This window comes from Hevea brasiliensis, chromosome 12, assembly GCF_030052815.1.
Source record: "Hevea brasiliensis isolate MT/VB/25A 57/8 chromosome 12, ASM3005281v1, whole genome shotgun sequence".
Lineage (NCBI taxonomy): Eukaryota > Viridiplantae > Streptophyta > Magnoliopsida > Malpighiales > Euphorbiaceae > Hevea > Hevea brasiliensis.
Window position 1 is genome coordinate 4,905,932 of NC_079504.1, and position 144,179 is coordinate 5,050,110.

General features: G+C 34.1%; 11 protein-coding genes across 16 annotated transcripts; 5 read left to right on the forward strand and 6 right to left on the reverse strand.

Annotated features, from left to right (window-relative positions):
• The first annotated feature begins 19,835 nt into the window (after positions 1-19,835).
• Positions 19,836-31,699, forward strand: LOC110663687 (kinesin-like protein KIN-4A). 4 transcript variants are annotated; one of them, XM_021823076.2, is made up of 26 exons: positions 19,836-20,266; positions 21,593-21,739; positions 21,841-21,990; positions 22,217-22,470; positions 23,036-23,223; positions 23,310-23,449; positions 23,844-23,880; positions 24,035-24,126; positions 24,241-24,351; positions 24,519-24,632; positions 24,808-24,901; positions 25,053-25,168; positions 25,544-25,642; positions 25,750-25,863; positions 25,966-26,082; positions 26,193-26,273; positions 26,675-26,746; positions 27,375-27,468; positions 27,719-27,750; positions 27,837-27,934; positions 28,018-28,116; positions 28,271-28,492; positions 29,486-29,678; positions 30,337-30,507; positions 30,592-30,902; positions 31,246-31,699. In XM_021823076.2, exons 1-25 carry the CDS (start codon positions 20,105-20,107, stop codon positions 30,802-30,804), a joined length of 3,210 nt encoding a protein of 1,069 aa, XP_021678768.2. In that variant the 5' UTR covers positions 19,836-20,104; the 3' UTR covers positions 30,805-30,902; positions 31,246-31,699. The 4 variants fall into 4 exon arrangements, with proteins under 4 accessions (XP_021678768.2, XP_057986870.1, XP_021678769.2 ...); XM_058130887.1 differs by having other exon boundaries at positions 19,837-20,266; positions 25,056-25,168; XM_021823077.2 differs by having other exon boundaries at positions 19,837-20,266; positions 23,310-23,434.
• A 473-nt stretch (positions 31,700-32,172) lies between these two features.
• Positions 32,173-35,312, reverse strand: LOC110663688 (uncharacterized). Its single transcript, XM_021823079.2, has 2 exons — positions 34,960-35,312; positions 32,173-32,910 (listed from the first exon to the last, which is right to left on the reverse strand). Exons 1-2 carry the CDS (start codon positions 35,113-35,115, stop codon positions 32,551-32,553), a joined length of 516 nt encoding a protein of 171 aa, XP_021678771.1. The 5' UTR covers positions 35,116-35,312; the 3' UTR covers positions 32,173-32,550.
• Positions 35,313-37,012: 1,700 nt separating this feature from the next.
• On the reverse strand, positions 37,013-40,272 carry LOC110663686 (probable inactive receptor kinase At5g67200). Its single transcript, XM_021823072.2, has 2 exons — positions 38,403-40,272; positions 37,013-37,672 (listed from the first exon to the last, which is right to left on the reverse strand). Exons 1-2 carry the CDS (start codon positions 39,808-39,810, stop codon positions 37,104-37,106), a joined length of 1,977 nt encoding a protein of 658 aa, XP_021678764.1. The 5' UTR covers positions 39,811-40,272; the 3' UTR covers positions 37,013-37,103.
• Positions 40,273-44,519: 4,247 nt separating this feature from the next.
• LOC110663660 (uncharacterized protein At4g06744) lies at positions 44,520-46,130 on the reverse strand. The gene has a single exon (XM_021823049.2). It carries the CDS (start codon positions 46,097-46,099, stop codon positions 44,765-44,767), a length of 1,335 nt encoding a protein of 444 aa, XP_021678741.2. The 5' UTR covers positions 46,100-46,130; the 3' UTR covers positions 44,520-44,764.
• Positions 46,131-50,346: 4,216 nt separating this feature from the next.
• On the reverse strand, positions 50,347-51,966 carry LOC110663659 (uncharacterized protein At4g06744-like). The gene has a single exon (XM_021823048.2). It carries the CDS (start codon positions 51,959-51,961, stop codon positions 50,648-50,650), a length of 1,314 nt encoding a protein of 437 aa, XP_021678740.2. The 5' UTR covers positions 51,962-51,966; the 3' UTR covers positions 50,347-50,647.
• Positions 51,967-62,964: 10,998 nt separating this feature from the next.
• LOC110663685 (cysteine proteinase mucunain) lies at positions 62,965-66,940 on the forward strand. Its single transcript, XM_021823071.2, has 5 exons — positions 62,965-63,595; positions 65,192-65,427; positions 65,523-65,663; positions 65,843-66,292; positions 66,507-66,940. The coding sequence occupies exons 1-5, from the start codon at positions 63,118-63,120 to the stop codon at positions 66,600-66,602; spliced, it is 1,401 nt and encodes a 466-aa protein (XP_021678763.2). The 5' UTR covers positions 62,965-63,117; the 3' UTR covers positions 66,603-66,940.
• Positions 66,941-68,456: 1,516 nt separating this feature from the next.
• LOC110642714 (uncharacterized) lies at positions 68,457-70,566 on the reverse strand. Its single transcript, XM_021794848.2, has 7 exons — positions 70,265-70,566; positions 70,065-70,118; positions 69,851-69,982; positions 69,653-69,761; positions 69,530-69,571; positions 69,369-69,425; positions 68,457-69,284 (listed from the first exon to the last, which is right to left on the reverse strand). Exons 1-7 carry the CDS (start codon positions 70,405-70,407, stop codon positions 68,664-68,666), a joined length of 1,158 nt encoding a protein of 385 aa, XP_021650540.2. The 5' UTR covers positions 70,408-70,566; the 3' UTR covers positions 68,457-68,663.
• A 5,569-nt stretch (positions 70,567-76,135) lies between these two features.
• On the forward strand, positions 76,136-80,864 carry LOC110663682 (mannose-P-dolichol utilization defect 1 protein homolog 2). 2 transcript variants are annotated; one of them, XM_021823068.2, is made up of 8 exons: positions 76,140-76,415; positions 76,510-76,663; positions 77,015-77,087; positions 77,157-77,223; positions 77,363-77,422; positions 77,982-78,042; positions 78,112-78,153; positions 80,372-80,864. In XM_021823068.2, exons 1-8 carry the CDS (start codon positions 76,269-76,271, stop codon positions 80,473-80,475), a joined length of 708 nt encoding a protein of 235 aa, XP_021678760.2. In that variant the 5' UTR covers positions 76,140-76,268; the 3' UTR covers positions 80,476-80,864. The 2 variants fall into 2 exon arrangements, with proteins under 2 accessions (XP_021678761.2, XP_021678760.2); XM_021823069.2 differs by lacking the exon at positions 78,112-78,153 and having other exon boundaries at positions 76,136-76,415.
• A 5,235-nt stretch (positions 80,865-86,099) lies between these two features.
• Positions 86,100-88,158, reverse strand: LOC110663681 (F-box protein At1g47056). The gene has a single exon (XM_021823067.2). The coding sequence runs from the start codon at positions 87,858-87,860 to the stop codon at positions 86,262-86,264; it is 1,599 nt and encodes a 532-aa protein (XP_021678759.1). The 5' UTR covers positions 87,861-88,158; the 3' UTR covers positions 86,100-86,261.
• Positions 88,159-118,514: 30,356 nt separating this feature from the next.
• Positions 118,515-128,600, forward strand: LOC110663680 (protein DCL homolog, chloroplastic). 2 transcript variants are annotated; one of them, XM_058130889.1, is made up of 3 exons: positions 118,515-118,894; positions 120,183-120,297; positions 121,221-121,289. In XM_058130889.1, exons 1-3 carry the CDS (start codon positions 118,590-118,592, stop codon positions 121,272-121,274), a joined length of 474 nt encoding a protein of 157 aa, XP_057986872.1. In that variant the 5' UTR covers positions 118,515-118,589; the 3' UTR covers positions 121,275-121,289. The 2 variants fall into 2 exon arrangements, with proteins under 2 accessions (XP_057986872.1, XP_021678758.2); XM_021823066.2 differs by lacking the exon at positions 121,221-121,289 and adding an exon at positions 128,258-128,600 and having other exon boundaries at positions 118,518-118,894.
• Positions 128,601-135,265: 6,665 nt separating this feature from the next.
• On the forward strand, positions 135,266-137,179 carry LOC110663679 (cyclin-D3-1). Its single transcript, XM_021823065.2, has 4 exons — positions 135,266-135,976; positions 136,096-136,297; positions 136,426-136,556; positions 136,664-137,179. The coding sequence occupies exons 1-4, from the start codon at positions 135,449-135,451 to the stop codon at positions 136,922-136,924; spliced, it is 1,122 nt and encodes a 373-aa protein (XP_021678757.2). The 5' UTR covers positions 135,266-135,448; the 3' UTR covers positions 136,925-137,179.
• Positions 137,180-144,179: the final 7,000 nt, after the last annotated feature.

Here is a 144,179-nt window from a genome sequence, read left to right on the forward strand (position 1 = left end):
AGTTTTAAATGCAAAATGGGGTACATTGGGAGTGTTAAAACCAATGCACCTATGTTCTATGCAAAAGTCAACTTTTTGTTGACTATTGAAATGAGTAGTGACATAAAAACTTGAAATTCAAATTAATTGAAGAATTCAAAAGTATCAAATGCCCTAGTAGGCCTAATGTGATTGGTTTGGATAGGTTGGCATGCCAATAGGGTTCTGATAGCAGTACTGCGTATGATATATGGCTTCATTGCCATTCTGTGATGTGATAGCCTATGGCTATACTGATTGTGATGTTTTACTTGGCTTTATGCCTTATTGCTTATATGGCTTATTAGCCATTCTGTTTGCACACCGGGAGACACATTGTGACCGATGGTGTGACAGCCCGAGGTACCTGGTACCCAGTGTTAGTTTACCCGTTTATCTAGTCCGGTCAATTTGTATAGGTTACTTGGGCATGAAAAAGTATAACTGTAATTGAACTGATTGTTAAAGAAAATACGAAAACTAAATATCAGGAATGATTACGATAGAATACAAGAAACTTAAAATTCATGAAGAAGTTAATATCATAAAACGTAATTAGCCCTCGACTAAATACTAAGTTGGTAATTATTCAGTTCTTATGAACACAATGGCTAAGAAATTATGATTTTTATTTGCATATTATTTCTTTCTATTTTATTATTTGCACCACTAAGCTTTATGCTTAGCGCGTCGCTTTTGCAACGCGTAGGTACTGAAGATTGGACAGAGCGCCAGTAGACCACAGATTCGGTAAGGCGGTTCACAGTTCTGCATAGTGTCTGTGTCACCTCACTGTCAGCAGTGCATCGGTAGGACGCTAGATGTCATTTTGGTATTTGGTAATTGATTTTATTTTCTCATAAGTATTTGAACTTATGTAATATATTTTGATATTCATGTAAATAATGAAAAGTGTGGTTGTAAATGGAAAAGTGAATGTTTATCTATCATATATGCATGGTATCATATGAGATGGATGAATGATTGAGAAATGAATGGTTGACAAATGTTGAGAACTGAAATTGAGAAATATTGATGAGATTTTGATATTGGAGTTTGGAAATGATTGAATGTGAATATTGGAAGTGTTTTTCACAGGTTCCGAAGAACTGTTTTCTCCATTTTTAGCCGGTACTCTGCCGGATTTTTTTTAAAATTTTCGGAACCTCAAATAAATAATAATTTCGATAAATGGCTTAAATGAATTATATTTCACAAATTGTATTCAAAACCATGATAAAAATGAATTAAGATAAAATAGAGTGCTCCGGCACACTAAGTGGCATAACTTGCTCGGCTACACTGTAGTCGGGTAAGGGGTGTCACACCATGTTCTGGCTGATTCACAGTACTCTGACTTCTAGGTGTACTACCCCTACCTCTACCTCTGCCTCTACTAACTGATGGTGAACTCTTTGGGGTAGAAACTTGGGTTGATCCCTTTGGTGTAGTAAATGATCCAGAACGACATGGATTTACACAATCCCTAGCAAAATGACCAGCCTCTCCACAATTAAAACATGCTCCTATGGCTCTATAACATACCCCACTATGTGGTTTACCACAAGTTTCACAAAGTCGATCTGACAGCGCATTTCTGGGTTTCTATTGAGTTTGCTGATCAGATCGGGGTGGTTTCTGTCCAGAAGATCTATCTCTACCGGACTTCTTACTACCTCTGTTGTATCCCCCAAAGTTTTTCCTCTTTTCAGTAGGACCATGAGAACTCTGTTCTACTGACTTTCCCTCTTTTTCTGTCTTCTCTGATTTCTTTTTCTTAGGAGCCACTTCAGATTCAATTCTTTCTAATTCTAGTGCTTGAGAAATAAGTTCAGAGAAGTTGTTATGTTTGAATCCGACCACTTGTAATCTGATACTAGGCTTTAAGCCAGTTTCAAACCTCTTACATCTCTCCCTACTGGTAGAAAGTAGACTTACTGCATAATGGCTTAGGCGGGAAAATTCCCTTTCATATTCAGCCACCGATCTACTCCCTTGTTTCAGACTTAGGAACTCTTGCAGCTTCTGGTCTACATAAGCATCGGGGACATATTTTTGTCTGAATTCTCTGAGAAAGTCATTCCATGTTAGCACTGCAGGTTCTACCAAACTGTGGGGAATGGTTTTCCACCAGTCATAAGCTTCCCCTTATAGCAAAGATACTGAGTATTCAAATCTGAGCTCCTCTATACAATGTAGCTTCTTGAACACCCTATCCATCATCTCTAACCACTGTTCAGCCTCTAAAGGGTCTACTATCCCCTTGAACTCTGTAGCCCCATATTTCATCAATTTGTCATATTGTCTAGCAGAAGATTGTGGTTGTATCACTGGTGTCTGTATTGGGGCTTGAGTAGGCATATTACCAGCCATTTGTTGGAACATTGCGACCATCTCACGAGCGAATCGAGCAGAAACTACTGATCATGCGGGGTTGGTGTTCTTGAACCATCGACATTGTGTAGGGTCAGCATCCCTTTGCACCTCAGCCTCTATAGATTGATCGACTGAACGATCACCCTCTTCCATAGTCAATGCGAGGATCTTAGACCTCCTAAACAAATAACACAAGGAGATTTCCTCCCGTTAGTGCATATTTATAATGTAATGTACTGTATGTATCAAACAATGATATTGAGCAGTTGTACTATGAAGAAAGAATATTCAAATAACATGTGAAAACAGAATTTAAAAACTAGCTCTGATACCACTAAAACATGTCACACCCTACCCCTCTGTAAGGCATAACATGATCCCATAATATACCTAATGAATTACCAACTTCGTCTACTGATAACCCATTAAATACACTACAAGGGATTTTAAAACTTTTCTTACTTCTTTTTATAGTGGTGAGCACTATTTACAGGGGTTAAAAACCTTTTTGAACTGAAGTGAAACAGCTAACATACTTGGACTATTAATAATTTCTGTAAAAATTTTGGCAGAGTGCCATCTGTATTTTGGACAAAACAGTTCTTTAAAAACATGTAAAAAGCACTTCAATATTTTTCTCAATCTCAAACTCCAACATAATTCAACACAATATGTTTTTCAACTCAAATCCACAATAATTTTTCAAAGACTGAGATAAAAGAAATACAGTATAAATTTTACAAGCCAAAATAACTCATAATTTACTTTACAACTTCAATGTACAATTTTAATTTACAACTGCTCAAAACCAAGAACAATATATACATACAGTGAACATACATTACAGTACAAAATGTAAAATGTGGTATACTCAATATACCCGATGATCTCTCAATGTAGTACTAGCAGCCTAGTCTGCTGCCCTGTCAGTCTGTCTACCTACGACAGTAATAAAAAGCTATTGCTGAGTAAAATTTACTCAGTTGTGCACAATAACAATTTGAAATGCGATACATAAATCTTTTATTGACAATTTACAAATCAAATAGTTCACAATTCCAATTCATAATTTACAAAGTTCATATAACATAAATTTGATCAAATAACTGAGTAATATAGTTTTGCAAATCAATAACACAATTTGATCAAATAATTGAATTAACACAATTTGATCAAATAACTAAATAATACAGTGTTGCTGATCGATAACACAATTTAAGCTATGACACAATTTTTCCACACATGCCGTGTTGTACACCACGACAAGACACACTCACCCCAATAATCGAAATCAATGAAGGAGGAAGCTAGCTGAATAATGAGTACTCATCCACACTCACCTCAGACTGGCAAGTTAAAGAGGGAGGAACATAATCACACTCACCCCAGACTGATAGGTCAAAGAGGGAGGAATATATTAACAGTGTCATGCCAAGTGTAAATCAAAATAATTTCAAATCACAATATTTTATACAAACCATAAATCACATTTTATCTCAAAATTTTCATTTGCAAAGTTGGCAACACAATAAGTTTCAAATAATATTCCAAAAACCAAAGCAATCAAAACTTATTCATAACTCATTTCTCCACATAAATTTGCTAGTAAAAGCAGTGAATATAAAAGTATTGTGCACGGACACAATTTAAAACTATAACATATAAATAATCATAATTTATTTCAATTGAAAAATTCAAAAGAAATAACTATTGTGCACAAAAACAATTTAAAATAATATCATACAAATAATCATAATTTATTTCAATTGAAAAATTCAGAAGAAATAGCTATTGTGCACAAACACAATTTAAAACAATAACATATAAATAATCATAATTTATTTCAATTGAAAAATTCAAAAGAAATACTTATTGTGCACAAACCTTTGATATATGCCTCTTGGCTCTGACTCAGTATTTCCTTCTCTTTCCCTGAGTCGTTGCTAACTGAGAAACACAATTTGAAGTGTTTCAGTACTCATTTAAACAGTCTCTAAGAATAAGGTTCAATGATTAATTTATCGAATTCTATTAGTTCCTTAGTCAACCTAATATGTTGACCCTCGATGTATTCTAGGTAAATTAGGTTTTAATGTTATTAATATGTCACATTCGATAGTCTCTTAGGGTTGGTACATATTACCAAATTCATTTCTATGTATCTTGCATTTTCTAGCAATTCGCTGGATTCCAGGATACTAGTTTGACCTAGCCGGACGACCTAGTTCCCTCGGTTTTCGGGTTTCAGTCAAAACTACAAACTTGTAGATCTATGTCTTATTGCACGCAGGGCAAAATTTCAGGTCATTCTGAGTTATGTAGACCAAGTTATGGTCATTTTACTATTGCTGGTCAAATTACATCAAAATTGGTCACTTTAGGTCATTTTAGGTCAATTTTGGTTCGGCCAGTTTTTAGACCCGAACTTATGCAAGCTGTTTGACTTGCTTATGGTCATTTCTGGGCTTTGGTGTCTTCATAAGACTTGTAGATATGGGTCTTAACTATTTATGGTCAAAATTTCAGGTCAATTGGACCTATTTTGAGTGAGTTATGGCCTAAACACTAACTACTGCCCAAATGGTAAATTTTCAGGCCTTATTTGCACTTAATCCGGATTTTGGTCATTTTTCAAGCTACCTTACAAGCAGAATTTCGGCAAGCTTCCTTCATGAAAGTTGGCACATTTTGTGCCTAGTTTCACCTCCAATTGTCTCATACCAATTGGAGCCACACACTTAAGGTTCTAAGACCAAAACACAAACTGCCCTATTACATTTTATTCATACTCATCAAAGATCACCTTTAACCCTTACCAAACTTTACCTTCATGCCATTTCTTGTCACACCTTACCCCTCCGTAAGGCATAACATGATCCCGTAGAATACTTAATGAACTACCGAACTTCACCTACCGATAACTCTTTAAGTATCCTACAAGGGATTTTAAAACAATTTTCTTACATTTTGGAAGTGGTGAGCATTTTAGTGAGAATTAAAAACCATTTATTCAAAGCTTAAGGACTAGTAAAAAAAATTTTGTCCATTTAATTTTTGCCGCAAATTTTATAAAAATTTTGACAGAGTTTCCTCTGTATTTTGAGAAACCAGTTCTTCAAAGACCTGTAAAAAGCACTTTCAAAAGTTTTCCACAACTCCCAATCTCCAATAAAACTCAAATCAACCCAATTCAAATCACTTCAAAGCAATTTCCACAATTTAATCAAATTTGGTCATCACAAAATTTTTAATACTTCATTAGCAGGCCATAAAGCAGAAAATTCATATTTATAAATATTAAATTTTCAGAAGCAAACCCAAAATAATATTATTACAATTTATTTACAACTGCTCAACTTTCATTGATACATACAACATTCCTATATTTACATCAAAATTATCTACAAGGGTATAAAATAATACCCGTACAAAAGCTTGATGTGATCTTCAACTCAGTAGCAGCTCACTCTGCTGCTTTTTCCTTGCTCTTATCTGCGACAGCAAAATAAGCCATCGCTGAGTATAAAAATACTCAGTGGTGCACAATAAAAATTTTAAATGTAATAATTAAATCATTCATTGCCAAACACAATTCAAATGTTTCTCAAACACATTTCAACAATTATCAAAGTTCCTAATAACACCATTTTGTCAAATAATCTATTAAACACAGTTTAGTCAAACAATTTCATAACACAGTGTTGTCAAAGTCATACACAACTTAAGTCATGACACAAAATTTCTGATCAATGCCGTGTTGTACACCACGACAAAGCAATCTCAACCCCATTAATCAAAGTCAATGAGGGAGGTGGCTAGCTAGCTAATGAGTACTCATTCGATCTACAACCTCAACTGGCAAGCCAGAGAGGGAGGAAAATAAACGATCTCAACCCCATAAATGGAGGAGGAATAATAAGTAACTGTCATGTTAAGTGTGAATCAAAAATCCATTTCAAACATTTCATTCAAATATTGCATACAAAAATCAAATCAATTTCCAAAGTTACAATTTGATCACAAGGTGGCAACACAAAAGTTCATAAATTCATAATGCATGCTAAATCAATTTTTCAAGGGTAAAATGCTTAAATAAGGTTTATTGTGCACAAACCTCAAGCGAGTCGTCCTTTAGCCTCGACTCGGTTCCTCGGGTTCCTTCCCGATATTCTTTTCAACTGAAACACACAATTTTACAATGTTTCAGTACTAGAACTTAACATAAATCCAAAATAAATTTAGCTTCACAATTACCTAGCTCTAACGTGCTAAATTCGACGTTCTTTAAATTTTGTGTTTCGGGTTACTATTCACTACACTATTCAAGTCAAATAGTTGACTTTCTAAGGCTTAATAGGTATGGGAATTCCAACTTCACCCACATACCACATTTTGATCACTAAACTTGTTGGTTTTAGCCATTTTCTCAAAGCTAGGTCTTTTAGGCAAAATTGCCAATTTTCGGTTTTGGAGTTCTAAATTGCACTGTTTCATTGGTCCATCTACTGTTGGAATTTGGCAAAACTTCCTCCATAGAAAATGTTCCTTATTGTCTTAAGTGTATTCTAATTTTTGGATCACCCCAATCAGAGTTTTGTAGCTCAAGTTATGGCCAGAATACAATTATTGTTCACGTGCACTGTTCATGCTGAGATTTTAGTTCTGGCAGATTTTTGGTCCAACTTTGTTCAGTAATTTGATCAAGTTAAGTTCATAATTTGGTCTAACTTTCTTCATATGAAATGTTCTACTATGTCTTAGGTTTCCATCGGTTTAAGAATCGCCTAAATCGGAGTTTTCTAGAGAGAGTTATAGCCATTGGAACTTTACTGCTCAATGGCAATTCTGCAGAATCGCAGGTACAGTAACTCCACTTTGCTCAATAATTTGACTAGGTTAATGGCATAATTTGGGATGGTGTTCTTCATGAAAGTTTTAGGTCTATATCTTATCTAATTGCTGGTAAAATTTCAGGTCAATTTGACCTTCCTAGCTTGAGTTATGACCAAACTGTTCATTTGGTCAGTTTGGTGCAGTGGCAGCCTGCTCTCATTTCACTTTGGTCAATTGGTTCACCAAGTTAGTCAGTTTTTGGACATGGTTCCTTAATGAAAATTGTGTTATTTTATGTCTATTTTCATCTCCAATTGGTGGCATATCAATTAGACTTGTAAAATTTGAGTTTTGATACTTCAAAGTGGGTTTGGTCATCTTTGCCACAAGATGACCATTTACCTCCGAATTTAACTTAGTTTCCTATCATTCCCACACAAGTTATTTGGTCATAATTGACCATTATTTCACTTCACAATAGGTCCAACATGCCATTTATGCATTTCTCCAAATTTTGGTTCATAAAGCCTAACATTCAAACCCTAATTCACTCAAATTGTGCAATTAATCACACTTAATGGTTTTAATGCTAATCATTCAACTAAGGAAGGTTTCTAAACTCATTCAAACCCATTAAATTCATGAAATTCATACTCCCTTCAACCAGGCCAAATTTCAGCAATGGTCATTCTCACATGTTTATTTCATTTAATCAAGTTCTAAGCTCACTTTCAACCATCACATATGCATTTAAATGGATAAATAAAGAGTTTAGCATACTAACCTTTGTGTAGCAATTTTCTTCCTCCTTTCCTTCAAATTTTCCTTCTTTCTTTCTTGCTCAATCCTCTTCTCAAGTTGCCTAGATAAGCTTTAACTATGGTGGCTAATTTTTCTATGGTGAAATCTTATGATTTTCAAGCTCAAAATTGAGCTTTAATGGAGTTTGTGGAGAGGGAGAGGGTGAGGGAGAGAGAGTGACGTTTTGGAAGAAGAAGATTTGTGTTTTATTTTTTTTTTCTTTTCTTTTCTTTAATCTTATCCCCTTTTTGAAGACCAAAAATCTCCAAATTAATAAAATAAATCAATTAAGCCTTTATGACATCATACATGATGCCATCACTTTGACTTTTCCATCTTCTTTCTTTTTTTCTTCTTTTTTTTTTCTATTTATTTTTTTCTATTAGTTCTTTAATTTAATTCTTGATTCTAAAATTTTATTTTCTCCAATTTTATTTGACAGTTAGGTCAGGAGTCAGCTCTCGGGGTCAATTGACCAAATTGCCCCTCGCCGGTTTATCCCGGTTTGCAAATAATCCAATATTTCTTCCGGCTCCCTGACCTAATTATTTGACTGGCTTAACAGTTCTTTTTCGTGATTTTCTCTTTTCCACTGTGTTCATAAGGGTCCTAAGGACCGCAGTGTCACTTTTTATGGTTCGAAATTTGAGTTTAAAACGACTTCGCAGTCGTTCCCAAGGAGGTCACTCGTCGCTGTGACTCTCGGCTCGTTTAACCTCTTATGTTCTGTTTTTCTTATTTATACTTAACTAATTAAACATTACTAATTATTTGTGTTTATGGCTTCTCAAGTTGTCTTAAGTGTGGCCCTAATCCCATTAATTGTCCAGACCGACACCGGTCACCAGAACAGTGAAATATACCAGGCTATACCAATAGGGGTGTTATATTTCTGGTTTGTACCCTAACCTAAACATATTTCACAACATTTTATTGATCATTTTGGCAGCTTACAATCACATTCAACATACACCATTAAGTGCAGAATTTGTCAAAATCAATTACAACAATTTAGTCACCTATTCATGCTCATTTACATGTCCAACTTCACACCATCACACATATACCCAAACTGCCATCACAACTAACACAATTCAACATTAATATTCCATAATCTAAATATGAATTAACATCCTTATGGTTCACCTAACCAGGCTTCCGATTCATGCATTACATTCCCATAATTTCCAAGCATTCAAATTTCAATACACATTCACATATACTAAGTATACATCACCCAAATAATTTCTTACATACATAAATATTTAATCAATCCTTTAATCCACCATATACAAGCAAAAATGAACTGCCCTTAAAGAGTTTTCATGGCTGCCAAAAATAAACATCTCCCTTAGAACATCAAACTTCAAAATTCTTCTCACAATTCAAGTACCCATAACCTCCTTATTAACTTTAATGAAGCACTAACCAAAAACTCAAACTTACCACTTTGGAAACTCTTCAAAATCTCTCCAAAACTTGGTCTTCTTGCTGCCTATCTACTGCCCAAGCTATGTAGAGCAACTTTAATGAAGACAACTTGTGAAGATCATGGCTTGAAGGTGGTGTTTTTGCCCTTGCATGTTGACACCATGGATGCTTCCATGGAAGAGAATTTTGGCTGGAATTTTAAGAAATGAGGAAGAAGGTGATCTGCTGTCCAAATAAAGAGATAATGGTCCACTTTGATGGGTGAGTGGAGCACTAACCTTAATCTAATATTAATTTAATCTTAACTTTCATTTTCCCACCTTTAACTCTCCATTTTTGCTATTTACATTAAGTACCACTAATTTATTTTTTTTATGACATTTTCCAAGTGTAATATCATTTATTTTTAATGGAAATTTAGGTCAAAAGACAACTCGATATGTCAAATGATCACAATGCCCCTGTTCGGGTTGCATTCCCGATTTTTCGGTAACACCAGGTTTTGTCCATTTTTCGATTTCTCACTTTTCTTTGTACTAATTAATTAATTTTTCTTTGATATTTCTAATGGTATTTGTACTTCAATTGATGTCTCTTTAAGTCCTAAAAATATTTTCTAGGGTTTCCCGTGGTCCAGGGCTAGTCAACGGTCCACGCCATGACTTCCCGGTGCGGTCACCCATCGCTAGGGTTCTCGGCTCGCTTAACTTGGTTACATTTCTTTACTATTATTTTTCATTTATTTTTCTTGTATTTTCTTTTCTTGTATTTCATTATTTTATGTCTCCTCACTCATATCGAAGTGTAGTTCTAGGCATCCTAGCTATCCGGGTAACACTGGTCATCGGAACAGTATAACGCACTATCGAACATAGGGGTGTTACACAAACACTGGGGAGACAAATGAGTGCGTAGCACCCGGATCTATTAAAACACAAGCCTCATAGGAACAGACCAAAAGAATACCTGCCATAACTGCATTGGAAGCCTGAGCATCCTGGTGGGTCAGGGTGAAAACCCAAGCTTGACCCCTACCCTGAGTGGTAAAACCCTGATACTGATTTCTACCTCCTGATCTGCCTCTAAATCCACGTCCTCCTTGTCCTCACCTGGCCATCGAATCGATCTGCTATCTGCCGAAGCACCAGGATACAACTGACGAGGAACATTTGTAGCAGAACCCTGTGACCCCATCTGTGGCTCGCTGAACACGGGGCATTCCCTAGCAAAGTGACCTAGTTGGCCACACCTGAAGCATACTCCTGAACCCATCATACAAGGTCCTGAATGCCCTCTTTCACACTGTGCACAATGTGCAAAGGAGGATCCTGAACCAGACCCAGAACTACTGTACCCCGAACTATGACCACTGCTGGATCCGTACCCTGGCCTGAACCCTCAAGTTTTGTGTCTACAACCACTCTTCTTGTTCCTACTTCTTCCTCTATAATTACTCTGGCCACCACTATCCGGAGCACCCATGTGGAGAACACCTGAAGAACCCTCTGCTCTATTTTTCTTTGCCCTTCCGCTGTCATCCACAGCATAGCTAATCTCAATCTGTCTAGCTCGATCAACCACAACATCAAAAGACTGATCCGACATCATGGCTAGGTTTGCATACCTCCTGTCAAGCCCCTTTAGGAACCTCTTCACCTTCATAGTTTCTATAACTACTGCTGTAGGGGCATACCTACTCAATTCCAGAAATTCTGTAGCATATTCATCTATAGACCTGCCATTCTGTCTTAAGGCCTCGAAGGCCCACTGTTTTTTATCTCTGAAACTTTCTGGTACAAACCGGTTGATGAACAGTTCCACAAACTGAGTCCACGACAAACCCTCCATCCGAGGTAATATGTGGTCATTCATCCATTGTCTAGGCATAGGCCCCATGACATGCTGTATACACTCTATAAGTTTTCTATCACCAATCGCACTGCTCTCGCCTGTCATAGAATCCAAAAATCGATATTCATCGTCTGACATATCATAAGTACCAGGCACCAACTTCTTGAAATTGATTATCTGTTTGTAAGGTTCCTCTCTTAGTGCGGTCGACTGCTGCTGCTGGGGAGGGTGGACCATATACTGTGCCATCATATCGATGGTTCTCTGCAAACCAGCTAGAGTAGTTGCCATTGGGTCTATGGGACCCTGTGCCATAAAAGACTGATCCTGAACTGGTGGCAGGTGCTCTTCTACTTGAGTAGCTCTAGGCCTCCTACCCCGCCTCCTCGGGGCAGGCGCCTTATCCTGTGCCGATGCCTCGTCAGGCACATTTGGTTCTGGTACAGTGGCAGCTCTCCTGCTTCTGCGCATTTTCCTGAAATTCAGCATCATTAGCCCACAAAATTCAAAATAGCATATTGCACAGCTCTATAGACTCATATTTACACACAATATATAAAGTAGAAAATAAAAGCAAAGATGATAATGCAAGACGAATGTGGACCCTATTTTCTCGCATGTGACTCCTATTAGACTCTTCCTAACACTTTAGACAAATTTTCCCTATGAATCTGGAGCCTAAGCTCTGATACCACATTTGTCACGACCCAACCTATGGGCCGGACCGACACTAGGACCTGGGCCAGCCTAAAGCCCCCGAGGCCTGTAGTAAGCCTAACTATTCCTTAACCCAACTCTAAGGTCCATTTGGGCCCAATTTCAAGAATTCAACCGGACAGAGTCCGACCATAAAATGGACCTTTCAACGGGGAGTTTTTGACTCACCCGATCTGTAAACACATTATGTAATCAATTGGGGAGCTCAGCTCACCCTCCACATACTCAAATGTCATTAAAAATAAATGGGAGCTCAGCTCCCTCATCCAGTCTATCAACATGCATAAAATAATAAGTTTACAGGTCCAAAATAAAAATTTATATTACAGACCCAAATGAAATAAATATTTCTAACCCATGCAGAAATTCTAGAAGTTTACAGAATTATACAAACATAATAAACGACCTGCGAGGGAGAAAAGCAGGTTAACCTCAATAATACCCTCCTATAGCCTGGAAAAATATTGAACAGGAGTGAGTGTTCGACTCAGAGAGTAAAATATCAATTTTAACCATAATCTTTATAACTATCTAAAGCTAATGCACCCTATAGAGTGAAATGCAACATCAGCAATATTTTCACATCATAACAGCAAAAAGGTAAATTTGGAGCACTCACACACCCAGTAATATCAATCATAATATATGGGAGCTGATCTCCTATACAGCTCTCTTAAATCCAACCTGTGCCAGCGAAGAACTCAAGCTGGACTTTCGCTTAATAAACCAAATCAGGGTCCTAGCGAAGAACTCAAGCTGTGACTACCCCCGAAGGATCGGGTCCCAGCGAAGATTTCAAGCTATGTCTACCCGTCCTGTCCATAACCAACACCACATCACACGCACGCCAACGCACGCACACTGCTCCAAATTACCACAACAACATACATGGCACTTTAACAGTTGCGAATGCAACATAAAACGTGCCTAGAGTTTAACTACATAGATATATACATATAAGTGATGCATGGGCATGCTTGAACATATAATAATATTGAAATTACAATTAAAATTAATATTTTACTCACAGACTTGACAGCGGTAACTGTGGTGGCTGGGCGGAGGAAGAAGGCTTTCTCGGCTTACCTGACAATTTTATTATAATCATTTAATAAATTTGACTCAATACAAACTAAGAAAAAGACCAAATATGTCCTAAGTCGTGCCAAAAATCCGGTAGAGTCTCCCCTATACCTAGGACCTACCCAACCTGCAAAAAGGCTTAAAACACACTTCTATATTCACCACCCATATATCCACAACTCAATCACATCACACAGCCCGTCCTGGGTCCATCCAAATAATCATCAATCACAATATGTAAAATTTTAATTTAGTCCTTATAATTGACTCTTTTTGCAAAAACTATCCAAACAAGCTCTAAAAATTCTAAAACTTTGCCCCGCGGTCCTTAGCAATATTACTAAGCTAATGCAAAAAGAATCATAATTTTCTGAGCTACCACGAATATTTTATGGATTTTTAATCCCATTTAAGTACTAGAAATTACGAAAAAGTAAGGTTCAGGTTTACCTATGCAGATTCCGACTTCGGGGACGCGCTCAGAATGTTTGACAATGGTGGGGTAGCCAAAATCTCAATCCAATTCGGAGACTTTTTTTATAGCCAGTTTGTCTGGCCGGAAGTTCACAAACCTGGACAACTGTTGAATTTTCGCGAATTGAAGATACCTACACGAAGCCTACAACACGGAGGTTAGTATAAAATTTTTACGAAATTTTCTAAGCTCATTTAATGCTCGAAAAATCACTACGAAGTTCCGTGGGACTCACTGAAAAGCGTTGTCGGAAAATTTCTAAATTTATATTGCCGCGAAGCTCTTGACGAGTGGAGTGCTCTGGTACTCTCAATTTTCTCGTGGGATTCATAGTTTACGAGAAATCTAACCCAAAAGTCGAAATGGGCTAAAACTTCCCAGACAAAAATTAGACAAACCGCTAGATAGATTTTGGTGTTCTTGGTGTCTATGGAAAACTCTCGAGGTGTAGATGGGTTTAGACACAAGACCCGACCCAATCGGTGGCCGGATCAGCCGGATTTCAGCCTGGAAGACGAAGCGGGGCGCTGCGCGTCGCTTCGCGCGACATTTCCCATCATTCCAGGAGGCGGCCGGCGATGGGAGGAGGCTGGGGTGGCGCATCTGCGAGGTGGAGAGGCTGGGTAGGCGGCCGGCCGGCGAGGGGAGGTGAGAGGAGAGAGAAAACGAGAGAGAGAGAGAGAGAGAGAGAGAGAGAGAGGGAGGAGAACGCGTGCGGGAAGAGGAGAAGAAGAAGAAGAAGAAGAAAAAGGAGCCGGCCTGATTCGGTCGGTCCGATCCGGTCCGGTTCGATTCGGTCGGTTCGATTCATGATACAAAATTTTAAATTTTTTACTCTGCTTTGGGACAAAAAACGAGACCCAAAAATTCCGAAAAAAATTTTAAAAAATTCAGAAAAATTCGTAGACTCCAAATATATTTTTAGTTTTGCCACGTGGTCTTTAAATTAATTTTTAAAAATCATCAAAGTTTTTATTTTTTGAAAATCGAACTCGATTTCTAAAATTCGAAAAATTTCAAATAATTTCCTAAAATTCAAATAAAATAAAATATCAATATTTACCCAAAAATAATAAAAAATAAAAAATATAAAATTAAGGGTGTTACATTGAAATATTTAATTATTATAATTAATTTTTTTTTGTAAAATAAAAAAAATAAAATTTTATGATTCCCTCTGGAATTAGGTTATTTTGCCAAAGGCAGCCGTCGTTGAGAGTAAGCTAAGCCCAGATTCAATGTGGATGGCAACAGAACACCAACCCCACCTGTGGACTTTAGTTGTCCTGAACTCCTGATCAAGTTTGACGTTCCGAATGCCAACCTCGAACTTGTTCAACATGGATAGGATGTGATCCACATTGATGAAACTAGGCCCCTTTAGCATCAAGATGTGCATTTTTTTTCAACTCAAATTTCATTCATCCCTAGCAAGAAAAGCCCGATCCCATGGTCCGGACACGAATTTTTGCTATTTGTTACGAACCTTCATTCAATGGAAGTTCGCTTGCCATTTATCGATGATCAATGGTGATCTTATAATATAAAAAGATTAAAAATTTTAATTATTATAATCTTGTTTTTTAAAAAAGTTCTGAAATATCCAAAAAAAAGATGCCTTCTTTTTTCTTATTTTTCATAATCCAAGCAAGGTATTTAATATACATGCAAGCTCAGCGAAATTTTTCTTAGACAAAAAGTATGGTTTAAAAATATTTAGAATGCAAGAAATTACTAATAAATATCACATCTTATAAAATGATTTATTAGGCAAAGTTATAATTTAAAAAAATATGCTAATAAGGAGTAGTCTAATTGATTTTCTTACGCCTTAAAATATAGAAAGTAGGGAGATTTATAGTTTGAATCTCCCCATCTATCTTTTTTTTTTTATAAGATTATTCATTTCAAAAATGAAAAAGAGTAAGGGTTACTTTTAACTGTGTAACCTATCTATTATGTATGAATGAAAAGCACTTAATAATATCTTATTTTAAATAAAGATTCTTGTTATTCAAGAGAACCAAGCTATAATACAACTAGTAATTAAACTTTTTTTTTTTTTTTCTAGTGGGAAGGAGGGTTAAGAAAAAATAAGATGATAATAGTACTTGGATAAATGAGAGAGAATGATAAAGGATATAAAATGGGGGAAAACCTAAAAAAATTATATGTAATGGCAATTTTGTCAACCTAAAGATAGCAATACTTCCATTGGATTTATAAATTTATTCAAACAATTAAAATTAATGGATGGAATCTTTTTAGTTAAGCATGAATCATGGACTAGGAGTTTGACCATAATAGTTAATACTTAATTGCTTCGAGGAAATGGACACTACCGTTGATTCTTGAAGAAACAATAGGGACATGTAATATTCACAAATCATGAACATCAAAAACACAATAAAAAAGGAAAAAAAGGACCATAGTGTTGATTGGGTGGGAACACTTTCCAGTTGTGGGACTCTCCATTGTATCAATAATGAACACATATTTGATATGATTTGATTGGTGACTGGGTATATGAAAAGAAAGAGAGAAGGTAATATTGCTGGAGAGTGGAAGAGAGAAGAAGAGGCAGCATCTGCCACCCCAACCCCACTACTACTGGATATATACCTCTACCACCAGAGTCCAAATCTTGACGCAATGACCCATGCGCATGATGAACACTATCAATCTTGCACATGCCGTGTCTCTTCTCTTACAATCCAAAGCTTTCAAGTTTGGAGCCCATGGCTTAAAAGATAATATGGAATATGGACTATACACAGCTTTTTATAGCAAAACAGAAGCAGTGCCAATTTCTAGCCAAGAGAATATATACATAACGGAAACCCAAGACAAAATAATAAAGAAGCAAACACAGATTGGATATTGCGTTATTGGGTTTGAGCTGAAAAGAGGGCCACATTGATCATAATTATGCCATATTTTGGAATCATATCACGCCTCTATGCATCAAAAACCTTATTTATATCTTAAAAAATGTACTTAGAAATGAGTGCACTGATTAGCAGAAGTGCGCTATTGGACGCCGAGTATATATAGTCCAAGTTAGTTTTACTAATAATTATGTTTAGTAAAAGGAGAGTTGCCAGTGAGTGAGAATTGACAGAATGAAAGGGGACAGAAAGATGAGGAAGGAGCTTTGGATAAAAAGAAAGGATTAGGAATAATGTTGTGATGTAAAGGAGGATGGGAGCATGTGATATATGCTAAGACTCCACATGGAGCACAAAAGCACTTTGAATATAGGAATAAAGAAATCACAGCTTGCACAGCTACTGTTACATTCCTCTTTGAATTTTAATAGCAAATCAGAAAAAGCTACTGCACTGGTTGTAAAATCATGTGGGCTTCCTCAAGTTTAAGGGATCTGATGAGAATTTTGTTTCATGATTAAGTGCTTAGAGGTCTCCAAAAAATTTGCAAATACTTTTTAAAGGGGCATGCATTTGTATGGCCGAAAGCTGATTTGAGCTCTGGGTTAATTGGCAAAAGAAAGAGAGCTTTCATGGATGATATATATTGAATGGAGAGGTAGGGGGGGACCTTGCTATAATTTAATTGATGATGATAATTCTTTTTATTCTCTGTAGGAAACATACAATGGCAAAACAAAAAACAAGACTCAGATTTTTGTCCTTGCCAGTATATTATATTGCTGGTTAACATGAGATAGGCGTGCCATTTCCTACTCCCAAGTTGGGGAACATAACGTCATAACCTCGGATGTTGATGAGGAGACTTGCTCTTTTAACACCATCTGATATTTGCTTCTTTTTCACCTCCTTAATTAGCTGCATAACTGTTGGGTGTGAAAGTGGAAGTTCTAATTGATGATCATAAATTCAAAGTTTCAGAGACCCTCAAGAGTGATCAGGCCCAATACTAGATCAATTCATAACACAGTCCAGAACTAATAAAATTTTCTAGCAAAATGTAAGATGAGAAAATTGGCAGGCTGCAGGTACCATGTTACTAGGTGGCATAGTATTCATACACGTACCATATTGTTTGCTATGGAAATCTAGCTACAGGCAAGCAATGCACCGACTAACCCATTCCAAAAGCATAGAATGCAAAACCCCAAAAAATTAATGATTGCTCATCTGACATTAAAACAACAGAATCAGAGCCGCTTTCATCTGCCCTATAGCCAAAGTGTCATTATTGATCCATTAAAATGGCAGGTTAATGTTATTTTAAACTCTCTTTTTCAGGTTGGTAAGATGGGTTCAGAAGCGGGAAATTACAGTAACTAAATATTGCAGAACACCAACAGCAATACAACACGACAAAAATAATCCACTTCCGGTGGGGCCTGGCTGTGCAGTTGTTATTTGGTCGGCATCCAGCCCAACGGTCAGATAGGGAGAAAATCCAATGAATGAAGAGTTAGGTTGGAGAAAGGGAGACTTGGGTTTTGGATCTCTTCAGACAAAGTGCTGTAAGAATTGATATCTGGACACAAGTTTTGCTTAACTTGCAGTCTACCGCACTGATAGAATTGCACCAGAAATAATGTGCACAATTTCTTAATTTTCTTTTTTATTTTTTTATTTTTGTTGTCTTTTTCTTGAATAAAGAGTTTCAATCACTAGCCAAATAGGATGGTAAACTGCAACCTAAAACAAAGTCCAACTTTTAATTTGGCAATGTAATTTATAGGTGGAGATATATATCAAGATTTTGATGGTTAAACAGCGTTTTTTTTTTTTTTTTTCAGGATTTGGCAGTGTTAGTTTTTGCTCGTTATCCTCCAAGAAAGGAAACATGAAATGATGCTTTGGCAGCGGCCCACTTGAAAAGGTTGGGCACACTCTATGATCATATGGGTGAGGAGGATCCATCAACCTCCTGTAAACATATATATTTTTTAATGGATGTATAGATATTGGGTAGAGATCACCATGATTATAATGGGTACCCTCATATGATTCGGAGCTTCAACTCCAACGCTGAGTATAGCTTTCAATGAAAACGAAGTGACATATACGTAAGAGATGCCATATGGGGTCCCCAACTTGAAAAATTTTGCATTGCCCTGCCTTTCAATGCCATTGATTGAACTAGTTCATCTACTTTCCACACTTTTATTTCTTTCTTCTTAGCATACCCTTTTCATTAACAATCCAATGTGTGAAAACCCACCATTTCTCGGCAGGGCAGTGTTTATGGGTAGAGTTAGGCGCTGCTAAAAAGCCGTCCTAATGGAGGACATGCAAGCTCCATCTTTGACATTAAAACAACACCGTTATTGGGTGGTCTAATGTCCTATGCCCGTTATGTTAATAAAAAGCTAGAGCCAGAGGAGCTTGTGAGTAATTAACTGTCACAGAACCTGTAAAACATGGGACCAGGGCCAGAGGAGCTTGCGAATAAGGAAGTGGGGTCCACCCACGGATTATGCACTCACACGCTAAAAAAAAAGACCATGTGAGGAGGGGGAGACCACCAGCTGGCCGTGTCTGCTGTGCGGGTCTCTCTTTCCGTCCTCTCCCTTTACTTCCTCCCTCCCCTGCCTCCTGTCACTTTCCATCATGCCTTCTTACGCTTCACGGACTCACTAAAATACCCAAATACAACCCCTAAATACACAATAAATTTTAATATTTATGCCTGTGCCCTGAAGAGATATTTAATAATGGACACCCTATTTCGTAATTAATATATAAAAAATTAAAAATTTAAAAAATCTTGAAATGCCTAACTTCACTAAAATCGTAAATATGAATCGACATTACGTGGCTTATGTGCTGTGATGGGGCTTCTTTCTTATTTTTCCACCACATTCTGGGGACAATCATGAATCATAAACATCATAATGCGCGGTGCTCCAAAAATATAGAACATTTATTTTGCTGAAAACATAACAAAATAAAATAAAATAAGAAGAGAGGTGCCTAAGCTGATTTAATTCAGTTAGGGACTTAAATTTAAATTTTCACTCTTTTATTAAAAAATAATAATAACAAAAAAGGGTAAAACTGTCATAACGGTGGAGCAAATGGAGGGCAGGGGACAGAGGGCCATCAAGATGGGAATGGGAAGGTGTGTGAGAAAGAGAGAAGGGGTACAATGGGAAAGAGTGACGTAAAAGTTTTACCAACGCAGCCTTCTGGGCTGGTGTGTGCAGTGAAGCCTAAGGAAAATGATAGTGGTTGTTGTCCTAGCAGTTAACCTTGCCACTTCTGCTTCTTCTAATATCCCTCTCTTTTGCCGCTATTTCCCCAACTACCCTTTCACTTTCACTATCCCTTTTTCTCTCTATACCTCTACGGTCTACAAACAACACAGACACATTTGTACTAGAAAAAGAAAAACAACCCACCTGTCCCTCTCCTTTCTCCTTCTCCCTCTCCTTGGCTACTATTTCTGTTGCAGTATCAATTTCTTGTCCTAAAATTCTCCATTTTCTCAGAAAATGAGAACGGTTTCTTTTTGCAAATAAGACTCTTCTTTAACTCTCTTCTTTTAACCTTTTCTCTATTATCTCCCGCTTTCTTCTCTATGGAACCTCCTCATTCTCCTTCTCCTTCTCCTTCTCCTGCTACTCCTGCTTCGGCTGAGGATTGTTGTGTCAAAGTTGCCGTTCATGTCAGGCCGCTCATCGGTGATGAACGGGCTCAAGGTTGTAAGGATTGTGTCACTGTTATCTCGGGAAAGCCTCAGGTACATTCCCACACAAGAATGTCGAACTTCACTGTTTGTGAACTTAATGGGAGAGAGGGAGAAACAAAAAAAAAAAAAAAACAAAAGAAGAGGGTCTCGGTTGCTTTAGTCTGGTGCTTTTAATTCTATTAAGTAACGTCCTTTTAGTTTTGTTTGCTATTGAGAAGTGGATTATTGAGTCTTTGGAGATCTGGATCTTAGAGCTGGTTTAAAGGCGTGTTTTTGTTAAAATGGGAAATCTGAGTCATGGTTTTGTTTGACTTGAAACAGTGCTATCACAATCTGAGTTTGGATCAGAAGCTAAGTTCATATAATGGTTAGCTTTTCATAATTGAGCTGCGTAAGCTATAAATGCAAGAAATAGATGGAATTAAGTAAATTTTGGATGATTATTTTTGTCAATTTAGGTACATATTGAGTTGCATTTCCGTTAACATCCCACTTTTGGTATCTTTTAAACATGGCTTTTCTTTTCTTTTTAGGAAATCTCTTGAACAATCAGCCAGGTCCATCATCAGTCACTTCTGCAACTTTCCTTTTTCTCTTTTTTTTCCCCTTTCATTTATATGGAAAGTCAAAGTGACTGGACAAACACATACTTCTGAAAATTCACAGGTTTTATTACAGACAATAACTGCTAAGGAATTTCTGTTTAGCTTTGCGCCAATGCTATTTCTCATTTCTGTTCTTCGAAAATTGGTATTTTTAATAATTAAGTCGCCTGCTTTCCTCGGGGGTTGCATCTTTCATGTTTAGTTAATAATTTGCCAATTAGGATCAGATGTGGTTCTGTTTGCTCTGTGTTACTTCTTACTAATTTCCAGTATCAGCTAATTTTATAGTAAGACCTGTTCAACGGTTATGAATTGATTGGGAAGCATACCAAGTGATTAGCCCCCGCCTCCACCCTCAAATTTCAAGTTGCAAATTTCTGCCTGTAGTTTGAGTTGAGACCCATTCTATTAGTATTAAGCTCAGGCAATACGTGAATTGTCAAAATGTTTCTCTAGTTTTTGCAACCATAAATGATATGCATTATTGTTGATGGTATTACAGTCATATGAAGATATTAATCACATTAATAGTCACATTCTGTATTTTCTGATCCTTAATGGATTATTCATGTCCTTTTTTTTGTTATCTTTCCCGTGTTACTGTAATGGCTGTCTTGCAATGATCATAAATATGGAGCAATTTCAACTTCTTTAAGTCACTATCTATTTTATACATTGTAGAATACCAAATTCTTCAATATCTAATGTATTAGCTATGTTTTTCCTAAAATACGTGTCTCGGATAATATGTTTGTTGTGACTTTTGGTGCAGGTACAGATAGGCACACATTCATTTACCTTTGATCATGTCTATGGGAGCACTGGTTCTCCCGCATCTGCTATATTTGAAGAATGTATTGCTCCACTCGTTGATGGCTTATTCCAAGGATATAATGCAACAGTTCTTGCTTATGGTCAGGTAAAGCTTTATCTTCCATCGGAAACTTGTTGAAGCAGAAGAAACATTAAATATGCAATTCAGTTTTCATTTTCTTATGGTCGCTTTTTTATCTGTTGCAGACTGGATCTGGAAAGACATATACAATGGGCACTGGCTTCAAAGATGGTTGCCAAACAGGAATAATTCCTCAAGTCATGAACATTTTGTTTAGCAAGATTGAAACTTTAAAACATCAGACTGAATTCCAGCTGCATGTTTCTTTTATAGAGGTACACTGAAACTTTTATGCGTGCTTGCATAAGCTTTTAAACCAGGATGAAAAAAATTTTTAGCGATAATGATTTAGAAACAATGGCATCTATCTAGCAAGTTATGCATGCTGCTGCTTAGTCTGGACAACAACTCTCCAATTACTAGTTTATAACATACGCGTGCATCTCAATTTATGTAGAACTTGTGCGAGAATTATCTAATTAAATGATTTTAATGCTGAAGATTCTGAAAGAAGAAGTACATGATTTGCTGGATCCCTCTTCTTTGAACAAGTCAGATACTGCAAATGGGCATACGGGAAAAGTAAACATCCCAGGGAAACCACCAATACAAATTCGTGAAACGTCAAATGGTGTTATAACACTAGCTGGATCTACTGAAGTTAGTGTTAGTACGCTTAAGGAAATGGCTGCTTGCCTAGAACAAGGATCATTGAGCAGGGCAACAGGGAGTACAAACATGAACAATCAATCAAGGTAGATCATGCATCTTACAATACCTACATATTTTTCCTTATCCCTATATTAAAGTAGAGATTGCTGTCTTATGGTGTATTATTGTCATATGGGATACCTTTCCTAAAATGAAATTTCATTTATCTACCCTCCTACTATGTGTCTTGATTTTATTACTCTTAGTTTACAGTATGCACTGGAACAGTGGGGATAGAGTTGTCACACAATTAATTCACTCAGATATTGGGCCTGTTAATATACTAAATTTACATTCTTATTACCTGGAAAATCATTCATCAGCAAGCTTTTGTTTTACCTCTAGAAGATGGAATTAAATGGATGATTTTTGCTTCCTATCAGTCGTGTTGAAAATAAGTGCTTACAATAGGATTTTATAATATTTTTTTAATGCCTTATATTTCATTGAGCAAAGGAACATTCGTTTTAGGTACTGAACTCCTGTTATTTTACACGGCAATGTTTTGGGTTACCAAGCGAGTTTGAAGGCATTGCATCTATATAGATTCTTACTGTTTAATACCACTGCCTTAAGTGACACATAATTCTTGTGAATTTGTTGATACAGTCGTTCACATGCAATCTTCACCATCACACTAGAGCAAATGCGTAAACTCAATCCTTTGTTCCCCAGTGATAGCAATACCAATGAGAGTATGAATGAAGAGTATCTGTGTGCCAAGCTGCATTTAGTAGATCTTGCTGGATCAGAGCGAGCTAAAAGAACAGGTTCTGATGGTTTGCGTTTTAAAGAAGGTTGGTGGCATTGGTTATAACTTGTTGCTTATGAATTTACCTTTTGGTTGTAACATAATGTATGAACAATTTAATCTTTTAAACAGGAGTTCACATCAACAGGGGCCTTCTTGCACTTGGTAATGTCATCAGTGCATTAGGTGATGAAAAAAAGCGCAAAGAAGGAGTTCATGTTCCGTATCGGGACAGTAAATTGACTCGGCTTTTGCAAGTATGTCACACTCAAGTAATGCTAGTAGAGCCTGTAAAAGTGGTAACAATGTGAAGAATCTCAGTTTTTTTTATTGGAAATTCCTTTTTAGAAATACTTCAAGTCAGTTGCTTAATCTGCCTGCCAATTGCCAACTGCTAATGTGACATTTTTATCATTTGAATAGACACTTGGAATAACAAAGAGTTTCTTAGTTCAGAGATGTGAAAAATAGATATCGTCTATGATACCTATTGGGATCAATCAAGTTCCTTTTGACTCCAGTTATTGATCTGATGACTTTGAGCTAAACATTGTCCTGTGCACTTGATTGTCAGCAATTTGATATCTTTGGACTTAAATTTTTTTTTTTTTTCCTGATTTTAAGTTTTCTATATTTCTGCATAGACTAAGCTCATTTGTTTGGCAGGACTCACTTGGTGGTAACAGTAAAACTGTTATGATAGGTAACTTTCCATGCTTCTGTCTCAGCCTTCAATTCCTTTGTTCTATTTCCTTTCAAGCCTTCTCTATAGGTTTTCCGTGGGATCATCTTCTGCAGCTTTTTTCTTTTATTTAATTTTTTTCCCCTAACATCACGCAAAATTCTCCCTCTCCCAGCTTGCATTAGTCCTGCTGATATTAATGCCGAGGAAACACTTAACACTCTAAAGTACGCAAATCGTGCTCGCAATATCCAAAACAAGCCTGTTGTAAGTTTTCTTTTTAATTTCAATTTCATTCCTCTTTCCTACATGCAGGTAAAGATATAATGCCATCACCAAAGTGTCATGCATGAAGTTTTTTTTCCTTTTTATTTTTGACAGGTAAATAGAGATCCCACGTCAAGTGAGATGCTAAGGATGCGCCAACAACTAGAGTATTTGCAGGCTGAACTTTGTGCCCGAGGAGGAGGTTCTTCATCAAATGAAGTTCAGGTGTCTGGTTTCTCTTAACTTGTGGCCCATATTTTCTGTCAGCCACTGGAATAAACTTCGGAATTCATGCAATTGCAAGTTTTTCAATGAAAGATTTGTTGTGCTTGAAAGATAATCCATTCTGGATTAGTTATTCACTCAACTTCTCTAATAATCTTTTTGTGTAGGTTCTCAAGGAAAGAATTGCTTGGCTTGAAGCTGCAAACGAGGATCTTTGCCGAGAACTTCATGAATACCGCAGCAGATGCACTGCAGTAGACCAACGCGAAACAGATGCTCAAGTATGTGATAGATACTCCTATAGATATTCTTTATGATTTTTCTCCTTTCACTGCTATGGGTGAGATTTTGATAATTCACTCTTGGACTAATTTGTGTCTACTAATAATTGTTATATGAAGAGTAGGCTTTACCAGTCATAAGCTACATAAGTGAATCTGAAACTTTGTCTTTTAGGATGGTAGCACCTGTTATGTAAAAAGCGATGGGCTTAAAAGGAGTCTGCATAGTATAGAGTCAACAGATTATCAAATGGGAGAAACCTTGCCTGGTAAACTCCTATTTTGTACTACTTGCTCTTGTATACTTTTTCGTTTCAGTTAGCTACATTTATCCCTTAGCCTTTGTCTTTTTTTCTTGGCTGATCCAATTCAGGTTTGCTTTGGTTTTTATTTTATTTGAACTGTAATTGCCAATGTTAGCAGGTGATTCTAGGGAAATTGATGAAGAGGTAGCAAAAGAGTGGGAGCACACACTTCTGCAGAATACAATGGACAAGGAGTTGCATGAATTGAATAGGCGTTTAGAGGAGAAAGAGGTATATATTTTTCTTGTTTCATGATGTTACATGATATTTCTCAAGTTGCATTCTAATGTTAATCTGAATATTTTCTGTGTATTTTTACTCGCCAAGTCTTGCATTAAAGAAATGTTTAATGTGGTTTTATGATCAATTAAAAGCAGAAGAATTTCTAATTATTGGAATGTTTTAAGTACATTTGCCAAATTTATAATATCTGCTTAGTATATATTTAGATTGGCAATTCTTTCTATAAAAGCATTTTGCATAATTATACAGTCATTATATGTTCAGTAATCTGCTTCCATTTTGCCCATAATGCATTTGCTAACTGTCACTCTTTGTAATCACATAAAAGGATTTTTTTTTTCTTCCTTTTCTCTGTCTGAGCAGTCAGAGATGAAACTTTTTGGAGGGGTTGATACTGCAGTACTCAAGCAACACTTCGGAAAAAAAATTATGGAATTGGAGGACGAAAAGAAAGCTGTGCAGGTTCAAAAGAAATGTCATAAATTTTCATAGTTTATTGCTTGTGAGAGAGAGAGAGAGAGAGAGAGAGAGAGATTTAATTTAATTATGTAATTTATTTATTATTGCAGCAAGAGAGGGATCGTTTGTTGGCTGAAATTGAAAATCTCTCAGCTAGTTCTGATGGCCAGACACAAAAATTGCAAGATATCCATGCCCAGAAATTGAAAGCACTTGAGGCACAGGTGACCAAGCTTAAGCCAACAATCCTTGTGTTTTCCAATTTAATAAAAATAAAAAATTCTCATAATAATGTTCAAACTGTAAACAAAATTTATGCACACCAGATTCTGGATCTTAAGAAAAAGCAAGAGAACCAGGTTCAGCTTTTAAAGCAAAAACAGAAGAGTGATGAAGCAGCAAAGAGATTACAGGATGAAATTCAATCCATAAAGGCACAAAAGGTAAAGCATTTTTCAGTGTTTGACATTTATAGGACTTTCCATTAATTATTTCTTCTGTATATGTTGATAATTTCTTTTATTTTTTATTCCCTTCTATTCTGAGCGTGTAGGTTCAGTTGCAACATAGGATCAAACAAGAGGCAGAACAATTTCGACAATGGAAAGCCTCTCGGGAAAAGGAACTGCTGCAGGTGCTTGTCCTTTCTCTTTTGTTAATCCTAAGACAATGGCTATTCCACCCCTTCATTCTTGCTATCTCATACGGTTTGATGTAGAAAGAAGCAGTGATTGGCTAAAGCAGACCATAATGCGATTTTACTTAAAGAAATTACCCATTCATGCCAGAGTTAGCTGCATCTTATAAAATTTGGGTGTCAATAATAAATCTTGCTTTGACTATCACACTGTTTTTGAGATAGCAGCATCTTATAAAATTTGGATGTCAATATAAATCTTGTTTGACTATTGCAATGTTCTTCTTATTTTGGAATCATCTCTTTGAGCATCATTCTTCTATACTTGCATATTGTAACTGAATTATCAATTTGCGCGTGTATTTAATCCCCTTGTTTGTAATAAATTTGCTATGCAGTTGCGAAAGGAAGGGAGAAGAAATGAATATGAAAGGCATAAGCTACAAGCTTTAAACCAGCGCCAAAAAATGGTGAGGCCGGTACTGTTTCTTGCATATTTAATACCATTATTCATTGCACATTTGGAAGAATACAATGCTTGAATCTGGTAAGAAGATGAAACTTCAATGCCATAAGGTTCCAAAATGTACAGTTTCTTCCTATCATGATCTCCTTTTTGGTTGCTCATGCCTTGTTAATGGACCAAATTCCCCCTAATGTGGCTGCCTGAGCCTATTCTTGGTCACATATTTTGCCACCAGTGCTGTTTTATGCTTTCAATGCTACCCTTTTGAAGCATAGGTGCTTTGGTAGATATACCTAGTGCTTCTGCTTGTCATTGGCACTTTCTGGTGGTGTCACAGTTGAGTAAGAAACTTACAGAATAATGGAAATTTCAAGCTGGGGTGCCATTGGTAAACATTTTCTGGGCTTAATTTGGATGATATCTCAAAAAAACTTTTCCAAGGAGGATTACAATTATTTTACCAATAAGCGGAAAAAAAAAAAACTGTGTCAACATCTGGAAATCTTTGTCAACATCTAGCTATCAGATCTCTTAGGGGAAAACAAGTTTTGTTGGTCTATTTAAATTACTGCTTTATGTGTAATATAAACAATTTGTAGCAGGTTCTCAGAACAATTTTTTTTTTTTTTCAGGTTCTTCAGAGAAAGACAGAAGAGGCTGCAATGGCCACCAAGCGGCTGAAGGAGCTGCTTGAAGCTCGTAAATCTTCTGCCCGTGACAACTCAGGTATATTATTTTCTGTTGTATGTTGTACTTTTGGCTTGTGATCTGGACATCCCATGTTTTCAATGAGTGCTTGTCCACTCGTTTAGCTCATAAAAATATTCAACAATTTTCATCATCAAAACTTATGCAGTCAATATTAGTTACTGAAAGCTTTCTGCTAGATTTATTTTCTTCATGAAAGCATGGGGTATTTGCGTGGTGGTTCCTTTCCCTTGTTATATCAAATTACTAATAGTATGATATCTTCCAGGTATTGCCAATGGAAATGGAACAAATGGACAGGTGATGGTCTTTGCTTATCTCCTAGATTAAGTTCAATTGGATATTATTGTCTTGAATTTTTATTTTAATATAAGGTGCATATGCAGAGCAATGAGAAATCCTTGCAACGTTGGCTTGATCATGAGCTAGAAGTCATGGTGAATGTGCATGAAGTTCGTTTTGAATACGAGAAACAAAGCCAAGTGTATGTACTTAATCCTACATTTAGTAAATCCAGGTGTTGTGACCAAGTCTCATAGTTCTTTGTTGATTATGTTGCAATTACAGACGAGCTGTACTTGCTGAGGAGCTAGCTGTGTTGAGGCAAGTAGATGAGTTTGCCTCAAAGGGGCTAAGTCCTCCCAGAGGAAAGAATGGGTTTGCTAGGTATAAGTTTTGCAAAAATAGTTTCTGTTAATTATCCATACTCCTATCCTTTCTATGGCCTACAATCAATAAATTTGATACCATCAAACTGATAGAAGAGAAACATTTTTATAAATATCACAATTTCTTGAATTGTTTTTTCATACTTTTTCAGGGCTTCTTCCATGTCTCCAAATGCAAGAATGGCCAGAATATCTTCACTTGAGAACATGTTAAGCATGTCTTCTAATTCACTTGTTGCAATGGCTTCACAACTTTCAGAGGCAGAAGAGCGGGAACGTGCATTCACTAACCGCGGACGTTGGAATCAGCTGCGTTCAATGGGAGATGCAAAGAACTTGCTTCAGTACATGTTCAATTCCCTAGCAGATGCAAGGTGCATTTTTGAACAATGCTGTTCTGAATTATATAATCTTTATTATGTTCTGGAATTTCATAGTTTTCTTTCCAGTATCTGAATGCATCTTGAATTTTTCTATCAATCAGACCTTGCTGAATGTAGCGGAAACATTCAGACAGTGACTGTACTCTTTGCTGTACTGTAAGAAATAGAAAAAATTTACAATGTAAAAGCCTGGATGAAGAGTAGACTAAGAAGACACCAAGACAATTAAAAGGCCCATTCATCCAAATAATAGAAATAAACCACTTCGAAATTACTAATCATATTTTTACATTAAGGGGCTGGACTTCAAATGCCTATTTCCACTTGTTTTATTGCTGCATCCCCAAGAATTCAACTAATATGGTGTTATGAGATTTCTTTGGACCATTACCAGGGAGCAATTTTGCAAACATAAAAAAGGTGCTGTAGTTTTGTAACTGAAAATTTTCCAATTTTTCTTGTTTTCTTTTTCAATATTCCTTCATCCTTTCAATATTCCTTCATCCACCCCCTTCCTTCTTTGAAGTCATCTTGCTGGCCTTAACTCTTTGCTGTTGGAAATCAATCATTCTAACCTGTCCACAACCAAAAAAGCAAAGAAAGAATAAAGAAATAAAGACGCTAGTTAACTTGCTTATCTGATTATTGGTGCCAAACATACAGGAAGCACAAATCTGTGGATATTGTGCGAGTCTCCTAAGTTAAAACTATCAACTTATCTTCCGTTAACACACTCTTTTTAAATTCACAAATAAATGATTCGGAGGCAGCATAAAACTTATCCTCGTGTGAAAAGTGATTCCTGTTAATTCCTTATGGGATCACTGAATTGATATAGTTTTGAGTTGTACAATGATTATAACACAGAATGCATAATCCTAAAGAGTAAGAGTTACTTCTATATGAACACAATCATTATTACTTAGAACTTTGTCGGTTGGTACAAATTGTTCACCTGCTCAGCTGTTTGCACATTATGAACAGGTGTCAGGTATGGGAAAAGGAAATGGAAATCAGTCAGGTATGGGAAAAGGAAATGGAAATCAAGGAAATGAAGGAACAATTTAAAGAACTTGTAGGGCTCTTGCGACAAAGTGAGGTGCAAAGAAAAGAAGTGGAGAAAGAGTTAAAATTGAGAGAGCAAGCTATTTCAATTGCTTTGGCTACATCAGCTTCGGTAAGATCTGTCACTATCTTCAAATTTTTTTCTCATCCATCATACAAAAGTTCAGAATTTCCAGAGAATAAAATGAAGATCTTAGAACCATTGGAGGGCAAGCAGAAAATTAAAATTGAATAAAGGATACACCCAACTCCATTTTTAGCATCCTAACATAGTTAAAAGTCATATTAAAGGATCTCAAGGCAACTTCTTTGCAACTTGTGGAGCTGTAGAATTTACCCTTGGTAATGAATTGAACAAGTATCTATTGAACCTCTATTGGAATAAATTTTTAGTGAAGACATTATATAAATTTCTTCGTGGTCTTTCTATTTTATGAGTGCATTCTAAAACTTGATTTGAATGATAGTGATTCCTAGGACATGGAATTCTCTCACCAAATGTGTTCATTTACCTGCACAATTTTAATGCTGAAAACCTGTACCACTAATTCCTTCTTTTATTCTAAAAAATTTATCCTAGCGAAGAATAGCCAATATTGTATTTCCATTCTTCAAAGGAAATGGAATCTCAATTTGCAAATTCAAAATATTATGGATCATTTTGATGTTCCTAAATGATTTTATCAGGCTGTCTTGAATTTTGTCTCAGTTTGCTTAGAATTTATTATTATCATTATTACTGAAACTACAACTCTTTGTCAATTCTTCAGGCTTGCAATGAACAGGGGAATTCCTACAATTCACTGAAACATTTTGCTGATGACATGAGTGGTCCTTTGTCTCCAATGTCTGTACCAGCACAGAAACAGCTAAAATATACGCCAGGTATTGCTAATGGTTCAGTCAGACAGACAGCAGCATTCATAGATCAGACAAGAAAGGTTAGCTTCCTTCTTCTTTCACCATAGGCTTGAATCCACCTTTTCATTTGGCTAAGAAAGTAGTGGAATTTCTTGTTAGTGCAGATGGTGCCACTTGGGCAGTTGTCAATGAGAAAATTAGCAGTTGCAGGACAAGGTGGGAAGCTGTGGAGATGGAAAAGAAGTCATCACCAGTGGCTTTTGCAATTCAAATGGAAGTGGCAGAAGCCATGGAGACTGTCAGAATGGATTAGGCACAGTGATGAAACAATCATAAGAGCAAAGCATCGTCCACATGCTTTGCCACATGTGGCCTAATGTTTTGTGCTCGCCAGATTATTCTTGCCCAATACTCATCTTTGACCTATAAGTATGATTGCAACCCATACCACAGATCGCACCTACAACAAATGGAGGTAAACTTCTTTGCAAAGGTTATCTTTGCACTCTTTTTGTTTCTTCTTTTTCCCTATTCCACTGAAGTTTGCGTCTATGGCTCTGTGCTTGCAATCACTATACCATTATTGTAAATGGTATTTGAAGAGATGGTCACCAAGGGAATAGGCTTTCTTCATTGTGTTAGCCAGATTTAACACAAATTTCCCACACAGAATTGGGAAACTGCAGCTGAGGAAATCAACTTCCTCCCTTGGTGGTCAAAAAGTAACTAGGAAGGCCAAGTCTTACAGTATAACATCCATAATATAAAACGATGGTTGAAACATTATTTCAGTGATATGCCTTTTTTACCGTTTGCAGTGCTGGAAGTGGCTGTTGTGGAGCTCTGCTTATAGCTGTCCTGGATGAGCTGATTTTGAAAAGTTAAGGTTTGATCTTGGAATTTTTTTTGCTGTGATCTGTGCATTCGGAGCATCTTGTAAAGCAGTATTGATGCTGCCAATGATTCACCGGAGTATTTACAAGAAGATATTGGAAGGGAATGGTGTTAGTAGTGATACAATGGTAAACAAATATATTGCTCTAGGTTTATAACGTTTTGGTATATAATATATGGTCTGTCAATAACAACACTTTGGGGTAAGAAAACCATCCCAGGAAATATAGGAATGTATAACAGGGGTCCAGTATTTTTCTTTATCCCTTTACTTTTTGTTCTTTTCCCCGATTGTAATTTTTTTGGCTAATTTTTTCCGATGTTTATTATGTGTAAGTACAATATTGATTCTGTTGAAAGGATTGAACACTTAGAATCTTCTGTCTGTTCAAAAAGAAAAAGAATCTTGTACATGATTTACATTTTATCTGGTGGCCGTGGCAGTGATTGTATGAAAAAATAAGGTATTATGCGACTCACGGAATGGCATGGAATATGATGAGAATAGACTAGCTATTTCATATTGAATATCAGTGTTACAATTTTAATTTCTTTTCAAAAAAATTGTAGATTTTATATTCTTTATTAAATTTTAAAATATGCAATAACTACTGTATATAATGAAAACTTATCTTGATATAACTAAAGACGACGTTAACTGGGATTTTAGCCATGGGACTCATGGTCCTCTAGGAATCTCTCTTAAAAATAGGATTAAAAGGGGAGACAGATTTTGCTTTCAAGCGCAATCTAAATACAGACTCCCATTTCAAAGTCATTATCAATGTGTACTAAAAACATCAAAATATTAATGGGAAAAAAGCAAAACCTGAATTTGAAGACGAATACCATCAGAGAAGAACAAATGCCACCAAGATAAAAGCAAGGTTACACACAACTACAGTGATCTGATCCATGTAATTATCTTATTACTTAGATTCTTCTATGAAACCACTACAACAGTGCAAGCATTCTATTTAACTATTGTAAACTATTGTAACAAAGTATATTTTTTCCATCCCTCCAACTTTGACCAATGAAGGGCCTATGAACCCTTTTTCAAGCAGTTGATGTTTTGATTGATAATCACCACATCTGGCGTATCGGATGATGAAAATACCCTTGAATCTAGGGCATTATGTAGACAAATGTAGAAGTAGGGCAATACTAAGCTAATCAAGCATGTCAAGGAGCATTGCATGGAGATACTCATTCTACATTCCTGCACATCAGAGTTGGCAACACCAGTAGGCATAGTGTTCATCCTTGCGATGGTTACTAACAAGACCTCCACATTGTAAACAGATGAAGCTGTTCCCATCGGAGAATGCATCCAACACAACTTGCGTCCTGCCAGTTTCTGCAAGTATTGAATTTCCATGAGCATCGGATGGCAGGCCACCTACATTAAGCAGTGATGGTTCCACTTTAGAGGGCTGGACTTCAGCAATTGCACACTCAGCAAACAGAACAGCGAGTTGATCAACAGCAGTGTGCTCTTGCAACCTATTTCTGTACAGCTCTCGAGCACGGTGCAGTGACTGAAACACAGCCTCATCCCCACCTTGGGTACGCATTGCCATGACAACCTGTTCCAATCAATTGATCTGTAATATGTTCTGATGATTTCTTTTTAAAATTTCAAGCCCTAAATATGAAGTTAACATTCTCTGTACACTTCATAGAGACCTTTGAACTATGTATATACGCACTTTCACTACAAATCTTCTCAAGAAAACATCATGGAATGTTCCACAAGTAGTGACAACTTATCACAAAAATCCCTTAAGTAACGCACAGAACATTCACTGACAAGAAAAATAATAACTCTTCGAAATAAAACCACATTCTTTCCTATGTTCATTTTAATAAGCACGATCCAATCATCCCAATTGTTTGAAAAGAGAGAGAACAAGAAGAAAAATTATTTTAAATGTTTTCAAAGGCTCCATTTGTTTCACGAAAAACATTTTTGTGAAAAATATTTTTCGTATTTTCTAAAAATTAGTCAACGAAAAATATTTTCCTAATTAAAGAAAAAATTAAAAAAAAATGACTTCTTTTTTCAAAAGAGGAAATTATTTTTCATTTTCTAAATTTTGATTATTTTATTAAAATGTGAAAATATTTATAAATACATCTAATAAATATATACCATTAATTTAATATCGCAACCAAACAACGGAAAATATTTTCACGAAAAATATTATTTTAGAGAACATTTTCTATGGAAAATATTTTTCATATACAAGTCATTTTTCATGAAACAAACGGAGCATAAGTTAAAAATCATTTTGCTATCCCAACCCTCACTGTTCAAAGTTTCCTTAGGAAAAAAAAAGTTCATGGTTTTTTACCATAATTTCGAGATAGATAAATAGTGCCACTCCAAATCTCAGAGCAATCAGATACAGCAAAAACCCTTAAAAGAGGAAAGTATAACTCTACTACAAAGGGACTCACCATTGTTCATTTATATGCTCACTAAGGCCTTTCTTTTCTCCTGCTTTAAGAGATTCCAGAAATGGCAGGATTTCTTTCATATTATAAGATGACTATACCGAGCCTTCTTTAAAAAAGCTTACTAGTACCACAACAGACATACACAATCCCATAGCCACATGGTATTGTAGCCAATCCTCCAAAGAAAGCCCATTTACTGTTTAAGCAATATTTTTCAACCTAGTTGGGATAAAAAAAAAAAAGAGGCTTTTGAAGCACATGCATACAAACAAGATTAAATTATCTTGTGATATCTAATTTTAATTCTTGTTATACAATTACCAGGCTCAGCCATATGACCGGCTATGTTATATGGTAGTGAGTGTTGAGCGCTGCAAGAGTCCTATGCGTTTAAGATAAGAGTTGTAGACATGAGAGAATGTTAAGGTGAATGAGTGGTAATACTAGACTAGATAAAGTCCGTAACTTGAAGATAAGCCAGGTTAGGTTAGAGGATAGAAAGAAAAAAAGGGGTAGACTTAAATTGACTTTGGAAGAGAGTAGTACAATATTACCTAAATTGTTTAGACGTTTAGAGAACGGAGAAAGCTAATCCATATAGCCGACGATGTCATTTTGAGTATACAATTACCAGGCTAAATAATAGCGTAGCAAAGTGATTGTCAAAATGGGGATTGGGGGGCATTGGCTACCAAGATTTACTATGGTTTGCTTTATTTCAAAGTACAGGAAGCTAGCACAAGCAAGTGCTTTTTGCCTCCATATTGAATCAAAGAGTTGAGTATATTTAGTTGAGTTGAGTATTGAATCAAAGAGTATATATTTAGGCGTTCAGAGTAATTCTCTAGCAACTTGCTTTTCATTTCATTTCCCTCTTTTCACCTTATAATGCAGTGATTACCTTGTAATAACTGGCAGCGCCGCTGGCCAATTAAAAAGAAACAAAAAAAAAAATCCAAAAATAAGCAAACTAACCAAAAACTTCTTTTTAATTTGGACATTTGAACAAATTCAACAAGAAAATCAATTCAATCAGAAAAACATAATATTTTAGTCATGACCATTTGATCAAAAGAAAAAAAAAATCCAATTCTTAATATAATGCAAAACCTGACACATGACTAGAAAATTAAAGAAAGAAAAGAAAAGAAAAAAAAAAAAAAGAAATTAGTTACCGCTTGCAGAGCCTGAGAAGGTTTTCCCTGGTTGATGAGCTGACGAGCCAATGTGAGCAGCTCTTTCACGACATCGTTGGGGTCTTGCTGAGGCACCGCCGTCGAAGGATCTCTCTCTGTCATCTCGGTGTCCTTAGTGTCCATGGCAACTGGCATTTCAAGTGCCCTTCTTTTTAGGTTTCAGTTTTCCACGTTTTATATAAGTTAATTGTGTGCATGCCTCCCTCAGGTCTCTCTCTCTTCTTCTCCTTCCTTCTCTTCTGTTGAATTAAAGACTAAAAATCCAGAAATACCCCACCAGATATTTTTTAGGTTTTGATAATTGATCCTCATCGCCAGAAGATTCTACTAAATTCTACTCTTCTAAACCTTTTTTCTCTTGGAAACGCTTCTACATGATCCGTGGTTTCCACTTTGGACTGGGCCTCTATTTTTGGGGCTCTCTTTCCTTCATGGGCTTCGTTAATTCAGAATGGGCTTTGATTGACAACCCAAAAGCTTTGTGGTTTTTTTTTAAATTATTATTTTGCATCAAGTAAATTATTCAGAGGTATTATATTCCCTTTTCATTATTCTCCACTAATTGCTAATTAAGAGTGTCCTCCACCTTTAAAATATGATAAAAATGGTTATTCAATTTTTAAAGATGAGTCTTTTTTTCATCAGTTTAATTATTTAAATTTATTAAACAGATATGAAAGAATGATAATAAATTTATTTTAAAAAATTCGATATAAAATAATTATATCAAGAATATATACTAAAAAAAGATAAAATCAGCAGCAATACAGGCGGAGCTGTTTCACTTGTTTTGGCATGACGGTGCAACCAAACACTACTGTGCATGATGATGATATGATGATCTTGGAGGCAACACTAAATTGAAGTTGGACTAATTCATCATTTTCCATGATGACATTTATACTTCTTGCCATGTGATTTTCACGTGGCATGACCTCATCCACTTACATGTATAGAAATAATTCCCGTCGCGTTTTTTTTTTAATGGCAATGCTTGCATGGATGGCAATGCAATGGTAATAATTCAGTTCCCAAGGGTAAAATCATTGAGATATAAAACCTAAAGAAATAAACATATTCACTACTCCCAACCAATTTTCAATTACTAAACTGCAGAAAGTTCTATTCCTACAGTGGTCCAGGTGAGCCATTGCCCTCCCTGAATCTGTCTTGATATCTAAAACTGGGCCTTGGTCTTTGACAGATTGCACACCACAAACCGTGAGTCCATCACCTTAATAATTTAAATACATATCTGCGTTAGGTATAAATAACAAGGGAAAGAAATGAACCTTTTTTCAGGCCCACAATTAAAACGCTAGTGCTACAATACTGCAGAGACTAGCATGAAGCATGATGAAGCCATTACGTTTCTTGTTTGAACAGTAAATATCAGCATCATCGGGTGGAATTATTCAATCCTACTAACTAAAATCTGTTGGATGCATACTCTTTCTGTCTTGCCGTACTGCCTATATGAAAGTTTATATTGTTGGATCTGATTTTTAAGTGAGAAGGGTATTATTGCAGCCAAGGACCTCATGGGCTATTACAGCTTTCAGGAAGGTCATTGGCAATTAATTGGCAGGACAACGATGCATGCATGACTCTTGATGATTGTCACCATCTCATTGTAGCTTTAAATATTGCCAATTCGCAAACATTGAACAAATATAGCGTTGGCGATAATAAACTTTAAATCTCAGTCAAGCCCAAATTTAAAAAAAAAAAAAAACAATATACGGCCAGTCCATGCTTCTAAATGGTTCGATAATTATCTATTTCACGTCAAGATTTAAATCCTGCAGTCTCCTTCACTCACAACAGAATCAAGAACTTCTAATTACCAGTCTACCAGTTGAAGGGGTCATGCAACAGACTAAGCTCATCTGGATATGAAACTCCACGTCTTCATTTTCAGGCTATCCAGTGGATATGCTAATTTCAGTTTCTTTCATGAGTAGTAAACAAATTTAAGCAGGTAGATAGGCAAGAATTATGTCAGTATCCAACTCCAACACCACAAATAATGTAGCTGAGAAGCGACGAAAAAGGCGGCATCGCATTTATATCTACTCCTTTACTCTATGCATTAGTAATAGTTGTGGTACAATGTAATATTACTAGGACATGTCAATATGCTGGTCCAACTCACTGTCCTCCATTAATACACTCTCTTTGATCTCCTGTAACATTTTCAACACCTGCCACATAGTGGGCCTCTGCTCCGGCGAGGTCAAGCTACAAGCTATAGCTACTTCAAGAAGCATCTCCAGCCTATTGTCTTCTCCGCCATCATCATCCCTCGTGGACCTAACCCAATTCACCATTTCATTCGGCGCTAAAAAAGGGAGCTGGGATGGAGGCTTCCCTGTTAAAAGCTCAAGCAACAGAACTCCAAATGAAAACACATCAGATTTAGAGGTCGGTTGGTGATTTGAATTGCAAATTTCTGGAGCTTTGTACGCCGTGGCCGCCGGGTCATCCTCCGGTAGTGAAGTGACGAGAACGGCAAGGCAGTAGTCCCCAATACATGCCTCGAAATCGGGGCCGAGAAGTACATTAGAGGACTTGAGATTGCCGTGGACGAGCCTCCATGCTTGGTGGATGTAGGAGAGCCCTTGGGCTACGTCCTCTGCTATCTTTAAGCACGAGGTCCAGTGGAGTGGTTTCGCTCTTGTGGATTTTGAGCCTGCACATGCCAATACAAAAATTCACAAGGATTAAGGATTTTCTGCGACAGTGGGTAAAAATCTAAGCCGTTCAAACATATTACGTCCCGCAAAATCCAAGCCGTTGATTAAGATTCTGACCTGCAGGTCAATTCAGGTGAATGTGTAATTTGCGGGTCCCACCACGAATGGGGCCCTTCCAAATCCTACCATCAGCAGACAATTATCTGCGAGTGAGCTCATCACTGGGCCAGTAAACTCACCACACGTATTATTACAGATAAGACTGCAGGTGGGCCCTTTTGGATATACGCTTACCGCAGGATCCGCGATGCCCGAGAAATCAAGCAATCGCCGTCGGATCCACGTCTTATTAGTTAGTACTTTTTCTCCATAAGAAATGGAATTCTCTCAGGCAGTGCATTACACGCGCTCAAAAAGGTTGTGCTCACTTCTTAATTGAGTGATCGGGAAATTAAAGCCAATTCCCAATGTCGTCAACAGCGAGATTCTTGCTTCTCGGTGTTGGCGGAAAATTAAGATACTGACAAATTAAGTAACATCAAACGCAAATGACGACATATTATTATATGAATTTATGTAATTGTCATCATATTATATTAACCACTGTTAATATTACGGTAAGCGACGTCGAACGATCCGGGCTGGCCTCAGTGAGTTAATAGATTCTAGTTAAACTCGCTCACTGAGTTAGATAGTAACAGATATAGAGGAGAAAAAATAGCTTACCGTGAATGAGAGAGAAAAGGCTACCGTTGGGCTGGTAATCATAGATTAGAAGCCTTTCTTCCCTAGCTTGAAAATATGCCCTGAGCGGAACCAAATTTGGATGCCTGAGTCCACCCACTGATTCCATGTGCCGCTCAAAAACATCTTTGCTCGTGCCCGCTAATTTACCAGCATCGAGCCTCTTCACGCAAACAATCAGACGGTTATCTAACACGGCCTTGTAAGTGGTCCCCATGGTGCCTCTCCCCAGCAACTCAGCCGAAGCTCTCATCAGCTGATCCAGCGTGTAAAGCTGTGCCTCACCCGCGCAGAATACCAAACTCCCACTCTTGCCGACATGCATCCCTTGCACCCTCTTCACCTTCTCTTCCAACTCATTTTCTTGCAGGTCTATTTGCATCACTGCCGCAGCTTCTGCAGCGGCGGCGGCGGCTCCATCAGACGCAATGACAGCTGTTGATGGCTTTTGGTTTCTCTGTTTCCTCACAGCCGTCACAAAGCAAATAAGCGAACCAATTAAAACTACTACTCCTGATGAGAATCCAATTATCACTGCGGTTCTCTTGTGCTTGGTTTTGGTGCTTGGTTCAGACAAGTCAACGCCATGCAATTCTTCACTTTGGCCTAGTGCAACCGCAGGCGGTGGCGATACCGGTTGTGAAGACGATGATGGGCCGAAAAATGGGGGACTGGGATGGCATTCTTTGTTTATAATCTCTCCACAAAGATTTGGGTTTGATAAAAATGAAGAGAGTTCAAAACGAAGTAATGTGGGGGTAACTGGGATTGCACCACTGAAGTTGTTATATGAAATATTGAATGTCCGGAGAGATGACTGGTTTAATGGAGGTATGGTGCCATTGAACCTGTTCCAGTCGAGATGCAGGTAGTACAAGCCGTCCAGATAGGTTAGCCAGGTGGGTATTTTTCCAGTTAGATTGTTGTGGGAGAGATCAATAGTACGGAGTCTATGAAGGGAATGGATTGAAGGAGGAAAAGAACCTGTAAAGGAGTTATGATCGAGAAAGAGGGATTTGAGATTGAGGAGCTTGGACAAATCCGGAATGGGTCCGTTTAGCGAGTTGTTCTGGAGACTGAGCACACGAAGCTGGTCAAGGCGAGTCAAAGTGTTGGGGAGGAAAACACCGCCAAGATCTAGGCCTTGGAGAACTAGGTGCACCACTTTTTGCTGGAAGCATTTCACTCCTTTCCATTGACAGAAATGGAAGCTTGTATTTTGAGAATACGGAAGATTGTCGTTCAAATCAGCTTTAGATTTGAAGTCTAGAAGTGCAGAGGCATCAGATGGCTGTAGTAAGTTCACTGCTGAAGCAGGAGAGCTAGAAGCCGCTACCATAGTGATTAACGACAGTAGAAGAAAACCATTTGAAAGGAGAAAATGAAGCATTTTCACAAATAGTTGGCGTGGGTGAAATGGTGAAACTCAAGGAAACGCCTGTCCGTCTCTCTCTTACAGTCTCACTCTGTTTCTGTTGTTCTCTTGTTCAACAGAATAGGGTTGATTGGTCCATTTCATTCCCCATAGGCAAGAGCAAGACCCTAGAACTCGAGCGAGGAAAAAAGAAAAAACAAAAGGTGATAATGGAGCGACGAGCGAGCGCTTCGTGACAAAGCATGTAAGAACTGAGAAGCAGCTGTCGGGACTGCATGGTCAGAATCACGTGAAGCTAGAGAGGAAAGGAGGGCTAAAACTATATAGTTTGATGTGTAAAAAATATAGTAATTTGATGAACGGTTACCATCCTCTTTAAATTTGGCAGCTGGGGTTGTCTCCCACCAAGCAAATGATCACCTCTTTAACAACTAACGAGGCAAAGCCAACAAATGCCCTCGCTTAACATTTCGTGTACACATTCGGTAAAGTTTAGGCTAATCAAATTTAATTGGTTCCTTGATCAATGACAGTGCATGGAACAGGCTAGCCTTGGAGAATGGGGATCCTTTTTGCCTTAAGTTGCAAGTTCCGTGTGATTCACCACGCGCAGATTGCTTTTACCCTGAAAATGGTCGGTGGCATGTGAGTTTACAGATAGTGAGTGACTGGTATTTGATGATTACCATTTGATTGCTTAAGGAAGATGGATTTATTGATTAATCTTTGAGGCTAATAGGTAATTTGGCATTTGACGGTTCAGAGTGAAAGGTACGCGTACACATTCTTATTGTAGACCTCACCTAAAATTCTTGCCATTGCCTGTTATCGAAGGAAGGCACTTTACTATCATCATTATTAATTAGGTTAGCTAATGGCTTACTTATTCCCTATTCTTCATGACAAAAATATTTTTCAAGAAAAAGTGGAGTGGGGGGAATTTTTTGTGGTTCATATACGAATAAACAAGGCGATGGGCTAGGTTGGAATAGGGTTGGAATCGATTAAATTTGAGCATGATACTCTTGATTGATCGCTTTATAGTTTTGAATCCGTATAGAACCAGCATCTCTTGAGATTAGGCCTAGTCTTTTTTTTTTTTTTTTTTTGAAAAAAATTAGCTAGGATTAGTCATTTAATTTGACCCAGATTGAACACAAGGTGATGTAACCTAATTTGCAAGTGCCACATGATGTATTATGAGACTCTAATCACAATTAAACTGAATTGAAATAGAAATCAGATCAAACCTTGAACGTCTACCTAAATTCCTATCAGAAATGAAACTATAAAGAATCAAAACCCAATAATTCTATTTAGATTGGATCAAACCACGGCCTGAACTATGCCCGCATTAAAAAAAAAATAATGATTTCATTAAATTAAAAACGTTCTCTCCTTCGGCTTTCTTTTTTAGTTGTATTTGCTGATGGAGGGTGGTCCATGCAAACTGTTAAGGATTGAGTGCTTTTATCGAAAATGTTATTGGGCTGGATGATCAGGGTCATAACTACGCAACACCCCATTTTGGTGTTTTTCTAACCCGCTGTGGAGAATCTTTCGCCCGCGCTCAATGAAATTCTAAAGTGAACCTTAATAATTAACTAAACTATCATTATAAATACTTGAATATCATTATATGGAAGACGTTAAGTTTATAAGTCCATCCCATAGAACATATAGAGGTATGAGAGAATTCTATATCCAGATGGCATTCCCCGCCAGAAGGCTTTCTTAAGCTAATTAAACTGTGATGCTAGCTGGAAAAGAGATAGGCTGGACTCATCTATTGCAGTAGTGGTGAGAGAGAACAGTAGGGAGAGTTATAGATTGAGTAGCTAAATCATGTGCAGCTTCCACCCCTGTTGATAGGCGAAGCAAAAACTGTTGAGGAAGCCATCCTTTAAGCAAGAGCTCGTGGTTAGAATTCCATCTTAATAGAATCCGACTCCTCTATTCTTATTCAAGCTATCAACAAGGTTTCTATGTCTCCACCATGGGAAATTCAAGCTGTCCTGCATTCTATTGATCTTTTAAGGCCCTCTTTTCATTATATCTCCTTATTTATGTGGAGAGAAATTGTAATGAAGCTGCCCATTGACTAGAGTTTGTATTGCTAATGTCCGTAAGGCCTTGTAATGCTAAATCACAGTAAAAAAAAAAAAAAAAAAAAAATTTTGGAGTAAAAATGATATAAGCGTTATTCCATGAGATGGGCATATGCGCCATCCCACTTACAATGACCGTAGGTTAGGCACTGTTCCACCACGGAGTAATATTATTAGATAAAGGCTCCCGTGACATACAGGGAGAGCAAACGCCAGTTATCCTTATTGCGGCTGTTTATTTTATTGATTTCCAAGGAACCTAATCACTTGCAAACTCGTGATCATTAGATTAGTTGGGGCGAATCTCCTGAAATTTATGGCAGAAAATGATTCCTAAATTACGCACGGCACACTAGCACAGTATTCTTCTTAAGGTAGGGCCGGCCCAAAGGCTGAAGTTGCATAAGCAAACTTTCAGCCTCAAATGCTACTGAGATAAGCCTTGTCAACATCGCCGCGTTATTTATTTTATTGATTTTATGATTTAAAATTGAGGGAGGATACTGTTAAGGTGAATGTGATTCATCCAACATTCAGTCTCAAACCTAGGCATGATACACGAGCTTTTGACACGTGTTCAATTCGTTTGAATCATATTAATTAGTACATGTTTGGGTAAATTTTAAATAAATTTAAGCATGTTTAAGTGTGAAAAATTATACTGCTGTCATGAGTTTGAATACAGTTTAAATTTAACACTTTAAATATCTGCCTTTTAAATTTATCAAACTAACGGACACCCTAATTGGTTTAATCGAATAAGTAACGGATATCTAACATTTATTACCCTTCAAAAAAATAAATAATTATGTTAGTAATTTTATTAAGACTTAAATTTTAGACCTCAAAAAAGTGATAATACAAAATTTACAACTAGGCTAAAATACTCACATTTCGTATTATTGTATATATCTAACTTTAAATATTACATTAAATTAAGAATATATTTTTATATTTTTACATATTAGTATTTTTTTTAAGTATGATTTGAACTTTAATAAATTGAAATGAATAAATAAAATTCACAAATAAGTATTATTACTCTACCTCTCCCTTTTTTTTTTAATAAAATTAATATTTGAAATGAAATTATAATATTATTTTTATTTATTATCTTAAAATTTAAAATTTTTGTCACGGTTTTTAATAATCTGAATTCGAGTATTCGACCGTATATCTCATATACATTAAATATATAGTAAATGACATTAAATAAATAAATAAAACCCGATGTGGAGCGTAAAAGGGTTTGAAACGGGTACCTATTGGTTGGATCTTCGCAATTGGGGCAGAGCCGCAGGGCATAGGCGATCCCTTCATTTTGGGTTTGGATTAATAGTTATGATACTAGGTCTCGGGGCCCAGGCCCAACCTTGATTATTGGAGAGCCTCATGTGCCCAATCCGCACAAATTGTAAGTGAGAGCTCTTCTTTTTAATCTTACAAATGATAATATTTTTGAAGCTATACCATAAAAAGATATTTCTTTTTTTTTTTAATTATTAAAAATAATTACAATGAAAGAATGAAGAGTAATAAATAATATTCTATACAATTAATGTGACACGTAAGGCTAACATCATGCTCCTTCTAGTAGTAATGTATTACTAAAGCTGTGCTCTGTGGATTCTCCTACTTTCCATCTCATTATGATTATGGTCTATACATGGGGGCCATGCATATATGGTCTGGTCCGTTCCTTCCGCTGACAGGTTTTCAAGTTTCAGGATTCAGGACTTTGGATGATCATGCAGCAGCTATATATCAGACAGATTCCCTAGAGAATGGCTTATTTATTTATCTAATCACATTTTAATTAAGCATTTGATTAAATTGAAGGTCAATACGAGTGAAGGCAAGTTGGCCATGAGGATGAGGATGACGATACTAGATTTAAAAAATGAAAAATAACACTGCATAAAATATAACAGCATATGGAATTCTTTACATTCTTATTTCAGGAAGCTGCTTATTAAAACCCAAACCCGAATGGCATAATCCAATGAAACATCCTCAAAGCTCATCGTGAAACACAGAAACTTCAACCCACTTAGCATCAGCACTACTCCATTACCATTAAATACATAATAAAATCAACGCCACTAGTGACCCCTGACAAGGCTGGTGCATGATGCATAATGCATCAAACTTTTTAATCATATCCTATTCTTTGAATGCACTTCTTTTGAGCTGGACCGGGTTAGCTCAGTACTCTTCTAGCTCTCCCAAACTTAAATGGGACCTTCAAGGTCTCAAGACAAATCATCATTTGGGTTTTGGAATGGCTTGTGGTAGCGTTCCACTGAAAGTAACTTGCAGTAGCCAGTGGTAAAATGGTCAACACAAAGTAGTTGCCCTCATTCCCACTCTCATTGCGGACAAAGTTGGGGACCATATCCTCTAAAAAGAACCTTTTTTTACCGATTGTATGCATATTGATTCCCCATCATTTGCCACAGCTCGCATTATCTTTCCCCTAGAAAAATGGAAATGCAGCACTGAACCTAATTGGCCGATTATGCCATAGATAAGAAGGTTAGGTGGATCCTGTATTTGCATAAATCACATGTTGCACCTTATACTGAATATTTCAACTACTAATAAAGATTGAACAAATGAAAATTTGAATACAATATATTGTTTTCATACACGTCGACGTACATGCAAATACTCATTCAAAGAGAAAGGTACATTAAAATTTTCCATGCAATTTTCTCTAACTTGAGCATGGAATTGCAAAACTTTTCCATAAATTGAATGCAAGTGAAAAGAATGACTAAACATGCAAACAAAATCTTAACTAAAGAATTCGAAATACTTAGTGGTATTACTGGTGCATATTGAGGAAAATAAGGTAGTGGTCAAGGTGAAGAAGCCATTTCAGGAATCATAGAACCAGAAATAAAAGGGGTTTTACAAGGAATGTAAGTATAAGACCACATTCTGGGGCAGAACTTGGGCTGTGCAAAGAAATTTGCACATTCCACTACCGATCTTTGGAAGGGAAGGTCGGGAATACAATTGTTTCTAACATCAAGCAGTCCTTTCTCAATTAAAATCCTACACAAAGGCCCAACCGTTGTAAAATAATTATCAGACAAAGATAGGTTGACCAAATTTTCCAGCTCGCAGACCAACTCTGGCACCATACCAAACAACAGATTACCAGCAAAATTCAGCTGCTCTACCTTCTCTAGACAAGCCAGAGACAAGGGTAATGGACCAGTCAACTGATTGTTGCCAGCATCGAACACTATGGCCTCTTTTAGAAGACCTATCTCATAAGGCAGACAACCGGTCAGCTGATTGTTTAAGAGTAGGACCTCAGTTAGATAGGAAAACGCCTTGAAAATGCTTCTTGGGAGTGGGCCAATGAATTTGTTGTTGGCTAAGGTGAGAAAAAGAATATGGTTGCTTCCTAAATTGTCAGGCAAACTCGTCATGAAATTGTTGTTATTGAGAAAGAGAGCATCCAATGGTTGTGTAAATAACTGAGGAGGTATTGACCCAGAAAAGAAATTGAACCGAATGTCCAAGAATGTTAGACCATTCATGCCAAGAACCGCTGAGGGAAATGAACCAGAGAAGAGGTTGTTACTTATATCAAGCTCGTAGAGATAGGGAAGCTTAGCAATTTTTGGGGAGATAGTACCAGAAAAGTAGTTGGAATTCGCGTGAAAGAGTGCAATATCAGGAAGCTGATCAAGGAATCCGTCGAGTGTAGGAGCAGCAAGTTGGAATCCGTTGAAGTCTATGGAAGCAACAGCTATTGCTGACTTGTTGTCTGGAGGGTTGTCGCAGAAGAAACCTTTGTAGCTGCATATATCTGAGCCTACCCAGGTCTTAGTAATGCCATGACGATCTGAGGTGATTATAGACTTGAACTTTTGGACGATAGGGTACACCACAGCCAACCTTTGATCAACAAATACCAAGACTCCTGTTTTGAGAGATAGAGATGGGGTTGGGGGTAGAGGAACTGCCAATTTTGGACACTCCAGTGGAATGGTTATCTTGTTGTTTTTGTGATTTTCATTCTTGCAGCTTTTAGCTTCGCCTCTTCCTCTGTTACCAATGAGAAATTCTAGAGTTTCTCTGTTGATGCTAATTGCTATGGTGTTGACAGCGAGAAAAATGAGGATTATGCAGAGGCATGAAAGTATCAATTTGATGGACATATTGGACGTATTGCTCATGGTTGTTTCTGTGCCGAACTATGTGCTTATTTTCTATCTGCTCAAGAGCAGGTGCCAAGACCAGAAGAAACCAAAGGAGTGAATTATATAAGAGATTAACACCTCCAGAATCGTCTCTAATTGTTATTTACCTACTTTAATTAATTCATTTAGCTATATTTAGCATGCATTCTTATCTCTGCCAAAAAAAAAAAAAAAGCAATATAGATTTCTTAAACAATATATTAGTAAATAAAAGGCTGCAAAACTTATCATAATTTATAATTTTTCATTTCTTGTTTCTACCTGGTTTTACATTAACAAAATTTCATTTGCCAATGATGTGATCCTCACCATGGTGCCATAAATAGAGAAGCATTAACATCAAATCACAGTTTCTTTTTTCTTTCAATCCTTATTTTAAAAATGGCAAAGCAATAGATTAAGAGATTTTCTTTTAAAACTGAATTGAAACAACATTATTGACATAGCCAGAGGAAATAATTTTCTAATTCAAATTCATTAATGAACATAGACAACTTAAGGTTGCCCATTTAAAATATTATTTTCATCCCCAGTTGATTACAGAATAATTCAGTCCATGTGTAAAAAGGTTGCTTTTTGCTAGTGGATTCCAATCTCCATTTCTTCTTGGCGGCAGTGTTAATGGGTCCAACAGCATCATGTTGTGGTCTCTATCACTTAATTTTATTCTATTTTACAAAAGCCTTCTCTTCTTCTCCTCTCAAAAAGTCAAGCCTAAATAACAAAACATATCATGAATATATTTGAGTTTATACATATATATAATTAAAAAAATTTAAAAATGAATCATAATTTTAAATCAATGAAAATGATTCAATTATTTTTCACTATTAATCCTATTTTTTAGCGTTAACTCTATGCAATTTATATTAGAACGAAAAAGATGTCCTTGTTAAACATTAAATTTTTATTAAAACCAATATCATAATTATTTATTGATTAAATATAATACTCTTTTATTAATTTAATGTAATATTCTGAAGGTAAGAAGGAAATTTTTACTTATTTATTGAGTATCAATTTGGTGAGACACTTCAGGATCTGTTTGAAATTATTATTGAGAAAATTATTTTTTTAAATATATTAATTAGAGAGTATTAAAAAATAATTTAAAATTAAATTTTATAAATTTTAGTTATAAAATATTAAAATAATAAAATAAATTCTTTTAAAAAAAATTTATAATTTTTAAATAATACTTTTATTTAAAAAAATAATTTTAACTCTACAAATCTAATACTAAAATAGGTACCCAGTATCAGGGGTATTGTGTAACATGCCTAGCGTCAAACGGGCCCAAGGTAATATAACTTTTCCAAGTCTGTTTTGGGTGGCCCATTAATAGATTCTGTTAGCCGACAGACAACATTTTAGCCCACTCTAGGATTTATACATTATAACTTTCTTTGAAGCCCGGTTGCTGAACACGCAAACTACTGTCAATTACCTTCATTAAATAAAAGGCCTTTTGTGGGAGAGAAATTACCAAGTGTATCTGTTCTATATATATCACTAATATAATATTTATATTATATATAGATAATTTATAATTTTTATTTTTTAATTTAATTTTTAATTATATTTTAAATAAAATAAATTATTATTATTAAATTAATTTTTAATTAAAATTTTTTTATTTAATTTAATTTGAATAAATTTTATCTATTATAATAATAAATTTGTAATTAATTTATAGTATAATTAATTAAAATATCCATTTAATTTTTTTATACATATATTAAAAAGTAATTTCTATAATTACTTTGTTTAAAATATAATGAAATTACTTTATTCAAAAATAATTTAAATTTTATAAAATTTTATATTTTAACTTATAATTTATGTAAATAGATATTTTTTTAAATTACAAAAAAATATTATATTAATGAGAAAATAATATTATTTAAAAATATATATAAATATAATATTTTTTATTATTAATATAATTGAAAAAATATATTAAATTATTCACAATAAATTGGATTATTTAATTTTAATAATAATGAAAATATATAACATTATTATTATTAATTAAAAATATCATTTTATTATATTATTTTTTAAAAATATTATATCTTTAAATTTTATAAAGTGTAAATTTTTTATTAATTTGATACATTTTTTATAAAATTATTTTTTTATACAAGCGGTTATTGTTTTACATAAATATATAATATAAGATAAATATATTTTATAAAAAATAAAATTTTAAAATATCATTATTTTCTATTAATATAATAAATATTAAAAATATATTATATTTTTCAAAAGACATATCTCGTAATTTTGAAATTTTGATATTATAATTTTAATTTTTTTAATCATCTTTACTTATTGTTAAATTTTAGATATAATCATATTTGTAATTTATTTTTAAAATTTTACTTTTATATAAAAATATAATTGAGAGATAATTTATGTATAAAATTTAGATATTTAATTAAAATTTGAAAATAATTCAGTTAAAAATTAATGATAATAAATATGGATAATCAAAATATTAGTTATAGTTACATTCAATATATAACTATAATCAAATGAAATATTAAAAAAATTAAGAAATATTAAATAAGAAAATTATAAAAAATAGTAATTAAATAAATATTAATTAAATTTATTTAAATAAATAAAATTTGAGAATTATTATTAATATTTTTTGAAAAAAATAATAAAAAAATAAAGTAAATAAAAAAAATTGAGAGTAATTAGATAAAATAAAAATAATTTGTAAGAGAATAGTAGTTGATATGTATAAATATCTCATATGACATATTATATATATATACAAATAAATGAAAATTATTTAAATAAAAATTTAATTTTATAATTAAATATTATTTAATCCAAAAAGTAATAAAAGCATTTAAATTTAATTTTTATAATAATAAAATATTTCCCATTTAATTGGCATTTTTAATTCAATGATCATAAGTTGACCATAATAATGATAATAACAAGCATTAATTAATTTTAAAAAGTAAAATAAAAAGAATATTAAATTATTAATATAAAAAATAATACATACTAGCTATAAATAAGTCAAATCTCTATATTTTATTTTTATAACTTTTTATATGGACTACACTTTTTATCTCTCAATATTTTTAACAAATATTTTATAATAAAAATAATTGAAAATATAACAATACAATAAAAATATTTATTTATGATATGAAATAATTTAATATTGATTAAATTATATGATAATTGATTATGAGATTATAAATTAATTATTTTTTTAAATTGATGGCTATTAGTAATATTTTATTATTATTATTATTATTATTATTATTATTATTATTGCTATTATTGCTATGGAGAGGTGTCGTGTGGTAAATAATATTTTTATATGAATAAATTTATAAAAAAATAATATAAATAATTTTTAAATATTACAATTAATCATAAAAAAGATCTTAATTTTTAAAAATTAAATTTTAAAGAAAATAATAATTTAAATCATAAATATTAAATTAGTACTATAAATAACAATAATAGTTAAAAAGAGAAATAAAAAATAGTTAAATAATAATTAATATAAAAAATTTATTAATGAAAAATGATATGCGGTAAACTTTTCAAGTAGAGTGTTACATGACATTCCCTTGAGAATACCTTCCTACTTTATATAGATATATAATTTCTCACAATAATATGGGATTATTCTCAATATTATAGGAAGTGTATATTTTTTTTGTGAGAAAAAATACTATTTTTACGTGCGTTGAAAGTATTTTATAATTTTATTTTATGGGGTTAGTCTTTTTAAAAAAATAAAAAATTAATGAGTGCTTATTTATTCAAGTTTCTTTTATTTATTTAATATATCTAAATTACAAATATGTAAATTTCACCTATTTTATATATAAGCTCTATCTAATATTTTAAGTTTACAATTCCTGTATACTACAATGCATGTATTTGTAACAATTAATTCTATATAAATGCCCTTTTTTATGCTCAATTTGGCAATTTCTAGATAATGCACCGATTAAGTTAAAAATAAATATTTATTTTTTTATTGTTAGAATTATTACCAGAATTAGTGAGATAGGACAACTAATTGTAGCGGCAACGAAATATTTTCTTTATTTACAAAGATAAACAATTTAGGGGGAAAATATTATCATGACATGAAAGGAACTTTTGTTAATAGATATTATCATATTTTCAAATTAAATGGATAATGGAGAGATAAACTGTAATTAATGTAATGTCTTTTGTATAGTATTTCGTATTAGTTCCATCAATTCATATCATCCTATCAATTTGAGAGAGATATTTTTATTTCCATCTCAAAAGCTCAACAATCCGACTAATTTCCTGCTATTAAGTAGATCACAATAATACAAATGAGAAGGAAAATTTAAAAGGGAAAAAAAAATTAAAGCTCCCTTAAGCGTGACATATGTACATTAGGGAAAACACCATAGAAATGCAACATAACGCTGCTACTCCACGACAATCTCTTACTTGAAGACATCATGAATGAATTAATGGAACCCATTCTGCACCTGCCATTGATTAATGGGGAGGCATTTTCAGGGCTTTATAGGACTGTGGAGCTGGAGCTTCGTCCTCTGTTGGAGGAGAAGTAATCTTCATGGAAGATGCGGGAAGGGTACAAGGAATAAAAGAAAAACTACTCTCACGAGCACAACTCCTAGGCCTTGCAAAAAACCGGGCACAGTCAGCTGCAAGTCTTTGATTAGGAAGCCCCATAATGCAGTTTCTGTTCACGTTGAGTCTCCTTGCCCTTATCAGCCTCCTGCACTGGGGGCCAACTTGGGTGAAATAGTTAAAAGTAAGCGTAAAATTATAAGCATTTGGTAGCCTACACAAAACCTCCGGTATTGGCCCATAAAACATGTTATGAGCCAAGTTCAGAAACTGCAATTTCACCAAGCACCCAAATGATTGTGGGATCGGACCCGTTAACAAGTTGAGCCCAAAATCCAACACCGTGGCCTTCTGCAAGTATCCGATTTCAAAGGGGAGGCATCCGGTGAGCCTGTTGCCTAAAAACAGGGCCTCGATTAGTGTATTCCAGGCTCGGCCAATACTTCTTGGAATTGAACCTGTGAGCTTGTTGTTGGCTAAAGTGAGATAGAGTGCTGGAGTGTTGCCAAAGTTTGCAGGGATCGTACGATTGAACTGATTATTGTTGATGAAAAGAACGTCAGTGTCAATGTTGAATGCCTGAGCAGGGACAGGACCCAGATAGTTGTTGAACCGAATGTCCACAAAGGTTAATTTTTGGGCTCTGAGAACGTTGCTGGGGAATCCTCCTATGAACTTGTTGTTACTCAAGTCAAGCTCATAGAAATATCGCAGCTGATTGAGGTTTGAATTTATCGGGCCGCTAAAGTTGTTAGAATTTGCATGGAAGATGGCAATGTCTGGCAAATTCATGACAAAACGATAGAAGTTCAAGATACCGCCAAATCTAGCACCATTGAAATCAATAGCTGCTAGTCCAGTAATGTTTCTATCAGGGACAGTGTCACAGAAGAAGCCTCTGAAAAGGCAGTAATTGTTGCCAACCCAGGTCCCAGTGTAGTTTCTAGGGTCAAATGTAATGTTTCTTTTAAGTTCCTGAGTGATGAATAGAATTCTAGCTCTATTAGCGAGAGGTCCTGGATTGTTGTTTGGTTGGCGTGGCATGAGATGCAGTGAAGGAGGGTAGAGAGGTGGCCTGGGGCGGACTCGAGGGAAAGGAAGAGGACGAGGTGGTGGTGAAATTGGAGGGCATCTTGGAGGAGGAGGACATGTTTGGGCGAGAGAGTGAATGGAACAGGTCCCAATGGTTAAGATAAAGAGAAGAAATGTTGTAGACATGGCTAGCTTCAGTGTGGAGAAGGGTAAAGCATAATAGCAAGCAGATGACTATTTATAGATTGTCTTGCTCTCACTGTGCAATCACAGTAATTATGTGATGATTGGCGGTCATGGCCATGATTCAGATTGGGCCTCAAATTGATTTTTCAGTTTGAATTAAATCATTGAAGCGGTCTCTTAATCTGAAATCGGACTATATCATAATTTATACTCTAATTTAATTCAAATCAGCCTTCTAAAAAAATTATAATAAATATTTTCAACAATTGAATTGACTCAATTTGAATTAAATCAGAAGCATCATCAAACTAGAATCAAGATTATTTTTAAATTGAAATTAAAATTGAACAGAAACCATCAAAATCAGAATTGAATTGGCCTTCTATGGTCCAATTCAGGACCATCGTTCCCATAGATCAAAATTGTCAATTCTGACTCGAAAACAAATTGAAATCGGTTGGTCACACTCTCAAATGATCAGTGTAAAATTCTCTTAATTTTACCTCTTTATTATTATTATTCCTTTCTTCTTTCACCATAATCTATTATTATTAACATTATTATTTAGGCAGGCACTCAATATAAATTATTTAATGGGTGGCTCTTATGTTTTTCCCCTTCTGTTATATTTAGCAGAAAATTATGAAACATAAAATATAAATTTTCTTAATTAAACTAAATTACTATAATGGCTAATCAGAGGTAATTTAATTGGTCTTATTTTACTTTTAAAGCACAGAGAGGGAAAAGATTTCAAGTTTAAATATTATTCAAATATTTATTTATTTTAGGATTATTTAGATAAAAGAAAGAGAATGCCACCTTTTATTATATATAACTCATTAGTTGTACCTAATTTATTACGCTATTATTGAATTAAAAAAATAATATAAAATTATAAGATTTTTAATTAAAATTTTAATAGATAGAACCAATTGATAATTTTTCTATTGATCTGACGAGCCAATTGATAGAACCACCGACACAAGACGCACAGGAACCACAATGGAGTATGGGCGGTATCCTGAAAGTGAAAGATACTGATATCTAATCGTGGCTCCATTATGAAGGGGAAATTATTTTACAATAATTTTTTGGAAAAGAATGTCGTATGTATTATAAAGTTAGCTGAGTAATGTCACTTTAATCGCGAAAAGTTAAAGTGTATTAAAGCAATACTTAATTTGTTATTGTTTCTTCCCTGGCTTAAAGCCAGACCTGAAATACACAAGATACACTCTTCTTAGATAAGGGAGCCAGCGAGTAAAGATGTTATCAGAAAGTCGACCTATATATAATTGTAATGCGAAATATTTATATAAATTCGACTTATTATTAATTCAAAAAATACAAAAGTTCTCTTTTTTATACTCGCTGATTGTTTTCTAGATGCCTGTAGGATCGCTGCAACACTCAAGAAGTGAGATGGTTCTATTTCAGGTCCAATGAAATCAATATTCCTTTACCGCGTAAGAAGAAAGAAGCTGGCGTTAATCTCAAAATTCATCATCTTTGGTTCTGTGTGGTCCTCAATGTGCAAATTTTTCCTAAAGCTTTCGACTGCCCCGCTGCTATCTTATTATTATCTCCTCTTTATCGATTGCCAAGTGGGTGCATTTTTCCATATGACAATACTTATAATTATGTGGGAATGTAATTAATAAAATTAAATTAAATTAATAAAAATATATTCATAATTATTTTTACTTATAAACTATAATAAATATGATTTATTATTAATAAAATAATAATAATTATAATTTAAATTTATTACAAAATTGTAAAAATAATAATTATAGAAATATTTTATTAATAAAATTATAATTAATAAATATTTAATTATTTTAATCAATTCAATTACCAAATCAAAGATGATTGAATTGATAACAGAAAATTGGAAATCTTTTAACTATTAATAAAAAGCTAAACCAAATCAACATACACTTATCAATATAACTAAATTTTATCTATTTAATTCAATTATTCAGTTATTATAACCAAATAATGCAATTCCATGATTATAATCTCTCATCTGTATTACAGCCCCGCAGGCAAGATCGTCACTGACATCATAGTAACATTTTTCTGCCTGCACCATGGATAGCAAATTTAAAGCATAATTAATTCAACCATAAATTTAAATTACCATTCTAAACACTCAAATTAAGCCCCAATATATTATTGATAAACTTTCTTTTTGTTTCTTTATTCCCAAGAATACTTTTTTATTATTTTAAATAAAGTAAATGAAAAAAAAAAGAATTTTGTCAATTAAATTATACAACGAGCTAGATAAATTAATGTTCATGCTTTACATGACCTTAATTTTTTTTTTATTATACATCTATATATCATTTATATTAATTCTTTAATTGAATTTTAAGATATATAATTAAAATATGTAGCATAAAAAATAAATATAAATAATTATATGTGAAAAATCAAATGCACATAAATTTTTTAGGGTGACTAAGTAAATTATAACAAATTACTTAAAAAAATATAATACTTTTTTTTTTTTCTGTAATTTCATTCACACAAAGCGTAATTAATTAATAACAGTAATAATATGTAAACACGTGGAATTAATTACATTTATAAAAAAAATTAAAAATATACTTTAATTTGATGATTAATTAACAAAATTATTGTAGAATTTTAATTAAAAATTATTAAAAATAAATTAATTAAAACTTTAACTTTTTGTTATAATTAAATATAACTTTTAGAATTGCATTCATATTTTAGAAGCAAAAATGATTTAATAAATGTGAGCTAAAGTTAATTTTATATATATGAAATTATATTTTGATAATGAGAAGAAATTGAGGAAAATGTGTGTAGGGAGAAGGAGGAGGTTGAAGTTGAATATCGTGCCTCACATGTGGCACTCTTCACTGAATTGAGTGGATAAATGATTCATCACTACTTGACATTGGTCACCAAACCACGCATGATGAAGCTGAAGGAAAGAAAGATATTCATTCGCACTACAGTCTCTTTTCTATTTCAGCACTTATTCTCTATTCATTAAAAGACAAAATATATTTTGTCAATTATTGGCTTGCCCACGAAGAAAGAGATGTGCTGCTGTTAGCTATCCTCCATTCAAAATTTTTGTTTCTTGCTTTAGCTGTTTGTAATCCCAACTCAAGAATTTGGGGTTTTATTAAGAGAAAAATGGGCATTTTCTTTATTGGATAAAAAAGAACGTATGCCAAATTTGATGCTCCTCTTAAACCTTTTGCTTTCTTGCTTCGCTCATGTTATAGTGCTGTTAGCTATTAGCGTTAGGTAAAACTTTTATATAAATTTAATCTATCATACTTAAAAATTTATATATTTAATAAATAAATTATATCATATATTTTATATTTTAAATTTATAATTAATTAAATTTAAATAAAAAAATAATATACGATGATTATTTACTAATTTGTTTATTTATTCGTAGAGAGTCTCAGCCCTTAAAGTTCTGTAATTATGGGCCTTTATTTTTATAGCTGGGGCATTAGCTAAAGGAATGAGGGTAGGCTATCGAATGGAGTGAATTGCTCCCTCTGAAGCCCATATGCTAATTCTGTGGGCCTCATTTGAGGCTATTGTTTGGGAAGAGCCTTTATTCGAACTTCGACAAAGCCCATATTATTAGAGATTGGATTCCTTCTGGAGGAGCGTTAGCTTGTCCAATCCCTTCAGAAAACATGCTCAGCCGGAAAACTCATTGTCCAATTGGGTACGCCAGTTCAATTCTTTTACCATCGGTTTGTGGAAGGTAGAATAAAGTTCCTTTTTTTTTTTAAATAAATTTTTTAAAGTAAAATTTAAAAAATATTTTTAAATTTAAAATATATTTTAAAAATAATATATATTTTTTTTAATTTAGCTAAGTAAATATTATATATTTTAAATTCAATTTAATTTAAGTAGATTCAATTCAATCAGGTATATGATGTGATTGTTAACTAGATAAAGTCCGTAATGAGAGTATTAGAGAAAATATAGAAGTGGTGTCAATTGAAGATAAGTTGAGAGAATAGAGATTGAGGTGGTTTGGTCATGTGAAGTGTAGACATACGGAGGCTCCAGTTAGACAAGTAGAGCACATTAAGTTAGAGGATAGAAAGAAAAAAATGGGTAGACCTAAATTGACTTGTAGGAGAGTAGTACAATATAACATAGAAGCATTACACATTTATAAGGATTTAACCCAAAATCTTCAGAGTGGAGAAAGCGAATCCATATAGCTGACACTAAATTTTTGAGATAAAGGCTTAGTTGAATTGTATAAAATATAAATTAAAATTTTATATTCATTTAAAAATATAAACTAATAAATTTTGAGTTTCTTGCTTCTTCCGCCTCCTCTTTTTCAATCACCATCTTCACTTAAGCCATAATAAATACATTAATAATAATTTACCACTCTCCTGTTTATTTGCTTCTTTCTTCAACAAACCTCAAATTTATCTTTTTTTCTTTTTATTCAAGGGTCAACGGGGATTTGAAGCCCTAGGCTCATCGAATGCTGAAAATGGATCACTTTTGGGCTGGAACTAGCTGTTTTTATTTAATTGTTTAGAGAGACTTGACATCAAATTATAGAATATATATATTTTTTAATTTCCATTTAATTTTAATTAAATTTATTGATCAAAATAGTTCAATTTTTTTACGTTTATTTTAATTTTGATTTAATAGTAATGTAATTTAAATCAATTTAGTTCAATTTTGAGTATAAATTAAATCCGTGTAATTCTAAACCTCAATGGGCAGTTCTATACGGAAACAAACTCTAAAGAATGGGGCCGAAACACGCTGGCCCGTCAAATTACATAAACTGACAATTACATTCATAATGGTTTCATTTAGAAAATAATAATAATAATAATAATAAATAAATAAATAAAGAATAGTGAATCATCTTATGCTTTAAAATGGAATTATCTAGCCCGTTGAAATTATTTTCAAGAAAAAAATATTATTTTAAATGCAACTCAAAATAACAGTTTTAAAAAAATTATTTTATTATTTTAATAATTTTAATATAACAACTCAAAATTTTAAATTATAAATTAAATAAAAAAATAGTGTTATCAACATTATGAAATTTATTTGAATTGATTTTAAAAAATAAAAGAAGATAATATTATATTATATTATATTATGAATTATAGTATTTAAATATTTTAAAAATTTAATAATAATAATAATAATAATAATAATAATAATGAAAAAAAAGGATACCTTAAAAGCTGTCCCCCCCCCCCCCCCCTCAAAACACTATCTCTCTTTTCTCTTTTTATTTTCTTTTCTTTCTTTTTGTTTTCTAGTCATAACTTCTTTTTCAGATCACTGATTTTAACGTTGTTGGTGTCAAAATGTTCATCTCTTCACAGACATCGTATAGATACCAAGTTTGTGCGGTATCATTTCCTAATTTGTGTGAATCAAATTTCAGAGGTTTTTAGCCCATTTTAACTTCTAGGCTAGATCTCTTTCAAACCGTAAATCCTATCATAAATCTGAAACCACCAACATGCTCAATCGTCAAGGGCTTCGTAACGACACCAATTTAAAATTTTTTCAATACTAAAATTTCGATAGGTCTTACAGATTTTACAGTATTTTTTCGAGCTTCAAATGAGTTTATTTAATTTTGTAATAATTTTATTCTAACCCCTATTATTATGGGCTTCCCGTAGGTACCATCATTTCTTGAAAATTCAATAGTTGCTTGAATCAATAAATTTCGGGTCGGACAAATAGACTGCCAGAAAACTTTAGAATCGAGTCAAGTCTATAGGCTACCCCACCATTTTTCGATGCCTCAAACGCGTCCCATGTGTCAGAATTGGCATTAGTAAACTTGAAACCCAAGTTTTCTTAATTATTGAATGCCTGAATTAGATTAAAAATCAATAAATTATTCGTGCTATGTTAGAAAATTATAATTCCTTTTGTATTAGCTTAGTAAAATTGCTAAGGACCCATGAGGCAAAATTTTAGAAATTTTAAAACTTGTTTAGGTGGTTTTTGCTAAAAAATTAGCTCCGTATACTAATATATCATTTTCCAAGATTGTGAGCTTTGACTGATTTGGAGGGCCAAAGAGGGGCCATGTGATATTGATGGGATGTGAATGTAAGACTTGTGATTTTAGAAGTGTTATTTGAACTACTTTTACAGATTGAGTAGGTCCTAGGTATACGAGAGATTCTGCCGAATTTTCGGTACGACTTATGGTGTCTTTGGTCATTTTTAAACTTGTATTGAATCAAATATATTAAATAATTGCAATGAAATTATCAAGTGAGCCGGGACAGCCTTCCTCCTCGGTCCAGTCGCCACAGTAACCTCAGTTCAAGTATGTGAGTAGAATATTGATTTTAATTATAATTTCAATATTATTATATATTCAAGGCATGTCCATGCATCACCTATAAATATATTTATGTAGTTAAATACTAGGCATATTTTATGTTGCATCTTTGGTAGATGAAATGTTTACGGATGTTGTTTTATGATAATTTAGAGCAGTGTGCGTGTGTTGGCTTGTGTGTGGTGCGTGGTGCGTGGTATTGGTTATGGACAGGACGGGTAGACGCAGCTGGAGCTTAACTCGCTGGGACCCGATCCTTTATGGATAAGTTGGAGTAGGCACAGCTCGAGATGATCTCGCTGGCCCTCGCATTTGGTTTATTAAGTGAAAATCCGACTTGAGAGATACTCGCTGGCAGAGATTAGATTAAGAGAGCTATATAGGGAATCAACTCCCATATATATACTGTTTGAACACTATTGGGTTGTGAGTACTTCAAATTATCTTTTTGCTGTTATAATGTGATTTGTATGAAAATTATGATAGTGTTGCATTCCACTCTTCATGATGCATTAGTTTTAGATAGCTATAAAAATTGTAGTTAAAATCGGTATTTTACTCTTTGAGTCGAACGCTCACTCTGTTCATCTTATTTTTTCAGGATACAAGAGATTTCTTATTGAGTTCTAACCTACCTCTCTCCCTCGTAGGTCATCTATTAATATTTATGATGTTTTGTATAATTTTACTAACTTATAGAATTCCGCATGTGTTAGAAGTACTTTATTTGATTTGGGTCTGTATTATAATTGCCACGTTAGTCTGTAAACCTAGTAAATGCATACATGACTGGGTTGTATGAGGGAGCTAAGCTCCTATTGGATTTTATGACATTATGAATATGTAGAGGGTGAGCTGAGCTCCACAAATAATTATATATTATGCTTATAAATCGAGCGAGTCAAAAACTCCCCGTTGTATGGTCCATGTTATGGCTGAACTCTATCCAGTTGAATTCTTGAAATTGGGCTTAAAATGGGCTTTAGGATTTGGTTAAGTAATAGTTAGGCTTACTACGGGTATCGAGGGCTTTAGGTGACTTAAGTCCTAGTGCTGGCCCAGCCCATAAGTTGGGTCATGACATTTAAGATTAAAATTTAATTTTAAATATTATTTAATAATTTTTAATTAGTATATCTGTTCTAATAGCAACTCAAATAATAATACCAAACAGAATTTTAACTAATCATGAAAGATCAATTGGGCTATTTCAACAAAACTCAATGAGATGAATTTTAAGTTTATTTGTCTTTATTACTTGAAATTTTTAAAAAAATATTTTTGAGCATATTAATTATAGATTATTAAAAATTAATTTTAATTTAAAATTAATATATTTTATTTAAATAATTTAACATAATTAAATTATTTTTTAATAATATCTAAAAAATTTTATTTACAAAAAATAACTTAAACCATAATGTCAAAACACACCATTCTCTAAAATTTTTAGGCGAGATGCTTGGTTTGGTCTAATGAGTACCTCCCTATATGGATCCAACTTGCAAATTGTGCACGTGTGTAAGCTTTTTTTTATAATTTAATTGGGAAGAAATGAGATTTTATATATATTGGGGATTTGTATTATTAAATTAATAATTAAATTTAAATTAATTATTTGTTTCATGGCTCTTAAAATAAAAAGCATGATATTTAATATTCATTCTATAAAAAAAAAAATCCAAAGCATTAACAAGAAGTATAATAATTTTAGACCTCTTAAGTTAGTTAAAGTGGAGAAAAAAAATCTAAAAAAGTAACATCAAAGCATACGCATATTGATAGCGCAGTTGATTCAAAATGGTCAAGATACTATTCAAAGTGGCTTAGCCGATTATCCAAAGCGGACAGATGAAGCCATGAATGCTAAAAGAATCTGCCCACGAAAATGGAGATGTTAGATATCAGGTTCAGAATCGGACGGCGGAACACAGTTCCAAGTGCAATTGTGCTCAGAGTTAAAGACTCTTACACTCTGAAAGGCTTGCTTTGCTGTAACTCTTTCATCCCAGTTAATGGGTTGTGGCCCCAGTGCCTGGCTCAATTACTGGGTTCACATGCCCACCATGGTCGCCCATACTAATTTGTCCTTTTTGAGAAGAGATTCAGTTGTGCGGTGAGAGTATCAAAGCTTCTTTTCTGACTGCGGGCGTTCGCTGTTAGAATATAAAAGAATCAACTTGCTTCCTATGGACCCATCTCCATCCAGATGGAATCTTTTCCTCCATATATTTTCTTTCATTTCATCTTGGTTGGTAAGACAGTGAGAAATATGATAATATATTCGTTGGTCTGATCTGAATGCTTGATTATATTATGTCATATAAAGCCTCCCCTCCCCTTTCCTTCTTTTCAATATAAATTCATTTGCAATGAAGAGTGTTCAATAAAAGTTTGTGTTGTCCCTTACGATTTCAAGAAAAGTCAGTAATATCTCATATTTGTTGGATGTATCTGTTTTCTTTACTGTCGTGAAAGGAACTACCATCAACAATTTAAGCATGTTTTCAAAAGTTCCACCACCTACTTCTGTTTCCACGTAGAATAATGCCCCCTTCAAGAGAAAAGGAACATAAATTATGAAATATTGTATAAAGTTTAGTGTAATTCACTCTTTTGTGGTGCATAAACTATAAATTTCAAGCCTCCTAACACATACTACACCACAAATAGTCAAAGGCCATGCCTGTGCCAGACACTCACACTATATTTTTATGGAGGCTGCGTGATTTTCCAAACAGCCAAATCTAAAATTGTTTAAAGAATACTTTTTGAAATTAAAAATAGGAAAAAAAAATCCAACCGCTTAATAAATATTAGTAATTTATTTTAAGTATTATATATTGACAGATGTAAACTATTTAATTATAAATTTGATTTAATATATTGGATATTATAAATTTAATTATAAATGAGGGTTTTTTTTTTCACATTAAATATTTTGAAGAATCTTCCCTGATTTAAAAAATTATCTCTGAAGCAGGGCTAGAAAATGGGTAAGTAGAGAGAACTGAAAGCATCTTAAGCAAGTACACGGAATGTAATCAAATGTTGATATCAGAGTCAAATGGGGTTCACTATTTTGTCCATTCTTAATCAATGGTGTACAAGATTCAAATTTGGAAAGGAATAATTTATGTTCCGTGTGGCCCATGTGAACATGACATTGCCTGTGATGTACGTCGCTCTCATTCTACTAATTCCTTGTTTGGAAGAAATTGTTATTGAAACAGCAAATTTTGCTAATATTTTTACTAAAAATTGATCAATATTTGATAATAAATTCAAATTCAAATTAATTAGTATAAATTAAAACTGACCCATTAATAAAAAAAAATCAAATAGATAGAAAGATCCATCAATAATTAAACCAATGCCCATATCTTGATTGGAAAAAAAATATCTGAGAGTAGTTTTAATAATGAAGCAAGGAAAGTGCGAAAAGGACTGGAAGGTCCTTTACATATCCTACAAATTCAATATGATATGATTTGGCAGTACATGGACTGAAAACGACATCAGGCCTTACTTGGACAAGAAAGATTATGAAATACCACCAGTTAAATCCATGTTTTCTCATATAAACCTCCGTTTTCTTATTGATAAATGCTCTTGGCCCTTCCATCATCATACCAAAACCATAATTAACCTTTCAAAAAAAAAAAAAAACTAATAATAATAATAATAATGTTGTCTCTATCAGATTATGGGCGGCCCAAATACTACAACTATCATATACGAATTTTGGAAGTTTTATCAATACGTAATCACTTCTTCCACTTCTAAATTTACTAATCACCATTGCTAGTGAAAACCGAAAAGCGAAAAAGTAAAGAGGTGGTAGCTGGTGTAAGTCATGCAGCGGGCGCGCAATGAGTAACTGCGAAAGGGAAAGGGGGCCAAATTATTGATGCAAAAAAAAAATAGGGAAGTTGCTAATATTCCAACTTCGTGAAGGGTCACACTAATTGATAAAAATGCAGTCTTACTGTTCCACTCGTTTCAAGTCGTCACGGCACCCACATAAGGAGACGTGGTCAATTCCAATTCCCAAACCCATTTTTAACCGCATTTGACAGGTAAAATGAGATTTAAAAAAAAAAAAAAAACAACTCATTTTTTTCCCTGTAACGTTTTGCCCATATTCATTTTGTTTATTTTTAAATTTTTTATCTAATTTATTCAAAATTTTTCATTTAAACTCAAATTAATTGCTTTCTTATGAAAGTAGTGTATAAATTGACTTTTTAAATTTTTTTAATATTAATTAATTAAAAATATTGATTAATCAATTTCATAAATGAGGGACTAATTTGAATTTAAATTCAAAATTTTAATAAATTAAGTTAAAAACTAAAAAATGGACATGGATAAAAGAATCAAGGGAAAAAAGTGAGGCATTTTTTTTTCCCCAAAAGCAATGCCGTGCTGCTGAAGATTTTTACAAAGGCGCGTGGACATCACCTGTCATTACCACCGCTCCTAGTTTCAGGGGAAACCGGTCTTTGGCCTCTCTTTCACAGCCAATCAAATCATATCCACAGGCTCTCTCATTCGCCAGCTTCCGATTAAAGAATTTAATTTACCGTCTTTCATTTCCCATATATACGAAAATTAAAAATCTTAAATTAATTATCAAATTCTTCTATATTGTATTAATACTCGATAAACACATTCCTCTCATTTGCCTTTATAAACCCACTACCACTCCACTATTTTCACATACCCAGTCATAGCAAATCCACCCTTCCGAAACAACCAGAGCAGAAAAGAGATGGGTCTGTTTAGATCATCAGCAGCCATGTTCGTTCTCTTGTTTTTCGCTTTCACCTTGTCCTCAGCCTCTGACATGTCGATCATATCTTATGATCAAACACATGCTACCAAATCCAGCTGGAGAACCGATGACGAGGTCATGGCTATATACGAAGACTGGCTGGTGAAGAACGGCAAGGCCTACAACGCTTTGGGAGAAAGGGAGAGGAGGCTTCAGGTTTTTAAAGACAATTTAAGGTTCATTGATGAGCATAACTCTGAGAATCGGACCTACAGGGTCGGGTTGAACCGGTTCGCTGATCTTACCAACGAGGAGTACCGATCCATGTACCTGGGTGGCCGGAGTGGTATTAAAAGGAACAGGTTGCGTAAAACCAGTGATCGTTACAATCCACGTCTCGGCGAGTCTTTGCCGGATTCCGTTGATTGGAGGAAAGAAGGTGCCGTCTTAGAGGTCAAAGATCAAGGAAGTTGTGGTGAGTCTTTAGCTTTGATCATCTTTTAATATAGCTGCTTATGGATGATTTTTTATGGGTCTTTAGCTTTGATCGGATGGTTGTATAATTTTTTATAATTAGACAAACCGAAGAAACCAATTCACAGTGAAGTATAAATCGAATGGTAATTAACCTTGGGTGAAATGAAATTTTGATTCTCAACATGAAATGCTTAATTTTTTTTTAAATTAATAATATTTTTAATTGTTTATTAGCGAATTTAATTTGCTCTAAAATAAATAAATATATTTGGCCATCAAATACTGTGTTTTGTCCATTTTATCCCAACACTTTTTGCAGTCTCACATGTTTTATGGAAAAACAAAAAAAAATGAAAGGAAGATAATTTATCGGGGTAATGAAATAAACATCTTTTTGGAGGGGTGCCTTTTGGGTACGAGCCATAATAAAGTGTGGACGTACCCCACATCCGACATAGGGCGGGCCTGACAGTCTGACACCGTCACCCCTGTGCCCAAACGTTTGGGTGCAGCGTGCCGGAGGTTTACAATTTTTTTTTTTTTTAGGTTCTGTTTGTTAAAAATAAAATGGGAAAATTTTGAATCCACCCAAGCCCAAGCTAATAATTAACATAAGAGCAATAATTGAGAGTGACACCTCAACCTAGGTATGGATATTTCTTACTCCATGATTAATCAAATATTACGGCAAACTCTGGCTAAATAGCCGGAAGATTGGCAAAAAGTTAACATGTTTTTAAATACTATAAATTAAAAAATAAATGGTACTTGTACACGTGCACTTGATTGGTTGGTGATAGCATTATGTTTTGATAATACAAGTTGATTCACATTGGTAGAGTGTCTAATAATGGAATTAATGCAAATTTGTCCACTGAAATTAATAGTCATGAATAATTAAGTTTAAAATTATAAATTTATATATGAATTACATAGAAACTAGGTAAAATAAATTAATTTCACTCTAATTTGATTTCATTAAAACACACGTTTTAAACAAATTTAAAAATATTTGATATTTTTAATTTTCTCCTGAAATTTATTAAAAACTATAAGTTGATCTTTCTATTTGCTCTTTCTTTCTTGCCCATTTCCTTTAAAAAAATCACAATAATGAAAAAATAAAATTCCTTTGAAATTAAAATAAAAATTACAGTTAATTCATTTTTATCTCTCAATTTTACACTAAAATTAAAAGTAAAAATCAACATATTCAACAATAAAATCGTTTTTTTTTGAAAAATATTTTCTTTTCATGTCAAATTTTAAGGGTTAAATAATAATTTAATTAAGGACGATATTATAATTTACCCTTGCATGCTTTCTCATTCATGTTATTTACAAAATTGACCTAATTTATCAAGTTCTAATATAATAATTCAAATTTAAGATTTTGGATTTAATTGTCCAGGAAGTAACCTTTATTTTGTTTAATAATCTATTTTTGCTATTTCCAATAGACAAATTTAATCATTTGAAAAGTTTGAACCGTAATAGTAATTAGTTCTTACTAATAAAACAAATCTTTGTGCGCTGGGGAATGAATATACTCGATGAAAATCTAACAATTGCTAATATTCAATTCGATATGAAGGGAGCTGCTGGGCTTTCTCAGCGATTGCTGCTGTGGAAGGGATCAACAAGATCGTTACTGGTGACCTCATCTCTCTATCGGAGCAGGAATTGGTGGATTGTGATACCTCCTATAATGAAGGATGTAATGGAGGTCTAATGGACTATGCCTTTGAATTCATCATCAACAATGGTGGCATTGACTCTGAGGAAGATTACCCTTACACTGCTCGTGACGGCAAATGCGATGCATACAGGGTTGGTGTTCACGGAAAATGCATAAACAATAAGCAAGAAATATTATTATATGAAAAACATGTCTTCTTACCCTTTAGCTCCTTTTCCCCATGCAGAAAAACGCCAGGGTTGTTACAATTGATGATTATGAAGATGTTCCTATGAATGATGAGAGAGCACTACAAAAGGCAGTCGCAAGTCAACCAGTGAGTGTTGCAATTGAAGCAGGTGGCAGGGATTTCCAGTTTTACTCATCGGTAATAATTTTCTTTCCTTTACGCTATCATACATGTTACACACAATAAGTATAAAAAACATAGCTGGATTTAAGTCTCTCTCGATTATTTGAGTGTTTGCATTAGTATTTCACTGACCGATGATCTTTCACATCATTAAATTATTAAGGCATATTTTTCCTTTTCATTTCATCTTTCAGGGTGTTTTTTCGGGTAGATGTGGGACGGCATTGGACCATGGTGTCGCTGCAGTGGGTTATGGCACAGAAAATGGTCAAGATTATTGGATTGTCAGGAACTCGTGGGGGAAAAGCTGGGGAGAAAATGGCTATCTCAGAATGGCGCGAAATATTAATATGGCAACTGGGATATGTGGAATTGCGATGGAAGCTTCTTCTCCTATCAAGAAAGGCCCAAATCCCCCCAACCCTGGCCCGTCTCCTCCATCTCCAATAAGGCCTCCAACCGTCTGCGACAATTACTATAGCTGCCCCGAGAGCAATACTTGTTGCTGCCTCTTTGAGTATGCCAACTTCTGCTTTCAATGGGGATGCTGCCCACTTGAGGGTGCTACCTGCTGTGAAGACCGTTACAGTTGCTGCCCACACGACTATCCCATCTGCAACATTAACCAGGGAACCTGCTTAATGGTAAGAGCATCTCAACTATTCTATGCTAATAGATGGACATTTTTTAAATAACTTTGCCAATTTTGCTACAGAAAGTAGTTGGCCTTTTGCTTTTGTTGTTTCAATTGGAAGTGCTACGGGATTGGCACTTTAGGAGTTATAACAAATATTTTTCCTTACTCTGCAATTTTTGTGTCTCCTCTGTCTGCTTTGCTAATTTGAACTCCTCCAACAGAGTAAGGACAACCCATTAGGAGTTAAGGCAATGATGCGCATTCCTGCTAAGCCTCACTGGGCTTTTGGAGCTGAAGGCAAGAAGAGTAGTGCTTAGGTAAAAGTTAGGTCTTTGAGGCAGCGGACGATAGAATGAGGCAGGGATAGAAGAATCATACCAGTGGTTGATACCCCTCCTTGGTTTCTATGAAGCTGCACAACTTTATTCAACCATTAAGATCGGTATTAGAAAGATGGTTCATTAAAAGTTTATTCAGCTGCTGATTACGTGCATAGATTTCTATTTATCATGTTTCATTTGAAGAAAAGGTATATTGATCAGCTTCCAATATCCACAGTAAATGTTGTCATCATTGGCAAATATGGCTTTCATGATTGGGTTTGTCATTCCAATGATACTCGCAGTTCTCAAACCATCAATAGCTTTTATCTTTACATCTGCATCTTTCCCTTCAATTTCCATCCTATAAATTCCAATTTCATCTGCCTCAGATGAATGCATATTTTGATAAATAATTGTTGATGCTTAAATTTCAACGTAGCTTCATGTGCAGGTTGATTTGATGATTTTTCAAGGGGGGCAAAAAAAATACTCGGTTACATATAACTGTTAAACATAACAGTAAGGTTGATATTCAAATTCCCATATACCATAATATCAGGTGCAGATAGAGCAGGATAAAATAAATAAGTGGTGCCTCACCACTCTTACTGGGCATTCAGTTCAAATTCATGATGACGGACATATGGGAGATGCTGTTTTGCTCAGCAATGTCCCTGGACTTATGCGTCTATTGACTTGCAATCTCAACCGCACCTCAACCTTGTATATTTAAGTTGAGGTTCCTTTCTCAAGAGTAGGTATTGTTTGATCAGAAAACGCAATAGTTTCTCATCACTGATTACGGAGTGATAAGATAATTACAAGAATAGAATGATAAAGAACAGCAAACAAATTCTGCAAATGTCTTGATCGATCCGTCTAAGCATTCTACTGGAGGGGCGGCCAGTTGATCGACATAAGCAAACATGTGGCGGCAAGAATATCAGCAATTTTGAGTCTAAAACAATGGAAACTTTCCTACTCTTCTTGCGAAGATGTAAAAAACTGCAAGAACATGGGCCGGCCTTAGTCCATGTTGACACGAGCTATTATTTGCCTTTCGAGTTTGCTCCTCCCTGAAAGGCCTCTCGCTCTCAATTGGATTGTCGGTCAAAAAGCGGAACAAAAGCTTAAACATCCTTGGTTATCAACAGAGTAAAACTTTGAGATAGAAAATAATTACCGCCGGGGGGGCGGTGTTGCTGGGGGTGGGGGTGGTGGGCGGTGTGTGGGGTGTGGGGGTTGGTGTGGTGGGGAAGGAAAGAAGGTAAATAAGTAGGCATCCACCAACAATTGCGACCAAATAAATGTCTGATTAACAAGTTTAAAAGTTCATTAAAAGAAACATCAGAATGAAAATCAAAAGTTGAGGTTGGGGACCATCCATAGTGTGTCGGGGTTGGATGCCAAATATCGCACAAAAAAAGTTGATCTAAAAATCAATCATCTCTTTCTCTTGTCCTCATTTTGATTTTCGGGGACCATTGCATATGCTTGACCTGAGTAGTGAGTGCCACTCACTCAAAAGGATAGGGATACACCACGGGTCTTCAACCCTAACAATGCTACCCATTTTTTGCCTATTCTGTGGGGATGCTCTCCTCAGTCTTCATCACCACAAAGCTCAGTCTTAATCATACATGCTGTTTTTCCCTCACAAGTATGCCCACGGTGATGCATCATTTAGAAAATTTGATTAATTATTAGCTGAGATTGGCGTAACTCAGTTGGGTCATTAATTAAAAACCCTAATAAAAGAACTTTTTTTTTTGGTTAAAAAAGGGTTCAATTCAATTATTTTCGACCACCACACATGCACAAGAGTTATTTTCAGACATAATGAGATGGTTGAGCTAACTTTAAGACTGTTTTAATGCTGGTGATGCAATGTCAGGGATTTTACATACATAAAACGAAAAGGATTAAAGAAGAAAAAAGAACTAGATGCATAAATGGTTGCATATTCACTAATAAGGTATAAGCAAACGACTTGAGGTTGAGAACTATGATCCAACAACCCAAAAGCCAATAATAAATGCAATTTGTTGCTCCTAATTAACTGAGGTTTAGTGTACTTTCTCCCTTGATCGGGTGTCCAAAGCCAACTGCCCCGTTTTCCAACTCTGAATTAGGTTTTACAGAACTGGGTTTTCCTCCATCTAATTGGCCAGAGGACTCAACTTTTGTATTAGCAAGTTGTGCTTCACTAGCTAAACCACAACTACTTAGCTTGGCTTTCTGGCTTGCACTGTTATTATTATTGCTGTTAAGCAGAGCTGAGTCAAGGGCTTCCAGGGTACCATAGGATGGGATGACTGAAGGTAGCTTCGATAGCAAAGCTCCAAGGCTGCAAGACATAGTGGGCAAAAGAGGTGGAATTGACCAAATGGGTGATCCTGTAATGCCATTTTGTGGGCTGTTCCAACCTAAGTTGATGGATTTGATAGCATAATCATCCAACCTTTCATCGAACAATCTCTTTACTCCAGTTATTTGGTGCTTATCATCAATTGAGAAAGCTGTTTCTTGGCTTTCTAACATCCGGGTATTTGGCTTCAGAATGTATGGATGTTGGATGGGTAGGTATGGTCTTTGCATGGCAAACACTCCTGGTATGCTCTGGAGATAGCTGAATTTCCTCTGTAGATTGATCACGAGATTGAGATCTTCCACAATCTGAAAAAATCAGAAGATAATTATCAGAGTTAGTGCACAAAAACTGAGAAAGATGGAAAGAAAGAGAGTAAGTGGAAAAGGGACCTTATCAAATGAACCCAACTGAATGATGCCTTCTCTGACTGCAATGATGGCAATTGTCTGTGAATCAAGAAAAGTTCTAATAAACAGAAGACTTGATTGCTTGTAATTCTGCTGAATTTTAATTTCTTGTTGATCTTGAATGATTTTGTGAAATAACAAACCTGAATGCCTGAATTGAACTGAAATTCCCACGCCTTCGGTTGCTGTGTGAAGGAAAATTTTATTTCAAAGCCATGTCCGAAGGATATACTTTAAAAGAGCAAAAATTGTACTAATCTGCTTACAGGCTCAATAGACATATTCCACGAGGAGATGAGGTTAGGATCACTCTCACTAGGGGTTTCTCTGAACACCCATTTGTGACTGTTATCTGCTGCAACTTTCCCTACTAACCTGTAAGCAGTTGCCAGATAGTATCCTTCATCAACTTGGCTGTAGTCTTACCAAAAAAAGAATGATTTCAAGGACTGCAAAATTCTCACCCTTCTCCATAATTATAGACCTCATGAGACATTTTGAAGAAAACATCTGATCCAAACCTCCCCTTCATGTACCCACTTCCCGCTCTTTCACATTCATAGAAATCACAGAACCCATCCTCCCAAACAAGGATCCTTAAAGAGAAAGAAACGTAACATGTAAATCAAAAAAATGAAGTAAAATGGACTTGGATTTTTCGGTATTCAACTGAATTACCAGTTTCTTTTGTTTCCTTTGGAGCGATCAAGGGCAGTGCCTCCATAATCCCACCTGCAAGAAAGCAATGTGATCCACAGCAATGAATATGGAAGAAATCATCTACTAGCTGTTAACATTCACTTTATTAGCAAAACCATTTGCTTATTCTTGGGATTTTTTTGTAGTGGATACATGAGAATGGAATTCAAGATTCTTACTTTGGTGGGGGGTAATTCCTAGGTAGTATCCTCCAAAAGACAGCATAAACCCATTTGGAAGAATTGGAAAAATCTGGACACGTACAGAGGCTCCTCAATGTGTGCTGCAAGAGACAGTTAAGCATGGGAAGTCCACCTTCCATTGTCACGCACAGAAAAAAAGAAAGAGAGAAAAGAACAATGAACCAGCAGTTAGCTAATAGCTAGCCAACACTTAGACAAAGAGAAAGAGTCCTATTTTAGAGCCACATTTATTAAAATGGCGAGAAAAGAATTGTCACAAAAATCACAACCCACAACCAAGCGCAGGGATGAAAAAACTAAGAGTAGAGAAGATCACGCTCCAGCTAACCCACTTATGCAGTACTTAAACCTGTTTGGATTAACAGTTGAATACAACTGATAGTTGTTAGTTGATAATTGTTACTGTTAGCTGATAGCTGATAGCTGATAGCTAATAGCTGATAACTGATATTTAACTGTTACTGTTAATATGTGAAATGACTAATAAGGGTATATATCATATAATTTATTTTATTATTTAAATAAATATAAAATTATAAATTTATTACATTATATTATTTATTTTATTATTAAATTAAATATATAATTATTAATCTTTTATATTATATCATTTATTTTATTATTAAAATAAAAAAATAATTATTTTTTAAGATAATTAAATAATTTAAAAAATATAGATAAAATAATAAAATAATTATTATTGTTAATAGAAAAATTTATAATTAATTTTAAATTTTTGGATATAAATAAATATTTTATATTTTATGTTATTAATAAAAAATATTTTAATAAAGTTGAAATACGTTAATTAAAATATTAAAATTACGAATAAAAAAATAAAAATATTAATAATATTAATTTTTAAGTTAAATAAAAAATGATAATATGGTCAAAATAAAAAATAAAATCAGATCAGCTATCAGCTGATGAGAAACAGCTCTAAAAATAGAACTGATATAAACTGCAGCTGATGGGTATCATATCAGTTGTCCATCAGCTATCAGCTCTATTTTTTTAAACTTACCAAACACCACAATTTTCCTATTTGGGTGTCTATCAGCTATCAGCTGCATCTAAAAGGTAAACCAAACACCTCCTTAAAGGTGGGGTTGAGCAGAATTCGGTTCAAACCAAAAAATTGAACCGAATCGAGTCAATTCGATTTAATCGGTTCGGTTTTAAAATTTAATCGGTTTGGTTCGGTTTTAATTTATAAAAATTTTTGTTATTTCGGTTTGGTTCGGTTTTAAAGAGAAAAAAATCAGTTAAATCGAACCGAACCGAATAGTGATTTATATAGTTAAATCGAACTGAATTGATTTTTGAATTAATTTATTTTTATGGAAAATTTATGAATTATATTTAATTTTATATATATTAATTGTTTAATTTCATTGATTAATGGTTATTAGGTTCAAATCAAAGTTAAAATTAGATCAAATAACTTGAAAATCAAGTTTAAATTAAAAAATCAATAAAAAATCAAACCGATCGATTTAAATCGAACCGAACCGAAATAAAGTGGTTTGGTTCGATTCGATTTTTCATCAATTTCGATTCAATTCGATTTCTAAAATTGACAATTTTATTTTTATAATTTAATTTGATTCAATTCAATTTGATTTGATTTGAATCGATTGCTCACCCCTACTTAAAGGGGCGGGGCCTGCGTAGTTAAGCCAGTTGAAATGAGTTGGTTTATTTCCACTAATGATGCACGTTGGATTAAGAGCGTGCGTGTGCGCGCATGGCATTTCCTGAGAAGACGACCTCTCCTAGTTGTAAATAGAACCTTCTCCCTTTTGTTTTTTACCGTCACTGAGCCCCACTGGACTCTTCCGGCTTCTAGTGCCTGCCCTTTACACATTTTTCATTTTATTCTCTGTTTACTTCTCCCTTGTTTTTTCCTTTTTTTTTTCTTCTTTTGTACACGTATATAGGATTTAAAATTAAAAGGGCATCATCAAAACAGTTATGCAAAAAAAATTATTTAAGTTTCAACTTTGTTTTCATTGAAACTTCTCTTATAAATTTATGCAGAAGGTTCAATTATAAAGAAAAGAGGCGGACTTAAAAATGTTATGTTAATTTGTTGTAAACAAATAAGGCTTACAAATAAAATAATCCTGAATTGTCAGAATCGAAAACGCATCATTTAATAGCCATTAGAAGGAGATATCACCATAATAGTCTCTCTTATTATACCAGCAGTGGTCCATGCAAGGTGTACTGATTCCATTGCTACACATCCACCAAACTTTTCCTTGAACATGGCCCGCCATGTATACACTACACAATTTTTAATACTCGTCTCAGTCTCCTACGCCCATCTTAAATCCACTGTAGTATTTGGCTAAACTAAATCATTGGCGTCTCAGATGTTCCCTAGTTGCGCAAACTAAATACAAATTTTAGCGACACACAACATAGTCATAGCCCATGAAAATAACATTTCCTTGACAAAATTGGCACAGACCCCACTATGACTGAGCCTATACCATAATTTTTCGGGACATTAGGCATGGGGCTAGATTAAGATGAATGGAGAGCCTATATAAAATGCACTGACATGTAACTACCCACCACAAATATCATGACAGGATATGGTTCAAGTTACCGTGGTTTGGAAGTTCATGACGATAGGAGGGTAGAAAAAAGGCTTAGGTTTCAATACCTAACACACCTTCACTGGTGTCTAGCTCCACTACCTATATTCAGGCATGAGACAGGAAGATTGGCTACTCAGATGTGTTTCGCACGAACCCAAAATGCGGGAAACAATCTCAAGGGGTCATTTAATGAAATAAACTGGCAAACAAACGTCAGTAGTCAGTACACTACAGCAACTTGCCAACTTACCTAAGCACCAATTCAGTGCTCCAATCAAAACTAATGATTCAGTTTCTCAACTTGAGAGCACTCACCGTAGGAAGTGCTCTAAACATGATCAAAACCAAAAATTTAAATATCAATTCAGTATTCCATATTCGACAAAATAAAGAATCAAGCCATTTGATAGACATTTTTGTCTATCAGTAGGACAGGGATAAAAGATGGATTCCCTATTTCATGAACTTTGCCATTTTCCAACCTACACAGCCGCTCTCACATACTTGCATAAAGATATGCAAAAAAGTTTGCTACAAGACAGTTTGTGCAAGCATAAGACATACAACTAATACATTTTGTTCATTACTTTTGTATTTAGACCTAATGAAGAAAATTATAGCTTCCAAATGATCAGATATCACATATATATAGACCCAAAAAAAAAAAGGCCAGTCAATTCACATTTAATGACCAAAGGTAAGGAGACCAACTCATCCTAAAGGAGCCATTAATTCAACGCACATAAAACGTATATGAAAGTTACCATTTAGACTTTCACACAAAAAAAAAAAGAGTTACCAATTGAACTTGTCACTTGGCTGCTCACTTCATATTGTATCTTAATCCCTAGGCTCAAAGAAAAAGTAAAATGAAATGGTACCAAGTGAATGGTGTTATCAGCATCTGCACTAAAACTGCAGAGTAGATTGGGCCAAAATGAAAAACACAAGATAGGGATATTGTGCCCCATGGTGGGGGCAGGTCTATTTATTGACAGCTACAAATAGTAAGGCAAAAGGGCAACCCATTCTTTCTAAAAGGACATTGGCTCGGCCCTCACCGCCAACAATTATCATTCTCCCCTGATTTCCTTATCTCTTTGGATTGAACATTTCAATAATAAAATTCCACACCTTCATCTCATCCGATATGCATATCCAGACTTCTGTGTTTATTGCCCTGGTTCTGAATTTCCATGCAACTGAAATTTTGCACTCTTGTCACTTCTTTCACACTCTCAAAATTATCTTCAACATATCTGAACGAGGTTTAACACACTGACAGAAATTAATATGGACATGACATATATAAAAACTAAGATCTACAACGGCCCAATGCTGTTACCCACTTGAGTTAAAACCAGGCACATGAAGGCTCCAATTGTGACAATGGTTGACTGGTGATTGCTTCTAATTCTCAAGTCCAATGGCCAAGATTATAGGACTTGCCAACTAATGGCTACAAATTCAAAAGGTATGCACCGGATCAGGAAAAGAACAACAAAGTGCACCAAAGAAATGCACATACAACACAAACTGAAAGACATCAAATTTTCCAGTGCGTTGTGACATGGATTTGCAATTTACTGGAGTCTTCACGAGGGAATGAGTGGAATTCTAATGGGGTAGCTTTTGACCTGTATGTGCATTTTTGCAGTTTTGCCCTTCTTTCAGGTTTCACCTTCAAAATACAAAGAAGCAAAATTTAAGCTCTACTTGGTAGCAACTTCCATCGCAATTTGCAGGGCCATAGTCCAACTGCTGACGTACAAATGGATCAGGAATTGAATACTCTCCATCAAGAATTTGTATTGACATCTAGCGACATTCCCAATCCTCAAATTCAACTTCACACAACCATATAGACTAAATTAAAAAAAAATGACAAAACTTGCGCAAAAATTGTGCTTCTGGACAGCATAACACCACCTGCTTGTAGAAAAGGAAGCATTCAGATATCAGTTAGATGGCTCATGTCCAAAATTCTTATCATAGAACATCTACGACAATAAGATTGTAAAAGCAAACAACTCAGCCATTTATCAGTAAAGTAAATTGTTTAAGTAGGAACATCAAAGAATGGGCAATCGCTTGCCTGCCCCCCTATTGTCTAGCTTCAATCTAATGGACTTCCTAATAAGAGGAAAATAAGAAAAGGAAAGGAAGAAAGAGAGAGTAATCTACAAAATATTGTTGGAAGACTGTGAGCTGATATTCTGCAACCAGCTTCATCAGCTGGAATTGCTATTTTTCAAACAGAATTTGGCGCCTGTTTTCATGCTCCTACTATATTTTTCAGCTCTGTTGCTTAACTTTCATTAGCTGATCAACCAGTGCCATTTACTCCATACCACATGAACCCAAGTTCCAAGATATCCCGTGATATTGACTACAAGTTTAAGGAAAGGTAAAAATGCTGGTAGTTGTTATCATAAAGCTTCACCATTAGCCTCGAAATACAAGTAAGCAATCCCTTAAGTATGGACTATGGAACTATGGATTCTCCTTCTTATGCTCTAATAGCAAATTACCAATTTTCTCACGGGAAAATCTTCCTGAAAACGGGTCCTCTCCAGAAGATGGGCCTCACAAACATGCAGAATTTTCCTTTCTTTTTTTTCAGTTGCCTTTTTCAGATCTGCTGCAAATTTATGCTTTTTTCGACTTTTCAATTCAAAGTTTGAAAAACAAACAAACAAATAGAAAAACATGAATCTCTGTGTCAATAATTAGAATGAAACACACATTTTTTGCAAGTATAATAAAGAAAATGATGGTGTAATTAAAAAAAACTTCAAAGTAACTATTAATGGAATAGGTTTAACATCCCTAAATAGAAAAGTGAATTAATATACAAAATTGATTCAAATTAGTGTGACTCAACCAATTCGATCAACCAATAAAAGTAAAATTTTTTTAATATTAACAAAATAAATTAACTCAAAATCTCATAAAAATGTTACAATTAATTAAATTAATTTAATATTATATATTTTTTATTTTAATATATATAAATATATATTATTTCATAATGATATAAAATTTTATAAAATAACATATTTTTTTAACATACAATTAGTATTGTATAAATATTAAAAAATAATAATAATAATATTTAAAATCAAATATTTTTATATAGAATTTAAAATTACTAAAATATATATAAATATAATCTAATAAAAGTTAAAAATTAAAAATTTTAATTCATTAATTAAATCACTAAATCGTCAACTCGCTGTCTCCACGGGTCAACCTCCCGATCGAGTTTAATAACGGCGGCGTGGTACCTGTATGTAGCTACAAAAGTGTCGTAGTTCGGGAAATTTAATTTAGATCTCCAAGGACACAGCGTCGGCTGAGGGAAAACAACAATGGAGTTTTTAGGGATTGATTTCAGCTGCGCATTTGGATCTCTTCGCCACGGTAACTTCCCTGACAAGGACTGTTTGCTTCCTCTCATCTCCAAACTCCTCGGCTATTGTATCGTCGCCGCCTCCACCACCGTCAAGGTCCCTCAGGTTAAATAATTCATCTCTCTTTCTCTCTTTTTGTTTCTTAATAGTTATGCCTCGAATTTTGGCACAATTCTTAATAATTTTTTTTTTCTTGTAGATAATGAAAATTTTGAGGCATAGAAGTGTTAGAGGGCTTAGTGTTGTTGCCTTTGAGCTAGAAACCATAGGTTATACTATAGCTCTTGCATACTGTCTCCACAAAGGCCTTCCCTTTTCGGCTTACGGGGAATTGGCGTTCCTTTTGATCCAAGGTTCGCTTAGTTTATTTTCATTTTCCGTTCAATTCTCATTTCTACTATTGATGTGGGGAAATAGATTTAAGAGAGTCTGATTGATTTTGGTGGAAAATGAAATAGAATTAAACAATTAATGCAGTTTTTACATCACTTGATGCACATTCTATGTGTTAAACTAGTGAGTCCAACAAGATTAGTTTGATAATCAAAAGTACTATTTGAAATCTAGAGTTTCCTGTAATAAGCTTTTCTTGAGTTCTCCTTGCTTGAGGGTAGTTGGGCATTTTTTATGAGATTAAACTGCATTATTGAAAGTTGTAGTATATCTCAAAAAAACCTAATACACTTGTTTTACTTATCTTACAGCTATAGTTTTAGTTGCTACTATCTACTACTTTTCACAACCTGTGCCTACTGTGACATGGATCAGGCCATTACTGTATCCTGAATGCTCTTTGTTAGTACATACTACAAGAATTACAAATTTTTCCTTGCATTAGTGTTTCAGATATTGTGCTGTAGCACCAACTATTTTAGCTGGTCAAATTGATCCTGTTCTGTTTGAAGCTCTCTATGTAAGTAGTCATTTTAGTATCAAGTCTACATGTAGCATATTTATTGGGATTTACATAGTTCTCCTTTTCCTTCCATTTTTTTTCCTTCTTTTTGGATGATTTCTTGAATGTTATATAATATCGGAACAATTTGTTACAGGCATCCCAGCATGCAATCTTTCTCTTTGCTAGGATTCCACAGATATGGAAAAATTTGTCTGTAAGTTGGAACTTTGAGGTTACATTTTGCTGTTAAATTTAGGGTAATTTGAATGAGCTCTCTTTGAAATTGTTAACTGTGTATATGGTTTTCAGTACTGCAATAACTTAAGAATTAGTCTAAATCACTTTCTGTGGAAGGAGAATTTTTCACTCTGTTTTCAAGTATAATGTAGTCTTTGCAAGCACAAGTCGTTTATCATGAGTAGCTAACATTTATTTTGGCATGTAAAATGTCCCTGGAGAAGGTACTTAAGGAAACCATCACATGATTACTATAGAAGTAGATATCATGGAGATTTAACTGAATCCATGTGCTAGAGCCTGGTCTTTATACTGAGTTTTCACAAGTGGCTCAAAATTGGATATGAAATATTAAGTGTGAGGTGACTGGGTTGTTAAATCAGTCTTGTCCTCTTATTCTTGAGAAGAATTAAGCATGTTGGGTGAGCAAAATAGAGTAGTTATAGTCCTTATTAGGTTTTTTGCTTTCTCAATTGCCTATAATATCTCAATGGATTTTTATTATGTAACTAATAAAAAAATTGTTCTTTTTGTAGAACAAAAGCACTGGAGAGCTCAGCTTCTTAACCTGTTTTATGAATTTTGCTGGTTCGATGGGTGAGTTGTATGGTCAAATGAACTAGTCTTCGTATGCATATTATGATTGTTTATTTATGTTTTTTGCAGTGAGAGTTTTTACTAGTGTGCAGGAAAAAGCACCAAGTAGTGGTATCCTCAACAATTTTCCTTCTTTTTTTTTTTTTTTGAAGTATTTCTACTTTGTTATTTGAATGCTGAAGTGCATGTCAACTCAACTCAACTCAACTAAGCTTTTATCCCAAGAATTTGGGGTCGGCTATATGAATTCTCTTTCTCCATTCTAAACGATTTTGGTTAAATCCTCATAAATGTGTAATATTTCTAAGTCATGTTGTATTATTCTCCTTTAAGTCAATTTAGGTCTACCCCTTCTTTTCTTTCTATCCCCTAACCTAATGTGCTCTACTTGTCTAACTGAAGCCTCCGTGTGTCTACGCTTCACATGACCAAACCACCTCAATCTCTCTACTCTCAACTTATCTTCAATTGGCACCATTCCTACCTTTTCTTTCTATCCCCTAACCTAATGTGCTCTACTTGTCTAACTGAAGCCTCCGTGTGTCTACGCTTCACATGATCAAACCACTTCAATCTCCCTACTCTCAACTTATCTTCAATTGGCACCACTCCTACCTTTTCTTTAATACTCTCATTACGGACTTTATCTAGTCTAGTATGACCACTCATCCACCTTAACATTCTCATCTTTGCAACTCTTATCTTAGATACATATGACTCTTTCAGTGCCCAACACTCACTGCCATATAACATAGCCGATCATATGGCTGTATGGTAAAATTTTCCTTTCAACTTATTGGGAATCTTGCGATCACATAAAACTCTAGTGGCACTTCTCTACTTTAACCCTCCAATTTTAATCTTATGACTAACATCCTTCTCACATTCCCCTTCTATTTGAAGGATTGAGCTGAGATATTTAAAGTGATTACTTTGGGGCAGTATCGTTCCATCTAAACTAACTCCTTTCTTATCATCAGTTCGGCATTCACTGAACTTGCAATGCATATATTATGTCTTTGTTCTACTTAACTTAAAACCCTTTGACTCTAGAGTACTTCTCCAAAACTTTAGCTTTCTATTAACTCCTCGCGTCTCATCTATCAGAACTATATCATCTGCAAACATCATGCACCAAGGGATAATCTATTGTATATGTTTCGTCAATTCATCTAAAACTAATGTAAAAAGGTAAGGGCTTACAGCTGAACCTTGGTGTAATCCAATTGAGATAGGAAAATCTCTTGTGTCCCCTCCCACTATGCGCACAATAGTAGTTGCTCCTTCATATATATCTTTCAATACTTGTATGTACCTAATAGATACTCTCTTTTGTTCTAACACTCTTCGTAAGACATCTCTTGGAATACTATCATAAACCTTCTTCAAATTTATAAAAACCATGTGTAGATCTTTCTTTACATATCTATATTTTTCCATCAAACTTCTAATGAGAAAGATCGCTTCCATAGTTGAACGACCGGGCATGAAGCCAAATTGATTAGGAGAGAGAGAAGTGTCATGACGTAGTCAATGTCCACAACTCTATCCCACAACTTCAAAGTATGGCTCATGAGTTTAATTCTCATATAGTTTGAACAACTTTGTATGTCTCCCTTAGTTTTAAAAATAGGTACTAAAATACTCCTCCATTCATCAGGCATTTTCTTTGAGTTCAGAATTTTATTAAACAATTTAATTAACCATGCCACTCTCATATCTCTCAAACACTTTCACACTTCAATTGGTATTCCATCGGGTCCACAGGCTTTACCCACTTTCATTCTCTTAAGTGCTTCCTTTACTTCTAAAAATCTAATCTTTCTAGTATAATTCACTTTCTTTTTTACTGCTCTGTAGTCTATATTTATGCTATTACCACTTTGACTATTGTTAAAGAGATTATCAAATTAATTTTTCTATCTTTCTTTTATGTCCCCATCTTTCACCAACAGTTTTCCGTCTTTATCCTTAATGCACCTAACTTGATTGAGATCTTGACATTTCTTTTCTCTCCTTCTTGCTAATCTATAAATATCTTACTCCCCTTCTTTAGTTTCAAGTTTTTCATATAACTTTTCAAAGGTCTGCGCTCTTGCTTGACTAACTGCCTTTTTTGCCTTTTTCTTTCCTGAAGTGCATGTCAACTTCAGGAAAAAAACAATATTGGTAGCTACTCTAGATAAATATACCTCTTCTAAGCTATATACAAGTTACTTCTCTCAGCTTTATTTACAGAGTATAGAACATCAACTGTTTGCTGTATCCTTCTGAGCAATACAAGATATTATTTATGCTTATTCGGTTGCTTTCCTTAATTCTTTTTTAGTTGTTTTGGGCTCCACCATTGGTGTTATCACCAATGGTACAATTTTCAGTCAGATTCTTTTATACCAAAAGCAGGAAGCCAAAAAAGAGAAGAAAGATAAGTGAAAGGAGACCAGGTCACAGTTGGCTTTGCTTCAATTAAAGGTTCAACAATGACTGCAAGACTGCAAGTTGGCTAGTATTTCAAGGCCTTGAATGTTTCAGCATTTCAAGTTGAGTATCATCTTTCCTTGAGATGATAGGGTTACAAAAGTAGTGAATTCACGTTTGTTTTAGTGTCGTGTGGGGGGCCAGCATGTTCCAGTCATGGATGCATAAGCAAGAGGTGACTCTTAATTTATCAAGGGTCTTCAAGAGCTTGTAGTTTCCTTATGATATGTCTCGTAGTCTATTTTTCTATTTGGGAAAAATTACTACAACTTTAACATTTAGATTTGTTCTGTTCTTTAAGAATACATTTTACTCTGATTTATTAAAATTATAATATTTTAGCATATTTCTATTTGTGGAATTTGAATATATTTATTAGAAATGTGTTTTATTTTCATTGGGTGCATAAAACTTTTTGTGATATTTTTTATATTTAAATGACGAGTTTAGGGTAAAATTGCATGTAGTTATAAATACCCAAATCTAATGTACCACTTTTTACTCATTTGCTTTTTGTTCTCTACTCCGTTTTCTATTCTCTTTCTCTAGGATTCTCTCTCTGAGCAACTGCGCCTCTTTGCCGCCCCCGCCATCATTTTTTTTTTTCCTCTCAAGTTCTTGTTCACTGGACAAAAATAGTCTACCTATTCAAATTGGACACTTTTCTATTAGTTTAAATGTTTAATAACTTCATCGTCGTTGAAAAAGGAAACTTCGTTTTCGTTAGTTTAATAACTTAATTGTAATTTCAGATTAAATGATCAAAATAATTTTATTGTCTAGTTTAAATGTAATAATTATTTTGTTATAACATAATGAAATTTAAAAGGTGTAATTTTTTCAAATTAAAAATTGAGATACTATTTTGTTATTTTAATAAACTTTAAGATGCAAGTTGTAATTTATCTTATATTTTTTTATTATTTTCTCATTTTAATTAATAGAAAATTCATTGATTTTTAATGGGAGAAGTATAATGTTGAAATAATTAAAATTATTAGATTAAATTATTTTAAATTAAAAATATAAATAACTATAATTTTTATCAAATCTTGAGATTACAATTTCCCTAAAAAACACCTCAATAAATTCCTACCATTTAAAACATTCGATCAACACTAACTCCTGCATTTTCTATCTCTCTCTCTACAGGTTACCGCGGCTCAATATGGCATCTGGTAACTCCTTTTTTTTTTTTTTTCTCTCTCTCTCTTTTCCATGCTTTAACCTTCAATAAATGAATTTTCACTTTAGGTCTATGGATTTTTCCCCCTCTTTATCCCTTTTAGTGGGAAATTGACCGCATAAGGGTGCTGAAGAAATAAAAATTATTAAAATTAGATATGATGTGAAAAATTTACCTGATTAGGGTGAGAAAAGTTATGAGCGTAAAAACGTTAGTACTAGTAGCGTTTTAATGTCCAAAACATTATTAACAATAGCGTTCAAAAAAATGATCAAAAACAGAAACTATTCAATTTAAAAAAAAAAAAAAAAAAAAAGCCGGATGCTATGGTAGCGTCCAGCTTTCATTTAAATTTTTTTAATATTTTAAATAAAATATAAATATTATTTTAATAAATAATATTATAATAATTAATATTATATATTATAATATTTTTATTATAAATATTATTTTTCAATTTAAAATTAAATTAAATTTTAATTAAATAAAAAATTAAAATATAAAATATTATTATAATAAAAAATTTAAAAAATTAAATCAAAACCTGAACGCTACTATGAGTAGCGTTCAGCTTTTTATTTAATTTTTTAATTATTTTATTTTTATATTTTAAATAAAAATATAAATATTATTTTAATAAATAATAATATAATAATAAAAAATTTGTAATTTAATTTAATTTTAATTTTTAATTTAATTTAATTTTTAATTGAAAAATAATTTTAATTTTTTATTTAATTAAAATTTAATTTATTTTTAAATTGAAAAATAATATTTATAATAAAAAATTTTAATATATAATTTTAATTATTATACTATTATTTATTAAAATAATATTTTTATTTTTATTTAAAATATAAAATAAAATAATTAAAAAATTAAAAATAAAATCTGGACGCTATTATAAAAACCGTCTAGATTTTTTATTTTAATTTTTAATTATTTTATTATAATAATATTTTATATTTTAATTTTTTTTATTTAATTAAAATTTAATTTTAAATTAAAAAATAATTTTTTATAATAAAAATATTATAATATATATTATAATATTATTTATTAAAATAATATTTATATTTTATTTAAAATATAAAAATAAAACAATTACAAAAATAAAATAAGAAGTTGCACGCTACTATAAATAGTGTCCAGATTTTTATTTAATTTTTTTAATTTTTTATTATAATAATATTTTAAATTTTAATTTTTTATTTAATTAAAATTTAATTTTAAACTAAAAAATAATTTTTTATAATAAAAATATTATAATATATATATTATAATATTATTTATTAAAATAATATTTATATTTTATTTAAAATATAAAAATAAAACAATTATTAAAATTAAATAAGAAGTTGCACGCTACTATAAGTAGTGTCCAGATTTTCATTTAATTTTTTTAATTTTTTGTTATAATAATATTTTAAATTTTATTTTTTTATTTAATTAAAATTTAATTTTAAATTAAAAAATAATTTTTGTAATAAAAATATTATAATATATAATATTAATTATTGAAATAATATTTATCTTTTATTTAAAGTATTAAAAAATATTAAAACAAAGGCTAGACGCTACTATCAGTAGCGTCTAGCTTTCTTTTTTTTCCTGTGACGCTATTTTTTGCCTCGCGTCCCAATTAAAAATATTATTTTGACTCGTGTCTGTATTTTCAACTCACCATATTCTTGTAATTTTTAAATTTTTAAACCTTTTTTCATATTTTCTTTCCCACGACACCTCGCACAGTAATTAACCCCAGAACATGCCAAGTAGAGATACAAGTTATTTATTTTTTAATTTAATTTTTTATTTTATTAAATTTTAATTTAATTTTAAATTAAAAAATAATATTTATAATAAAAATTTAAAATATATAATATTAAATATTATAATTTTATTTATTAAATAATATTTTTAATTTATTTAAAATATAAAATAAAATAAAATAATTAAAAATTTAAAGAAAAATTAGACGCTACTTATAGTAGTGTCCAATTTTTCTTAAATTTTTAAATTATTTATTTTTTTAATTTTAATTTTTATTTTATTAAATTTTAATTTAATTTTAAATTAAAAATAATATTTATAATAAAAATATTATAATATATATTATTAAATATTATAATTTTATTTATTAAAATAATATTTATATTTTATTTAAAATATAAAATAAAATAATTAAAAATTAAGAAAAAGATTGGACACTATTTATAGTAGCGTCCAACCTTTAAATTTTTTTTAATTAATTTTTTATTGTTTAAAAGAAAGCTGGACGCTATTTTGAATAGCGTCCAGCTTTCCTTTCAAACTTTTCATCTAGACGCTATTATAAATAGCGTCCGGACGTTAAAAATATTATTATAGTTAGCGTCTTGCACTCAGCCTGTCCAGCTCAGCACAATTCACATCTTTTTAATAATTAATTTAAAACTCACTTATTTTAATAAAATTTTATTTTTTATTACCTTTTTTTTTTGGTAATTAACCCCCTTTTAGTGGGGATGCTCCTTTCTTTTTTGTTTTTTGTTAGGTCAGACGTACTATTTGGTTGAAAGATAGGATTGATTTGATCTTCATCAACTTAATTTTATAAAGACATCTAGAGCCAATAGAGAAGAAGTATCACCACCCTTATTTCAGCATCAGGATGACCATGTCTCAGCTCAGATTTATGCTTGATGTGTTTTACACCCTCATTTAATTGTAGTAAGAATTTTAAATTTTATTTCAAAATTTCTAAATTAGATTTGATTTTATTGAAACTTTCATTTCCCTCACCATGTACTTTTTCCGCTTTTAATGAAATGGAAAATTTATGTTTAAAAAGAAAAGAAGAAGTATTGGTAGACATAAGCTGGTAAAAACGACATGTCTGTCAAACCTGGAAAACCCAGATCCACTCTCCTCTTACCTCATAAAAAAAATTGAAAAAAAAATTGAAAAAAAAAAAACACAGAAGTATTCCCATTGACACCCACTACCCATTTATTTTTGACATCTTCGAACTAATAATCCACTTCTCCTACCATTTTCAAACACTGCTGACCAGCATTCTCCACACCAATTAGCAAGAAGAAAGCAACACTACTTTCAAATACGAGTTCCCTTTTAGAGTATTAAGCTCCAGATATAAGTTTTCAAGTTTCAAAATCTCTCAACATTGGAATGAATGAATTTCTTTCGGAGGTAACGGCTAGGTTGCCCACTTGATAAAGAAGCTGAACCATTATCTCCTTATTCCATAACAAACCCTTTTTCACTTGTTATGGTTTTTCAAGCAGTTGAAATATTCAGCGTTGACACCAACCAAAATCATATCATATGCAGAGCAGCCTAATTACACGATATGGTTGCAGTATGCGATTCTTTCACTTCACTGGACTGCAAACATGACTGCAGGATCAACCTGTCATCAATCCTTAACAGATTGGAGATTAGCATTTAACACACTCACCCCATGATCACAGTGCTACTATGGAGGCTACAGCAAGTAACGCTTTTTGAATATTGGATTCATTCATTTAAAAAAAAAAAAAACTTGCAAATTAAGATGGTACAGAGTTAAAGAGAGAGTATACTCCAGCTAGATGCATTTAATGTCAGACCAGGAATAATCATAAGAATCTTCCATAAAGAATGTGGAATTAATACCGTCTTTGTTGTTTGGTTTCTGATAAATGGTGTTTGGCATGCTTTTGTGCAACTTTGAGCATATGCACACAATAAGCACGCGAACTTCCCAGAGAATCAGTCATGTGTTGCTAATTTGGATGCAATCCACTTCACCTGGCTATTATTAAGAGAGCAATAGTCGATTCAAGGATGCAGGATGCTTCAGAATATGCAAATTCAAAAGCCGTTCAATGATCAAATCAGTACAAGCTCATTTCACCTCTATGACAGTGTTTCAGGGAGCCCAGTCAGAAGCCTAGCATGCCAACTATTCAATTGAATTTTAAACAATACTATGCCAGACTCAACCGTCTCATCTCATCACTATGCCCATATCCGATATCAACGAGAAATTATATACTACAGATTCCATATCAACAGGAATTTTGACACGGGTGCTCATGCAGCCCCCGGAAATTGTAACTTATCACTCAAAATATAACATTTCACATTCACAACCAGAAAGGTACCATGCAACTTTAATGAAAAAGAGAATAGAATGATCAAGATTAAACAGCAATCACATAAAAGCTATGAACTGCACAGTATCAAAGAACCACCCATAACATTTAATTAGATTAAAACATAACCTGTAAGTGTATTTCACATGTGCTGTTGATCCAGATATTAACCACGCCACTATTTCAGTTGCTGTAGAACTTGCAGATAAACTCAACAAAAATGAACAGCATTATAGGCAAGTAGAGATGATGACTTTTTGCAAATGAATATTCGGTTGAAAAGGCAACAAACAGCACGCCAATATCAAATTCAGTACATAAAATATGGAATCAGATACAATGCAAAATAATGCAAACAGACCAAGAGCAAGAACCCATTTTTCTGCCCTGCAACTTCTCTCAGTCCTCAATCTAAATTAACTTCGCGAACTATTACCGCTTGACCACCTTCTCAAAGTGCAAGCCACCAAACTTCTCCCACTTAATAGGCCTAATCTCGATTTGAAAGACGTTGATCGCCCAGTGTTGCTTGAAGCAATAGGTGGCAGTGATATTTGGCTAGGCACTGGAGGAAATTCAAATCCATTTTCCTGTGCCCCACCATCACTAGCACTTGCATCCTGATGCTCAGCTTCGCCGCTATCTAAATTCACGGCTAGCGATTCCCTACTCGCTTTTAACCGATCAGCGCCCTCATAAGTTACCCCTCGACACTTCTTCACCTTCACTTTAACCAAATTAGGGCATCCACCAGCAAGCGCTTCCATTCCATGATCTGAAATCGGGCAACTTTTAACACAAAGTTTTTTCAATGCTATACATTTGGCAGCGATACAAGAAATCTCTGCATCACCGACGGTATCGCTACCACAGAGTGCTAATCGCTCTAGATTTTGGCAATTCGAAGCCAACATTTCGAGACTATTTTTTGTAGGATTGACTCCAATCAGCACCAGTTCTTGCAAACGAGGGCAATTCTTCGCTACTGCTATTAATCCATCATCGCCTATTCGATTCGCCTTCCATCCATCAATATGAAGCTTTCTTAGGAGCTTACAACTCTCAGCGACAGAAACTAGCCCTAAATTAGTGCACTCTGGGGTTTTGACAAGGTGCAAAATCTCCAGATCCAAACAATTAGAGATTGCCGCGAGGCCAACATCGCTTACCTGTAGCCTCTCGAGATGGATCTCGATCATAGAGTTTACTCGATCCGCAATCACTGGAAGAAGTTTGTCCCAATCACCAGAGCATCTGAAAAGCTTCAAGGTTCTGAGATTCTTTGACCCAATTATAAGCGGACCAAAACACTGTCCATTGTAAAGCTCCTTTAAGCATATCGTTTTGAGCGAAGATGCGGCCAAACCTGGTCCAATCGGCTCAGCGGCGGCTCCATCGGTGATTCCGCGAAGCCGCTTTACTGACAACTCTTCAAGAGCCACGCAGTTATCAAGGATTGCGTTCATACCTTTGGCTCCAAACGTGCACGACCCACACGAGAGCTTCTTCAAACCTTTACAGTTATTTGCAAAAGCTGCCATGCCGGCGTCAGTAACATCACGGCAAGAACGAAGCTTGAGGCGCGTGAGATTCCGGCACCGAAATGAAATCGCTTCAAGCGCTTCATCGCCGATGCTTGCGGATCTGCGGTCACATTTGAGTGCGAGTTTTGTCACAGCGTCGAAGCGAGAGAAGAGAGCATGTACCATTGGGAGGAGACCTGATTGGGCGTTGAGAGATAGCCGGTGACGGCTCTGACCCTCGATTCTCAGCCATCGGCGGCACACCAAAGAGCAACGTTTGCGATCGCCGGAGCTAAGCGACTGGAAAATGCAAGCCAAGCACTCGTCAGGTAGATCGGATATGTAGTCCGGTTCTCCATCGTTACTAAGAAAGTCGCTTGGTTCTTCAGCTTGCATAGGGGAGATCAGAGCCGTTGATTTGGCTTTAGACCGGTGGCTATGGTTAGATTCGCGACGGCTCAAGACTGCAACCGTCGAAGATGCCTGGCCCATTCACGCAGACTAGAGAAATTGAATGGTTGTGATTCGCAGCTTCAGGCTTCAACCTCTCGTCCTGGCCGCCTCCACAGTAGAGCTTAGAGCTGCTGCTTTCTCAGTGACGTTGATCGGTCTTTCTTCTTCGAAACGTTCAACGATGGACCTGAAACCGGATTTCATTTCCCCTTTTTTTTCTTTTTTACCTTTTTAATCTTTCGATTTTTATAGTCTCCTGCTCCAGTGTTAGTTTATATATATGGAGAGCGTTCTCACGTGCTTGCCCTGGACCTGGAGTATCTTCCCTCACTTTTCCATCACCAGCCCTTCGATTTTGAGATTTCCAAACAGGCGGCTTATAAATGGTCATCCAGGATGCAAACATAACCAAACTTATGATTTAAGTATAGCATCGATCTCTTACAATCCTCCTCGAGATAATATTTTTTTTAGCAAAAAAAAAAAGTGAGGCGCCGAATCCGAATTTGCTGAGTGATATGGCTAAATCAAATAAATTAAATTCTATATCAGACCAAATTTTACTGGTTAAAATACAATATTATTAACTCTTAAGATTTGATAAAAATTAAAAATTAATCTTTGTATATGAAAATGTTATAATTTGATCCATGAATTTTTATTTTATAAAACATGAATTTATTCTATCCAGAAGTCAAGGATCTCTTAATATCTTGACCATCTTTTAACAAAATATATTCTTTGACCATCTTTTAATTAAATCTAACAACAATTATGAAATTTAAACAATACAAAAAAATCAACACATAAATGGTAAAATATATGAGAGACACGTGGTCTCTTTTCCCAAAAAAAATTTCACTTCGACCTTTACTCTCAAATCTCAATTCATTATGATCTCTGTACGCCTACAAAACTGCCTCACATACGCTTGGAATCAAGCCCTTTCATTTTTTTTTTTTAATCAGAGCCATTCCACATATGTTCTAAGTCAAAACTCCAATTTCATTTGAAATTTTGAATGTTCCATAGCTTATTAAGCAAATTCAGCCACAAGCACTAAGCTGTGCAAGCTTCCCTCCTTAGAACTATTATTATTATTATTATTATTATTATTATTATTATTATTATTATTATTATTATTATTAATGTTGTGATTTGAATGTGTTTTTGATATATGAATTTATGAGTTGGTAATTGATTCATTTTATTACAAATTTAGGATGTGTATAAAAATTCTATAATATTTTTTTTCTTATCCTTTGAATTAATTTTTTTTGGTAATTTTTAATTTTTTTTTAAGTTAAATTTCAATGTATTTATAAATCTTACCATACTTTTACTCATTTTAAAGTAATTTATTTATTAATATAATTTTTTTAATTTATAAAATCCAATTCTAAAATAAACTCATCAAAGTAAATATATAAATAAATAATAAAGACTTATTTGGACATAATATAATCATACTCAGCAAAAATAATGTAAAATATTTAAATATAATCATACCAATAAAACTAATAAAAACTTACATTTATATATTTAAAACATTCTAAACCTAAACTTTGGTTTTACTGGATTGAGTTGGAATAAATCAAATCACTTTGAAATTTAATTTTTATTATATAAGTTTAGATAGAATAAATTAAAAATAAGAAAAAAAAAAAAGTAAAGAGAATTAGAAAGACTAAATTTGTGAGTATAAAAAGTGTCGAATTGGCTCATCCACCGATATTTATTTTATATCCACCCATTTTCATGTATATTTATTTGACATATAAAAACATTTATTCCTGATGTCTCTCATTTTCGTCATTTTTCTTTTACAATGATTTTTTTTTTTTTTACGTATAGACAAATTTTGATGAGAATATCTGATTCCAATAAATATTGGGAACTCGAGCCCTTATATGTCACGACCCAACCTATGGGCCGGACCGTTACTAGGACCTGATCCAGTCTAAAACCCCCGGGGCTCGTAGTAAGCCTAACTATTCATCAACTCAATTCTAAGACCCATTTAGGCCTAATTTCAAGAATTCAACCGGACAGAGTCCAGCCATAACATGAATCATTTAACGGGGAGTTTTTGACTCGTCCGACTTGTAAACACAATATATAATAAACTGGGAAGCTCAGCTCACCCACCTCATAATCAAATGTAATAAAAATAAACGGGAACTTAGCTACCTCATCCAATCCAACCATACATGCATTTAATAAGTTTACAGGTTTAACATGACAATTATATTATAGACCCAATCAAATAAATATTTCTAACACATGCGAAACTCTAGGAGTTAACAGCATTATACAAAAATTAATAGACGATCTGCGAAGAAGAAAAACAGGTTAACCACAACAATAATCCTCCTGTAGCCTGGAAAAATAATGAACAGGAGTAAACGTTCGACTCAGAGAGTAAAATATCAATTTTAACCATAATCTCTATAGCTATCTAAAACTAATGCACCCTATGGAGTGAAATGCAATATCGTCAATATTTTCACATCATAACAGCAAAAGGCAATTTGGAGCACTCACACACCCAACACTGTCAAACAATACATATATGAAAACCGATCCCCTATACAGCCTCTTAATCCAACCTCTGCCAGCGAAAATCTCAAGCCAGACTTTCGCTTAATAAACCAAATATGGGGTCTCAGCGAAGAACTCAACCCCGAAGGACCGGGTCCCAGCGAAGATCTCAAGCCGTATCTACTCGTCCTATCTATATTCAACACCATACCACACGCACGCCAACGCACGCACACTGTTCCAAATTACCACAAACAACGCCCATGGCAATTCATCAATTAAGAATGCAATATAAAATGTGCTTAGTGTTTAACTACATAGATATATACATATAAGTGATGCATGGGCATGTTTGAACATATAATAATATCGAAATTACAATTAAAATTAATATTTTACTCACAGACTCAATCGAAGTCACTGTAGCGGCTGGGTGAAGGAGGAAGGCTGTCCCGACTTACCTAACAATATTATTACAATTATTTAATAAATTTGACTCAATACAAATTAAGAAAAGACTAAAGATGTCATAAGTCGTGCTAAAAATCCGGCAGAGTCTCCCCTATACCTAGGACTTACCCAACCTGCAAAATGGCTTAAAACGCACTTCTATATTCACAAACCATACACCCACAACTTAATCACATTACACAGCCCCTCCTGGGCCCATCTAAACAGTCATCAATCACAATATGTAAACTTACAGTTTAGTCCTTATAATTGACCCTTTTGCAAAAACTACTCAAATGGGCTCTAAAAATTCTAAAACTTTGCCCCGCGGTCCTTAGCAACATTATTAAGCTAATGCAAAAGGAATCATAATTTTCTGAGTTACCATGAATATTTTATGGATTTTTAATCCAATTCAAGCACTAGACAGTTAAGAAAAAGTAAGGTTCAGGTTTACCTATGTCGATTTCGACCTCTGGAACGTGCTCTAGATGTCTGACAACAGTGGGGTAGCCAAAATCTTGACCCAATTCTGAGACTTTTTCGGTAGCCTGTCTGTCTGGCCAGAAATTCACAGACCCGGGCAACCGTCGAATTTTCGTGAATTGAAAGTACCTACACGAAGCCCACAACACGAGGGTTAGTATATAATTTTTACAAAATTTTCTAAGCTCATTTAGTACTCGGAAAAATACTATGAAGTTTCGTGGGATCCACCAAAAAACAGTGTCAAAAAATTTTAAAATTTAAATTGCCGCGAAGCTCTCGATGAGTGGAGCGCTCCGGTACACTCGATTTTTTCGTGGGGTTCACGGTTTACAAGAAATCTAGCCCAAAGTCAAAATGGGCTAAAACTTCCCGGACAAAAATTAGGCAAACCGCTCAATGGATTTTGGTGTTCTTGGTATCTATGGAAAGCTCTCGAGGTGTAGATATGTTTTGACATAAGACCCAACCCAAACGGTGGCCGGAAAGCCGAAACGGAGTGCGCGCGTAAGGGGAGCTTCGCGCGTCGTTTCAGCCCACCTGGAAAGCCGGCCGGCGGTGGGGAAAGACTGGGGCGACACGCTGTCGAGGTGGGGAGGCTGGGGTGGCGGCGGCGTGTCGTGGGGAGGAGGGAGGAGAGAGAAAATGGAAGAGAGAGGAAGAGGGGTCGAGAACATGCGCGGAGGAAGAAGAAAAGGAGCTGGCCAGTTTGATTCGGCAGGTCCGATTCAAGATACAAATTTTTAAATTTTTACTCTGCCTTGAGACCAAAAATGAGACCCAAAAATTTCGAAAAAATTCTAGAAAACTCAGAAAAATTCGTAGAGTCCAAATATATTTTTAGTTTTGCCATGTGATTTTTAAATTAATTTTTAAAAATCATCAAAGTTTTATATTTTCGAAAAATCGAACCCGATTTCTAAAATTCAAATAATTTTCTAAAATTTAAATAAAATAAAATATTAATATTTACTCACAAAATACTAAATTTAAAATTATGGGTGTTACATTCTTCCCCCCTTACAGAAAATTCGTCCTTGATTTTTACACAAGGCAGAATTACACATTGAATAGATAAGGGTACTTGCTACGCATGTCCCGCTCTGACTCCCAGGTATACTCTTCCACAGACTGGCTCCTCCACAAAACCTTAACCATAGGGATTTATTTTGATCTTAGCTGCCTCACTTGGTAGTCCACTATGGCTACAGGTTGTTCCTCAAACGTCAGGTCTTCTTTCAGCTCCACTACTCTCGACTTGATATCTGATAACTTTAATCAACTTTGGTGCTTACCTCACTTTTATTAGGCACTAACGTGTCTCTTGGTGACTTCAGTCCTCATTCCTTTGTTTCAATAATCTCTGTTCCCCAAAAACATGACTTATGTTCCTTACCCTATAGTATCCTATAAAATGCTTTCCTGTAGCACCTAGCATATAGATCTCGTTCGAAACCTTTACTTGTCCTATGACCTCAATGGTCAATAACCATAAATCTTCTCACTCCCATGATACTTCAAATTTTTAATCTCTTTTGTGTCATTACTAAGGTCCTTAGACCAGCCTCTGTCCATCTTAGGTAACTAGTCAAGTAGAATTCCATCCAAGGGCTAAGTGTACCATTTATCAATATTGGAAAGCAAACTGGGTCTCTTCTCTTATATGACAAAAGTGTTTATATTCCCTGACAACTCAGTTAATGCAACTTTATCGTTTCCCACTCCTTCTCTGGAATGGAAATATATAGACTTCTTTCTACAGCTTCTTAGTATGTGGCCTACTTCTGACACATTGGCACTCAGATCGAGGCTCTACTACTCCTTTAATCTATCATTTCATAATAACTTGTTTCAAACATCTCTTAGTGTGTTCCTAGCATACCCATCCCTTCTTATCATCATCATTATAACTAGCTCTACCGAGCTTTCTTCATGTCTTTTGGATCTTATCCACTTCCTTTTCCTATTTTTGGTATTGTTGATATCTTTTAAACCTGCTGTACTTATTCCTTAATCTTAGTCCTATTTCACCCTTACACCTTTTTCCTTCAAGGATGTCCATCCCATCATCAACTTTAACTTTCATTTTATTTCTTATTCTTATCTTGATTACTAATTTCATTACTTCGGGAATTCTAGCCTTACGATTTACTCCTATCAGCACATTCTTCACCTTATGTAGCACTTGTAATTAACCATAAAAAATTCTTTTTGTATCCCCTTTTCCAACTTACTATCAAAACATTATCATTCCCTACCAGCCTTAGTAGGAAATTACTCATTCTGGATGGATAAGAGCCCCAGAACTATAAGTTTCATCTGAACTAACACGGCTGTGGGAAATATGTGCCATGCCTTAATTCCAAACAAGTTACTTCACGTATTCATTCTCCTTAATATAATCACATATACTGCCCATAGCTTTCTAAACTTCAACCTCAAATTACCCATCAGCAACAATTTCATCTATTGAAACTCATCCACAAATAGTACTTCATCTAGCTCATAGTTAAAAATGGTTGCAAGCCTTGGTAGCTAACTCAATTTGACTCCTGTCACTATTCTGATCGTCCTTTCATACTTAACATTAGGTATGCACTTACTGTCATTCTCATATTAGGAAATTGTGTATGAATTGGTGCCTAGCAAACTCTCAAATAACTAGGTCTCTTTGACTCAGTCTCTATTCCTAATATAACCCTCTAGAACCAAAAGCACGAGCTAAACTTGAAAAGAAAGAAAAATATCCTCTTATATTCAACTACGTCCGATTGTCCATATAATAAGAAAAATATCCTCTTATATTCAACTACGTCTGATCGTCCATATAATAACGTTTAACCTATGTTTCTTGGTCTTTCTCTTCAAATTTCATCATCTCCTAGCACAATTGTGCTCTACCTATAAGGTATCATCTTTATGAACCCTTTACCGTACCATTGTCCTTCCTGACATAATATTTTATAATTTATTAACTTTACTTATACTCGACCTATGATTCATATCTATTATCATTTATATTGTGCCCTTAACTTTTGTTGAATCCTGAAAGATTTCTCTCACTAATAGATTCTTCCAGCACTAATTCCACCCTTATCTATGGTCACTAATTTGATCCATGAACTTTCTAGTGATTTATAACCATCCATACTTGTCACTTTTCATTCTATCCCTACTGTTGTTCCGTCGTTCTTGCTTCACTGCAAAGTGATTATATTGATCACACTAAAAATGTTTGCCTGACATTCATAACGAACCTCTAACTACCTTCTCACTATCTCAAAAGTCTAACCTAAGCCTATGTTTCATTATCCATCATTCTTTTCCTCTCATCATACCTATTTGATCCCTTAGATTGACCTTTATTCAACTTACTACTTACTAACTTTGTTTTCTCTACCTAATTAGATAGTCCACAATACCATCGCACACTTCTAGCTTTTGCTCATTATTATTGTATTTCTCATCTAATCTTCTTGATACTGTTAACAAGTTAAAAGAATCTTGCCCCTTTGCTATCCACTTCACTTAGGAATAGGGAATAGATAGAGTATGATCTAATGATGCAACTCCGAGCACTATAATTTAGCCCCTGGTACTACCTCAACTACATTATACTATGAGTATCACATTACTAAATTTCATATCTCCATCACTATTCTCACTAATGTGGTTCCATTTTGGGTTCTCCATCCTTGTCATTTACCTTGCCAAGAATAACACTTAGCCTACCCTATATCTTAACTTTGTTCCTTTTATTATGCTCCCTTCAGGTTGTCCTTTCATTTATTTCCTTTGTCTTACCCAAAACAGAACTTGACTATTCTATCCCTGGTTCCATTCTTCTTCCTAACATGACAGCTGCACTTGCTAACTATATCTTTCAGAGTCTCTACCGCATTACCACATATCTGTGCTACTCAGATTTGGTCATTTGACCACTCTAGCTAGTACTTCCACTAGCATTTAGATTACATTGCATCTGCAATCAATTGTTCAAACTTTCATTCTGCACTTTCTCTATCCATTGGTCTTCTGTGATTTATCTTCGCTAATTTATTACTCTTAACACTATTATAATTAGATTATACAATTGTTTTGAACAATATGAAGTTAGAAAGAAACTCAGGAAATTATAGTCACACTTTTATTGTATGATCTCTATTCTTATCCTTTAGCTTACATAATACACTTACTACCTCGAAAACTGATTCTGCAGCAATTTTATTTATTTGTTGTTATTATTATTATTTTTTTTTTCTATGTTTACTCAATTAGCCAAAACTTAAGATACCGGGCACCCAAACCCGTCATCCAATTCAAAGGATTTACATCCCTCATGATCTGACTATATATGATTCCTATAATGGAACTTGTATCCTCTCCTGGATACTCGAGCCAACTACTCTCTATCACACTCTACAGTCCCATCTGGGGCACTATTTTGTTGGTCACCATTATTAGTAATAAACTTTGATCCCTTCTGAAAAGATAGGACTATACCCTAACTTGCTGCAACAAAGGTACTACATTTACCACCTTGCCAAAACCATGTCAAATTAATGACTCTCCTATCATATCATAGCTCCGTAAATCATCAATTCATAGTTCCGACCTTCTCTAGGTAGTAGAAACTTTACACCTTACTGATACACACAAGGTATACTATTCTCACTAAGCTCTAAGCAAAACGTCTGTCTTACTGCAAAAACCATCCAAAATTCCATACCAAAGACCAGATGGTCTCACTCTATAGATGTCACCTTTACTTTGCAACTAATCCGCAACCTCAGGTCTGATGGCAACTCTTGATGTAACTTTAGCTCATGCTAGGGTAACCGAGTCACTGACTCTAGTTATCACCCAACTGTGACCTTTCAATATTCTAACTCTAGACTCTTAACCAGGAGTTTCCAACTCCTCTGCAGCTATAGAACTCAGTTCTGGCATAATTGTACCAAAACAGAGGTCATCCTCAAACACCCTCATTACGAAGCACTACAGGGATGCATGCAGCTCTACACAATAATCTCATGTCGGTACTGTAATCCGTCGCTTACAGAGCAGACATCGAGAACATTGTATAATTACTACGATACGTCCTGACAGACTAGGTCTCCTAATCTGTTATATCTCTTGAATCTACTATTATCATAAACTTACTCTGACTGGGTCATCCATTGATGACTGCTAGCAGTGGTATCCTCACCCTTATCTAGTGCAATTATACTATTAAAACTCACCTTTATGTACTCATGCCTAGCACCAAATAGGCACAACACTTAGACCCATACTGATAGAAATATAGTGTTTCTTGGAGAACGTATTTTCATGGCAGACCTCAACATGTCTGCTAACTCTATTTCACACTTCTATGTACTTCACAAAAATCAAGACACTAACTGAGGCACTTTTATATTTTTCGAGGTATAACGCAGAATCTAAAAACAAAGAATTACAGAAAAAAGACAAAATAGAATCCTATACTCTGCATGTGACAACTCTAGGTGCACACTTTTCCATGAATCTAAAGCCTAAGCTCTGATACCACATTTGTCACGACCCAACCTATGGGCCAGACAGGCACTAGGACCTGGGCCAGCCTAAAGCCCCTGAGGCCCGTAGTAAGCCTAACTATTCATCAACGCAACTCTAAGGCCCATTTGGGCCCAATTTCAAGAATTCAACCGGACAGAGTCCGGCCATAACATGGACCATTTAACGGAGAGTTTTTGACTCGTCCGACCTGTAAACACAATATAAAATAAACTGGGGAGCTCAGCTCACCCTCCTCATAATCAAATGTCATAAGAATAAATGGAAACTCAGCTACCTCATCCAATCCAACCATATATGCATTTAATAAGTTTACAGATCCAACATGACAATTATATTACAGACCCAATCAAATAAATATTTCTAATACATGCGGAACTCTAGGAGTTAACAGCATTATACAAACATTAATAGATGACCTGCGAAGAAGAAAAACAGGTTAACCACAACAATAATCTTCCTGTAGCCTAGAAAAATAATGAACAGAAGTGAGCGTTCGACTCAGAGAGTAAAATATCAATTTTAACCATAATCTCTATAGCTATCTAAAACTAATGCACCCTGTGGAGTGAAATGCAACATCGTCAATATTTTCACATCATAACAGCAAAAGGCAATTTAGAGCACTCACACACCCAATACTGTCAAACAATACATATATGGGAGCTGATCCCCTATACAGCCTCTTAATCCAACCTCTGCCAGCGAAGATCTCAAGCCGGACTTTTGCTTAATAAACCAAATACGGGGTCTCAGCGAAGAACTCAAGCCGTGTCTATCCCGAAGGATCAGGTCCCAACGAAGATCTCAAGCCATGTCTACCAGTCCTGTCCATATCCAACACCATACCACACGCACGCCAACGCACGCACACTGCTCCAAATTACCACAAACAATACCCATGGCAATCCATCAATCAAGAATGCAATATAAAATGTGCCTAGTGTTTAACTACATAGATATATACATATAAGTGATGCATGGGCATGTTTGAACATATAATAATATCGAAATTACAATTAAAATTAATATTTTACTTACAGACTCAACCGAGGTCACTGTGGCTGCTGGGCTGAAGAGGAAGGCTGTCCCGGTTCACCTGATAATTTTATTACAATTATTTAATAAATTTAACTCAATACAAACTAAGAAAAGACCAAAGATGTCCTAAGTCGTGTCGAAAATCCTGCAGAGTCTCCCCTATACCTAGGACCTACCCAACCTGCAAAAAGGCTTAAAACGCACTTCTATATCCACAAACCATACACTTACAACTCAATCACATCACACAGTCCCTCCTAGGCCCACCCAAACAGTCATCAATCACAATATATAAAATTATAGTTTAGTCCTTATAATTGACCCTTTTGCAAAAACTACTCAAATGAGCTCTAAAAATTCTTAAACTTTGCCTCGTGGTCCTTAGCAACATTACTAAGCTAATGCAAAAGGAGTCATAATTTTCTGAGCTACCATGAATATTTTATGAATTTTTAATCCAATTCAATCACTAGACAATTAAGAAAAACTAAGGTTCGGGTTTACTTATGCCGATTCCGACCTTGGAACGCGCTCAGGACATCTGACAATGGTGGAGTAGCCAAAATCTCGACCCAATTCCAAGACTTTTTTGGTAGTCTGTCTGTCTGGCTGGAAATTCATAGACCTAGGCAACCGTCGAATTTTCGCTAATTAAAAGTACCTACACGAAGCCCACAATACGAGGGTTAGTATATAATTTTTACGAAATTTTCTAAACTCATTTAGTACTCGGAAAAATACTACGAAGTTTGATGGGACCCACCGAAAAACAGTGTCGAAAAATTTTGAAATTTATATTGCCGCAAAGCTCTCGACGAGTGGAGCGCTCCGGTACTCTCGATTTTTTAGTGAGGTTCACGATTTAGTAGAAATCTAGCCCAAAAATCGAAATGGGCTAAAACTTTTCGGATAAAAATTGGGCAAACCGCTCAATGGATTTTGGTGTTCTTGGTACTTATAGAAAGCTCTCGAGGTGTAGATGTGTTTTGACATAAAACCCGACCCAAACGGTGGCCGGATCTGCCAGATTTTGGCTGGGAAGCCGAAACGGCGCGCGCGCACAGGGGGAGCTTTCCGGGTCGTTTCCGGCTGCCTGGAAGGCCGGCCGGCGGTGGGGAAAGGCTGGGGTGGCGAGATGGGGAGGCTGGGGTAGCGGCGGCGCGGCGTGGGGAGGAGGGAGGAGAGAGAAAATGTGAGAGAGAGGAAGAGGGGTCGGGAACACGCGCAAAGGAAGAAGAAAAGGAGCTAGCCGGTTCGATTCGGCCGATCCGATTCAAGATACAAAATTTTGAATTTTCACTCTGTCTTGGGACCGAAAACGAGACCTAAAAATTTCAAAAAAATTCTAGAAAACTCAGAAAAATTCGTAGAGTTCAAATACATTTTTAGTTTTGCCACGTGGTCTTTAAATTAATTTTTAAAAATTATCAAAATTTTATATTTTCTGAAAATCAAATCCGATTTCTAAAATTCAAAAAATTTTAAATAATTTCTTAAAATTTAAATAAAATAAAATATTAATATTTATCCACAAAATAATAAATTTAAAATTCGGGGTATCACATCGATATATTTGGGAGAGATTAGTGTTAGGATTCTGAGCAATAACTTAATCTTGATGGTTTGGGCGACACTTCAAACAGCACATTAATCTTGATGGTCGGGGCGACACTTCAAATAGCACAGTTCTACTTTTATTTCTACTTCTATTAATGATTCCAACAATTACATTAGGACAAATAGCTTACTAAATTGCAATAAGGGTATTAGTAGCTGTGACTCTATTGACAATTCCGATGAAAATAAAGAGAATAAATTAGATTTCACTTAGATATTCCTTTTTCCATTTGCTTGACATTAGTTATGTTAAAAAGTGGATGTTTATGTGGTTAAGAAGTTTATTATTCTTTTTCGTTTTCTTAGATTTTATTTATTTTATAAAATGGATGATTTCATTGTAATATTTATCATTAATGTACAGTAATAGATCGCTGCATTTAGACTTAAGGATCTCACATGAATATTAATTTTTTAATTTAATTTGATCAATAATTTTTTTAAAATTATTATAATATTAACCCATCAAATTTTTTATTTAATTTGACCAATAAAAATATCAATTAATACAAATGCAACATTTAAATATAGGATCAATGATAGATGCATCTTTTTGACATACCTTACTCACAAATTCTTATAAAAATTCATTTTCTTTTTTAAATAAAATTTTAAAAGATAGGCCACTAATTTTTCAATTTAGTTTTGATCAATAAAAAACCTTTTAAATTAATAGAATATGAGTTTTTAAAATTTTTATTTAATTATGTCAATAAAAAATTAATATTTTAATTACCCACATTCAAAGTACTCTATATTTAAAATTTTTGGAAGGGGCCAACCCTTTTAGCCTCCCAAATCCATTATTTGATGGATATAAATTATAAACATAGGTATATTGTGTATTTTATTTACAATTTGAATTTTTATAATTTTCTTATTATAATTTTCAATTTAACTAGCCAATAAAAAGTAATATTTTGAATTATTAGAATATAGGTCATCGGCTAATAAAAAAAATTAACTTTTTAAACTTTTGTTATAATTTTTTGGAGATACAAGTGAGAGTTATACATGTCCATTTTTAAACACTTCCAAATTAAAATTGATGGAGTTGACACCACTTCTACTACATAGGAGAACAAGGTATAATTATTTTTCTTGTTTTTGCGTTTTCTTAAAAAGCCAATGTTTATATGGTTAAGTAATTTATTATTTCTTTTTATTTTATTATATTTTATTTATTTCAGAAAAATGGATGGTTCTATTATAATAATTGTCATTAATGTAATGTAATTGAAACCATGTCTACTGGAACAAAATTAACATGATATACTACTTTTCGTTTTTTTAGATTTGTTTTAATTTTCTTTGATTTTGCTTATTGTTATTTTGACAGTTGCAACACATTAATTAAAAATAGAATTAGACAGCACTCATACCACAAAAAAAGAGATATTGTTTCTTTTTGTTTTTATTTCCTGTATGTTGTGTTATTTTGATTTTGGCTATCCTCAAATGAATTATTTATTATAAATGTTTTACCGGTGATGATGACCGTGAGCCCAATAAACTAAGAAATGACTGAAACTGAGATTCAATATTTATAGGGCCTCAAAGAAAAATGATTGAAACTGAGAATAATATTTTGTATTTGTAGAGACTCCAATCAAATATCCACGATTAACAATATTTCTATTTTTATTTCTTATATATTATATTATTTTGATATTGGTTATCCTCAAATTAATTATTTATCATTAATGTTCTACTCATGATGATGACCTTGAGCTCAATAAATCAATAAATAATTAAATTTGAGATTCAATATTTGTAGGACCTCAAAGAAAAATGATTGAAACTGATAACAATATTTTGTATTTGTAGATACTCCAATCAAACATTCATGATGAATAAAAATTGCAATTTCTTTTATAATTTTAATGTTATTTAAAATTGAAATTTAAAAAATAAGCTATTAATTTTTTTAATTGAATCGGGTCAATAAAAAATAATCCTTTAAATTATTAAAATATACAGTCATTGCCTTTTTTAAAATGAGCCAATAAAAAAAATTAACCTTTTAAATTTTTGTTATAATTTTTTGAAGCTACAAGTGAAAGTAATACATATCCATTTTTAAACACTCCTAAATTAAAATCGATGGAGTTGACACAACTCATACAACATGAAAGAACAAGGTATGATTTCTTTTTCATATTTTTGTATTTTCTTAAAAAGCGGATGTTTACATGATTAAGTAATTTATTATTTATTTTCATTTTATTACATTTTGTTTACTTTAGAAAATAGATGGTTCCATTATGATAATTGTCATTGATGGAGTGGGCACCTCTTCTACTAAAGAAAAATAACAAAATATAATTTATTTTTGTTTTCTTGGATTTTATGGGGATTTTGTAATCTATTGTTTTGAAGTTTTTTCACATTAATTATTTCAAAAAATGGATGATTTCATTGTTGAATATAGGATTGATGGAGTTTACACCGCTTCTACTATAATAGAAGAAAACAAGATATACTTGTTTTGATTTTCTTAAATTTTGTGCATTATTTTCTTAATGGTTGCATCACATTAATTATCTATAGAGTTGACATCACTTATATTACGAAAAAGAGGTATTGTTCCTTTCTCTTTTTATTTTTTATATATTATGTTATTTTGATATTGGCTATTTTTAAATTAATTATTTATCATAAATGTTTTGCTGGTGATGATGACCGTGAGCTCAATAAATCAAAAAATGACAATAGTCGAAATTCAATATTTATAGAAGCTCAAAGAAAAGTGATTAAAGTTGAGAACAATATTTTTATATTTTTAGAAACTTCAACCAAACATTCACGATGAATAAAATTTCAAAAAATTTATTTTGTTATTAAACATTGTTGGCTATGTAAATCTTAAATGAGTGGCAATTAAACTTATGGATCTATACTACCAGTGAGTCTTGTTTAATTCTATTTTGATATTAATTTTTTATTACTTGATTTACCAGTTTTTAAGGTATTTGCGTTGCATGTATATAAAATAATTATTTATTATAATTTTTTATTTGTAATATATATAATATTAAATTTAATTATTTAAATAAAAATATTATTTTCATTGTTAGTTAATTAGTTTTATAAATAAAAAATTTTATAATTTGAATTTATTGTATTTTTAATAAGATTTTTTATAAAAATTTTATATATTATAATTAATCTAATTAATTATATATAATATTAATTCAATTACTATACAAATATAGCAAGTCTTTAAATATAAATAAAAATATGATATAATAACAAGTCTTTAAAAAATATTAAAGTGTAAAAATATTTTTTAAAATTAAAACAATAAACTAATATTTCATGCAAGTTTTCATATAGTATTAAATTCATTTATTTTTATTTTTTTTTAAATAAATTATGTTTGATTTACCAATATCATAATATTATAATATTTTTAATAATTTGAAGATAGTGGTGATTTTTTTAGTGAGACTATATTATTTATTTTTAATATAAAATTTATTTATATATTTAGAAAATAAGGATAATTATTAAAATATATTTGGTGATTTAAAATTTTTTGTCTTTGTAATTTATTATTTAATTGATGTATTCATACTTTACTTAATTTACATTTATAATATTATATTTCTAATCTTAAAAAAAATTATACACTATTAAAATAATTTTTAGAGATAATTTCAAAAATTGTAGCCCATAATTTATCATATTATTATTAATTTACAAAATTTTTATTTTTATCAATTAATATTATAAAATTTTATGAAGTTATTTATTTAAGAAATTGCAATGAGAAATGCCAACATTGCAATTTCTTATTTCAATAAATATTAATGTCATGTTAATATTCTATTAAAATTATTACAAAAATATATTGTTATATTTTTTTAAAATTGTGGAAGCTCAATATTTTATCTATTATTTATTTATTTTAATTAGTTGATAATAATTTAATACATTTATCTAAAAAAAAATATTTTATTTAACGGTCTACTTATTTATTTTTATATATATATTATTTTTGAAATTAAACATATATATGTAATCTGAATAACTCAATTCAATAATAACTCTTATCATATTCTATACCTAATAGAACTCTTAAAATATATATATACCCCAATCATCTCTTTCTGCTAAATTTTGCTCTCAAAACTTGTTTATCACTTCATTTTTATACCAAATACTCTCAACAGGTATTTTTATCATATTTTATTTATTATTATATATATATATATATATAAATATATAAAAATTTACGATTTTATAATATGATGTGAGCAAAGAATCCATAAATTCTTACTTCTCTATTCATCACATTTGATTATATTTTCAAGGTAAAAAAATTCCCTTTCTTTGTTCAACAATGGGTGAATTTGATTTTATTTTCTTTCCTTAAATTGTTAAAACTACTCTAGAAATTCATTTTTTTTCTTTGACCATTGGTATTGAATTGGATTGATCATGAATACTGTGGAACAAAAAATTTGAATTTATAATATATATATATATATATATATATATATATATATATATATATATATATATATATAATTGTTGTTAAATTTATTATTATATTTTTTTTTACTTTATTTTTATATATTTTTTAAAATTAATCTATTTTTATTAATTTCATTATTAATATTATTATTATTATCATAAACTTTGATTTCAAAATATAGTGTTCATCGATGATATTCTAGTATACTCAAAGAGTAAAAAGGAGCATAAGCAGCATTTGAGAATTGTCCTTCAAACCTTACGGGAATACAAGCTATATGCCAAGTTCTCAAAATGTGAGTTATGGTTAGATATTGTGGCTTTCTTAGGCCATACAGTGTCTAAGGATGGAGTGTGTATTGATAAGAAAAAATTTGAGATAGTGTTTCATTGGCCTAGACCAATAACTATGTCAGAGATTCATAGTTTCTTGGATTTAGCAGGGTATTATAGATAGTTTGTTTAAGACTTTTCTCATATTGCAGCACCTTTAACTAAGTTGATACAAAAGAATATGAAACTTCAGTGGTCTGAGACTTGTGAAAAAAATTTTCAGGAGCTTAAGACTCATTTGACTATAGCACCAGTGTTAGCTCTTCTGTTTGGATCAGGGGGTTATGTAGTGTATTGTGATGCTTCTATGATTGGTTTAGGGTGTGTTTTGATGCAGCATTGACTAGTTATTGCATATGTTTCTCGTCAGTTGAAAAGGCACGAACAGAATTATCCAACTCATGATTTAGAAATGGCTGCAGTAATTTTTGCTTTGAAAATCTGGAGACACTATCTGTATGGTGAGACATGTGAAATCTTCATTGACCACAAAAGTCTCAACTACATATTTGACCAACGTGATCTTAATCTTAGGCAAAGGAGATGGGTAGAATTGCTGAAGGATTATAATTGCACCATACAGTATAAACCTGGAAAAGCTAATGTGGTGGCTGATGCTCTAAGTAGGAAGTCTTCCGGTAGTTTAGCCCATATATCTACCAAGAGGAGGCCTCTAATTGGTGAATTACATGAGTTGCTAAATCAAGGAGTAGAGTTTGAAATAGTATCTGGATCATTCTTAGCACATTTTTGAGTCATGCCTATTTTGATTGATCAAATTAAGGCTACTTAGAAGAGGGATTCTCAGTTGTGCAAGATTATAGATAGTATTCATCAAGGCCAAGCTCAAGGGTTCATGTTAGATGACGATGGAGTTCTTAATTATAGCATTAGCTTTGTGTCCCCAATATTGATGAGTTGAGAAGAGAAATCATGGAGGAGGCACACCATTCTGCCTACACAGTACACCCAGGTTCAATTAAGATGTACCATGATTTAAGGAAGCATTATTGATGGGTTGGCATAAAGAGGGATATTGCAGATTTTTTTGCTAAATGTTTGACTTGTCAACAGGTTAAGGCAGAACATCAGAGATCGTCTGGGTTACTTTAGCCGTTGCCTATTCCTGAGTGGAAGTGGGAGCACATTTCCATGGACTTTGTTGTGGGTTTACCTAGTATACGAGGTGGTTACAATGCAATCTGGGTGATAGTGGACAGATTGACAAAATCTGCTCATTTCCTTCATGTGAAAACTATATATAACTTTGCTAAACTTGCACAATTATATATAGATAAGATTGTTAGTCTTCATGGTGTTCTAGTTTCTATTGTCTCTAATTGTAGTACTCAGTTGACTTCTCGATTTTGGAAGAAATTCCAATAAGCTTTGAGAACACGAGTAGACTTTGGTACTGTTTTTCACCCTCAAACAGATGAATAGTCAGAAAGGACCATACAGACATTGGAGGACATACTTCGTGCATGTGTTATGGATTTTGGTGGCTGTTGGGATCATCATTTGCCTTTAGTAGAGTTTGCTTATAATAACAGTTATCAGGCAAGTATAGAGATGGCTCCATATGAGGCATTATATGGTCGAAGGTGTAGGTCACCGATTTGTTGGGATGAGGTTGGAGAAAAAAGGCTTACTAGTCCAAAGTTGATACAGTTAACTTCAGAGAAGTTCGGCTAATTCGTGATAGACTTTTGACTACTCAAAGTCTACAGAGAAGTTATGCTCACCCTAAGCATAAAGATGTAGAGTTTATGGTTGGTGATCATGTATTTCTGAGAGTTTCTGTAACACCCCAAAATTTTAAATTTTATGAGCATTTTTGGTATTTTAATTTTATTTAAATTTTAGGAATTTTTTTTGAAATTTTTCGGATTTTAAAAATCGGGTTCGATTTTCCAAAAGTATGAACTTTGATGATTTTTTAAAAATTAATTTATAGACCACGTGGCAAAACTAAAAATATATTTAGAGTCTACGAATTTTTCTGAGTTTTCTGAAATTTTTTCGAAATTTTTGGACCTCGTTTTCGGTCCCGAGGCAGAGTAAAAATTCAAAATTTTGTGTCCTGAATCAGACCGGCCGAATCGAACCGGACTGGTCGAATCGGACCGGCCTTTTTTTTTTCTTCCTTCTTCCTCCCGCTGCCCGACTCTCCTTCTCTCTCTCTTTCTCTCTCCTCCTCCTCCTTGCCGCCGCAGCCTCCCGCCTTCCCACTCGCCGGCGCCCCACCTCGCCTCCTCCCACGGCCGCCTGAACGCCGAAAGCGACTCGAAAGGGCGACGCCTAGACTTCCCGGCCAAAATCCGGCCGATCCGGCCACCAATTGGACCGAGTCTTGTGTCTAAAATCATCTACTCGGCGAGAGCTTTCCATAGACACCAAGAACACCGAAATCCATCGAGCGGTTTGTCCAATTTTTGCCCGGGAAGTTTTTGCCCATTTTGACTTTCGGGCTAATTTCTCACAAACCGTGAATCCCACGAGAAAACCGAGAGTACCAGAGCGCTCCACTCGTCGAGAGCTTCGCGGCGACATAAATTTCGAATTTTTCCAACACCATTTTTCGGTGGGTCCCACGGAACTTCGCAGTATTTTTCCGAGCATTAAATGAGCTTAGAAAATTCTGAAAAATTTATGTACTAACCCCCGTGTTGTGGGCTTCGTGTAGGTATCCTCAATTCGAAAAAATTGACAATTGACGTAAATTTCAGCCGGGAAAAGTCTCCGAATTGGACCGAGGTTTTGGCTACCCCCCCATTGTCAGACGTCCCGAGCACGTTCCCGAAGTCGGAATCGGCAAAGGTAAACCCGAATCTTGTTTTTTCGTAATTTTCTAGTGCTTAATTAGGATTAAAAATTCATAAAATATTCGTGGTTGCTCAGAAAATTATGATTCTTTTTGCAATAGCCTAGTAATATTGCTAAGGACCGCGGGGCAAAGTTTTAGAATTTTTAGAGCTTGTTTGGGCAGTTTTGCAAAAATGATTAATTATGAGGACTAAACTGAAATTTTACATATTGTGATGGATGATTGATTTGATGGCCCCAGGAGGGGCTATGTAATGTGATTGAGTGGTGGATATATGGATTGTGAATATAGAAGTGTGTTTTGAGCCATTTTGCAGGTTGGGTAGGTCTTAGGTATAGGGGAGACTCTGCCGGATTTTCGGCACGACTTAGGACGTATTTGGTCTTTTCTTGATTGTATCGAGTCATTTATATTAAAAATTGTAATGTAATTGTCAGGTGAGCCAGGACAGCCTTCTTCCTCCGCCCAGCCGCTACAGTGACCGTTGTCAAGTCTGTGAGTAAAATATTAATTTTAATTGTAATTTCGATATTATTATATGTTCAAGCATGCCCATGCATCACTTATATGCATATATTTATGTAGTTAAACTCTAGGCACGATTTATGTTGCATTGATAACTGTTAAAGTGTCATGGATGTTGTTGTGGTAATTTGGAGCAGTGTGCGTGCGTTGGCGTGCGTGTGATGTGGTGTGGACTATGGATAGGACGGGTAGTCACGGCTTGAGTTCTTCGCTGGGACCCGATCCTTCGGGGGGTAGTCACGGCTTGAGTTCTTCGCTGGGACCCCCGATTTAATTTATTAAGCGAAAGTCCGGCTTGAGTTCTTCGTTGGCACCAGGTTGGATTTAAGAGAGCTGTATAGGGGATCAGCTCCCATATATTATGATTGATATTACAGGGTGTGTGAGTGCTCCAAATTACCTTTTTGATGTTATGATGTGAAAATGTTGTTGATGTTGCATTTCACTCTATAGGGTGCATTAGTTTTAGATAGTTATAGAGATTATGGTTAAAATTGATATTTTACTCTCTGAGTCGAACGCTCACTCCTGTTCAATATTTTTCCAGGCCACAGGAGGATATTTTTGAGGTTAACCCGCTTCCTTTCCTCGCAGGTTGTTTATCAATGTTTGTGTAATTTTATTAACTCCTAGAATTTTCGCATGTGTTAGAAGTATTTATTTGATTTTGATCTGTAATATTATTATCATGTTGGATCTGTAAACATATAATGATATGCCTGTTTGATGGATTAGATGAAGGAGCTGAGCTCCCATTTATTTTTATGCTGATGAGTATGTGGAGGGTGAGCTGAGCTCCCCAATTGATGATATATTTTGTTTACAGGTCGGGTGAGCCAAAAACTCCCCGTTAAAAGGTCCACTTTATGGCCGGACTCCGTCCGGTTGATTTCTTGATATTGGGCCCAAATGGGCCTTAGAGTTGGATTAATGAATAGTTAGGCTTACTACGGGCCTCGGGGGCTTTAGGCTGGCCCAGGTCCTAGTGCCGGTCCGGCCCATAGGTTGGGTCGTGACAAATGTGGTATCAGAGCTTAGGCTCCAGATTCTTAGGGAATGTTTGTCTAAAGTGTTGGGAAGAGTCTACTAGGGGTCACATGCGGAAAATAGAGTTCACATTCGTCTTGCATTGTCATCTTTGCTTCTAGTTTCTACTTCATATATTGTGTGTAAATATTAGTCTATAGAGCTATGTAATGTGCAGTTTTAAATTTTGTGGGCTAATGCTGCTGAATTTCAGGAAAATGCGTAGAAGCAGGAGAGCTGCCACTGCACCAAAACCAGATGTGCCTGACGAGGTGTCAACACAGGATGAGGCGCCTGCCCCGAGGAGGCGGGGTAGGAGGCCTAGAGCTGCTCAAGTAGAAGAGCAGCTGCCAACAGTTCATGATCAGTCTTTCATGGCACAGGGTCCCATGGACCCCATGGCAGCTACTCTAGCTGGATTGCAGAGAACCATCGATATGATGGCGCAATATATGGTCCACCCTCTACAGCAGCAGCAGTCTACCGCACCAAAAGGGGAACCTTACAAACAGATAATCAATTTCAAGAAATTGGTGCCTGGTACTTATGATGTGTCAGACGATGCATATCGGTTTTTGGATTCTGACCGCAGAAATGCAGTGCGATTGATCGATAGAAGACTAATAGAGTGTATACAGCATGTCATGGGGCCTATGCCTAGACAATGGATGAATGACTACGTGTTACCTCGGATGGAGGGTTTGTCGTGGACTTAGTTTGTGGAACTGTTCATCAATCGGTTTGTGCCAGAAAGCTTCAGAGATCAGAAGCAGTGGGCCTTTGAGGCCTTAAGACAGAATGGCAGGTCTGTAGATGAATATGCTACAAAATTTTTGGAATTGAGCAGATATGCCCCTACAGCAGTAGCTAAAGAAACTATGAAGGTGAAAAGATTCCTAAAAGGGCTTGAGAGAAGGTATGCGAACCTGGCCATGATGTCTGATCAGTCTTTTGATGTGGTGGTTGATCGAGCTAGACAGATTGAGATTAGCTATGCTGTGGATGACAGCGGAAGAGCAAAGAAAAACAGAGCAGAGGGTTCTACCGGTGTTCCCCAAATGGGTACTCCAGACAGTGGTGGCCAGAGTAATTACAGAGGAAAAAGTAGGAACAAAAAGAGTGGTTTTAGACACAAACCTTGAGGGTTCAGACCTGGATACGGATCCAGCAGTGGTCACAGTTCAGGGTACAGCAGTTCTGGGTCTGGTTCAAGATCTTCCTTAGCACCTTGTGCACAGTGTGGATTAGGACATTCAGGACCTTGTTTGATGGGTTCAGGAGTATGCTTCAGGTGTGGCCAACCAGGTCACTTTGCTAGGGAATGCCCCGTGTTCAGCGAGCCACAGATGGGGTCACAGGGTTCTGTTGTGAATGTTCCTCGTCAGTTGTATCCAGGTGCTTCCAGCATGGCAGGCAGTCAGTTCAGTGGCCAACAGGGCCGAGGGCAAGGGGGACGTGGATTTGGAGGCAGATCAGGAGGTAGAAGTCGATCGTGGTTACGCCACTCAGGGTAGGGGTCAAGCTCGGGTTTTCACCCTGACCCACCAGGATGCTCAAGCTTCAAATACAGTTGTGGCAGGTATTCTTCTGGTCTGTTCCTATGAGGCTCGTGTTTTGATAGATCCGGGTGCTACGCACTCATTTATCTCCCCTGTGTTTGCCATGAGGTTGGATAGAAACCCCATAACCTTAGAATGTCCTTTGTCGGTAGCTACCCCACTTAGTGAAAATATAAATGTAGATATGGTTTTTTCGGGTAGCCCAGTAGTGGTGGACGGAAAGATCCTCCCAGCAGACTTGGTTCCTCTACCAATGATTGATTTTGATGTAATTTTGGGAATGGACTGGTTGGCAACTCATTATGCCACCTTAGACTGCAGGAACAAAAAGGTGCATTTCCACATACCTGGTGTGGAAGAGTTTAGCTTTGATGGTGACAGGAGCGTGGCTCCATATAACTTGATGTCAGCAATTAGTGTTAGAAAAATGTTGAGGCGTGGATGCCAAGGGTATTTGGCATTGGTGAGAGATACATCTGTAGAAGGTGCCAACATGGAAAATGTTCCTGTTGTCAGAGAATTCATGGATGTCTTCCCTGAAGAGCTTCCAGGGTTGCCACCAGAAAGGGGAGTAGAGTTCTGCATTGATGTTGTTCCGGGTACAAACCCCATATCAATGCCACCTTACAGGATGGCCCCAGCAGAATTGAAAGAGTTAAAAGAGCAACTACAGGAGCTGTTGGACAAAGGTTTCATACGTCCGAGCACTTCACCCTGGGGTGCTTCTGTTCTATTTGTGAGAAAGAAGGATGGGTCATTGAGGTTGTGTATTGACTATAGACAGCTGAATAAGGTGACTGTGAAGAACAAGTATCCACTTCCTCGGATCAACGATTTGTTTGATCAGCTCCAAGGGGCTAGATTCTTTTCCAAGATAGACCTGCGATCAGGCTACCATCAGTTGAGAATCAGAAATGAGGACGTGTCCAAAACGGCATTCAGGACAAGATATGGTCATTATGAGTTCTTGGTGATGTCTTTTGGACTCACTAATGCACCAGCAGCCTTAATGGACTTGATGAACCGGGTGTTCAAGCCATTTTTGGACCGTTTTGTCATCGTATTCATAGATGACATTTTGGTATACTCTCGGACCGAGGAAGAACACGTGTGGCACTTGAGAATGGCGTTGCAGACTTTAAGGGAGCACTAGCTGTATGCCAAATTTTCAAAATGTGAATTTTGGCTAGAAAGCATCTCATTCTTGGGACACGTGGTTTCTAGTGACAGCATTCAAGTGGATCCCAAGAAAATTGAAGCTGTAACTGATTGGCTTAGGCCTACAATAGTCACTGAGGTGCGAAGTTTTCTGGGTTTAGCTGGCTACTATAGGCGTTTTGTACAGGATTTTTCCAGGATAGCAGCTCCCTTAACTAAGTTAACCCGGAAGAATGTTCCATTCATTTGGACAGATGACTGTGAGGAGAGTTTCCAAAAGCTTAAGGAGTGTCTAACCACTGCCCCTGTGTTGAAACTACCTAAGAGTGGTGAAGGATACACCGTATACTGTGACACCTCCAGAGTTGGCCTAGGGTATGTTTTGATGCAGAATGGAAAAGTAGTGGCTTATGCTTCAAGACAGCTGAAGAGGCATGAGCAAAACTACCCCACCCATAATTTGGAAATGGCGGCTGTAGTCTTTGCACTAAAAATCTGGAGACACTTCCTGTATGGTGAAGTGTGCGAGATATACACCGACCACAAGAGTTTGAAGTACATCTTCCAACAGAGGGATTTAAACTTGAGACAGAGGAGATGGATGGAGCTTCTGAAAGACTATGATTGCACCATCCAGTACCACCCTGGGAAAGCCAATGTAGTCATTTGTCACGACCCAACCTATGGGCCGAACCGGCACTAGGACCTGGGCCAGCCTAAAGCCCCCGAGGCCCGTAGTAAGCCTAACTATTCATTAATCCAACTCTAAGGCCCATTTGGGCCCAATATCAAGAAATCAACAGGAAGGAGTCCGGCCATAAGTGGACCTTTCAACGGGGAGTTTTTAGCTCACCCGACCTGTAAACAAAATATATCATCAATTGGGGAGCTCAGCTCACCCTCCACATACTCATCAGCATAAAAATAAATGGGAGCTCAGCTCCTTCATCCAATCCATCAAACAGGCATATCATTATATGTTTACAGGTCCAACATTATAATAATATTACAGACCAAAATCAAATAAATACTTCTAACACATGCAGAAATTCTAGGAGTTAATAAAATTACACAAACATTGATAAACAACCTGCGAGGAAAGGAAGCAGGTTAACCTCAAAAATATCCTCCTGTGGCCTGGAAAAATATTGAACAGGAGTGAGCGTTCGACTCAGAGAGTAAAATATCAATTTTAACCATAATCTCTATAACTATCTAAAACTAATGCACCCTGTAGAGTGAAATGCAACATCAACAACATTTTCACATCATAACATCAAAAAGGTAATTTGGAGCACTCACATACCCTGTAATATCAATCATAATATATGGGAGCTGATCACCTATACAGCTCTCTTAAATCCAACTTGGTGCCAGTGAAGAACTCAAGCCGGACTTTCGCTTAATAAACCAAATCGGGGGTCCCAGCGAAGAACTCAAGCCGTGACTACCCCCAGAACGATCGGGTCCCAGCGAAGAACTCAAGCCGTGACTACCTGTCCTATCCATAGTCCACACCACATCACACGCACGCCAACGCACGCACACTGCTCCAAATTACCACAACAACATCCATGACACTTTAACAGTTATCAATGCAACATAAATCGTGCCTAGAGTTTAACTACATAAATATATGCATATAAGTGATGCATGGGCATGCTTGAACATATAATAATATCGAAATTACAATTAAAATTAATATTTTACTCACAGACTTGACAACGGTCATTGTGGCGGCTGGGCGGAGGAAGAAAGCTGTCCCGGCTCACCTGACAATTACATTACAATTTTTAATATAAATGACTCGATACAATCAAGAAAAGACCAAATACGTCCTAAGTCGTGCCGAAAATCCGGCAGAGTCTCCCCTATACCTAGGACCTACCCAACCTGCAAAATGGCTCAAAACACACTTCTATATTCACAATCCATATATCCACCACTCAATCACATCACACAGCCCCTCCTGGGCCCATCAAATCAATCATCCATCACAATATGTAAAATTTCAGTTTAGTCCTCATAATTGATCATTTTTGCAAAACTGCCCAAATAAGCTCTAAAAATTCTAAAACTTTGCCCCGCAGTCCTTAGCAATATTACTAGGCTATTGCAAAAAGAATCATAATTTTCTGAGCTGCCACGAATATTTTATGAATTTTTAATCCTATTTAAGCACTAGAAAATTACGAAAAAACAAGATTCGGGTTTACCTTTGCCAATTCCGACTTTGAGAACGCGCTTGAGACATCTGACAATGAGGGGGTAGCCAAAACCTCGGTCCAATTCGGAGACTTTTCCGGTAACGGGTCTGACTGGCCCGAAATTTGCAGACCCGGTCAACTGTCGAATTTCCGGGAATTGAGGATACCTACACGAAGCCCACAACACGGGGGTTAGTACATAAATTTTTCAGAATTTTCTAAGCTCATTTAATGCTCGGAAAAACACTGCGAAGTTCCGTGGGACCCACCGAAAAACGATGTCGGAAAAATTTGAAATTTATGTCGCCGCGAAGCTCTCGACGAGTGGAGCGCTCTGATACTCTCGGTTTTCTCATGGGATTCACGGTTTGTGAGAAATCTAGCCCGAAAGTCAAAATGGGCTAAAACTTCCCGGGCAAAAATTGGACAAACCGCTCGATGGATTTCGGTGTTCTTGGTGTCTATGGAAAGCTCTTGCCGAGTAGATGATTTTAGACACAAGACCCGATCCAATTGGTGGCCGGATCGACCGAATTTTGGCCGGGAAGTCAAGGCGTCGCGCGCGCGCTGCGCGTCCTTTCTGAGGCTGTTTTCCGGCGTTCCAGGCGGCGGCCTGCCGTGGGGGAGGACCGAGGTGGGGGGCCGGCGAGGTGGGAAGGCAGGGGAGGCGGCGGTGCGGCAAGGGGAGGAGGGAGGAGAGAGAAAAGAGAGAGAGAAGGGAGAGGGGTCAGACGCGCGCGGGAGGAGGAAGGAAGAAAAAGAAAAGGCCGGTCCGATCCGGTCCGGTTCGATTCGGCCGGTCCGATTCAGGACACAAAATTTTGAATTTTTACTCTGCCTCGGAACCGAAAACGAGGTCCAAAAATTCTGAAAAAATTCCAGAAAACTCAGAAAAATTCGTAGACTCTAAATATATTTTTAGTTTTACCATGTGGTCTATAAATTAATTTTTAAAAAATCATCAAAGTTCATACTTTCGGAAAATCGAACCCGATTTTTAAAATCCAAAAAATCTCAAAAAAAAATTTCTAAAATTTAAATAAAATTAAAATACCAAAAATGCTCATAAAATTTAAAATTTAAAATTTTGGGGTGTTACAGTTTCACCTATGAAAGGAAACATGAGGTTTGGGAAGAAAGGGAAGCTTAACCTTTGTTTTGTTGGTTCATTTGAAAATTTGGAGAGAATTGGAGCAGTTGCTTACCGTTTAGCCCTTCCACCTGGTTTTGCACATGTACATCCAGTTTTACATATCTCTATGCTTAGGAAGTATATACCAGATCCATCTCATGCTTTGTAACCTCAGACCATACAATTTAGGAATGATATGTCAGATGAGGAGCAACCAGTAAAGATTTTAGATCAACAAATTAGGAACTCCGGTCTAATGAAGTGGCTTTGGTCAAAGTCTTGTGGCATAATCACTAAAATAGTGAGGCCACATGAGAGGCAGAATCTGAAATGTGAGCCAAATATCCTCACTTATTTGATTATTCATGTTAGAATTTTGTCCGTTTAAATTCGGGGACCAAATTTTCTTTTAAGGGGGAAAGTATTTAGAAACTCAATATTTTATCTATTTATTTTAATTAGCTAATAATAATTTAACATATTTATCTAAAAAAAAGAATATTTTATTGGATGGCTTACTTATTTATTTATTTATATATATATATGTATTATTTTTAAAATTAAATATATATTTGTGACATGAACAACCCAGTTCAATAATAACTCTTATCACATTCTGTACCTAATAGAACTCTTGAAAAATATATACCCCAATAATCTCTTTCTGCTAAATTTTTCTCTTAAAGCCTGTTTATCACCTATTTTTTCTACAAAATACTCTCAACATATATTTTCATCATCTTTTATTTATTGTTATATATATATAAATTTACTATTTTATAATATGATATGCGCAGATAATCCATAAATTCTTACTTCTCTATTCATCACCTTAAATTTTATTTTCAAGGTAAAAAATTCCCTTTCTTTGTTCAATAATAAGTGAATTTGATTTTATTTTATTTCCTTGAATTGTTATAACTACTCTAGAAAATCATTTTTTTTCTTTGACCATTGGTATTGAATTGAGTTGATTATGATTACTGTGAAATAAAAACCCTTAATTTATAATATATATATAAAACTGTTGTTAAAGTTATTATTATATTTTTTTACTTTATTTTTTATATTTTTTTTAAAATTAATATGTTTTTATTAATTTCATTATTAATATTATTATTATTATCAACTTTGATTTCAAAATAGAATTTTTTATATATATTCAATGGGTCTGTCATATTAGTTTAGTGATCAAATTTTTGCTATATTCTGGGTATGTAGGAGATTCGACTATTCAATATGTCTGCTGAAATTGTCTTTCTTTCATTGAATATAACTATTGTCTTAGGGATTTCAGGTGAGTGGTAATTATAATACATGACACCATTTTAGTCAAATTTTAAAATTTATTAGCATTAAATTTGTTATTAAATGTAATTTTAAATCAATATTTTAACAATTATTTTACATGTGATTTTCTAGAGTTTTATTTTATTATTAAATTTTATTTCAATTTTAATTAAATAATTGATTTTGTCAATTATCTCTGCATTAGAGTCGTTAGGATTTTGGGAATAGGCCTTTAATGTCTTTATATTGATTGATATTTGACTATAAAATTTGATAATGTGTTACACTAAATTGATTTGAGATTGATTTGATCTTATTGACTCTCTGAAATTATTGAAATAAACTATTAGAATTGCACTATCAGTTATTAATTACTATCTGAAATTTTTTTTTATTGATTTTGATTGATTTGTACAAATTGATTTTCTGTTTTGAATTGGTACCTGTACTCAGTGTCTGTATCTGTTATCTGGCCACACCGTGTAGACTATCATGGTATTAGGTTGTATTGTTGAGTCATGCATCATTGCAATTTATGGTTTGCATTAGTATTATATACATTGATATATGTGAAGGAGGAGAAAGATATGTAATATCTGGTAAAGCGCTTACCATATGGCCTTTAGTGATGTGGGGTATCATCATCCTGGTGTACTATACCATAAAATTTTATTGAATAAATTCATTTTATATATATGTTTTATGACATTATTTTATTAATGTTTTTGATAGCATGAGCATGGTTTTATTAAATATAAAATTTATTGTGAAATTAATCAAGCGTCTGCTTGTTCCTATTCCGTTGTGTGCTATAATTATCATTCACTGAGCAGTAGCTCAAACCACGTTTTCTCTGTCTGTTATTTATTTCAGATTAGTAGAATTATGCACCTGATCCAAATATTCAGTCTATTTTCTGGAGAGGGACAATCTTTAATTTTTTCTAATGGCATGCCCAAATTCATGTTTCCTCGAGCTAAAAATTAGTTTAGTTTATTAAACAGTTTAACTTTTTATTTGAAATATATAGAGACTCCGCGGTTTACTTATGCGATATTTATGTTATTTATTCAGTGTTTTGTTTATTTGAATTTTATCTATTTTTTAGGATTAGTAAGCGCAATATATTTATTCAAGATACTCTGATAAGACTTACATAATTTAAGAATACTTAAATTATGCACCGGTCGCGATACAAAATTTTGGGTCGTGACAAAAATACATTATCATACATGCATGTTAACACAATTAGTTGTATATCAATTAATTATAAATAAATAAGTTTAATTTTTTTTAGTAGTTCATGTATTTTTCTTTGTAATTTATATTGTTTTAACAATTCACTGTGTACATTTTATTTATAATATATTAAATATGTTCACTTAATATTTTTTTTTAGCATTGAAATTTTAATATCATAAATAACAAAAAAAAATGACAAAATTTTGTATATTGATGATTTCACTAACTTATTCATAACTCTTTTTTAAATTGGACCAATTGAAGAATCTAAATTTCATTATTTTAAATAAAGTTAATATTATAATAATTATTAAATTAATTTGAACATTTTTTTATAATTAAAATAATAGTTTATTTACAATTTATTATTTAGAATCTCAACTTAGTTACAATTTTTGTCATTGAAATTTCTAATATTATAGGATTAAATTTATAATTTTTTAAAAAAATCTAAATGGTAATTTATGTTTTAGTTGACATAGAATTTGTTTTATGTTTTTGTAAAATTAAATAATTCTAAGATTTTTAGATGGAGAGAGAGAACAATAGAATATGCTGAGAGAGGAAAAAAAAGAAAAATAAAAAAATTATAATTATTTTAATTATTTAATTTTTTATTATAAAATTAAGTACTATTTATTTTGTTGAAAATAATTTTTAATTTTTTTAAAAAATATTAATTTTATAAAAATATTTTTATTTTTTTATAAAATATTTTTATTTTTTTAGTTATAATGTCAAATTAACGATATGTATTTATATATAATATTTTTATAATTTAATAAAATTATTTAATTGTAAAAAGTAAAGAAACAACTTAGCTATTCATTTTATTGAAAAAATATATTTTTTATTAATATATTTTATTAAATATACCAAATACTAGACAATACCAAAAAAAATTGAAATAAATGAGTCTAAATAAAATTTTTACTTATAAATAACCAAATCACTTATGATATAAGAAATAACCTATGATTTTTATCAAACTTAAGAGTCATGTTATAATTGAGCATAAAATTTAAATGTATCAATATTTTTGCAAACCTAAAAAAAAAAAGAAAAAAAATAAATCAAACGGTTCTTTTTTTTTTTTTTTAAAGCGAGCAAATCAACAGTGGTTAGTCAACAATAAACAATATTACAAAAAGAAAAAGACTAAACACTACCTCAAGGCCCAAGCCCACTGTTGAATCAAATGGGGCTAAACGAACTAGCGCTGTCAACGCAGTAACCAGCCATTACCATACTAGGCCGAAACTGAAAACACTACGCGGCCGACAGCAGACTCGGACCAAAATGGCCGCGCTTCTATTTCTTAGGGGTATTCCCTTCCTTCGCGTACGGCTTGGCCGCCAACGCCTAGCCGCCGGAACACTCTCGCCACTTCGGCACCCGTGGAGCTCTACGGCAGACCCAACTAAGGTGGACGAGGAAGTATCCACTGCCGGAAAGACTACGGCAGTATTGAGCGCGCGGGACCCGCCCAACTACCCCAGGTGGGATGATCCTGATTACCGGAAGTGGAAAGACAAGGAAGAAGAGATTCTGAGAGATATAGAGGCCATTGTTACCCTCACCAAAGAAATTCTCCACTCTGACAGGTTATACTCTCTACATCTCACTTAAAAATTTAGTAGCAGCTTAATTGCGATAAGTATATTGCAATTCTGGCGTTTAGAGCCTCTCTACTTCTTTTCAAGTACTTGCTTTGTCTTTTTTGCGTCCCCCATTTTGCGTTTCTGCTGGGTTGAGAAGTGTTGCTCTGGTTCTATTAGGAACGGTGTCGTAGCGTGCCCCAATAGCAAAAGGAGAAGTAAATGCTGTAATTTTGGAAACCGGACACTAGGCGTTCATTGAATTAACTTAGCGTTTCCATTTCTGTGTGTAATTGCTCGGACGATGGATTTTACCGTCAAATGATTTATACACAAGGCATGTGTTCATGTGCACACTGGCTTAGCTAAGATTACTAGAGAATTGTGATATTATTAATAGTTATAACATAATCAATCGTAGCACTTATTAGTTATTTATTTTGTACAGTGTATGCATGATTAATGCCATTAATCCATCATCTTCATAGTCGGTGAAAATATAAGCCAGAAGTGATAATCAGAAATTTTTAGTTATTGAAAGAAGAAATGGTGGGGAATGAAAAATTTGAGGGTGATTGAGTTTTTATAGAGTGGAACTTGGGGGAAAGCCTCTCTTTTAAGCTTTCAACTTCATAATCAAAGAAAAAAAATTTGGGATCATCAATTAGATGCCAGTAAAACCTTGCTTAGAAGCTAAGTGAGCTTTTTATTTTCCCCCTTTTTATTTTTCAGTCCATTTTTGGGTGTTGAAAAAGCACAATAAAGTTATCACCATATGCTAAGAGTGTTGCTAGAACCCAACCCAAGTATAATGAAATCAAAAATTTTAATTCAACCTTGTGGAACTTCATTGAATATTGCAGACTAGTTGCCTAAAGATCTCTATTGTTATGCATAGACCTGAACTAATAGTTACAGTCGTCTCTTTGGATTTCTTGCAAACGGAGGACTGCTAACTATTTAATAACATATTGGGGATCGTCCCATCTTTTATTTTGTTATGTTTTCTGTTCTAGCATTTAACCCCATCATTTTAGTAGACATCAATTTAGTCAGTGCATGCAGTTTGCTGTTTGTAATTAGCTGTAATATTTCATATAAGCAATTTGAGAGGTGTTTTATGGGCTTAAGTTTGTATTTTCGGACTTGACTTTTTGCCTTGATAAATTAGTTGAAGTGCATTCAACAAAACCTAAGTTGTTAATTATGTTTGCATGTTCGATTTTTGGGCATTTAGTGGTCAATTTTGAGGGCTATGATAATCATTTCTATTTAACTATTCTCTTGCTCCTAGGTATTTGGATGGAGAACATCTAACAGCTGAAGATGAGAAAGCTGTGGTAGAAAACCTTCTCACTTACCATCCAAATTCTGAAGATAAAATTGGATGTGGGCTTGACTCAATAATGGTAAGCATCAGTTTGCATTTCTTATATAGGAAGTCTCAGTGTTTGACTCAATCTGCTTCGCTTAGTTTTTTTGGTCTCATTAAGCATTTCTCTCTGCAAGTTGTCATCTGTAGTTACACATAGTTTCAGTTTGCTTTTAGGTCAATATGCAAACTTCATGAAGATAAGATGTCCAATGGAGTATTCTCTGAATTAGAATTTTGGCTATTCACAATGCCATGTAGCATTTGTTGACATGATTGCCCACCATGGTGGGTACCCATGCTGTTTGTTAAATGGAGCAGGGGTGGGAAATGAATTTAGAACCTTGTGTGCACGGACAATATCATTGTGTAACTGATTGTAGGTTGATTTACTAGATTCTTACTGAAGTGAAGATTTTATCACTATAGCATCATCAAAACTGCCAAGTCTCCCCAATTTTTTGGTTGTAGTGCTCAAGGATTTTTTTTTTTTTTTTTACTTCTAATTACTTTTTTTTTGTTATTGTGCTGGAAAATGGTATGCATTTAGGGATGAACATTCAGTTGGTGGAGTCTGAGATTCTCTGACGCATAAATTAACTGAATTTCTTAAGTATATTTGATGAACCAGTTGGGCTTTCAGTTTTACACCCCAATATAATTGACAAGATAAAATTTATGTAAAATTATTGAGTAATTTTAGATAATACATTCACTCAATTTGGTTTTAAATTCCAGAAACTGAATGAAAATCAAAATTTTGAAAATCCTAATCAAAATCATTTAACCAAAATGCATATGTTCTGTTAGGTAATTTGGTTTAACTGAATATTATCCACCACTAAAAGTGTCATTCCAGTGTATTATTGTTTGCTTCCATTGATATTACTAACCCATTGAATATAAAGTTTACTTCTAATGCTCTCAGCGAAACCCTTTTATTTGATCATATTTCTGAAGGAGCATAAGGGGATTAATCAGGAATGTAGTCAATCAAATGGCTTGGAGAGTTAAGCGTCTATCTATTCCAGCTAAAAGATGGGAAAACATACAACTCTAAATGTGCAAAGATATTTTGGTGAATAATTAAAATTTCTGAATTTTAATTTTTCCAATGATATCTGCAAGTACAAAATTAGAAGGGTATTGGAATTATGGTGGGGGTTGGTTGTGTGATGGGCATGGTAACACTTGCACATTAATTGGTAGTATGCATGATCAACAATGTTCCTTTCTCAATTATTTGGCCTATGGTTTATAATTTTCAAAATCATGGAGAAAATTTTCATTAGTTGATTGATTTCTCATAATTCAATTAAATTTGAAGGCATTTATGGATTCTGTTAATTATAAAAATTACTGTTATATATGTATTTATAATAATAATTTTCTTCCTTGTACTGTAATTTGATGTCATATATGCATTGACATTTGCATGGACACTACAATGTTGAGGTTGAAACATAAGTAATTAGAGGCAAGAGTCAACAGAGTCTGTGTGTGATCATAATTGAATCCTCCTTTTTTATGCCCTCCACTATTAAAAATGCTGCAAACTCTTCTTACAAGTAACAGCATACGTTTTTGATCTCTTGATTCCATTGTTTAATATTCTATTCCTAATTTACAATTATATAGGCCCCATTTGGTTCACTAAAAACTGACTCAGTGATGGTAACGAATGGAAATGATTCCCTTTGTGGGTGCTTGGAAACTCTTTTTTTCATTTCCATTCTCACTGGGAATCCAATTCCCACAACTAAGGGAGTCACAGTTCTCCATTTCAACCAAAGAATCAAACACAGGAATGAGAATGATTATCTTGTTAAAGGCTGAATACTTAATCTCACCCATGTTCTTTTTGGGATGTTTCAATTTTATATTTTCATATTATTAATTAAAATAAAAATATAAAAATTAATATATTATGTTTCAAATAATTAATTAAAAATAAAAATAAAAATTGTAATTTTAATTACAAAAATTAAAATAATTATAATGACTAAAAATCATTATAATTATAATTGTAATTATAATATTTATAATAATAATAATAATAATAATTTAAATAATATTAATAATTAAAATAAAAATGAAATATATTAATTATAATAATTAAAATATAAAACTATTAATTTTTATATTTTCATATAAAGAATTGAAATTAAAAATTATAATTGTAGAAAGAGATGTAGAAAGAGATGATTCTCATTGATTTCAATTAATCTGTACATGGGTATTTATATACAATTGATTCCTATAATTGTGTTATACTAATTAGGAAGAAATCCTAAATAAGAAATCCTAAATAGGAATACGTAATGAATATACGAAATAATATAATGATTGACTGTCCATAACACTCCCCCTCAAGTTGGAGCATAGATGTTAATCATGCCCAACTTGTTACAAATGTAGTCAATCCTAGCTCCATTCAGAGCTTTTGTGAAAATATCTCCTAACTGCTCTCCAGTTTTGATATGCCCTGTTGAGATGATCTGTTGTTGAATCTTTTCACGAACAAAGTGACAATCAATCTCAATATGTTTGGTCCGCTCATGAAATACCGGATTAGAAGCAATATGGAGAGCAGCTTGATTATCATACCACAATTTCGCAGTTGGGGGTCTTAAAACTGTCTCATCTAGTAATTGAAATATCCACATTACCTCACATCGATTGTGCCATGGCTCTGTATTCGGATTCAAGACTAGATCGAGAAACTACACTCGCTTCTTGCTTTTCCAAGACACCAAATTTCCTCCAACAAAAACGCAATATCCAAGAGTTGACCTCCTATCAACCTTAGATCCACGGCATCGAAAAACATTCAACATTCAAATGCCCATGATTACCATATAACAAACCTCTTCCTGGAGCTCCGGATAGCACAAGATTTGTCCCAAGGCTTCCCAATGAGCAATAGTTGGGAAGACATAAACCGACTTACCACACTAACGGCATAAGCAATGTCGGGACGAGTGACAGTAAGGTAGTTCAATTTTCCTACCAATCTCCTGTATCTCTCGGATCTTCAAACAACTCACTATCTTGTAAATTTGGAATCATTGGTGCACTACAAGGCTTAGCACCTAATTTTCTCTGTCAATAGATCGATGACATATTTTCTTTGAGACAAGAAAATACCCTTCTTACTTCTCATAACTTCAATACCCAAAAATACTTTAATAATCCCAAGTCTTTGGTCCAAACTGGTTTGGAGGAAGGTTTTAAGAGATGAAATACTGTAGAGTCACTCCCGGTGATGATAATGTCATCCACATAGACTACTGTGAGAATTAGATCACCTCAGTTGCTTATAAAATCGAGTGATCACACTTACTCTTTGCATACCAAATTCTGTCTTGCTTCACCGAATCTCCCAAACCAGGCCCTAGGACTTTGTTTCAAGCCATAAAGAGACTTAAAGCCTACAAACTTTACCCAACTCCCCGAGCAACAAACCCGGTGGTTGCTCCATATACACCTCCTCTGAAGATCACCATGAAGGAAAGCATTCTTGATATCCAATTGGTGCAGGGCCAATCATATGTAGTGCTAAAGAGATAAACAAGCGAGCAGTAAGTTTAGCTACAGGAGAAAAAGTGTCGAGTAATCAACCCCATATGTCCGAGCATATCCTTTTGCTACAAGGCGTGCTTTTAACCTAGCCACAAAACCATCGATTTACCTTTCATCAGAATACCCATTTGCAATCAATAGCTTTCTTACTGGGCAAAGGCATGTTCCCATGTACCATTAGCATCTAAAGCCTCCATTTCTTCTTTCATAGCAAAGACACGATGAGAAAGTGCCTCACCAAAGATTAGGGATAGGAACAGAGTCTAAAGAAGTAACAAAACACCGAGAACAAGAAGACAATTGATTATAAGAAACAAAAGAAGAGATAGGGTAAGTACATGAACGTTTACCTTTACGAAGAGCAATGGGTAAATCTAGATCGAATCATGATCGGTATGAGGATCTCCCAACGAAGTAGCCGGTGGAGGATCCGAGTCGGTAATCTCCAATCTCTGAATAAACATGAACAACGGAGGCCGAGTAGGTCTAGAGACGTAAGAAAGCAGTGTGAGAGAGGACTAGACATTGATTGGGATATATTAAGATATCATCCTCCTCCCGACTCTCATACGGATGATTGAGAAAAAATGGAGTGGACTCAAAAATGTGACATCTGCGAAACAAGATAACGATTAAGAGTAGGAGAGAAACAACGGTACCCTTTTTGAATCTGGAGTACCCAAGGAAGACACATTTGAGAGACTTTGGATCCAATTTAGTAACGAACATCACGTACAAAACAAGTACAACCAAAAATACGGGGTTCAACAGAAACAAAGATTTTGTAGGAACAAAGCGGTATAAGGAATATTCCCATTAAAGACGGCATACGATTGATCAAAAATATGCCGTAGAAGCGCATCCGCCCAAAAGTGTTTAGGAACTTTCATCTCAAAAAGAAGAGCACGAGTTACCTCAAGAAGATGCCGATTTTTCTTTCGCCACGCCATTTTGGGATGGGGTATCCACACAGAAGATCGATGAAGAATGCCATTTTGTGTCATGTAAGACTGAAATTGTCTTGAAAAATATTCTTTAGCATTGTCACTTCTTAATATGCGCATGAAATATTAAATTGAGTTTTGATTTCATTACGAAAGGCACAAAAGATAGAAAACAACTCGAACGATTCTTCATTAAATATAACGGGTAACACGAGTAATCATCAACAAAAGGAACAAAATAACGAAATCCGCTTTTAGAAGTAATGAACAAGGACCCCAAACATCGAATGAACTAACTCAAAAGGGGATGAAGCCCGTTTATTGACTCTAGACACGTAAGGCAAACGATGATGTTTTGCAAACCGACACGACTCACATTCTAGGATAAAGCGAGGACACAACTTCTTCATGGTAGACAAAGAAGGATGACCCAATCTACAATGAGCTTCAAGAGGTGTTGATCGAGCAAACAAGCGTACATGATTTTCCGAATGTAGAGACCACCTAACTCACGTCCTCTACCAATAATCCGTCGTAAGATCACAAACAAACACCGATCGTAAAAAAGGAAATAGAACAATTTAAGGTACGAGAAGTTTACTAATGAAAGTAGATTAAAAGAGAAATTTGGTAGACACAAAGCAGATGACAAAGAAATTGAAGTCGGATTCGCAGCCTGCAACCCATGACACAAGAAGTAGAACTATCGGCTAAAGTAATGAGAGGAAGTGGGATTAGGCGGATAGAAGACTAGAATTACTGTCATGTGATCTGTTGCACCGAATCAATAACCCATTTGGATGAGGAAGACACAAGGCATGTAGTGGATTTACGACTCGTGATCGCGATGATAGGGGAACGGTAGGCTTTAGAGATGCACGACATTGGGAAAGCGTGCAAAATCCTCTGCAGATACCAAACAGTTTTCTCGGAGGAAGATACCGTAGAATCCTCGGCTGCTATATTTGCCATCTGTGATCGCTGATTTTTCCTCTGAAGTTGCGGACAATTATATTTTGTATGGTCAGGCTCATGACAATAATAACAAATGACTCCTCTTGAGTCATGATTAGAACTAGCCTCTCCATTACGCTGATTACTTCTGTTGCCTGTAATTCCTCCTCTACTTCCTCTTCTATTACACTGTTGTACATTTTGATTACGTCTAATAAGAGCACTGTGAAGATTGGGTACTCTGCACGAAGGACCCGTGTGAATGTTTCATGCAAAGAGGAAATCTCGAATCGAAAGAATCGAGATTTAGCGCCTCATACTGAAGGAAGGCGCAAGAAAACTCATTTGCTTGAACTTTCACATCGTAACTAAAAGGCAACAATACATTAAGTTCCTCATATACCCGTTTAAAATCCATAAAATAAGCCGTGAGAGACTTATTCTCTTTCTGTAGAATGCCTTACAAACATCATAAATACGGGAGATATTCCCTTTACAATACGTAAAAATCTAAGTAATCCATCAATTCTTTAACAAATTCACGTGATTAATTAAACTAATTACCTCACCGTGAATCGAGTTCAGCCGCAAAAACAACCGAGCGTCCTCCCTTAGCCAAGTTTGTTGTGTATCATCGAGGTGGATCTTTAGTAAGGTGATTATCATTATCAATGCTACGCAAATAGACCCTATCTTACTCCACTCTGTAATTTGAAACATTAAGTTTGTGTTCCGTGATCTTAGTCATCATCTAATCACATCGTAAATAACATTCTTATTGTCGCCATTTGTTGAGACAAAGAAACTAACCAAACGCTAATCCAAAGTCTTGTGACAACAAAATAATCCAAAATCATAAATCAAGTAAATGACGAAATAGGATCCGAGCCAAACCTCAAGTCCTTTAATGGTGTAATCGATCGCAACAAAGACACAGTGGTGGAATGAGGGGATTGAGGCGATGGCAATGTTGATCGGAATTCGGTGGCCAAGGTCTCTCCTGAGCTGGGTGGTGAGAACAAATAGTCATCCTAGATGGCCTGCTCTGATACCATGTAGAAAGAGATGTAGAAAGAGATGATTCTCATTGATTTCAATTAATCTGTACATGGGTATTTATATACAATTGATTCCTATAATTGTGTTATACTAATTAGGAAGAAATCCTAAATAAGAAATCCTAAATAGGAATACAGAATACAGAATATACACAGAAATAATATAATGATTGACTTTCCATAACAATAATTATGATTAATTATACCTAATTAGAATGAAACATAGTAAAAATATAATTTTTATATTTTCCTATAAATAATTAAAATAAAAATTTTTTGAATAGAATTAAAAAATTTTGACTAGAATTAACTTTAATTATTTAAAGTAAAAAAATAAAATATATTATTTTTATTTTTACTTATAATTAAATAAAATTGAAAATTATGATTATAATTTTAATTATAATTAATTCAAATTAAAAATATAAAAATATTATTTTTATATTTTCATATAATAATTAAAATTAAAAAGTAAAAATATAAAAAGGGAATTTTAAGTTGATTTTTATTCAAGTACAAAATAAGTTTGATTTCGACTTTGCAACTTATATATGCAAATCAAACACCTTGAAAATAAATCTAACTCCGATTCAACATTGAATCAAATAAATATAAATGAAAATTTACCATTCTGTTTTTCGATTCCGTTTGATTTCGATTCTAATTCTAATTCTGATTTCAGTGTGCAAATCAAACAAGCCCTAATGGTCACTCTTATGTATGCATAATTTTTAGTAGGCTACATATTGTGACTTGCTTTTCTCAAAATCAAACTCACAATTTCAGCGCAAGTCGTGTGTATTGCACTTAGACATGTCCAACATATCATTGAGAGTTAAATCGGCTTATGAAATAATGGTTTTAGCCTTTCAGGTCAGCATTCCTCAGGCAATTGCAAGACAGCTAGCACTTCTGGTTAATAACTCAGTTTGATTCTTCTTACTTGACTTTTGTGGTTCTTTACTTTTGAATTTTCCATGATAGGCCATGTTTGTTTTTCCCCATTTTACACTTTCAACTAAAATGATGCGCCAGACAAAATAGACAGATTATCATCTCACAGATTTTGTTAGTTTCCTTCACATGCAACCCCCTTGACTGGGAGATTTGGTGAGTTTTTGGCCCACAGATGCTTGGTATGTAGATTGGTAGATCAAATCTTTTGACTGGTGCTACCCTTATTTATCTTTGTCACATCGTTATTCTTTATTTTGCCTTCTTTCCTTTAGATTTGTTGTTAGAAGGCATTGTGTGAACAAAACTGATAACTTACTTTGTTGTTACTAAATTTAAATTCCAGCTGTTACCACTAGAATTTAAATCACTCAGTATGATCTTGTTCTTTTGCATGCTTGAACACTATGTGAGGTATGAATGCATGATGTGGTAACAGGTAGTTATTTGTCTATTTCTGTTAGTCTATGAGAAAACTAATAGGTTCTATAATTTCTTCTGCAAGGTTGATCGCCACCCCCAGTTTAGACATTCAAGATGCCTTTTTGTTGTGAGAACTGACGGTGGATGGATAGACTTTTCCTATCATAAGTGCCTGCGGGCATATATTCGAGATAAGTATCCACTGCATGCAGAAAGATTTATTCGAGAACATTTTAAGCGTGGCAGTTAATGATGTGTATTAATGCTGATGCCTACATTTGAACTCAGTTACAATTTTGGCATTGGTAGCGATGATTGTGATACAAATATTTTAAATATATGTTTGGTATTTTATTATTAAAGACTATTATTATGATATAATTGATAATTGAGAATTAATAAAATTTTAAAAATTGGTTTCTCTAGAGACTTGTTTCTCTTTGTATCTTGAGAATTTGTTTCTCTTTATCTTTACACTCTGTTTGGGAAATCTTTTAGAGGGAAAAGAAAATGAAGGGTGGAAAATAAAGAATATTTTCCTTTTGTTATTTTTTTTCCTCTTGTTTGGATAGAAAGGGAAGAAAATAAAAAGAGGAAAGAAAAGTATGATAAATTTACAATTTTTTCTATGTATTTAAAAAAAAAAAAAAACCTTTAGAAAGGGGTAATTTTGTAATTTTAATTTATAATCCTACACTTTTGTTATTTTCTCTTCAAATTGGAGAGAAAATATCAAGGGAAAAATAAGAGTTTTTTTCCCTCCTTTCCTTATTTTTCTTTCATTTCCAAACAAGGGAAAATATCAATCTCAATTTATTTTTTCTTGTTTATTTTCTTTCCTCTCTCTTTTCCTCCTATCCAATCAGGGTGTTAGTCTCTTCTTGTTCTACGTCAATTGTCTGTTGGTATTAGCGGGCATTGGCCAGTGTACATCCTAGATGCCTAACAAAATGTCAGATGTAGTAGATAATCCTTGACTAGCACTTCCAAGTTTTGTTAGCAAACGAGGACAAAGAAAATGATTGAAGTCAAACTCTACTTTGTTGACTTGCATCTCTTTTTGTTGGCTTTGCTTATAGTGATCATTAGGTAGGAATAATCTTTTCCCAAATCCTAGGACCTCATTTTATTTGTTTGTGGGAAGTTCGATATTATATTGTTTTGTGTCAAACTCGAACATTTCAAGGACTTGTTTACAAACCCGTAGAAGAATGTGTAGGTTTAGAAGAAAAAGGAGAATGCGACTCCAAATGAGGTTTTCACAAGCCATGGTAATAGTCAACAGCCATCATAGCCCATGGCACACAGCATTCTAACGTGATGTTCTTTTAGTTTCAGGATATGATCTCTTGCGGTGACTTCTGATTTTGTTTTGACGATATAATCTTTTAGCCTTTTGGCTCAAGTGTTGCATGAGATTGTTAAAAGGTCTGTTGCCTGATGGGTCCTAAGTTAATAATAAAGCTTGTGATTTTTAACCAAGTAGGTCTTCAACAGTGAGAGTTGCCTTGTAGTGGTTGAGGGCGGACTTGCGGTAGTCAAAAGATTCAAGCCCAGCTGGAGCAGGGCAAGTTTGGCAGGTTGTGTTTCTGGGCTTTCTATTGGTCAAAAACGGTGGAGAGATATCATTAGCCTTCTCTGAGATGTCTGCACAGTGTGCTTGATTTGGTAAACATTGATCTGTTTCTTTTCTGTAGGTTGGTTTCGAGTGGTCAAAGCACGCATGGTACAGGAAACCAACGAGTAGCAAGTGAAGTAGCATGCCAAATGCCTATCTAGCGATTATTTTTTCTGTGAAGTCAAAGAGTATGCATATGAGTATGTCATCTAGAGTTTCATTGGGCTGAAACTTTCTTGAGAGAGGAACTTTACGGTGAATTAACTCTCGTATGCATGCGTCAGCTTGTAACTTTCATTTTGAATTGAGGTAAAAGAACTTTTTTTTAAATTATTTTGAATTTTAAAATAAATAATTTAATTATTTTAAAATTCTTATAATTAAAATATATTAAATTTTATTTAAACTAATTTTTATTAAACTCTAATTAATATATTTTAAAAAATATATTTTTCTTAACAATGACACGGGTGGGCTTTTCTACTCTGGACAAATGTTGGAAAATTAATTATTTAGTTTTGGAACTGCGTAGCCCAGCCAACCAGTATTGCCCTGCTAGAAAGGTCGTGTTAGGTGGTCATAAATTATGTGAACTGCACTGCAGTGAGAGTACAAATCGTATTTATGATGGTGATGTAATTTTGTGGAATTTTTCAAGCCTTGCTTAAACGTCAGCATGTGGTTTGCTAGAATCTGCTTGTGCAGTGCACTACTATCCTCTAATGAATTGTGAATATTATCAAGATCATAAGAATTGAAGGATTCATAGTTATGTGATCATAACATGCAAATGTAGCTGCTTTTCAACATAAAAAAATGAGGCAAAATCAAGCAACTTCAAATGTTTTAGCTCTGCTCTGATTTAATACTTGAAGGGTTTGGCCAATTGATGACCAAGCCAAGGGAGCTGGTCTAATCTCATAATGCATCTGTGAGGACAAGAAGAAAAAGGTGGGGTAACCCAAAAACACAAGAAGAATTGTTGCAAATCGAGGGTACCTTATAAAGGTCAACTCCTCGTTATCATATTATTACAACGTTATTATAATCTCTGGTAGTTACCAGCTTCTTAACATGCATCAACAATGAAATGGGCATGTAAGGCATGCTATGATTGCGGGACAAACACGATCATTAGATAGGGACTATACGGAAAGCGGGCCCAAAGCTTTTGAGAATGGGGGTCCTCCACACAGCTGGACCAAGAAAACCATGTGGGCCCTCACTCAGCTGTCCATCATCCATGATGAACTTTCCTAATAAGCACAGATTGGGCCAAAGATGGGTGATCAAGGTCTGGCTTTTTTGAAGGGTTGCGATCCTTTTATAGCTTGGTCCCACCAAGCTAAACTGTACTGGCCTAAGGATAGGTCAGAATTCATGCAACAGGGGATTGTTGAACTTTAAGAGTTCCAATAAAGAGCGTACGTATTTGCTTTCTGTTGTTTTTGTGATTAAAAAATGTAGACTCACTACCCACACACTTTGGTTTTTCTGAAGAAGAAGAAGAAGAAGAAGAAAAGTGTGGGCTTAAATGGTGTCTGCTGTTTGACCAGAATGATGAAACAGCTGCTATATTTTTAGAAGTTATAGATGTAAAATTTTGAGATGATCATGTAAAAAGAAAAAACAAGAAAGTATGGAGTTCTTTAAGTGGGTGCATAATTATTGACTTATGGTATGCAAAAACAGCAGCAGCTAGCAAACCTTAGTTAAATTGTGAATTGAACTGGAAAGCAACACAACTACCACCTCCAATTCCATATCCTTCCATTGATTTTATTCACCTCTTTGCACTACCAACCCTTTTTTCTGTCCTTCCTGTACTCACCAGTCACCTCCACAGCTCTAGCTTCATTTCTTGGAGATCGAGCCTATAAAAGAAGAGGAAGAAAAAGAAAAAGAGAAGAAAAGAAAGCAACCTATCAGAGTGGTAACCCTACACGCGTCTGTGTAGGTAAATACTACGCACAGTCGCAGTATGTAGCATGCAGCATTCTCTTATATATGGAGGTATACTGTATAGTTAAGTTGACGCCACTTAGGGAAATAAGCTTGGAGACAAACACACACATACAGATACAGTTTTCTTCTGCGTTTTTACTCTCTTGGAACTTCACTATAGGGAGAGTGACGTTTCTTTACGTACAAAAGAAGAAATTCAGTTGTCTTCTGCCATGATAATAATAAATCACTTTGTTGAAATTAATGTGTTCTGTTTTCAAAAGTTGTTAGAGCAAATTTTTTTTCTTTTATTATGATTATTATAGCAGGTCTTTGATTACCAAATACTATCATTTAAATTTAATTAATATTTAATATTAAGTAAAGTACAAATAGGTTCAAGACGGTGAGAATACAAATTTAATTATTAAATATAATTGATAGGAATTACTGTTAACCGACAATTGATAGCTGATGATAACTTTTTTTATATTAAATATTTAGTAAAATTACATTTAACTTTTACTATTGATATGTGAAATGATTAATAAAAATATATATTATATAATTTATTTTATTATAAAATTAAATATATAATTATTAATATATTATATTATATCATTTATTTTATTATTAAAAAAAATAATTATTTTTTAAGATAATTAAATAATTTTAAAAATATAGATAAAATAATAAAATAATTATTATTGTTAATATAAAATTTTATAATTAGTTTTAAGTATTTATATATAAATAAATATTTTATATTTTATGTTATTAATAAAAAATATTTTAACAAAGTTGAAATATATTAATTAAAATGGTAAAATTACAAATAAAAGAATAAAAATATTAATAATATTAATTTTCAAGTTAAATAAAAAATGATAATATGATCAAAATAAAAAATAAAACCAAATCAGTTATCAGCTAAGGAGAAACAGCTCTAAAAATATAGCTGATACAAACTACAGCGAATGGATATCATATCAGTTGCCTATCAGTTATCAGCTCTATTTTTTTAAGTTTGCCAAACATTATTATTTGCTTGTTTGAGAGTTTATCAGCTCTTAACTGCACCCAACAGGTAAACCAAACACCTCTTAGTATTTGCTATCCAAGCAGTAAAGACTTTTGTCCAGTAAGATTGGATTGATGGAAAGTGATTTGTATCTATTGTTACAAGATAGCAAAGCGGTTAGAAAATCAAAGGGGTTTTGTTCGGCACTCTGATAATTAAGTTAATAAGAAATAAAAAAATAAGGACAACAAATAAAATAGTAAGATTAACTGTTGTGCATTGCGAAATCGTATAAATTATAAAAAAACAAAGTAAATACACAAAACACCAACATTTACGTGGTTCACCCTCTCAACATAGGACTATATCCACGGGCATGTCATCTTCTACTATTAATAATAATAAATCATCATTACAAGCTTAAAACTATACTACCTATAAATCCAATTACACCAAGAGAACACATGCAATATCAAACTGCTTATAGTAAATATATTAGTTAGTCCCTCTCAATATTCTCTAGACATAACCCAATATATTTACTATTATAACATTACATCACAAATTGTGTCTTCAACTAAACGAGCAAGAGTCCTTTCACCAATGGACAATAATCCCTTCCTCTTGAATTCTATGTCCTTACTCTACTTTAGATCGAAGCCTCACTCTATAGATTGAAAGTCATTTTCTTCAATAGGAAAAAGCCAAATAACATTTTTCATATTCTCCTATTTATAGTGTTAATTCTCTCAATTATAATATAATTATGAATCTCACTCAATTTAGGAATAACACTAAAATTAAAGTTATACTTTATATAGAAAATATTCTTCTATCCTATTAAGAAATATTTCTCCCACTAAAATTAAGAAAATGCCTATCCAAATCTTACTAGTATTTTGAGTCATGATTCTAATACTAACTATGAGTTATAATGTTTTATCTTGTGATTATAAAATTTTATGTACCGGTGGTTGGATAAATGATAGAATGCCAAACATTGATATCGTCTATAGACTAAGTACTAGTGTTCAGTTTTAATGGTATAGGATCCAGAATTGATATACTGTGTTAAGTTTTTGTTTTTATTATGATGGTGGTTATATTGTTAGTGATGGTGATATTGATTGTGTTTTACTGTACTTTAGTGTAACTTATTAATGCTCTTACTTGATTTTTATTTTTTAATTTCTCATTCAATCTTTTTTTCAAATGGTCCTTTGAAGGATTGGTCTAGATAATATCCGAGTGATCTAATAACCAATTGATAAGAGGAAAATCAACCAGTAAAATGAATAATGAGTCATTATGGTAAGATAAAATGACCCCTTTATTTGAACTAACAAGAGTCATTACTCTTTGTATACGTACTTTGCATATAGGAAAATGCCAACTACCATTTGACCACATGTCATCAATCTATCAATTAAATATTTTTACATGTATCAATATTAAACCAAATTTCATTAATCAATGAACATAAATCAAGTGTTAATTAACAATCCAATAGTCCAATATTTTGATGGAGTGCAGGTGATGAAATCCAAAAGAGATGAAGCCATTAAGCAAAGAGGCATTAAATACGTACGAGTGTAATAATGGAAGCTATAAAAAGGAAAGAGAGACAGTGAAACATTGTTAATTAGAATACAGAGTACTGTTGCAGTGCTAGCAGCTGCAGTGTGCAGATCGTAGCAAAATTTAAAGAATGTGGGCTATCTTCTACTAATTCAATTAAAATTATTTCACCTGGGTATTCATGTTTGAGAATTTAGTTGGGCCTTAAATCATTTCAATATCATTCGTCTCGTCGGCTCTTTTCTCAGCTCAAAGCTCCAATTTGCAAATTAATTCCCCCACTTTTGCTGTGTCATAGGTAATTATTATTATTATTATTATTAAAAAATTTTCAATTTCAAAATCTTTGCTTGAATAATTAATTGAAGAGAGATATTTCTCACACATAGTATTATAAATAGATTTAATTAATTATAAAATTTTAAAATAATAAAATATTTTTAAATTACTTATATATATTTTTTTTTCTATAAAATTCCGAAACTTTAATATTAAACAGGGCGTAACCCAGCCATCCCGCCCGCGCCTGCCTCTCGCTCAAAAAAGATGTGAAAAAAGTTTTAGAAAAACCCGCCAAAATAATGCACAAGAAATAAAAACAAATTAAAAAAGGAAAAGAAAAGAATATCTAGCGTATGGTCCACTGATACGAGAAAAGCCAAGGCTGGTGCTTATATATTCTCCGTTCCTTTTTGACATATTTTAATTTGCCCAATCTTAACGGTTCAAGGTAATAGATCGAGAAGACAAACATAGATCCCCCGTTGAAATTCAATTGTGGGGTCTTTGAAATCCCTCGTACAACTGTCACGTGTCCATTTATTGAGGTGCTGCATGGCCATGATTCACCTTCAAATTATAGAACCCAATTAAAAAATAAAAATTTTGACCCACCACCTCCAAACCCACAAATAAAACGACATCACATCCCTGGAGTCACTGGTCATTGTCCTCTCTTCCTGCTCTTTCTTTCTTTCTTTCTTTCTTTCACACAGAGGGAGCGACAGAAAGAGATGGCTCAGGCTGAGTCTTTAGGTCTCTCATTATTTATCTTCTTTTCTGGCCTATATTAATGAACCAAGATCTGAACCTGATCTTCTTCTTGGAAGAAGATGGCAAAACATTATCTTCACTCAACTGCACTGCAAGACCCACAATATCAACCACCCCCTACATTTCTTAATGATGCTCTCTACTGCTCGGAGGAGAATTGGGAGGAAGAAATTCGAGAGGGCTATTTTCAGGAGGAAGAAGATGAAGGAGATAGCTATTGCTGTAATAAAAATAAGAAACAAGAATGTTCTGTAGTCTTTTTAGAACAAGACTTGTATTGGGAAGACGAGGAGCTTTCCAGTTTGTTTTCCAAACAAGAGCAAAATCAACTCTACAATAAACTAGAAAACAACCCATCTCTCGCTGAGGTTCGCTGTGAGGCTGTATACTGGATGCTTAAGGTCAATGCACAATACTCTTTCACTGCTCTGACAGCAATTTTGGCCGTTAACTATCTTGATAGATTCCTGTCTAGCTTCCAACTTCAGTCAGAGAAGCCATGGATGACACAACTCGCTGCCGTGGCTTGTCTTTCCCTTGCCGCCAAGATGGAAGAGACCCAGGTGCCTCTTTTATTGGACCTTCAGGTACATAAATATGCATTTATTTAAATATCGACCTTAATAATTGGCTCTTTTTTATATACTTGTTGCTAATTATGCTTGTCTGATTTGTTCATAAATGTGGGGTTCTTTGATTTGTCTAGGTGGAGGACAGTAGGTATGTGTTTGAGGCCAAAACCATCCAGAGAATGGAGATCTTGGTGCTCTCTACACTTCAATGGAGAATGAATCCTGTAACTCCATTGTCATTTCTTGATTTCATTTCTAGAAGGCTTGGCTTAAAGGACTATCTCTGTTCGGAATTTCTCCGGAGATGTGAACGCATAGTTCTTTCTATCATCACAGGCAATATATCAGCATCTTGTCCATCCGTTGCTGAAAAATTAGGCTTTTTTCCCATCCCATATTGATAAATTAGACTTTTTACTATTTGGCTTTTGTTTTTCACCATTATTTTTCTTTAATGCATGCAGATTCTAGGTGTATGGCTTATCTCCCTTCTGTGATTGCTACTGCTACAATGCTGCATGTAATTAATGGTGTAGAACCGTGTCTTGGAGCTGAATACGAAAGCCAGCTATTGGGTATTCTTGGAATCGACAAGGTGAGTTCCCATTCCCATTTATTGATTTGAATTCCATTGTATCTGTCATGTTGAACAAGAAAATCTCATTATACACTGGTTCTTGAATTTGGACGACGTCCAAACAGGACAAGGTGGATGATTGCAGTCAGCTCATAATGGAAATGGCATTAAGAGACCCTGTCAGCCAATCAAACAAACGCAAGTTTAGTTCCATTCCAGGCAGCCCAAACGGCGTAATGGATGTGTCGTTTAGCTCGGATAGCTCAAACGATTCTTGGGCAATGGCACCATCTGTGTCTTCTTCACCAGAGCCTCTGACCAAGAAGATCAGGGCACTGCAGAGTTTAAATCATGCAACTGCAGATTTTCTGAGCATTCCTCGCTAATCGCTAATTATTTCCCACTTTTTTTTTCCACAATGGACTAGCTTTGTATGGTTAATAATTATTATGCGCTTTTTGATCATGTGGCAAGTTAAATTGCCTTCCATCTCTGCTTCACTCCACTCCCATAATCAAAATATGAAACTGAACCACTCTTTTGAGAAGTGGGATCTGGAAGCAGAGATAGTTGGCATTTTATCCGGAAGTAAAGACCATAAAAAGTAAGAACAAAGCAATGGAGAGTCCTTGCAGTTATGACCTCTCAGCCTTCTCTCCCCCACTCACTCCTGAAGGCCCCTCTTCTCTCATGAAGAATAAAATAATTTGTATCATATTCTTCTATACATAAAAGATCAACTATGACCTTATTCTTTAAAATATTTCACATAGGCCTATACAGTTGTATGCATCTGTAGAAGTGTTGTCTGGTCTTTGTTTACAAGCGTCTGGTTATGAGAAAAAAGAAGAAAATTAATGGGTTATGGAGGGACAGATCCATCAGCAAGAACAAGAACTATAGAAGAGGAAAAACGAAAAACAAAAACAAAAACATGAGCGTATATTTTGTTTGCATGTGAAGCGAGGAACGAGTTGTCGGCCACTGAAAATATCGGGGTCTTTTTTTGGGTGGGAGCGAGAGATTATATTATTTTGGTGTTTGACCTCGTTCGGAGAGCTTTTGAAAAAGACCAGAGTAGCGAGTAGAAACCTACTTTTCTTCGGCTACACCGCCCTTTTCGATAATATTCTATACATATTTGCATCTTGTACAAGTATTTCAACACAAGGTTTTCAAATATGCATGGTTTGATAATCAATGAGCTTTTGGAATCATGAGGAGTTTAACTCATAATTAACATTAATTTAAAATTTTTAATTGTAATTTAAATTTTAAATAATATTTTATAATAGGAAAAACACTAAAAATAAAATATTCATAATAAATTAAATTAAATTAAATTTTTGCATATTAAAATTTTATAACACAATACATTGAATCGAGGCTATTGAAAATCAACAGTAGATGGACAATGGGTGATTAAGATTTGTTTTACAAGCAGATCAGAGCATGGAATTTTTATGCAAAGTAAAGAAAGGTTAGCGTGTGTTTTCTACCACTTTAAACTAAAAGGGAATCATGAGCTGGCTTTAATCTTAAATAATTAACACAGCCCCCTGCATTAGATTTGTTACTAAATTGCATTAACTTACTAAAATTATTCATTCTAAATCTTTTTTATTATATACCGTGAATGTCGGAGCCAGTATTATAGCATAATCCTTTGCCATGCTTGCGCTCATATATATTGACCAACATCTTGGATAGCTATTGATTTTGTCATTTTTAACAAACATTTAATTTAACTAAAACTTTAATTCATAATCAATAAAATTTAAATATATTACAATAAACATTTAATGGGTTTTAACTAAAATTATTTTTAGATCTACAAGGTTTGAGTTGAAGTTAATTATAGTAAAAAAAATTAATTATATTAAGTAATATTTATTATATGTTTGTGTGTAGGGATTTATCAAAGAAAAGGGAAGGGCAGGTTGGTTCCAGCAGATAATTGTTGGAACTTAAAGTGTCAAATGAAAATCTAGCGAGATGTGGTTTAATTATAGGGTTTGACGAAGTGGATTAAGGAAAAGTGAAGGCAAAAAGAAAGTACAATAATAGATTAAGCGGCATTAGGCACATTAAAAGTAGGTGTAGGAGAAGATTAAAAAGGGGATTTAGGTAGAATTAGATCCACTGCTACGTAAAGGGAAAAAGATGAAAGCTAGAGGGAATGTTGAAATTGGGAGACAAAATCTTTTGTTTTTGTATGTGATGTCTTTGTTATTTGCTTTTGGCTGTTTGTAGTCGATCCTGGATATGGTCTGATACCAAAACAAAATCAAATTTGTATAATTTTAATTTTAAATTAATTGAAATCAATCCGTTTGATTTTGGTGAAGAATAATTTTTATTAAAAAAAAAAATCTAAAGGTTAAATTTAATTAAAATCAAACCGATTTGAATTTGAAATCGGAATAAATTGGGAATGGAACCTTTTAATTTGATTCTGATTAGCCTTGATTTTTGATTTAAAAAGGATCTGGACCAAACTACGAGCCAGATCTAGTAGTATGGACTGTAGCGTATTTCAACTCAAAAAGAGATGGAAAAAAAATAAAAAAGGGAATACAAAAACAAAAGCAAAAAGGATCATGAGTCAGGAGATGGTCTCCGGCGAACATCTTCTCTTCTTTTGGTGAGTAGCTCACCATCTTTAAACTCCTCAAAGCCAAAGCTTCACCCTTTTGACCAATTCAGCTGCGACTGTGAGCCCTGTGAAGATTAAACAAAGAAAGACTAATATTATTGCAGCTAAAATGCTAAAATAAAGGGCGATTAAGGTTTGATTTCAATTGAAATTTAAAATTGAAAATTCGTAATTTTAAATATGTTTAACCTTTATTTGGGGGAGATGTCAGTATGCATAATTTGAAAATGTACGAAATTCACCAGCAGTTTACCAATCAAAGTCATTGGAAAATTGATTATTTTATCTCATATTGTATTAATTTATATTGATAATATGGCATACTCAATAAAAATTGACGGCCCATTAACTCACTGGCAGAAGGCATCGTGCCGCAACTGCACTTTCAATAATTTCCAGCAGAATTATAAATTTATAATACAGAGCAATATTAATTACCTCTCATATGAAAGGCTAATAATTCATAATTATGGGGACCTCATTCTAGAAATTAATTGAATCAGGCAATACAAATCCTAATCATCATAACCAACAACTTTCTTTTTTTCTTTTTTTTTTTACAAAGAGCCAAAAATGAAAGATGCAGGTGATAATGTTTTATTTTGCACCACAGGATGAGTATCCAATGGGCTGTGAAATGGGCTGGGCTGGGTATCAATATCCCAGGTAATGCCAAACATACTATTGAGCCCCTGCAATGTAAATACAGTTCTGCATTTAAGTTTGCAAATTTTCCTTTTTTGTTTATGTTATTGATGAGTTATAACCCATCTATGCGTTTCTATGGGGTCTATTGTTGTTTCTAGCAAAACCCATATTCTTGTGGTCCAATTAGGGGCATCATTTCATCTCAATCACCCATGGTCCTAAAGCTATAGGTATAATTTTAATAAAATGAGAAGGAAATATCTTCACACCCATAAAAGAAAATCAAATAAGAGATAGGCTGAAATCACAGAGAGAGGTTTTGAATTAATGAGAGAACAAACAGAGAACTAGGAAAACGGCAACAGGAAAGCCAAAAATGGGCAGTTAATTGCAGAAACAACAGCAATGGAGGCAGCGGCAGCAGCAGTGGTACAGTGGTCCAGAAGTGGGGTAAATGGGCCTTTTCTTGTACCATGCACAGTGAATGCGGGTGGGGACATTAACAGCTAATGTTTTGTATAGGCACTATGCAGTTCAAATGATTTTCTAATTTTGGGCCTCAAGTGTCCCTGTTGACGAACAGTAAGAAAGGGACAATGCTAGAATTTTGTTGTTCCCGAGCATTGCGACTTGAGATTGGCGGCAAATCATTTAACATTGGCGGCAACTAACCATTTCATCTCATCTGTAGATATTAATGTGGGTCTATTTTGGCAGCCTAAGATGTCCAACCCTATCAAGTTTTCAGTGATTTTGTATTTCTTCTTTTTGGACTTTAGGCCTTACTAAGATGATAAGGTATTCTCTCTGGTTAGATTTCAACCAGTACACGTGGGGTGAGTTTAACCTGTATAAGAGCTTCGACAGATCCACTCTGAGCCAGCAGATCAATTCAATCATTGGGCTAAAAAGTTCTCAGTCATCAGCAGCCCCAGAAATATAGAACCCACCTGCCTTTCTCCTGATTGTTAGGCTAGGCTGGGATGGGCTTGCAGTTTCGGACTAAAATTACTAACCCATTTTAGATCTCCAATTGCAGCCGCAGCGGTTCATCAGCATATAAGACCCAATATTTAGCCCAATTGTGCATAACCAACACTTTCTTTCAGTTCACAGGTGTGAACCTAATGGTCCCAAGAGGCTGCAAGTTTTGCAATAGTACGTTAACAAGATTAGCGTCTGTTTGGTTGAGCAGCTGGGATCAGTGATTAACGATTAAATATTAATGATCAATATTAAAAGCATAAAACTTTAAACTAATAATAATAATAATCCCAATCACTCAATAAGTGGACGCTAACTAAAGTAGACGCAACTTATTAGTATCCAAAGCATCTTAGCGGCATCCTTTTTATGTCCAATATTGAACAAGTTTTACAAATCTAAGCTAATATTTAGGTATTTTATATTCTCTTCTTTCTTCTGATTCTATTCATACTTAATGGTGTAAATTTCCAAAGCCATGAATAAATGAACTTCGAAGTGCTTGGCATGCAATGATGCAGTTGTAGCAGTGGATGTAAAATAGATTTTGAGACATGATGAATCACTGTCTTTAAGATATTAATTGCTCCTACTAAATTGTTATAAAGTTATAACAATATACCTCCAGAATACAACAAAAATCTGAAATCTGCAAACAGCAACTCCTGAATATTTTACTTAAAAACTCTTTATACGAACCGAATTTAGAGAGACTAGAAGAAAAGAGGAAGAAGTAGAAGTAGTATATATTTGAATTAAAAAACTCATCCATATTTATAAATAATGAAAATTTATAGCATCTTTTCTAGATAGTTACATCTATCTATCTTCAATAGATATAACTATTTGTGTAAAAGATATGTCTGTTTATTAGTAGACACCTATATAAATAGTTATGACAATTTGTACAGAATAGACATATCTGTTTATTAACAGACACCTATACAAATAGTTATCACTTTTTGTATAAAATAGACATGTCTGTTTATTAATAGACACTTATACAAATAATTGTGACTGTTTGTATAAAATATATATGTCTGTTTATTAATAGACATAACTACTTATTAATAAACACATATGTTCGTAATTTATTTATGAAAATTACAATAAGATAATTATTTTATTTTACACATATACGTGTCAAGTGCTATAATACAATAATATATATAATTCTATACGCATTTCACTCTTGCTGTTCTTTCACTTTCTTATATTTTAACAACATAAGAATTCTCTCTCTATACTATTTAACATATAAGCTATTTATAATAATCTCCCACTTAGTTTGTATTGTTAGATCTCATTATTTCATATATAGTGAAAAGTATCTTTCGATTTAAATTTTTTCTTAGTATAAATATTTCAAAACTCTAAAAAAATTATGGTGGCCTTAACTTAAATCTAGATTCCTATTAAATAGAATTTGAAATACTACACACACGAATCAATTATTTCGACTTAAAAAAGTTCACTAAAATTTTAGCACGAATATGGCCTTGTGCTACTTCCTATTTTCATGAATATTTACAAAAGTTATTCTCACTTTTGTTGAAGCGGCACCACTTCCTATGTTCATATAGGTGAAGTTTTCTTTGTAATAATATTAAACTTTATTAAGAATATAAATACTCATCCTCATTCCATTAACTTAGTACACTAAGTACTTAATTACAATATTTATTAATGACTTGTTGTTACCCTTTAAACTTTATTTAGCAATAATACTATAAAGTAGAGTTTCCATCAGTAGTAAATTTAATAGAAAATTCTAAATCCTAATCAGCACATGTACTTATGATTATAACTCTCGAGCGCCCTTTCATTAAAAGATTTGCTAGATTATTATAGGATTTAAAATAAACATAGTAATAACACCATTAGAAATTAATTGCCTTACAGTTTCATGTCTTAAGTTTTTATGCATATACTTTTAATTGTATATTTTACTATAAGCTTTAGCTATCATAATTTGACTATCATAATATAAAGAAATAGATGGCATAGGTTGTGGCCACAACTTAACATCCGGTAACAAGTTTTTCAACCATTCTGTTTCTTTACCAACATTTGCCAAAGTTATAAATTCAGATTCCACCGTAGAATAAGTTATAAAAATTTGTTTCTTTGATGCCTAAGAAACAGAACCTCCACTTAAAGTGGACACCCAACCAAAGGTTGACTTATTATTCTTAGCACTACTTATCCAATTGACATTTGTATAATCCTAGGATCTCCACCATATTTGTTTCACTAGTCTATCATATAATCATATGTTTATAACATGAACTACATAAATAATTCATAGTTTAGATATGTACCTTATTTGCAGAAATAAATTGCTCCATAACTTTTTTAAAATGAGAGCCTCCAAAAATAAAGGACAAGACCAAACTTGTACAAGCACAAATGCGCACTCATTTGTCCTCTTGTCACTCCTTACAAATGACTTGTAAGGCTCTTATATTTACTACTCAAAATATACCAACCTTTTAGCCAATAAATTCATCTTTTCATGCATAACTATTAAGAAGAATTGCATCTTTTTATTTAGTTACATCTTTTGGCTAAGGGACACAAATCTTTGCATGGATACAACTCTTTATATGGTTTTAGCATAATTGGAAATTTATCGCAGAATAATTTATAGTTTATAATTCTTTTTTAAATATCCAAAAACCTTTGAAATTTTTGTCCAACATTCCACACTAGGATTATTAGTATATCTTGACAATTTACATACTGCAAAAGCAATATCAGGAGTAGTGCAATGCATAGCATACATTAAGCTACCAATAATACTAGAACACTCAATTTGAGCAATTATTCTACTAAAATTTATAGTCAATTTACAATAAATATAATATGGAGTATTTATTTCCCTCAATATAATGAAATTAACAATGAGTAAAACCCCCACCATGTTACAGTTAGGTAGTTTAGGCAGATCCCTCAAGGATAATAACCAAAATATAAATCTATACAGTAATTTTAAAATTCTCCCAAGAATAAATTAAAGAATAATAATATTGATTGTAGGTAAAAATGAAGATAAGAGACAAAAAAAAGTTAATAGATTTTTGTTCCAAACTGCTATTTATAAAGTATTTGCATCTCTTCGAACATATACAACAGTTCACTTTGTATCTATTAGAATAATTACATCTGTTCACTTACACCTTTTAGAATAGATACAACAGTTCACTTCGTATTTCTTAGAACAATTACATTTATTCACTTTCTATTCACTTACACTTTTTAGAATAAATACAATTGTTCACTTTGTATCTCTTATAACAATTACATCTATTCTCTTATACCTTTTACAACAGATGCAACCGTTCACTTTGTAT

Bases quoted from the DNA above. Each gene is read 5' to 3' on its own strand.
- LOC110663687 (XM_021823076.2), top strand. From the start codon at position 20,105: ATGGAACCTCCTCATTCTCCTTCTCCTTCTCCTTCTCCTGCTACTCCT. The intron at 24,633-24,807 runs GTATGTGATAGA...TTTGTCTTTTAG, and splicing joins AACGCGAAACAGATGCTCAA to GATGGTAGCACCTGTTATGT. The intron at 27,469-27,718 runs GTATATTATTTT...GATATCTTCCAG, and splicing joins TTCTGCCCGTGACAACTCAG to GTATTGCCAATGGAAATGGA.
- LOC110663688 (XM_021823079.2), bottom strand. From the start codon at position 35,115: ATGCCAGTTGCCATGGACACTAAGGACACCGAGATGACAGAGAGAGAT. The intron at 32,911-34,959 runs GTAACTAATTTC...TGATTGGAACAG, and splicing joins CTTCTCAGGCTCTGCAAGCG to GTTGTCATGGCAATGCGTAC.
- LOC110663686 (XM_021823072.2), bottom strand. From the start codon at position 39,810: ATGCTTCATTTTCTCCTTTCAAATGGTTTTCTTCTACTGTCGTTAATC. The intron at 37,673-38,402 runs GTAAGCTATTTT...TGGCATGTGCAG, and splicing joins CCTTTTCTCTCTCATTCACG to GCTCAAAATCCACAAGAGCG.
- LOC110663660 (XM_021823049.2), bottom strand. From the start codon at position 46,099: ATGAGCAATACGTCCAATATGTCCATCAAATTGATACTTTCATGCCTC.
- LOC110663659 (XM_021823048.2), bottom strand. From the start codon at position 51,961: ATGTCTACAACATTTCTTCTCTTTATCTTAACCATTGGGACCTGTTCC.
- LOC110663685 (XM_021823071.2), top strand. From the start codon at position 63,118: ATGGGTCTGTTTAGATCATCAGCAGCCATGTTCGTTCTCTTGTTTTTC. The intron at 63,596-65,191 runs GTGAGTCTTTAG...TTCGATATGAAG, and splicing joins CAAAGATCAAGGAAGTTGTG to GGAGCTGCTGGGCTTTCTCA. The intron at 66,293-66,506 runs GTAAGAGCATCT...CTCCTCCAACAG, and splicing joins ACCAGGGAACCTGCTTAATG to AGTAAGGACAACCCATTAGG.
- LOC110642714 (XM_021794848.2), bottom strand. From the start codon at position 70,407: ATGGAAGGTGGACTTCCCATGCTTAACTGTCTCTTGCAGCACACATTG. The intron at 69,762-69,850 runs GTGAGAATTTTG...AACTGCTTACAG, and splicing joins GTCTATAATTATGGAGAAGG to GTTAGTAGGGAAAGTTGCAG. The intron at 69,285-69,368 runs GTCCCTTTTCCA...TGATTTTTTCAG, and splicing joins AGTTGGGTTCATTTGATAAG to ATTGTGGAAGATCTCAATCT.
- LOC110663682 (XM_021823068.2), top strand. From the start codon at position 76,269: ATGGAGTTTTTAGGGATTGATTTCAGCTGCGCATTTGGATCTCTTCGC. The intron at 77,088-77,156 runs GTATCCTGAATG...TTAGTGTTTCAG, and splicing joins ACATGGATCAGGCCATTACT to ATATTGTGCTGTAGCACCAA. The intron at 77,423-77,981 runs GTAAGTTGGAAC...TTCTTTTTGTAG, and splicing joins AGATATGGAAAAATTTGTCT to AACAAAAGCACTGGAGAGCT.
- LOC110663681 (XM_021823067.2), bottom strand. From the start codon at position 87,860: ATGGGCCAGGCATCTTCGACGGTTGCAGTCTTGAGCCGTCGCGAATCT.
- LOC110663680 (XM_021823066.2), top strand. From the start codon at position 118,590: ATGGCCGCGCTTCTATTTCTTAGGGGTATTCCCTTCCTTCGCGTACGG. The intron at 118,895-120,182 runs GTTATACTCTCT...TCTTGCTCCTAG, and splicing joins GAAATTCTCCACTCTGACAG to GTATTTGGATGGAGAACATC. The intron at 120,298-128,257 runs GTAAGCATCAGT...TTCTTCTGCAAG, and splicing joins GTGGGCTTGACTCAATAATG to GTTGATCGCCACCCCCAGTT.
- LOC110663679 (XM_021823065.2), top strand. From the start codon at position 135,449: ATGGCAAAACATTATCTTCACTCAACTGCACTGCAAGACCCACAATAT. The intron at 135,977-136,095 runs GTACATAAATAT...TGATTTGTCTAG, and splicing joins CTCTTTTATTGGACCTTCAG to GTGGAGGACAGTAGGTATGT. The intron at 136,298-136,425 runs GCAATATATCAG...TAATGCATGCAG, and splicing joins AGTTCTTTCTATCATCACAG to ATTCTAGGTGTATGGCTTAT.